The sequence below is a fragment of the Hemiscyllium ocellatum genome, chromosome 28 (genome assembly GCF_020745735.1).
Source record: "Hemiscyllium ocellatum isolate sHemOce1 chromosome 28, sHemOce1.pat.X.cur, whole genome shotgun sequence".
Lineage (NCBI taxonomy): Eukaryota > Metazoa > Chordata > Chondrichthyes > Orectolobiformes > Hemiscylliidae > Hemiscyllium > Hemiscyllium ocellatum.
Genome location: NC_083428.1, coordinates 20,507,231 through 20,651,409, shown reverse-complemented (window position 1 = coordinate 20,651,409; position 144,179 = coordinate 20,507,231). Strand labels below are relative to the sequence as shown.

The following is a 144,179-nucleotide window of genomic DNA, read 5'->3' as shown; positions in this document are numbered from 1 at the left end:
AGCTTAAAGATCTGTTTATATCAGCAGATTAAGACATATATAAACTGAAACCAATGTAAATTCCACAAATAGCCTTCAAGCAATCTTCAAGCAATTAGTAAAAGAGAAAAGCTACGTCCAGGCTCACACGCAAAGAACATGAGCTTAACCTTGATTGACATTAAGTAATAGTTTTTTGTTTAAAAATAATGACATTCTGCCAGTTTGACAAGTTTGGAATGCTTGATTCTTTAAAGCTAAATTGGCATCATCAAAGGGCACGGAGGAGCAGGAAATTAGCAAAAATACAAACCAGTCTATGACATTCAATAAGAAACAATTATTATTTTGGATAACTAAAAAGAAACTATCAACTTCAACTGGTTAAATTCTACAGGGAGGATAGAAAGGGAGGCAAGTGGGGGGGGGCGGGGAGAGGAAAAGAGGCATTTTTGATAAGGGATAGCTTTAGAGCTGTGCTGAAGAAGGATATTCCCAGAAATATCCTTCCTCCAGGAAACATTCAGGGCAGTTATTTGGGTGGAACTGAGAAATAGGAAAGGGATGGTCACCTTATTGGGATTGTATTATAGACCCCCTAACATTCAGAGGGAAATTGAGAAACAAAGTTGTAAGGAGATCTCAGCTATCTGTAAGAATAATAGGGTTGTTATGGTAGGGGATTTTAACTTTCCAAAGATTGACTGGGACTGACCATAGTGTTAAAAGGTTTAGATGGAGAGGAATTTCTTAAGTGTGGACAAGACAATTTTCTGATTCAGTATGTGGATGTACCTGCTAGAGAAGGTGCAAAACTTGACCTATTCTTGGCAAATAAGGCAGGGTAGGTGACTCAAATGTCAGTGGGGGAGCACTTTGGGGCCAGCGACCATGATTCTATTCGTTTTAAAGTAGTGATGGAAAAGAACAGACCAGATCTAAAAGTTGAAGTTCTAAATTGGAGAAAGGCCAATTTTGATGGTATTAAGCAAGAACTTTCGAAAGCTGATTGGAGGCAGATGTTTGCAGGTAAAGGGATGGCTGGAAAATGGGAAGCCTTCAGAAATGAGATAACAAGAATCCAGAGAAAGTATATTCCTGTCAGGGTGAAAGGGAAGGCTGGTAGGTATAGGGAATGCGGGATAACTAAAGAAATTGAGGGTTTCGTTAAGAAAAAGAAGGAAGCATATGTCAGGTATAGACAGGATAGATCGAGTAAATGCTTAAAAGAGTATAAAGAAAGTAGGAGTATACTGAGGAGGGAAATCAGGAGGGCAAAACAGGGACATGAGATAGCTTTGGCAAATAGAATTAAGGAGAATCGAAAGGGTTTTACAAATATATTAAGGACAAAAGGGTAACTAGGGAGAGAAGAAGTACCCTCAAAGATCAGCAAGGTGGCCTTTGTGTGGAGCCACAGAAAATGGGGAGATACTAAATGAATATTTTGCATCAGTACTTACTGTGGAAAGGATATGGAAGATATAGACTGTAGGGAAATAGATGGTGACATCTTGCAAAAATGTCCAGATTACAGGAGGAAGTGCTGGATGTCTTGAAACGGTTAAAAGTGGATAAATCCCCAAGACCTGATCAGGTGTACCCGAGAACTCTGTGGGAAGCTAGAGAAGTGATTGCTGGGCCTCTTGCTGAGATATTTGTATCATTTATTGTCACAGGTGAGGTGCCGGAAGACTGGAGGTTAGCAAACATTGTGCCACTGTTTAAGAAGGGTGGTAAAGACAAGCCAGGAAACTATAGACCAGTGAGTCTGACCTCGGTGGTGAGCAAGTTGTTGGAGGGAATCCTGAGGGACAGGATTTAGAAAGGCAAGGACTGATTCGGGATAGTCAACATGGCTTTGTGCGTGGGAAATTATATCTCACAAACTTGATTGAGTTTTTTGATGAAGTAACAAAGAAGATTGATGAGGGCAGAGCAGTAGACGTGATCTATATGGACTTCAGTAAGGCATTCAACAAGGTTCCCCATGGGAGACTGTTTAGCAAGGTTAGATCTCATGGAATACAGGGAGATCCAGCCATTTGGGTATAGAACTGGCTCAAAAGTAGAAGACAGAGAGTGGTGGTTGTTCAGACTGGAGGCCTGTGACCAGTGGAGTGCCACAAGGATCAGTGGCGGGCCCTCTACATTTTGTCATTTACATAAATGATTTGGATGCGAGCATAAGAGGTACAGTTCGTAACTTGGCAGATGATACCAAAATTGGAGATGCAGTGGACAGTGAAGAGGGTTACCTCAGATTACAACAGGATCTGGACCAAATGGCCAATGGACTGAAAGGTGGCAGATGGAGTTTAATTCAGCTAAACGTGAGGTGCTGCATTTTGGGAAAGCAAATCTTAGCAGGACTTATACACTTAATAATAAGGTCCTAGGGAGTGTTGCTGAACAAAGAGACCTGGGAGTGCAGGTTCATAGCTCCTTGAAAGTGGAGTTGCAGGTAGATAGGATAGTGAAGAAAGTGTTTGGTATGCTTTCCTTTATTGCTCAGAGTATAGAGTATAGGAGTTGGGAGGTCATGTTGCAGCTGTACCGGACATTGGTTAGGCCACTGTTAGAAAATTGCGTGCAATTCTGGTGTCCTTCCTATCAGAAAGATGTCGTGAAACTTGAAAGGGTTCAGAAAAGATTTACAAGGGTGTTGCCAGGGTTGGACGATCTGAGCTACAGGGAGAGGCTGAACAGGCTGGGGCTGTTTTCCCTGGAGTGTTGGAGGCTGAGGGATGACCTTCTAGAGGTTTACAAAATTATGAGGGGCATGGATAGGATAAATAGACAAAGTCTTTTCGCTGGGGTTGGGGAGTCCAGAACTAGAGGGCATAGATTTAGGGTGAGGGGGGAAAATATGAGAGACACCTAAGGGGCAATGTTTTCATGCAGAAGGTGGTACGTGTATGGAATGAGCTGCCAGAGGATGTGGTGGAGGCTGGTACAATTGCAACATTTAAGAGGCATTTGGATGGGTATATGAATAGGAAGGGTTTGGAGGGATATGAGCCAGGTGCCGGCAGGTGCGACTAGATTGGGTTGGGATATCTGGTCGGCATGGACGGGTTGGACCGAAGGGTCTGTTTCCGTGCTGTACATCTCTATAACACTATGGTAAGTTTTACAGCAAAGGTTTAAAAAAACGAAGTTGCAATATGTGCAAGAGAGCACATTGTGAAATCAAAAGCCTACGGTTCCATTTGGCTATCCACAAAATTGGTTTTATTGATTTGAGAGTTCAGAACTGTTGGTTTAGTTATGAAGAATACTAATTTTCAAAGTAGAAAAATTAAAATGTAGCTCAAGAAATAAATAATATTGGACCCATTCATTGTACTGAAACACATTTTACTTACAGTCAGTGTTATTCTTTCTCTCATCCTGATTATAAAGCACTGCAACACCAGGTTTCTCTGGATGTGGCCTTGGGTAGCAATTTTCTTGTAATTGCTCTTCAGTCAAAACATACTCACTCAGCTTCTTGTACAGCATAATACCTGTAATTAAATAAACTTGCATCATATTAGGAGCTGCTTTTAGGATCAAAGTTTGAATACTGCCCACATGTGTAATGACGTTAAGTTTCTAGAACTTCAGTGCATAGAAATGCAGGACACAATACAGATTATAATTTGCAAGAAAATTTAGAGTTTCATTCTAAACTGAAATATGAATGCTGTATTTATGCAGTGAGGGGTTTGATTCAAGCATAATGGAGCAAATACAGTAAAAGCTTTATTCTGAAGTAGTCAAATCTCAACCTTGGCATCAAGGCATTCGAATGTAAAAGTGCATAATGGAAAAACAATTAAGTTGTATTTTTTTCCTTCCACTGAAAAATTTCACTAAATGCAGACCCGATGCATTTTGGTTTAATACCACCCAATAAACTTTACAAGATTCTGCTGCAGAACAAAATTTTTACTTTGGAGAAGCAAGCCCAATTTATTTTGGGAAATTACAATGACCTCTCTCAAAGAATTTCACAATTTTGGCTAAGGTTTTACATACAGCTTACTGGAACAAAATGAACACATGAGAAGTGCTGGAACTTTACCAGATGTTCGCGTAGGAAGGGAGATAATTTCAGTTTTTGTTTGCAATTATATTTTGCTCTAAGTAGTAGTAAGTTTTTCATTACAGTCCACTATAATATTTTGAGTTCTTCTTCATACTTCCCTTTATTATTCTTGTTGTTGATATTTAAACTTGATCACACAAAATGGCCAAGATGAGCATTCTTGTAAGGGCTTCAAACATCTATCATGTTGATCAAATGTACATTAAAGAACCAAAAGCAGGTGCAATGATACCTGAAATATGCTACTGCCCTCTTCACTAGCTATAGACAATACACATCAATATTGTAGGAAAACTCAAACTATAGCCTTTTTGCTCTTATGGATTCTGTTTTTGCTTAGATTTTTCATCATTTACAAATTTTGTTCACATTTTCTTTGGAACTTGGCCAGATCAGTCAACAACACTATGACCAAACCTCCACTCTTGGTGGCAACCATAAAAATCTCTTCACCATACTGATTAATCGATATTCTTCTGTACTAAAAATCATCTAGAAACACTACCAAGGGTTGCAAGGGCACATCAAGAACAACAATTTACTATCATAATTCAATCTTGGATAATGTTGAAAAATCTACACTGTCCCCTCTAAGGTCAATCCTTAAGTGGCCAATACTGAAGTGTGCCTTTTAACTCGCACATAGGACATAGGTGTTGCTGGCGTTTTATTGCCTAACCCTAGCTACCTTCAAGAAGATGGTGGTGAGCTACCTTCTTGAACCACTGCAATCAATTTGGTGTAGGTAGACCCCACAATGCTCTCACAGAGCAACAGTGAAGGAATGGTGATATATGTCCAAGGAAGGATGGTGAGAGCCTTGAAGGGAAACTTGAGAGTGGTGGTGCTCCCATGCATTGGCCATCCTTTGCTTGCTGATGGTAATGGTTGTGGATTTGGAAAATGTTGCATGAGGAGTGTTGGTGAATTTCTGCAGTAGTGTATTTGTAGGTAGTACACACTGCTGCTACTGAGTGTCAGTTGTGGAAGGAGCAAACGTGAGAATGTGGTACTAGTAAACTGGGTTGCTTTGTCCTAGTGTTGTAGAGAACTGCAGACATCCAGCCAAGTGGAAGTATTCCATTACACAAATGTCCTTCAGATAGCTTTGAGGAGTCAGGGAGTGAGCTACTCACTGCACGATTGATAGCCTTTGACCTGCTCTTCAGGGTGGCATCTGGCCAACATTCTGTATAACGAAGAATAAATTCCTTACTCATGTATTTTATAAGGTGATAATCCAAGGTACATTTCTCATTCACTAACTTTAATTCAGGCTCAGCTTTAAGAAACTTTGGAGGAAGACATGCCTGCTGACTGGCTAATTCAATGCTGGCAAGGGTCTGGTCAGTGCAAGCTAAAGACCTCTCTCCCTGCACATTTTTCCCATAAAATAAATGGCATATTTTGACTGTTGATGCAGCAAAGTGCCTATAGAAAAGCTTCCCCTTCATTCTGAACAAAGAAGGGGTGCCGTTTGGAAACATGATGCATTACTTGCAATTCATTTATATCTTTGCTGTCATTGAGAACCACCGATATCTTTAATTCCTTCTCAGTGCATACCCAAAAGTTTGGGATTTAAAATATTGCCACCTATCACAGGTGAGGCTAGAATAGACCTCTACATGTATTGCTAACTGAGAATTTTCCATCAATTGATTCTGTAAAAGTCACGTGGATAGAATCAGTCCAAAATTTGATTTCCTTGAGGGAGAAAAGATCCTAGCAACATTCACAGTTAGGATCACACTTGAACAGGACACAGCACGAATACAAGCTGGCATTTATTCCATAAAACCCCAATAATCAATCAATCAATCTGTTCAGTGAAGAGGATATAAATGAAAAGGAGGAAAACAGAAGTATTTAGGACAGAAGTTATAGCTATTTTGATGTAAACATTTGGAAATGGAAAACTAGAAGTGAAATTCAATAAATATTTTCAAGTACCTAATTGTGTTGCGACCAAGCATAATTTATGATTACGATTCATATATCAGAAATGATCTAATCTCGGTTCATTTCCTGACTCCAAAATCTTTTAATTTCCTTTCACTGCATAGCAACCAGGTTGCAAAACAACCATTAAATAACTGGATATTTTTATTTTATGACAACCAAAATGTGGACTCAACTTACAAATTCAGGATCCATGAGAAATTGAAGCATGATAATTAAATCAGTTAGCAAGATCGTAATCAAAATCCAAGATTTAAAGTCTAATTGATTTGCAGCAACATTCAACTGCAGTTTATGACTGAACACAATCTAGATGACAGCCTTTGCGTTTCACTCCTAGATGTCCTTAACAATCTTTACATTTTGAAGTAAAACACAGCATGTCCATAGGAGAGACAGGTGCCTGCTGTTAATCTTTTATCAATGCTGCGTCGACACTAGCCAGATTTAGCTTATCCATCAGTTTCTTCTCTTGTCTCATTTCAGTACCAGCCATGGCAAAACATAGAAATACATTCTACGGAGATCCAGAGCACAACAAATTGGAAGTTCCAATCCACTATATTATCACATCACTTGCAGATTCCAACTTAGATGAAAGATCTCAAACATCAGTATGAACCTGGGAGGTACCAAATAGTTTAAGAAAGTTTCACCCACCTGTCAGTTCAATATCCTGTTGTTTCCCAGATCTATTGAGAGTGAAACTTGTCTTCGTGGCTAACTTCCCCCCAAGCAATGCTTCATGCGACTGGACTTTCTTATTTGTTCTTACAGCTACAGTGTCTGAATGAATATACAGTCAAATATGAAAACAGAATTAAACAGAGTACTTTCAGAGCGCTCAATCTTGTAATGAGTGACATCCAAGTGAAAACACACTACACCTAGGAACCTTAATATACAATTATGAAATGTCTTCCAGGTTTTCTTTCTATTCATTTTCTCGAATTGTAACTGTAACATGAAGCAATGTCTGGATCAACAAGGGGCGAATTGCTCTGAATGACGTCATTTCGTTACGTTGTCAACTCTACTGATGTGCAAAAATGTGCTCTTGAGGAGGATCACTGGGCCTGAAGTATTAACTTTGCTTTCTCTCTACAGATGCTGCCAGACTTGCTGAGTTTCTCCAACAATTTCTGTTTTTGTTTCTATTAATATGCAGTTTCTTAAACCGTCTGCATTTCACACTTCACCTTTAACGTTGAAACATAAATTATATAAACTTATCGAACAGTACTCTTAAAAATTTCCCTGATGTTTAAGAGGATGAAGGTTCTCACTGTAGACATTCTGACGTAAATAGATACTTGGGCAAGTTACTGGATAGAGTGAAAGCAATGTCTTCAAAATGGGAGAGCACAAGTTAAGGAGAAAGTGAGCACTGCAGATGCTGGAGATCAGAGCTGAAAATGTGTTGCTGGAAAAAAGTGCAGCAAGTCAGGCAGCATCCAAGGAGCAGGAGAATCGATGTATCGGGCATGAGCCCTTCTTCAGGAGCACAAATTCAGATAAACAAAATGATAAGTATAATTTAGAACCATACTCTTTGTAGGTGATGGAACGGCATCACTTTGACTCCTCAACTTCTTCAATGTATTTACAGCGACATTCAAGTATACGGTTCGACTGGTACTTCGGTTATACACAATCTTCTCTTCATTTAAAGCCTGCAACATTGAAATGGAAATATCACAGCTGTTAGGCATACCTTATTAATTACACAACTATAAAAATATATCCACTTCGGAAAACTAAAAGGATCCTATAACCGTACTGCAGCAAGATTAATCTGCATTTACTCAGTTGACATTAATTACAGTAAGCTCGAGGGGTACATGAAATATATAACAAGTTATTTTCAAAATCAGAAGAACAAATTCCTATTAAGCAGCACTTTTACTTTAACAATAAGTCATACCACAGAACACTTTGTAAGTATTAAAAATATTGTCCCAAAGAGAGAAAGTTTAAAATTCTTTACCTTGAAATTTCTCAACTTCTCCCGTCTCCTTAATTACTTGTCCTTTAGACTGTAACTTTCCACCATCAAACTGGTGACAAAGCCATTAATCACTTTGGTCTTAGTCACTGAAACTTTACCAAATGCTCTGCTTTCCCTACTTTACATTGGTAAAAACCTGTTTAAGCTAATTTTTAAACCATTTTTCCTAATTCTCTTTTTATGGGTGAATGGTCTTCCTCCATTGTAAAACCTCTTGGGCCGTATTACTACTTTAAAAGTTGTTGGATAAATACAAATTGTAATGGACCTTTTACATTCATTTTATCATTTTCTCATTTGAGCAAGGCTCATTTTCAACATTTGCAGTTTAAATTTTATGAGACCAAAGAGAAATTAAACAGTATTATAATTAAACACAAATTCCAGATTAAAATTTGCACATTTATGTAAACGCATATGCTCTTTTAAAAGGTGTTGCTTTTAAACAATTTCATTTAATTATTAGAAGTTCATTTTGATTGGCATGCATTTGCCCAGTAATGATTTCAACAACAAAGATTCACAATCTTGTACCTTTTCAAAGGCTTTTTCTTCAGATCCACAGAATTTCAAACACTCATCAATGAAAACATTCAAATATCGCTGTCTCACATTTGTTGGAACTTTGGAGCCATATTCTGTTGGAATTGTGGGTCTCTTCAGGCTTGACTTGTTTTTAGGGGTAAAGAATAGTTAAAAAGAAGTTGGTTTATTCCATTCCAACATTCATCTTCATCTGTACAACAGACCGACGTATGAACTTATCAGACACAACTTGATGCAAATACAGGCTGCCTCGTGTAAACACTGCATTATAAACCTTACACACATCTCTTAACTCTCCAAGTGCAAACTACATTTATGCCTCAAAAGATGTGACAGCTAATCCTACAAGAATAAGTTCTCAATAACTTCCCCCTACTTTCAGATATTATTCAATACATCAGCTGCCTAACAATTCAGGGTTACAGTTCAAAGAAAAATATTTAGCTGTTTTACTCTCCCTTTTCATTATGTTTTAATAAAGCTTAAGATTTCAAGTTTTAAGTTCTGTTCTCTTTATTCAAATGATGGGAACAACATCATGAATAAGGCTCAGCAAAGTGCATATTTAAATGGAAAAACTGAATATTCATGCTAGTGGAAGAAAGTGCACACCATCCTATCACAGATGGATGCACCCTATATCATACAAAACAACAATTATATCCTACAAAAACAACAAGTGTGCATGTTTCAACAAGACTGCTGCACAACATTCAGGGTACTGATGACTGCATAAACTCAAAGCATTGCCATCAACACTTTACATTATTTTTAGTGCTGTTTCTGCCCAATAATTATGCTGCATGGAATGGAAGTCAGCAACATTATATGTAAGTGAATACTTTGATTGCAAATAAAAATTGCAAGCCATGATCAGTTCTTTTGAAAGTAGAAAAAGTTATTTCTAAACATCAGATTTCGGATTTATTGTAATCACATTGTTGAGATATTCAAAACAGGACCTTTCCTGACATATCATCTTTAGTTCACAAAATTGAAGAATACCACCCACAGCTAACAGGCATTGAGAATAGGCAAGCTTAACGAGATCAGTTTCAAAAACAGAGACAGACAGTTGGGGTAGATAGCATAGATAATAAAAACAAAATATTGCACATTTTGGAAATCTGAAATATAAACAAAAAATGCTAGCATTTCTGGCAGCATTTGCTTTGGCATCTTTCTTTTGAAACTGATCTTCCCAAAACATGCCAATTCTCGGGGACTGTAGGCTGAGAATCATTAGTTTTGTTTTCCAAAGTATATGCAGGTTCTTCCTTGACGAGTTGAACAACATGAATGCAGCAGATCAGACAACTGTCCTACTTCACTCGAGATAGTTGATATTAACACTTTTATTTTTCTATGGTGCCACTCTGTGTAGTAGCAGAAAAGTTCAAATCAAATGGCACATACAAAACTTCCACTGCATCATCATAGGCAGTGTTTTGCACTATGAGGAATGAAAACATAAGGCAAAGGAACTTGCAATAAATGGGGCTCACTGCATGGCATACAGGAGAGGCAGGGCAGAAAAGTGGCACAACACTGTTGGCAATGGAATGAGACCCCAAAGCAGGACTTGAAAAGAAAACAGGAAGCTAATCATCACTGACAGTCATAACATGTAACAGCAGTAGGCCACTCAACCATTCAAGCGTGTTCCGTTATTAAGATGATTATAATTGATCTGATAATCCTCACTCACCTTTCTTGCCTTTCCCCCCTATAACCAGCAATTTACAAGTTGACTAAAAAAAATGTCTGCCTGACTCAACCTTAAATATACTTAATAATCAAGCCATTGTAGGAAAACATTCCACAGATTCATTACGTTTGGAGAAGAAATTCATCCTCATCTGAGCCTTAACTAGGTGGCCCCTTACTCAGATTATGGTCTCTGGTTCTAGACTCTCTCCTAAGGGAAAACACCCTGTTAGCATTTAAGATAGCACCCTGATGCAGATACTAATTTCTGCCACTGAACCTGAATTGGGAATTGTAATGAGAAAAAAAAACTTACACTACTGCTTCAGACCCTCCAACTCTCATTTGCATCTCGGCTGCATGTGAAAGTTTACCTTCAATGTGGGAGTATGAGCTATCCTCTTCTGAGATGTAGTAGATACAGTTTTTGATGCCATACCAGCAGTGGTTTGACAGCTTAAATTGAGGCTGTTGTTTCTTGGACAATTCTGAGACACTACAGTTCTATTTAAAGATTCCATCTTCAATTTTACTGGAGCTAAAATACAAAAGAACAAATTACCAAAAGTTTGACAATTCAACAAATTATTATGTATCCACATTATATTACGTAGGATAACAAAGATTAAAAATATACCTTTAGAACGACACAATACTTCACAGCATAAAAATATACATAATTTAGTGATATTCACTATGTTTGAAAGAAGAGGAACACTCATACAGCAATCAATAAGTGAAGCCTATGAAAGTCAAAGGTGTGTCCTTTAATTTGTTTTAAATTATTTGATACCAGAGGGAAAAAAGGGGCTGAGGTGATCCTAAACTGGTTTTGGCACCACAGAACAGTGGAAAAAATAGGCACCAGAGCTCCTGTTCTCAATAATTTTCTACTACTAAATACCAAAAGTATGCATTGTATTTGATGTGCTTGCTGCGCAAAAGTTCCCATTGCTAAAACAGTCCAGGATCATAGACAAAGAATGGTTGCTTTGACAAAATACCAGGACTCTAATGACAACCCACAGCAAGGAAAAGATTGCACTAGTTGATCCCTCAAGACTTTCTTGCCATTGAATTACCTCATCCATCTTAAACTTTACTGTTCGTTTGACAAATGTATTGAGGGTCACAGACTGAGTATACTGGTCCTATAACTGTCCCTAACAAAAAAAAACAAATCAATCTGAGTTTTGAAATCGTCACTTCATCAAGTCTGAACATTTTTTGAAGCAAGAAAAAAAGTTCCAGATTTTTACTGCAAATTGGAAACATTTCCTTAAGTTAGTCACTGTGGGCATCAAAAATGATTTGAATATGCCAACCACGTAACAGGAAAAAAACCCTGCATTTTCAAAACTAACAGTAAATAAATATTAGCTTGTTCTTTTTCAATTAGGAAAGTGCCATTCAATGTGACATCTAATTAAAAGGAGAAGTTTCAGATGTGCTGCAACATGATATACCCTCCACAAACTTTCCAATTAGTTTGTTTTCTATTCTTCACATAATGTGCACCTGACTTCAAAATATTGTCAAGCCAAGAAATCTAATAGAACCTTTCACCTACTGTTTGGCATAACCTTAGTATATATTTGGATATGTTGCCATTCTTGACTGGACAGTAAATAATGGAGAGAAAGCAGAGAATACCAATTTGGTCAACAACAAAAGGACATCAATGTCATGAATGCAGGATCAGAGACACAGAAGAGCAAACTGATCACGGACCAGAAGTAAAGGGAGCTCGGTCACAAAACTACTCAAGGGAGTTACAAATAATATTGAAACAAAACAGTTGCATGTGCTGCTATACAAAAATAGAAAGGAATGCTTACTTTGTTTTGCTGATGGTATAACATCTGCTTTTGGTTTATGTGCAATTCGTCTCTTCTCTCCTCGGTTTCTGAAAGGTGTATTAACAATTTTTTCCGCTTCTGCCAGTTGGGCCGCTTGCTGCTGTGCCATCAAACTCCGTTGGTAACAAACCTCTTGGGCAGTAAGTCTACGAAAAGGACGGATGATTGGCTTGGCTGGCTCTACCTAAAGAAAAATAAGTGTTAGTGATAATGCAACTGCATATGACAATATGTTCTTTTCCCTTCTAAAAGTGAAAAATTGAAATCACATTTTGGATAAAACGTTGAAGCTAAAATTGAAGTTGGAGTGCAAAACTTGATGCAAATCTGTCAAAATCTATTGGTGCCAATATAATAACTTTTCTAATCCACTGTGGTAATATACATTGTATTTACAACAGACTGATCAGACTAGTATATCCTTTGCAGTGTTTATGCTCCACAGAAGCTTTTTAAAATGCACTAAGTGTAATCCCAGTTACATATGCTGCTATACCTTCCTCCAAAATTGTGAAACAGAATTCAAAAGTAGTAATCACTAATTTCCACAGTAGAAATATTGCTACCTGGTCCAGTCTGCGGATGTCTAAAATCCTTCTTGAATCTTAATGCTTTCTCAAGTTGCTAAGCATGCCACCAGCTATGCCGAGGAAATAGAGAGTTCCATAACAATCAATTGACAATCAATGCAGCAAACACCAAATCTAAATTCAGCTAGGAGTAATACAATTTGCATCCAATTGCTGAAAGGGTGAGCCCAATAACAAAATTAAACCAATTCCAGTTGACTTGGGCCTCCAAAACTAGACGAACTAATACCCTCAAACACGTTAAGCTCATTGAAACTTCTGAAGTTGAAGTTTAAGGAAGTTCCTTTGATAGTTAGTTATCACCTGGAATACTATGTGCCAAAAATAAACGTATAATGTTTGACTAGTAAACACATTAAACATGTTAGAGGTTAATTTGTGCTTTTTCAAAAATCTAAACTTTAAGTTTAAAAGAGGATAAAATTGCCAAATGTTCTAATGGTTTTGTTTTAATATATGGCTGTCCCATACATTAATCTTCTTGAATTATATATTTATTTACAGGACTCACGCTGTTTGTAGTGGCACAGATAAATTGACAATTTCAGAAATTTAACTTTAGATAATGCTTTGTTGTCACAATAAACCATGGGTAGGTTTAGTGCTCAAATTTGATTCTCAAGTTATTTAATGCATGCACAAATTTTGCTAAATTCATTTTTACTACATTTTCTTTCCCTCTTCAATATTCTTTCCTTGTCAATTTCCTGAAGGTGGTGACTTATAGTGGGATAAGCTACTATGGAAGTGGAAACTTTGAAATATCACAATTGAAGGCTATCAGCACAGAGTTCAACCCTTTCTGTCTTACTAACCTCATTCACAAACTTCCAATCAGTGGTCGATTTTCCTTTACATAGCCAGGGATCAGAGGCAACTGCAAGGTTTTGATCACTACTAATGAAGGATCTGAAAACTCTACACAATGCAACAGCTGAATCGGGTATCCTTCTGATTTAAGTCGACCAGGAGCAGTCTATATTTTCTTTAAGCTAGTGAGGACAGCTCAAAATTGCATTAACTCCACAAACAATGTAATGATGAGTTTCCTGTTTCTCACTCCATAGATGCTTCCAGCTCCAGCACCTTCCACTTATATCTGGCATTCACAGTACTCCGAGTTAACAGTCAACTAATTTAGAAACATTCATAACTGCTGCATGATGTAATTAATAACTTTCCTAAAGAAGTAATGCTTCTCAGCAAAACATTCTGTAACGCATAGATACGTAAGAAGCAAATATAACCACTATTACACATTTTGGCAGTGTATTCTTTAATGCTAGTTGAAACAGCAAATCTACTACAAGGTGAATGGTCACATCAAGTCAGCTGAACTGAGAGATACGATGACACACTGAGGTTCTACTTACATTTTCTTGCTTTGAAATGTGTGAAATTCTTCTTTTCTGCCCTGGAAAAAGTGTGGTTAGGCTTGATTCTTTATCTTCAGTACTTTTGACAGACACCTTTGATAACGAAAGAAAAAATACTTAGTACAAATTTGAAAGTTGTGAAAGTACTACCCTTCTACACTTCACAAAACACTTCTACAATATTGAGTAATGGTCACCAAGAAACCAACAATGATGGTTGTAAAAATCCAATTGGTTCATTGATGTCCTTTACAAAAAGAAATCTGCCAAAACAATTAATTGTTTCACATACATAAAAGGAATTCATACATTGACCTTTGTCACTGGGACCAAAAATGTCATGGAGACTGCCAAGCTCTGCTGAATTGCTGTGGCAACACCTTGACCAGTGTATCTGGTCTGAGAACGAAGACTGACTGTTAACTGCTCCTGCTGCATCTCCATAGTAATGACAGCACAAATACACAGCATGCTCTTATCATGCTGTACAAATTTGCTCCCCTCCCAACCTCAAGTCTATTGCTTGTGTCAGAGTCCTGATAAGTGCAAGATGTTTAACTTTTTGTCTCCTTTAAGCAAAGTTAAAGTTTCAGCCTCAGACAAGTGGCAAGTGCTAAATGATAACATGGAGCAATAAAATGAAGTAACAACATTTTATTTTGCCTTTACCAGGTATACTACTAACCTTTCTTTATTTCTCCCTTCTCTTGTGGAACCAACATTTTGCTGAACCACAGCAAAATTTTAAAAAAACTGTCAGCCATAAATCTCAGTCAGGGTTATCAGAGTCATCGTTATGTACAGCACAGAAACAGATCCTGCAGTCCATCTCGTCCATGCTGACTGGATACATTCGGGACATGTAAGAGACTCTTGGACAGGCACGTGGAAGATAATACAATAAATGGTATGGAGATTAGCCTAATATTAGAGTAGGAAAAAAGGCTCACACCAGAGGGCCTGTACTGTGCCGCACTGTTATATTCTATAAGCTGTTCCATTTGCCAGCACTTGGGCACATATTCCCCTAAACAGTTCCTATTCACATACCCATCCAGATACCTTATAACACATTGTAATGGTACCAGCCTCACCACTTCCTCTGGCAGCTCATTCTATACATACACAACCTTCTGATTGAAAAAGTTGCCCCTTCGGTCCCTTTTAAATTTTTCCTCTCTCATCCTAAACCTCTATCAGGTCCTCTACTTCCAGACTCATCCACCGCAGGGAAAAGACCTTATCTATTCACCCTATCCATGCCCTCAATGTTGTATAAACCTCTTTCAGGTCACCCCTCAGCCTCCAACGCTCCAGATAAAACATCCCCAGCCTATTCAGCCTCTTACTATAGTTGAAACCCTCCAACCCTGGCAACATCCTTGTAAATCTTTTCTGAACCCTTTCATGTTTCACAACATCATTCTGATAGGAGGGAGACCAGATCTGCACATAATATTCCAAAAGTGGCCTAACCAATGTCCTGTACAACAGCAACACAACCACCCAACTTCAATACTCAATGCTCTGACCAACAAAGGAAAGCATACCAAAAGCCCTTCATCAGGAATTCCTGATGAATGCTTTTGCCCGAAACATCAATTTTCCTGCTCCTCGGATGCTGCCTGACAAGCTGTGCTTTTCCAGCACCACTCTAATCTATTTCCAGAAATACATCCAGGGAAGTTATTTGAGTGGAACTGAGAAACCACCTTATCACCTTATTTGGATTGTATTAAAGACCCCCTAATAGTCAGAGGGAAATTGAGAAACAAATTTTTAAGGAGATCTGTTATCTGTAAGAATAATAAGGTAGCTATGGTACGGGATTTTAACTTTCCAAATATAGAATGGGACTGCCATAGTGTTAAGGGTGTAGATGGAGTGGAATTTGTTAAGATTGTACAGGAAAATTTTCTGATTCAGTGTGTGGATGTACTTACCATAACCCAACCTACTCTTGGGAAACAAGGCAGGACAGTTGATTGACGTGTCAGTGGGGGAGCACTTTAGGGCCAGCGACCATAATTCTATTAGTTTCAAAATAGTGACGGAAAAAGGATAGACCAGATCTAACAGTTGGAGTTCTAAACTGGAGGAAGGCTAATTTTGATGGTACTAGACAAGAATGTTCAAAAGCTGATTGGGTGAGATGTTCACAGGTAAAATGGATGGCTGGAAATTAGTGGGAAGCCTTCAAAAATTAGATAACCAAGAGTCCAGAGACAGTATATTCCTGTTAGAGTGAAAGGAAAGGCTGGTAAGTGTAGGGGATGGTGGATGGCTTGAGAACTTAAGGTTTGTTTCAGAAAAAAAAGGAAGCATATGTCAGGTATAAACAGGAGAAATCAAGTGAAGAGTACAGAGGCAGTAGGATTATACTTAAGGGAGAAATCAGGAGCTGGAAACCAGAGTCTAGATTAGAGTGGTTCAACTCGTCAATACCGAACAGATATTTCAACCCAAGCTAGTCCCACCTGGCCCATATCCCTCCAAACCCTTCCTATTCACAAGTCTAGATTAGAGTGATGCTGGAAAAGCACAGCAGGTCAGGCAGCATCCAAGGAGCAGGAAAATTGACGTTTCGGCAAAAGGGGATATGAGATAGCTTTGGCAAATAGAGTTAAGGAGAATCCAAAGGGTTTTTACAAATACATTAAGGACAAAAGGGTAACCAGGGAGAGAATAGGGCCCCTCAAAGATCAGCAAGGCAGCCGGTGTGTGGAGCCACAGGAGATGGGAGAAGATATTAAACAAGTATTTTGAATCAGTGTTTACTGTGGACAAGGACATGGAGAATGGAGAAGGACTTGGAATATATAATGTGGGAAAATAGATGGTGACTGGATTTACATGTATTTGGAAAGGCAAGGACTGATTAGGGATAGTCAACATGGCTTTGTGCATGGGAAACCATTTTTCTCAAACTTGGAGTTTTTTGAAAAAGTAACAAAGAGGATTGATGAGGTCAGAACAGTGGACGTGATCAATAAGGACTTCAGTAAGGCATTCGACAAGGTTCCCCATGGGAGACTGTTTAGCGAGGTTAGATCTCATGGAATAAAAGGGAGAACTAGCCATTTGGATACAGAACTGGCTCAAAAGGTAGAGGACAGCGGATGGTGGTGGAGGGTTGTTTAGGCCTGTGACCAGTGGAGTGTCACAAGGATCAGTGCTGGGTCCACTATTTTATCATTTATAGAAATGATTTTGATATGAACATAGGAGGTACAGTTAGTAAGTTTGTAGATGGCATCAAAATTGGAAGTGCAGTGGACAGCGAAGAAGGATACCTCAGATTACAATGGGATCTTGACCAGATGGGCCAATGGCTGAAAAATGTGTTGCTGGAAAAGCGCAGCAGGTCAGGCAGCATCCAAGGAGCAGGAGAATCGACGTTTCAGGCATAAGCCCTTCTTCAGGAAACATTCCTGAAGAAGGGCTTATGCCGGAAACGTCGATTCTCCTGCTCCTTGGATGCTGCCTGACCTGCTGCACTTTCCCAGCAACACATTTTTCAGCTCTGATCTCCTTCTGCAGTCCTCACTTTCTCTCAGACGGGCCAATGGGCTGAGGAGAGGCAGATGGAGTTTAATTCAGATAAATGTGAGGTGCTGCATTTTGGCAAAGCAAATCTTAGCAGGACTTATACACTTAATGGTCAGGTCCTAGGGAGTGTTACTGAACAAAGAGATCTTGGAGTGCAGGTTCATAGCTCCTTGAAAGTAGAGTCGCAGGTAGATAGGATAGTGAAGGAGGAGTTTGGCATACTTTCCTTTATTGGTCAGATTATTGAATACAGAAGTTGGAAGATTATGTTGTACCTGTACAGTAAATTGGTTAAGCCACTGTTGGAAGTTTGCGTGCAAGTCTGGACTGCTTCCTATTCGAAGGATGCTGTGAAATATGAAAGGGTGCAAAAAAGATTTACAAGGATGTTGTCAGAGTTGGAGGATTTGAGCTATCGGGAGGGGTTGAATAGGTTGGAGCTGTTTTCCCTGGAGTGTTGGAGGCTGAAGGATGACCTGATAGAGGTTTATAAAATCATGAGAGGCATGGATAGGATAAATAGACAGTCTTTTCGCTGGGGTGGGGGAGTCCAGAACTAGAGGGCATAGGTTTACGGTGAGAGGGGAAGGATATGAGAGAGACTCAAGGGGCAACTTTTTCAAGCAGGTGTTGCATTTATGGAATGAGCGTCCAGAGGAAGTGGTGGAGGCTGGTACAATTGCAGCATTTAAAAAGGTATCTGCATGGGTATATGAATACGAAAGGTTTAGAGGGATATGGGCCAAGTGCTGGCCAATGGGACTAGATTAGGTTGGGATGATATCTGGTCAGCACAGAAGAGTTGGACTGAAGGGTCTGTTGTTTCTATGCTGTACATCTCTTTGACTAACTTAGTGAGACATGATTTCCCATGCACAAAGCCATGCTGATTATCCTTAATCAGTTTTTGTCTTTCCTAATACATAAAAGTCCTGTCACTCAGGACTCCCTTCAACGATTTGCCTTTCACCAAAGTCAGGCTCACCGGTCTATCATTCCATGGCTTTTCCTTAACAACTTTCTTAAATAGTGGCACCATGTTAGCCAACCTCCAGTCTTCTGGCACCTCACCTGTGACTATAGATGGTCTAAATGTTTCAGCAAGGGGCCCAGTTATTAGTTCCCTTGCTTCCCACAGTACATCTGATCAGCTCCTGTGGATTTATCCAATTTTATGCCTTTTAGGACACCTAGCACTTCCTGGTGTGTAATAAGGACATTTTCCAAGATGTCACCATCTACTTCCCCACATTCTGTATCTTCCTTGTCCTTCTCCACACTGATTCTGAATGGAAAATGGTAAACTGCATTACATGATAAATATGTTATTTTTACAACGCATATTTGTCAAAAATTAAAGCACCAACTGAGTGCTGACAGAACTTATATATCATGACAAAGTTTTATTTTAAGAAAAGCCATACACTACAACAGGTATGAAAACACACAAGATAGCCTGTTACAGGCAGCCATTAATCATCACTCCTGCTTACTCTGCAGCTTTAATTTCAGAAAGACGTCCACTATACTATTTAACATTGTTCTATACTACAAACAGAGATATAGTAATAGTTGATGAATTATACAAAGTTATTTTCTTCCCGGGGGGGGGGGGGGGGGGGGAACAATCCTTTTGCTTCAGCTTAATTACAGTAGAGTGGAACGCACAACACAAAATTCCTTAGGGGAGGGGGTGGGAATAAAAACAAAAATAACTTGCTATTAACTCCATAGTTTTATTGCATCGTCTCAGTTACAGTCCTTAAAGACCAAACTTCAATTTGTGAATAGTTAGGGGGACTCAGAGTAACAATGATCACTAAATATGTCCAGGCAGTGAAATAAAAAACATCAGGATAATTTTGACAATATTGTAACCTACACTTGGTAACCGCCAAGTAACATTTTCACCACACAAACACCAGATGGATTGCTCACATGAAGTACATGAGAACTATCCCTTGACATTCAATGACCTTACTATCTCAGCTTCCCAACATCATTGAGGGTCTGGTCCATTTTAGTGATCTGGCCACCTGAGTGGGTCAGAGACTTTATATTCTGTTGGTGACTAGCTCACCTCCCAGCTACCCAAAGCTTCTCTTTCTAAAGTGCAAAAGAATTGTTTAATGGAAAGTATTCCATTTGCCTAGTTGGATGCACTTCTAACACAAGGAGTTCAGTACAATACAGGACAAAACAGCTTGCTTAAACAGAACTCCATGAACTGTCTTGACTATTGGAGTATGATGGTTACAACACATGCTGCAGCATATCAAAGTTTCTTTGGTAACAGCTCCTAAACCCATGACCTGCAATATTTAGAAGGGAAAATGCAACACTCATCGCTAAATCGTACACCATCCTGCATTTTGTCACTAGGTTAAAATTCTGCAACAGCAAATCCTAAAGGATTGCAGCAGCACCTTCAGCGTATGAATTGAAATGTTTCAAGATGGTGGGGAACCATCTTTCTGAAGAAAGTAATAAACAATTAAAAAGGGGTCCCTGAATTATGAACCTCTGTCTTATGAATGCTTGTACTTAAAAAATGTTATCCCCTTCAGGGTTGTAATTTTAAACACCTGACACATGAACATTTCTTGCACTTAAGAACAGTTGCTTCACATTGTCCTGAATCGTGTTCCAACTTGCATGCAAATCAATTTGCAAACAGATTCCAGAATGGAACCCATTCACAACCCGGAGACTGCCTGTAAATGTTCGTCTTAACTGTTACACCCACTTCCAGAGAAAGTAGATTAAGAAAGAGACACTAGCTCAAAAAGGAGAATCAAAAGCTAAACTGGACAGCTAAACTAGGTAATGACTAAAATTTGCTTGTGAAACTGACAAATAAAATTATGTATTTTGCCTGGTTTTGCATAGTGAAACTCATTTAAAACTTTGTCCTAGATGCATGCAATTGATGAAATGGATGTAGCTCAAATTCGTATCAGTTTATCTTAATACACATGCTGTAAAGCACTACAAATGAGCTTTCAAACTGCACGTTAAAAGGGGAACTAAATCACTAAGCACAGACAACACCGTAAGCTTGAAAAGGCTGCATTTTGTATTAAATTCCCTTTTCTCAAACCTACTTAAAGATTTAGATTTTTTTAAAATCTTGCTGTTGTAAACATAACATTAATCTATTGTATTCTAAATCTTGACAAACGCAGATTGCAAAGGAGGTCTAATTCATTTCTTCGTCCTTTTCATAGATAAAAGTGAGATCTTGTGACGGAATAAAAACTGTCCAGTATAAATAGATTATTATTCAATAATGTCTTACGGGAGAGAAAAGGAAAACCAGATTTGAAGGTAAAATTAAGAGCAGCTTACCAGAAATGATCATAGTGCTAGCCATTTATAAAGAGAAGCCTTATAACAGAATGGAATAGTGGACCACTAAGTGTACCATTAGTGGACCATCAGTGTGGACCATCCACTGATCTTTACAGATTAAGCTTTACTCAGTTCCACTAACTGCAGTCCAACCTGCAAGGAATCATCCTTGTGAAAACCTGTTTCTACATGTTTTTTTCATTTAGATATTTAGAAATCAAATATTTGCAACCAATGAAGAGACCAGAACTAGGTGATTGCATTGCACTGCACATACATCTCACAATTGTTCCCAAATCTCCAGGCGATATTGCATATGGTAAATCAATTGTCAGTATATTGGCAGCAGAATAATACATTCTGCATTATATAAAACAATGTGACAATATGCCAGGCTCCGATTCCAAGTATTCTCAAGTAAAAATCGAAGCTTAACCAGTGATCAGGCTGCATATCATAACCCTAGTTTGGATTACCTATGTTAAGCATGATTGCTAAGATCAATTAAGAAACCCTGACTCAAACTGTACATACTGTAAGACCACAAAACATAGGAGCAGTAGTAGGCCATATGATCCATCGAGATCACTTAGTTAACAAATGTGATCATGGTTGATCTGATAAACCTCAACTCAATTTTCCTGCCTTATCCCCATAGCTTTTGATTTTGTTTTAATGATTAGAAATCTGTCTTTCTCAGCTTTCTATATACTTAGCTTTGATAGCTTTCTGTGGTAAAGCATTCCACAGATTCACCATCCTCTGGTGAAAAAAAATCCTTGACTCAGAAAAGGCAGAGCCCAAATCTCCATTCTTCTGACACAGAACAAATCTCAGGAAAAATATCTGAATTAGACTCACAAGCAAAGAAAATTGAGAAGTACGAGAAAACCGAAATATTGTTTTTCTAATATTTTTATTTAACATGTTTTTTTTAAGTTGCCTTATGTATAAACAAAACAGACTGTCAAGAGAAAAATGCAGATTTTAAAAAATGTATTGATGGATTTAACCAGTTTACTTTCTGAATGCTAAAGAGAAGTTGAATGAATGGCAACACATGTGAAAATCTGACAGACAGAAAAGGTACACATTTATAAATGTTTGTGATAATTATTATTACTTTGGAATTTTTTTGCAATATTGAGTCCAAGGACACACTACACTTAAAGGCCAACTGTTTAACCAAGTAGAAATTAAACGAGAGAGAACAGACATTAATTTCATCCCTTTCTACTCAGCTGAGTGTGGAACTAAAAGACATAAGGGTGACAAATAGACCTACCACTTTTAACATGGAAGGATAGAAAACTGATTGGTACATTAGGCTGGTATAGGCAAAAATGGGTACTGCAAATGCTGGAGATTCGAGTCAAGACTAGAATAGTGCTGGAAAAGCACAGCAGCATCCGAGGAGCTGGAAAAATCGACGATTTGAGCCAAAGCCCAAAAGTCACATCTTTAGCCTTTGAAGGAAATCCTTCATTAGGCTTATTGTCACAGAGCACAGCATTTTTAAATGGTGACGTGTTCCCATGACTTTGCAGATAGTTATCATTAATTCTGTTTTGAGAGTCTGGAAGCTCCATCTCATCACAGATCTTGGAAGTTCAAGCAATGGCAATGTTTCTTTCCTGCAGGTGTATAGGGGTCTTTCGAGCTGTTCTCTCTTGGTTCGTGGTTCTTTTGCCCTTTTTTTAAAAGACATTAGCCATGCTGAATAACTCAGGCCAAAGCCCGAAATTAAGTTCCTGATAAAGGTCCAGAATGCTGATTTTTCTGCTCCTCAGATGCTGCCTGACCTGCTGTGCTTTTCCAGCACTACTCTAATCTTGACATTAGGCTGGTATGTCAACAGTGCTAGGACATCAGCTATATTACAGGCACAGCACTGAAAAACGTGATTCAAAGAAGTCAGTCCAATGAAAATCTGAACCTCGTATAGTATAATCAGTATACTTAATTATACTACTCAGAGGTAATAATATATACATCTGAGCAAAATCTTCTTTAAGCCAGATAGGTGTGTAACTAGAGCAATGCACTGCACAGGGGCCAAAACAGACCACATACAAATGAGGTGCCATGCACGCAGTGCAATCCTAAAGGTTTGCACAGTATAAGCACAGTCTGCACAAAAGGAGGCAACAGCTGGTATCAAGCTCAATGTCAAGGAAAAGAGAAGGTTGTCCACATTAAAAAAAACACAAGACAATTTGACTACAGTACAGTGAAACATTTCAAAATTAAGAACACAATTTAAATCTTACCTGTTTGGAAACTCGGCCTTTATCTTCATTCTTTACTTCTTTAGACTCATTGAAAATCCTTAGACATTCCTCCATAGGATCAGATTCAAATTCAAACTCCTTTTCAAGACCAGGGAAATCGATTTCATCTTCTGAAGGTATGGAGTGTTGCACACAACTTTGTCCCTTTTCATTATCACTGGAACTGATGCTAGCACAGAGATCTTGGTCAGAGTCTGAATCTAACTCACAACAAATGGCAGCGACAGGTTTACTGGTACTTTCATCATCACTACTGTCATCACCAAACAAGTCTGTATGACTGAGTGTTCGCTTTGTTAAGCATGCTTTCTCTTTTGTTTTTTCTGGATGTTTTGTCTTATCTTTCATAGATTTTGATTCTTTGATCTCCTCTTTCCTTTTGCTACCAACATGAATCCCATTTTTATGCACCAATGCTTTGGATCTTGAGGTGCCATTATTTTTATCAGATTTCTGGATACTTGTGATCTTAACTTCACGACATTTGACTTTTCCTGCACTATCTGACAAACTGTTTGACCTTGATTTTGATCGGTTTTCACCTCTTACCTCATCTGATTTACTCATTTTTGATTTATCCAATTTTCTATCAGAATTCCCATTTTTAAATTTTTGCTTTTCTTCTTTGGTCTTGCTTTTATCATTTCCTTTCTGTTTGATTTCATCAACGGGGTCATTCCCATTCCTTTCTTTGTGTCTCAATGTCTCCCTTTGTTTTTCTCGCTTAATTTCTTTATCACAATTTATTTTCTCCTTTTTGTTAGCCTTCTCTGTGTGATGGGAAGGTTTAATTTTTGTGCTGCCCACTTTGTCATTGTGTGCCTTAAACTTTGAGCTATTCAGGTCACCACCTTTATTCTTTTTATCCTTTGGCTCTTTTCCTTTAAGTTTGTCTTTATTAGATCGTGAAATCTTAGATGAATGTCTGCTGGACTTCAACTTTTGTTTTTCTCTATTCTCTTGTCGGTTACGTTCAAAACGGCAATCATCTACATCATACTGAACTGCAATTTCTTTCATTGACCGTTTAGCGTTTAAATCTTTAGCATTTGAAGGAAATCCTTCATTAGACTTATTGTCACAGAGCACAGCATTTTGAAACTTTGAAATGTCCCCTTGACTTTGCTGACAGTTATCATTAATTTTGTCTTGAGAATCCATCTCCTCACAGATCTTAGAGTTCAAGCGGTGGCAACGCTTCTTTCCTACAGGTGTATAGGACGCTTCTGAGCTGTTCTCTCTGGGCCTCTTGGTTCCAGGTTTTATTGTCCTTTTTTTAGACATTAGCCTTGCTGAATAATTCAACAAAGGATCATACTCTAAATCAGTGCATGGCTTGGTGTTGTCAATCACATATTTGTTACTGGGTACAGAGGTAGAATATTTGACTGGCTTATTCATGAGCGTTGGAACATATTTTAATGAATTACCCTTTGCATCAGCTTCATCATCTGTGTCCAAAGTATACTTACTGAAACAAGCAGTAACTGAAAGTGGCGTTGGGGTGTACTCTACATTGCTATTTAGACCATAACTATCTGGATTATATTCTAAAGAGTTTGTCAATTCATCCTCAATAGGTAAATGCTCTGTACAACTCTTGTTCTTGCCAACTGCCTTCTGTGTGGACGGCACTGAAGGGACATATTCCTCTTTTGTATCCAGAAGATCCTCATATCGCAAAAGCCTTTTCTGCTCTTGTTCAACTTCATTCTTGACAACCTCAATGGCTTTGTTGACCAGTTCCAATTCCAGCGTACTGGAGCTGGATTCTGTAAATTCACTTGATATCCCATCTCCATTTCTGGATGAACCCTTAGGAAGCTCAGGATTATAAGGATCATAACCATGCTCTAAAGAAAGACAACATTAAAGTACTGTAAATATTAAGGGTTGAAATATTTACAAAACTGAATTAGTCTCCTACAAATAGAATTAAATTGTATCAAAGTAGCACCAGAATAAATATTGCAACTAAAATGAATGCAAAGATCACTTGACAAAAGTACATCTTATCATGGTGAGGTACTTACTATTTCCTTCTCCTTCTTTTTCTCCAAGTGCTCCATTACCAAAGCAAAAATACTGCTTATAATTTAGAATAAATGAATGGATGAATGAGAACAGCATGAAGAGAATGGAAAGTAGTTCCATTTGGTGTGAAGTCTGAACCAAGGTGTTTGTGTTTTCATTTAGGAATCCAATCACCTAAAATGAACTTGGTGCTGTTAACTGAACTAGGTAGGAACAAAATATGCAGTGAAAATGTAGTGGGTGAAAATCACAAGCAGCAGCTTCAAAAGGTTTCCTTGTCTGTTAACAGCATTCACCAGCTAACTGCAATTCTGTTGCAGTGTAGTAAAATGTAAAATATTGTGCTTTCACCCCTTACACCTTTCGTTTCCTCAAGCAATTCTAACTCCCATTCAAAGTCTGGGAATGATTGCCTCAGTGATACACATTATCTTTGTCTTGCTACCAAAGTCACCATAGTCCTATCGTACCATATGGTGACTTGCTCATTAGAGACATGATTGGTAATGGTTTAACCTGAGGGATCACAGGAGAGTGGTTATGAACGAATGTCCTTCATGGTATCTTCAGCTCGTACAGGAATTAGCATCACTCTGCATTGCAAATGAGCCATCTAGGCAGAAGTGGGTACTGCAGATGCTGGCGATTAGAGTCAAGATTAGAGTGGTGCTGGAAAAGCACAGCAGGTCAGACAGCATCAGGAATGAGGGGCTTTTGCCCGAAACATCGATTTTCCTGCTCCTCAGATGCTGCTTGACTTGCTGTGCTAAATCAGCCATTCAACCAACTGAGCTAAATGTTCCCAGTAGCAAGATAATTCTCCACTAAGAAGCAAAACAAAACCAAAATTTTAATCTAACAGGAGGCACACGTATCAACAACTACTTCCGAAGTACCATTGATAAAAGCTTAGGAGCATTTTGCTCACTTGCTGTCAGCACAGAAAAACAAAGATTGACAGATTTCTAGTTATTACTGTCATCAGGGGCTTTGTGATAACATAGTAAATGGTGTTGAGGCAGATGATCAGCCATGATCTAGAATGACAGAGCATTCTCAATGCAGAATTGTCTACTCCTGTTCCTACGTTCCTATTTTCCTTCGAAGTAACTTAGTTTATATAATTCACTTCTGTACTAAGACAGGCTATTAAAAAATCACTTTTTTTTAAGCCAATCAAACATTCTGATCCCAATATCTATGAGATGTGAGCATGTTGATATTGCTGCTGCTGTTACAAACAGCAATGTACTAGTGAATCTTGACCTGTAAACAAGTTTTATTTCAAGCTATCTTCACGCTAATACAAACTAAACCTGAAACTTAAAATATATCCATTTTTGAAGACTGCCTATGTAATTCATTATAGGGACTTTCCAAACAGCTTTTAGTTTTCTAACAAAGTTTCTTTACACCAGGTAATAGTATCAACTATTCTGTTGTTGACTCCATCTGAACTCATAATATAAATGAAACCCAACAACACAAAGCGCAGACTGCAATTATCAGTGATTTGATAATAATTATAGTAAAAATAGACTTCGAGAGATAAACACAAGGTCATCAATCTTGGAATATGAACTCTGTTCCTCTCCTCACAGATCCTACATGATCCAAGTACTTATAATACTTGTTTCAGATTTTCAACATGTTTTAAAGTTAAAAGATCCTATAGTAGGATGGAGATATACTCAGGTTCCTGAAAATAAATAATTTTCCTTTGTTTTTTAGAACCAGATTTTCATAAAGAATGTCTTCTTTTAGTGACTGGCCTGTAAACAGGCCATAAAGCAATGCCAAATCCCAATCTTGAGTGACTTACTAAGCATTTTAATAATAACAGATCCTTTTCAAAACAAAGGCTCCTAATATTTCTACACCTGTCAAATCTTTGTGATTTACATGCAGACAAATCAGTTAAAACAAACAGAAACTGCTAGCAGAGTTACAGATTGAAAAATAATATCGGGCAGTTTCTGTTTCCGTACCATTAAATCAGAAGCCAAGGCAAGCTATGATTTTATTGCATTCTTCCTGTATGTTGAGGGTGCTTAAGTTTCTGAGAAACTGACTAAACCACTTCTTATAGTTTGTTCTCAAACGTCATCAAGATAGTCACATTTCTGAAGTTGAGTTATTAACTCTGAAACAATTATAGCTACATATTTATCTTGTTTATATCTTTGAGAAATTATCTTTTAAAATATAACAAATTGAATTTGTAAAGTCAGAAGTATTGGTTTCTAGGAGTACATCACACAAAGAACCACAACGACATAAATATTGTTGGACAATACCACTATACTGCTTTAATGCAACTCTTTTGAAGCCTTAGTTTTCCTAAAAGACTGAAACTTTTCCTAAATCCTCAAAGTAACTTCAAAGAAAGAACACCATAACAAATAGGTTAGCCCAGAGAAAGAAGGGCCATTAACACTAGGTGACCAAGGGTCCACCTGCACCATTATTCTTCAATCCAAGTGGCTGTGATGAATAAACTATCCTAAATCAAGGAAATTCACAATTGCTGTTGAGTTGAATGGGAGAGAAATGGTACGATAATCAACTTTTCATGGATAGATGAAAAGGTATTATACAAAAAGATTCCAGGAAAAGTTTGCACAGTAATGGCATAACACAATTACATCACATTCACAACGTGACATAATTTAGATTTATATGGCTCTGTAACCCTCAAACCATATTTTAGGGAAATTTTAAGCTGTAGTACTGACTCAACAATATAGATACATCTTCAGGTTCTTTAATCCAACTGAAGGATTAATTTAATTCAGAGGAAAAGCAATGCAGAACTTCTGGAGTCCAGAAAATTCACCATATAAACTATAAACTTACAAGATGGTCAAATTTCCAATCACGGATCTGCAGAGTTGTAAGATCTCAAGAGCATTAGTATAGTGACAGTAATACAATTCTATATTTAGAGTTTGGAAAAAAAATTAAATTGATTCCTTAATTGTTTTTAAGTTATTTATAAGCATTGAGGTGTGGCTCTGCCGGTAATGTCAGCTTTCTGGTACCTATCTCAGCAACAGCAAGTGGGCAGCCAGCATCACAGCAAAGTTGAATCCTGTTCCCATCTAACATTTAGATTTGTATATTGATCAGTGTATCAACAATAAATATCCCAAAGTTGGACATATCATTTAATATTTTGCTATGGTTTTTTAAAATAACCTACTGACAAACTGTTAGTAACATTGAACTTAAAAGAACAAAATGAACCAAGTGCTCTAAATAAAGATGTAATTAAGCAATAATCAGATGCAGTTATACCTACACTGAGCAATACACAAGCCTGTAAACAACAAACTACTCCTGAATAAAGATAACTATCAGTCTTATTTGAATGCATCAACAGTTGAATGTATTTTTAGCATAATGAACGAAGCATTTACTTTAAATGCACTAACTTCCAAACTAAACAGTAAAATACCTTGCATGGCTACATTAGGATAGAAACAAATACAGTACTTTCTGCAATATGCAAGAAAAGCACAAACCTGTAATAAAAAATTACAACGCGTTCTGATATATCTGAATATTTGCATTCCACAGTATTTTAAGTATTATCTACCTCGAGAACGATTTACCCCCAGTACAATGCCATATGCTATTCCTTTCCAAAGTCTAAATTTAGATCTGTAGACAGACAAAACAGTTACCATAATTTTGGTTGCTCAACAGGTATGAAATATACTTGTTCATGTCTTCCTAGAATTCAACTTTGCACCATACCACTCTCTGCACCACTCATATTTGCAACACGCACTGCTAACAAGGGACCACTTGGTTTCTGAAGTCAATATGCTTTTAGTATCAGAGATCCCAGGGTTACGCAGCTGCTATTATCTCATTAGCCCATCCCCTTAAAAAAAACACCTCTCTGCATGAGGAAGGGCTCGCTTCCCAGTGATGATTTCACATTCAACTTACACTTTATAATTCTGAGCGTGTTCAAGATGAACATTACTCACAATTCCAATGACCTGTAAAAAAAAAATTGAGATTCAAATCAAAAGGCAATAAAAAAGCAGTTGTTTCTAATTCAAAAACATTATGGTCAGTGCTAAAAAGCAGCTACACAAACTGCAAGTTTGCTTTCTAGAAGAGTTCACTGCACACTGGACAGAATGTATAACCCTCCAATGATCCTAATGGGTTTGTTCCATGGTCCTTCTCATAAAATTATAGTAAATCTACATTCAAAAATCAGACCCGAAAACAGTGCATTTGTAACATACACAACATTCAATTTCCAACCATGTGTCAACGCCCAAATCTTTTTTGTTGGTCCCAGTCGGGAGACCTTGGGGAATTAAACTCAGCTCAAGTCAAAAATATCTAGGTGCAACTTGTGCAAAGGTGAAGACAGAGGCAGCTTTGCAAATGAGTCACACAGTTGAGTTGCTATATTTTATTATGTGTCAAACTAACGAAGTCTAGCGGAGAGGCACTAGGGTCAGCCCTGGCACACGCAGATGAAAAGTCAGCCCAGACTCCACCTTAATTTGCAATGTTTATTGTTCAGACATTTCAATTGTGGGCATCAGCTGAAAAAGGCTCAGATACAATGCCACCTACAAGTAAACAGGCTGCTCATCATACCTACTTACTCATGCAAAACAGCCATCTTGTAAAAACAACCACAAAGCACTTTAGAGCCCTGAAATGCCATTCAACATAACTAAATTTGGGCAAATTTATTGTAAAAAAAATCTAACTCATTAGCACTAGATCGTTGTCATCAGTTCCTTGGCATAGAAATTACTTTAGTAAATGCTCGACAAGTTCTCAGAGGACAAACCCAATTTCAGATCCACAGTGGGGGAAAGTTGTGGACAAGTGGAATTTGCAGCCTGGATCAGTTTCTTTTCCTTTCCTCTGCTATTCCTGTTCACCTCAAGGTTGAATCACTGAGCCTCAAAGTGGACAGTGACTTGATAAATAAGGCCATGCCAAACCAAACAATCAGCAGGCTTTCTGCACCCAGTCTGTAGTGTTAATGCCATGCCTTACAGTGAACTCAAGTGCTCCCTATTACTTTTCTTTTGGCTACAGGATAACTTGGAGTAAAGAACTTGCCAAGGCTGAGGTTTTCAGATATATGGAACAGAATTGGTTCTTCAGGGACTTGTGAAGATGCAGCTTCATGGACGGATGCTCATATTGATCCAGTAGTCCTCCCATTTGATCCCCAGGATTCAACATTGGCACACTGGTAGAAATTAAAGGATCCTGTGACATCCAGGTTTCGCTGCAGTGCAGATAGTGTTGGAAAGTTTTAGCATCCTTTGCATGCTCTGTGTTAAGTGAAGCATCTTGCAACAGTCATCTGTAAACTGAAGGTCATGGATGTCCATTGTGGTGAATTTTGTTTTTGCCCAGAAGCAACCAAGTTTGAAGATCTTCCCATTCATACGATATTGGTTGCCAACAGTCGGGTCAGTGTCATGACACTATACCAACCATTTCCACCTGGCAAATCTACCTCTTAATTTATGTTTTTACCTCTGAATTTATAGTTCTTTCAACAAATGAGCATTTCAGACTCAATCTAATGCTGTTCTGTACTCAGCACCAGAAAACATTCTTGCAGTAAAAGTGAAACTGAATATTTCTGAAAAAAATATTTATACAATGAAGAAATTGCTTTTGAAGATATAGTCACTATGGTAATAGAGGCTATTGTAGAACCGAGTTCCAACCTGAAAACTGGCAGGTCCAACAACGCAATATTGCCTGTATCAAACCTTCTGATACTGGGTAGTATTATAGGCCAATTATATTTTAAAAAAGCAAGCCACACAGAAGAAGCACAGCGTAAAATATATTTATTCATGCAGACATAATCAACCACAGGTTTGATATTAATTTATGACAATGAAATTATTTAAATTAAGCAGAAAAAGAATCAAAATGTGGATATCAGAGATAAAAATAAAGAAAATCTACTCGAAATACAAAACAGCAGGACAAATCATGGAAACAGGAAGATTATGTTCAATGTTTCCAGTCTTCTGGCTATTTGTTCACCTGAGCGCGCAGTTGGGGTTATAGTGCAGAGTCAGAAGACAGGAAATGTTTAAGCTTACCTTGCCAGATGCTGCCAAAACTTTGCATTTTTAATTTTAGTCAGACAGCTGGTGGCATACTTCAATGGATTCATATAGATAAGTTTCTCTTATCCTGAATATTATCCAGCTAACTCTGATTATGTAAATGTACTCTTGTCAAGTGATAACCAGATTGAACTGGACGTCAAGCCTCGAATTATATGGGCGACTGTTTGAGTTTCAATGCTCTGGTATGTAGAATTGAGAGTGCGTGATCAGGAGCAGGAGCAGCTGGCACCTGTGGGTGCATACAAAACAAAACAAAGAGCCAATACGGTCAGGAGATCGCAGAATATGGAGGAAGCTGACAGCCAGGACATTGAAAACCTAGGGTTAACATCAAGCATAAAGTAAGTTCATAGTTACATTAGTCAGAACACAAACTTATTCAAAAAAAGGAACAAAAGCCAACTTGTTCAATGGTTTTAGTAGTCTGGGCGATGTGGTGATGAGCCAAAATAGACCAGTCAGCTGAATAGCATTACAGATTCTATGTTTCAAGTCCTATCTGCTCCATGGGTACATAATTTCTCTGAACATACCAATTAGGAAATATCCACAGGGGGATACATAAGTCAATTCATAATTGTCCAATGTCAAACTTTAAGGGGTCTTGTGGCATAGAAGTAGTGACCCTACTCAGAGCCAGGAGGCCCAGATTAAAGTCCCACCTGTTGCAGAGGCGAGTGATAACATATCTGAAGAGGTTGATGTTTCAGAGAAAATACTTTTGTCTTCACATTCCAAGATGCAAGGCCACAGGAGTTAAATTAAGTCTGAATTTCTGTATCTGATGGCTGTCTAACATGACTCAAAATGAGTCTAGGGCCAAGATAGATGTGGTTGCTTTCACATTGTTTATCAAATAGTTTAACAAGACATTTTAAAATCTATTTAATTTGTTACTTTCAACATTAATTCTATATGTGATTGGTGAGATGGTACTGCAATGAAACAATTGCACTGTATGTAATACATGTTCTGATCTGTTCTAAATTTCCCCGCTCTGTATGATATCAGTACCGTAATATACCAATTTGAAAGAGAAACAGATTTTAAGTTGAATTGTTAAATAATGGATGAGTATATGAATAGAAAGGGTTTGGAGGGATATGGGCCAGGTGCTGGCAGGTGGGACTACATTGGGTTGGGATATCTGTTCGGCATGGACAAGTTGAACCGAAGGGTCTGTTTCCGTGCTGTACACCTCTATGACTTTAATAATTATACTCACTACAGTAAATAGTTTCTACTTAATTAACTGTTTTGAAAAAACACTTTTCAAACTCAGAAGTTTCAGCAGGCCTCAAAGTTGGTCAACACACACCGTAAGGATACAAGGAGACAAAACAAAAAAAAATAGTAATTTGGCTGCTTTAACACTGAATTGGTCATGACAAGATGCCCATTCTGGTCAAGATTCCTGCTGCTCTGCACACCATCCAGTGTCATCACTTCAAAAATGTCCAGCACACTAAAACCAAAACAAAAACTTCAGTTCCACAGCATCAGACTCTTTGAAACATGTTATCAAATTTTAAAAAATGCAAATCACTCACTGCACTATTTAATTGTCCTATTTAGTAATATTTTGTTTTTATTACATTTCTGACTTTCTGAAGGCACTGATTTCTTGGAGTGCTATTATGTGCAGGCACTTCCCACACATAGCCAAATTAATTAACTAAATTAAACTGAAGCATTGTTTTTCTTACTGAGGCATTATGCTCAACCACTGTCCATTCAAGAACCATCTAATTGTACTACCAGACATCACTTGTTGTAGGAAACGGAAAACTACTGCACATTTTCCCCACTAAGCTAAAAGGCAATGAATCATAGAATCATTACAGTGTGGAAACAGGCCCTTCTGCCCAACAAGTCTATACCAATCCTCTAAAGAGTATCCCACCCAAACCCATTTCTCTACCCTATTACTCTACATTTACCCCTGACTAATACACATAACCTAACCATCCATGAACACTATTGGTAATTTAGCATGGTCATTAACCTAACTTGCACATCTTTGGATTGTGGGAGGAAACTGGAGCATCCAGAGAAAACCCATGCAGACATGGGGAGAATGCGCAAACTCCACACAGTCGCCTGAGGCTGGAATCGAACCAGAGTCCCTGGCGCTGTGAGGCAGGTGCTAACCACTGAGGCACCATGCCGTGTTGTTGTTTATCAATTAACTTAAAACCGGTTTCTCTTTCAAACTGGTGTATTAAGGTATTGGTATTATATGGAGCAGGGAATGTAAGACATGCAGTTCAATACAGCATGTCTTATATACTGCAATGAAATAATTGCAGCGCATCATCTCACTAATCACATATAAAATGAATTTTGACAGACAGTAGTCAAGAGGAGTTAACTTATCATATAGACAAGGTCTTTCCTCACATATTTGGCCCAGCTACTCACAACATAAAATAAATGCAGTGGATTTTATTGGAAATATATTGTTGTGTTAATGTCATAGTTATCTTTGTGCAAATAAGCCAGCAAGCTCAAGCATTTGGAGATAGTGAGATTTGTAAATCTTCAAAATGTGCCCTTAAATATGAAAAGGTTATGACACCATCATCTGCTTCACACATATGGCCATATGTATCTTGTTTTCCCTCCCCCCACCCTCAGCAAAATCCTAACATCCCACACGACATAACTAACAAATGCATGCCACATATAATTGGATCACACGTTACTGCAATCTCATTTCTAAAGTATCATGTTTTAAAACTGCTCCCTGATAGACACTTCTGTTAAATACAGTTGGATCCCTTATTTTAGCATATTGAATGGAAGAGGATGGTGTTTGGGAAATCTATCCAGATAATTAATCCTTGTTATTTTCTTCCATGACATTCAAGTCATTTTAGAGTACAAATAGGAGACCCATCTCTGTGAGCTCAGCAAGCAGTGATAAAATGTAGTTGACTTGCTCTTGGTGAATTCCTAACCAACTCCTCTCCTTCCATTCCCATACTGAGGTAATCCCTGAACTCCATGCTACTAACATGAAAGAATATTTGTAGACATACCTACAAGCATAATACCAGATGAAACTGGGCCCTTAACCATGAAAATGTTGTGACATCACCATGCTGCTTTTTAGTCATCTGCCTTATTTTCAAAAGCATAAAACTAAATGCAGTCATCAAAACAGATGTTGCATGAAGACAATAACCCTCCAGCCTGTGTGGAGTAGATATGTGGGAACTGCCTTGCTAAATCCAGCAACATAACCCAACCAAATTCAATCAAATTCATCATGTGAAAAAAAAAAGCATCAGAACTTTGTGTACAAATACATTTTTAAAACTTGGGAGCTAACTAACATTATTTAACCATAGGCCCAGGTTCAAGGCCTACTTATTCCAGAGCTGTCACTGGATGTCTGAATAGGTTGATTAAAAATATTTGCATAGTGTACGTCAAAGTATGCATCCCATTTATATTTGCATGACCTTCACCACACTATTTCATTGTGGAACTTTGCAAATTCTGCAGCACAATTAGTCAGAATATGTACTATTTATGCCACAGATAAAGTCACATTACCACAAGATCCAAAATGATGTTCTGACAGACCTTGTCATTACAGACATTTTATAAAACAATGTTTTATGCAACAGCCTGATTCTCTTATGCACAGTATTACATCATAACACCATTTGGATGTCAACCAATATTCACGTCATAAGATCAGCATAGAGGATTGATTACTCTGTACATGCCATGTTAGAACATTCATGAAAAACAAGAAACAAAAGAAGATCGAAGACATTTTGTTAAATGTTGTATTTTAAAAAAAAGGTGATGCACTTAGGATACTTTCACCTAATAAACCAACTGAACACAGGCAGACAGAAATCACAGGATCAAGTAATGCACCTGGACTGGAATCCTGGCTCCCAACCAGAGCACTGCAGTACTGGTAAGCTATCAGGGTTAAACAAAGTGGGCTTGTGTGGACCAAAGACCATTTGCTGTATATTCTTTGTTTTTCTTCTCAATCGGCAGTCATCTCAAACTTTCCAACTAGTATTCCAATATTATGGATATAGCTACAGATTTGTAATTTAGAAAACTTTAAATTTCTATTGCTACTTTTGATACAGAATGATAACGATAAGATTTCAGTCAGTCATCTGAGCAAAGGCACTATGAACTTTGATAATAAAACACTATTTGATCGCTATCTTAGATAGTGGTATTAGTTATACACATGGGAGGCAATGACCTAGTGGTATCGTCAATGGATGCTAATCCCAAGACCAGATAAGGTTCTAGGGACATGGGTTCAAATTCCGCCACATCAGATGGTAGATTTTGAATTCAATAAAAAGAAGATCTGGAATTAAGAGTCTGGTAAGGACCATGAATCTATTGTTAATTGTAAGAAAAACCTCTGGTTTACTAGCGTTCTTTAGAGAAGGAATCTGCCATCCTTACCTGGTCTAGCCTACAGATGACTCCAGACCCACAGCAAAGTGGTTGACTCTTAATAGCCCTCTGGGCAATAAATGCTGCCTAGCCAGCGATGCCCTCATCCCATAATGAATAAAGAGAAAATGGTCATTTAACTTGTGTATCAATTTGCATGTATTCAGTGCCTTTAAAAGAATAAAACCCCCATAGGGATTGATTTACAAATTCAAAACATTTGATACAAACATGCAAAAACATATAAGCATGGCTTTGTCATGGTGATTTAACAGATAGGTTTTAAGAAGCAACTTACAGAAGGCAAGGGAGATAGAGACAGAGATTTAGGAAACAAATTAAAGAACTTCGGGCCTTGTCAACTGAAGACAAGGCACTGGAACTCAGTGATTAAAGTTAGGAATTTTCAGGAGACCATAACTGGCATAATGCAAAGGCATGTTCTTTTCTGTGTGATTTTTGCAATAATGGAGTAAATTGCAGAGTCAGAGCTATACAGCATGGAAACAGACCTTTTGGGACAACTTTTTCATGCTGACCAGATATCCTAAATTAATCTAGTCCCATTTGCCAGCATTTGGCCCACATTCTTCCAGAGATAGGGAAATCTCTGGAATGAGAATGAGGCTCAACTGGTAGACTAAGTAATTCAATGAGGTCATAACAAATAAGCAAGATGGGCTTGCTATAAGTTAAGACATGGACAGACATTTGCCTTAGAGAGATAAACTGTGGATGCTTTGAAACACTCAAGTCTCAAAATACCAGACACATTGAACAGTTTCAGCAGATAGACTGAGGTAAAGGCAGAGTTAAGTGATGGTATGGAGTTGGAAATAGCTGATTAGAGTCATAGAGATGTACAGCACCGAAACAGACCCTTCAGTCCAACTCATCCATGCTGACCAGATATCCTAAATTAATCTAGTCCCTTTTGCCAGCACTTGGCCCATATTCTTTTAAACCATTCAGATGCTTTTTAAATGTTGCAATTGTACCAGCTTCCACCACTTCCTCTGGCAGTTCATTCCATACACGCACCACCTTCTTGTGGAAAAGTTGCCTCTTAGGTCCTTTTTAAATCTTTCCTCTGTAACCTTAAACCTCTACCAACTAGTTTTGGATTCCCCTACCCTGGGTTAAAGGCCTTGACTCTTTAGTCTATCCATGCCCCTCTTGATTTTATGAACTTCTCGAAGGTCACCCCTCACCATCTGATGTCCAGGGAAAATAGCCCAAGCGATTTCAGCCTCTCCCTAGATCTCAAACCCTCCAACCCTGACAACATCCTGTAAATCTTTTCTAGCCTCTTTCAAGTCTCACAACATTATTCCTATATGTGTGATATTCAAATTGCTGTAGGCTTACAGAAATGACAATATCCTTGAAAACCAGGAGAGTTAGCACCTATAAGCAACAAGTAGTTATGGTCATAAAAGGTGCAGATAAAGGACTAGAAGCTCATGTTGGGGTAAAATAAATAACTTAGCACCGTCTTAAATTGTTGCCTCAGAGGGGGGGACAAAAAATGGATGAGGACCAAAGATGGTAGTTTCCATCATCCTTAAGTTTAGTTCCAGGATGTTTCTCATCTAGAAATTGCAGTCAGACAAGTAGTCTGACAGTTTAAAGGCAGAGGAAAAGAGGTAGAACTGGATCCACGATGCTCTGATTTTGGATGTCATTAACATGGGTGCAGTGTCAAAGATTAATAACTACATAAAATCCTAAGAAATAAGAGCAGGACAATGCCATAAAGCTCAACAAGCCTACTCTGCCATTCGAAAAGATCATGGTTGATCTTGAGCTCCAAGTACACTTTGCTGCCTGCTTGCTATTTCCTCTTACTGAGAAAAAATTGTCTAGCTCATATCTTCACTGATGGCAAATTCACAAATCTCGTGGACAGAGAATTCCAAGTATTCACACACCTTGAAATTTATCATCTCAGTCCTAAATGATCAGCCCCTTAACCAAAAATGTGCCTCTTGTTCTAGATTTTCCAGCCAGGAGAAATAACATTTCAGTATCTATCAGTTCCTTTCATTTTTATCTTATTCTTCTAAAATCCAAAGAACATACTGGATGTAGGTTTGCTCTTTTTTTTGTTTATAAATAGAAAGCAAGAATCAGCAGCAGTGCTTGGCCCAGAGGCCCACTGATGTCACCTAGTAGGGTGACGAAACATCAGGAAATGAACCTTCCAGCTCAGCAAGCAATCCTATATCCAGAACCTCAATCTGAACTACAAATCTTAAAACTCCAAAGAACATAGCTTCAAATTATTCAGCCTCTCATATAGGACATCACCCTTATCCGTGAGAAAGTGTACAAGGTATGAGCCGGTAGGGAAAGTGTGAAGTTTTGAATTTTGTGAAACAAAAGATTTAGCTGAGTATGACTCAGATGAGATAAGAACTTGCAGTTAACAATGAGGTGCTGGAGGCAAGGGTAGTGGGTTAACAAGGTGGATAAGCATTCATTATGTACAGCCACTTAACAAGATGAGGTGGCATTCAGTACGTAAAGTCAGTTAACAAGGGGAAAAGTATCCATTATGTGAAACCAGTTAACAAGATTAAGAACATTCATTGTGTAACAGCAGATGGTTTAATTTTTACTATTGACACTTGCTGATTGTAATGGTCACCTAATTGATATGTACGTTGCCTTACCTGGATGCTCCTCCCTTTGAATGACTATATATTTCACTAAGAAACTGCTGTTTGAGAGAAGACCATGAACCCATGTCCCTGTGAACATAGGCAATCGTTCCCTCCCTCCAAGGCCCAGAATAAAGATGAAGGAGGTAAAGCTTTACTGTGTCTCTGAGCATTTTGCTTCGACTAAAGCAGGAAAGGGACAACTTATCGATAAGTCAACCTTTACATACTGCCTCCAATATAATATATCCTTCCTTAAATACAAGAGACTAAAATTGCACATAGTATTTCAGTTTGATTTCACCAAAATTCCATACAATTGTAGTAAGATATTTTGATTCTTATCTTCCTTACAATAAAGGCCAATATGCCATTTTCTACTGAACCATGTTGTTTCACGTGCCTTGTGAGATAGTACATCCTAACCTCAGAGCATTGTTTCACACCTTTTAAAATAAGTTCTGCTTTTACATTTTTATGAGCAAAGTGAAAACCTCAAACTTGTGCACCTTATACTCTATCTACAACTACGTTATCCATTCATTAACATGTCGATACTCATTATGCAGCTTCCTCCTCAAAGCTTGCATTCTCATTGCTTTGTATCATCAGAAAATTCATAGTTGGTAATATATCTGTTTATGACTTGGGGGAAAGTGACAAAGGGTGGAAAATTCCCCATTTATAACAATAGTCTGCTTCCTCTCAGTTACCTGAGGGTTACCATTGACCAGAAGCTCAACCAGACTCGACACAAATAGAGAAACTAGGAATACTGTGGCAACTTACCTTCTGACTTGTCAAAGTCTGTTCACCATCTACAGAGCACAAGGATCAAGAACAAGAAGGCACAGGTTTAAGGTGATTTTGCAAAAGGAGTAAATGCAGTGAGTGAGAAAACGTTTTCACATGGCAAATGGTTCATGTCAAGAATACACAACACACCATGGTGGAGCCAAGATTCAATCAAATTCTCAAGGGCATGGGATGATTATTTAAATAGAAACAACACACAGGATTGAGGAAAGAACAGTAGAAAAGGCACAAAGCCACAAACTGCAGACATGATGGGCTAAATGCCCTTGTTTTGCACTATAACAATTCTCTGAATCCGAGGTAATGTAATTTTTTTTAAAAAAAGGTTGTGCTGCAAAATGTGAAAGTATATACCGGAAATGTTTGAAAAGAAAACTTGATAATCAAAATTTTGTTTAGAGATGCAGAATTCTAACACCGACTCTCCAGTTTCAAACATATTACATAGAATGCAGGCAATAGAAACAGGTCATTCAGCATAATTGGTTTATGTCAGTGTTTTTGCTCAACAGGACCATCTCCCACTTCTACGTGCATCACCTTCTATTCCTTTTTCTGTCCTTGATTCTCGAGCTTCCTTTTAACTGCATCTGTTATTATTTTAACAATTTGGGGTAGCAACATCCACATTCTAATTACTCACTCAGTAAGAAAGTTTCTCCTGAATTTAACGTAATTATTGATGACAGTGAAAAACTGGCTCATTACCTTTTCTTCAGTATTTTGTTCCAAAGGTTGAGGCCAGTTGTCTGTTCATCTTTGTCTGAAGCTAAAATAAGCCAACTTATTTTAGACTGGAGGCCAGACAAATGCAACTCAGTATCTATTTACCAAGATAGTCATCATCAGACTAGCTGCAGAAAAAGGTGAATACAATTTCAGTCAGCTGCATTCTAACCTCATGTCTTCATCAAAATTAATACTTGCATGGCAACTAATGCATGCTCCCAAAAAAAAATGGCTGCCATTAAATTTATGGTTTTCTCAACATTACAATAGTGAACAAAAGGACTTTGATAACTGCAATGCATTTTGGGACATCTTGAAGCTGTGGAAGTTGTTATAAAAATGTAAATGTTTTTATTTCGTTACAACTGATAAATAATGAAAGTGATTAGGCTGAGAATGAAGTAATGAATAAATGTCTACAAATTGTAACTTTCAATTTACATACGAAACATCTAAATTGACAAAGTTTTTACAATAGCAAATAGATCTGTTTGCTTTCCCTCCTTATGTAATTTTGCTTTGTAAAGACCTTAAAAACTACCAGCTTTCTTTTAAAAGGAATTTCAATCTGCACTAGTCCTGGGAAAGCAACTTCTCAGATTTTTCAAATTTGAGAACAGTGTATTGAAGAAATAGAACTGTGACAATCAAAGCCTCTGGTGTTTTAACTCCAGCTTCCTATTATATTTTGGATTGTTTATGGAAATACCTCATTTCCAATGTGCAATTTTCCAGTGTACTACTCAGAGGTCTATTTAATTCAGTTTAAGATTTTTTTGCCCTTGCAAGTATAATTGAAGGCCTTCAAAGAGGAAATAATTCGGGTGTCAGTCTAAGCACGTACTGAAAAGTTGGAATAAATGAGTCCTTTCCAGAGTGGCAGGCAGTGACAATTCAGATACCACAGGGTTCACCGCTGGGATCCTAGCTGTTCACAATATATATTAACGATTTGGATGAAGGAACTGAATGCAATATCTCCAAATTTGCAGACGATACAAAGCTGGGTGATAGTGTGTACTGTGAGGAGGAAACGAGGAGGCTGCAGGATGATTTGGTCAGACTGACTAAGTTGGGCAAATGCAATATAATGTGGATAAATGTGATGTTATCCACTTTCATGGCAAAAACAGGAAGGCAGATTATTATTTGAATGGTGGCAGTTTAGGAAATGGTGAAGTGAAACGAGACCTGGGCGTTACAATGGCACAGTCATTGAAAATTGGCATACAGATGCAGCAGGCAGTAAGGAAAGCTAATGGCATGCTGACCTTCATAGCAAGATGACTGACAGAGGAGTAGAGATGTCTTGCTGTAGATATACAAAGCCCTGAGGCCACACCTTGAGTACTGTATGCCATTTTGGTCTCAGTCGGAGGAAGAATATTCTTGCTATTGAGGGAGTCCAATGAAGGTTCACCAGACTGATTCCCAAGATAGCAGGACTGACATATGAAGGAAGACTGGTTCAACTGAGCTTGTACTCACTGGAATTTAGAAGAATGGGGGTGGAATCTCATAGAAACAGGCTAGACGGGGATGAATGTTCTCAATGTTGGCAAAGTCCAGAACCTGTAACATATTTGCCCACATTTAATCCACCTATATCCCTTATAGCCTTCTTCTGCCCTCTCAAGAACTTACTTCCCTGCCTCTTTGTGCCATTAGTAAATGGAAAAAACATACCTTAATCCCTTTATCCAAGTAGTAATTGAGAAATGGATCTTTAAAATGGATGAGATAAAAGTAGTGAAAGCAGCAGAAAGTTAACTATTCACAGCACCCAAAAGTAGAAGTCTCCCAAGCCCGATGTGGCTGAAGGAAGCAAGGTTGGAAATAGAGGCTGCTTTCATCGCACTGTTTCAATGCAGACGTGGAGTGGCACAAGAAAACTGGGAGATTGCAAAGATATCCTTGTTCAAAAATAAAAGAGTGAATCAGATGTTAATTGGGCAAGAAAACAAAATTAGTGAACATAATCCAGGACAAAATTGATTTTCACTTTGAAGAATATAGATTAATAAATGTCAATCAGAGATCTGTTAAAGAAAAACTGTCAGACCAATTTGTTTTGAATGATATAGCAGAGATGGTTGAATAAGGTAATGCAGTTCATGTTTACAAAAAGCTGCTTCATAGAATGCTATATAATAGAAACTAAAGTCAATGGGATTTAAGGGATATGGATAGCTAAGACAGAAATCAGAAAATGGCGATGATTGATATTTTACAGTGGACAGGTTATATAGATAGAAACAATACCAACAAAATTCACAGTACGGCCATTGCTCTTTTGGAAATATATTGATGACCTGGACATGGGAATAGGAGTATCAGTCTGAAGTTTGCACCAAGCTACAAAATGTGAAAATGTAGTAAACAGGTATGAGCTTAGCACATACTTCAAGAGGGCAGATAAAACTGGTGAGTAGAGTGGTAAGACAATTGATTTACTTTAATGCAGGGAAGCGTGAAATGATACATTTTCAAACCAAAAAATGGCAGGCAATATAAATAGAAAGTACAAATTTAACATGAAAGCACAAGGTTTGTGTACATCAATATCAGTTGGGATGGTAAGGGGAGATATTAGGTGTTTTAAAAAGTATACAGGCGCACAAATCCCCAGGGCCCAATGAGATGTTTCCCAGACTGCTACTGGAGTCAAGGGAGGAGATTGCTAGTGCCCTAGCAGAGATACTTAATATCTTGCTGGTCACAAGTGCCAGATGACTGGATGAGAGATAATGTGGTTCTTTTACTCAAGAGGAGCAGCAGGGATAGGCCAGGTAAATACAGAACAGTTAGGTTGATGTCAGCAGTTGGGAAATCATTAGAAGTAATTCTGAAGGGCAGAAATAATTAATACTTGGAAAGAGAGTGATCAGCGCTGATTTGTTAGAGAGAGATCCTGTCTGACTAATTTAATTGAGTTTTTTAAAAATATATTGAAGGGGGTGCAGTTAATGTGGCTTACCTGGACTTCAATATGGCCTTTGACAAGTCTCACATGGAAGGTTGGCTCATAAAATAAGAGCCCATGGGATCAAGTTGGTAACTGGATCCAACATTGGCTTACAAATAGAAGGCAGATTGAGGAGATTTGTTTTTGTTCATGGGCTTACAATTACAGCAGTGTAACAGACAGCTTGGTGCTAGGATCTATCCTGTTTGTTATTTACATTTAATGGTTTGAACATGGATGAAGAAAGTATAATCAGCAATTTTACAGATGACACTAAAATTGCTGGTTGTTGTTGATACTGAGGAAGATGGTCTCAGACTACAGTCTGATGTTAATCAGCTGGTAAATTGAGCAGAGCCACAGATGATGAAATTTAATCCCGATAAGTGAGAGGTAATGCATTAGGTTCCTTTGGTGTAGTGAGGAATGAAGAGAACTTGGCGTACAAATCCATAGATATTTGGAGGTGTCAGCACAGGTAGACAGGGTAGTGAACATGGCAAACAGATGCTTGCCTTCATTAGCCAGTGTGTAGAATTTAAGAGCAAGTCAGTCTTGTCACGTGTGTGCGCGTGGCGGTGGCAAGATCTTATTGAGGTATACAAAATTGTGAAAAGTATAGAAAACGTAGATTGTAAGAATCTTTTCCCCATGGCAGATGTCTTTAAAACCAGAGGGCATTACTTTAAAGTGAGGAGCAAGTGCTTGAGAGGATATTAGATTAAATTAGATTATTTACAGTGTGGAAACAGGCCCTTCGGCCCAACAAGTCCACACCGACCCACCAAAGCACAACCCGCCCAGACCCATTCCCTGACATTTACCCTTTCACCTAACACTACAGGCAATTTAGCATGGCCAACTCACCTAACTTGCACATTTTTGGATTGTGGGAGGAAACCGGAGCACACGGAGGAAACCCACGCAGACACGGTTAGAATGTGCAAATTCCACACAGAGTCACCTGAGGCGGGAATTGAACCCGTGTCTCTGGCGCTGTGAGATCTGAGAAAGAATGGTATAAGGATGGTATAAAATGCCCGAGAGAGTGGTACAGGCAGATACTCTCAACATTTAAGAACAATATATACGAGTACTTAAAATGCTAGAGATTGTAGGGAATGGACTAAATGTAGGTGTATGGGATTAGTGTAGTTTGGTGTCGTTGCTCATGGGGCGAGTGACCCCAATGTGGTAGAGAGTGAGGTCCTCCAACATCTGCAGCAAACAGCCTGAGGCTGCCGCGATTGAGTACTGAGAGACCTGGAGGTGAGGCCCAGCGCAGTCTGCTTGAAGGATTGGAATACTGTAATTATTTTTCTAATTTATTCCTAAGATCCTATATCTAGGACCTTTGTACATAATATGGCAAGGTAAATGGAGACTTCATAAACTTTACACTGCACTCGAATACATGTGACATGTGTAATTATACTTCTACTCAAGTAAGCAGTACTTAAAAGCACAGCAAACCCCTAATACAACTCTGAAGAATCAGCCTATACTATGTTCAAATCTCTAAAGTGGGCTGAACCCACGGTTTTACTATTAGCCATGAATAACACTAAAGTAGACCTTTTTAATTTTCTAGAAATGTTGAAACTTTTTTTTACACTTATTATTTCAGTCCCTTCAGGTTCACACATACAAATAAATTAAGAGTACCAGCACTCTGACGTAGCCGGTTACGATTCAAGCTGATGTTATTACTGGACAAAATCAGATCTCAGCCTGAAATATGCCTTGATAAATCATACTGATTTTTAAAGTTTTAATAAAAGATCTTCCACCAAAACAAAAAATACAATGCTACAGATTCAAGTTTCACAATTAAAGAATGTTATAATACAAAAGAAATGAAGATAAAATAGAAGAAACCAAACTATTTACAGATGGCACAAGTTTAAAGATTTTAAAACACACAGTAAAATACAAGCCAATTATTTTAAAAGCAGTTCTTTACAGTACTTGGAAATACCGAGGACTGCATCATCAAAGTGGGCAGTACGGTGGCTCAGTGGTTAGCACTGTTGCCTCACAGGGTCCCAGCCTCAGGTGACTGTGTGTAGTTTGCACATTCTCGCAGTGTCTGCGTGGATTTCCACCAGGTGTTCCGGTTTCCTCTCTCAGTCACAAAGATGTGCAGGTCAAGTGAGTTTGACTATGCTAAATTGCCCATAGTGTTAGGTATATTAGTTAGAGGGAAATGGATCTGGGTGGGTTACTCTTTGTAGGGTCTGTGTAGGCTGGTTGGGCCGAAAGGCCTGTTTCCACACTGTAGGGAATCTAATCTAATCAAATCAAAATAAGGCCATCCACAAACTCGAGGAAGAAAACCTCATCTCCCACCTTAGGAGCTTACAAATTCAACATATAATTCACCACCTTCCAAATCTCTCCACCCCAACCTAGGTCCAGCCCTCCCTCTCCATCCACCCCCTTGACCTGACCTACCTATCCATCTTCTTTCCCACCTATCCACTCCACTATTCCTACTGACCAATCTCAATCACCTCCTACTTGCATCCACCTATTGCCATCTGACCTACCTTTCCCCCAGCCCAACACCCCCACCTCATTTATTCCCCCTCCAAATTCTGAAGAAGGATCCTGCCTAAAATGTTGACTCGCCTGCTTGACCTACTGCGCTTTTTCCAGAGCCATATTTTAATCAAATCTTTACAGTACTAACACCAGACAGAATTCCCTTGTCTTTCTCATTTCTGAGGGCCGAATTGTACTGTGGCTTCAACATCACATCTTGAAAATCTGATGATTTCTACACGGAACCTTCATACAACTGAGCTTAGAGACTTTCTCAGCTTAAAGCAGCTTCAAATACTTGAGGTCTAGAAGTTCTAGACTAAACTCCTTCCAGGGAGGTAACAAATTTCTGAACAGTCCTAAACTACCTCAATTTCTCAGGAGCATCTATTTTACACAGCCAGCTTCAGCAAAGACATTTGTAAAACTGAATTAAAATGAATTTTAAGAAAAGTCTTTTTTCCAAGCTCCAAACAATCCAGAATCTTCGATAATGAAAGCTCGCTGCATTAGATTGTTTACATGTAAGCTTCCTCAAATTAATCAAAACCCCCTTACATTCAAAAAGATTTCACACTAATATTTCAAAAGAAATCACCATGGCTACAGAAATATTTACAAGTTAATCATTAATCCCCAGAGAGACAGATCAAAATCCACAAATTACTGATTGAAATCCAAAATCTAAATGATCGTAAAATATATATAAATCATACACTTTACATCAGAACCCTCACTTTTTACCAGGCTATAAAAATCCGCAGCCAAGGACTTTCCAGATAATGAGTCAAGATTAACATCAAGTGAAAAGAAAGTGCCCTCAGGAAGTAACCAAAGAAATCAAACATGTAATACGTTTGACAAATTAAGCTAATTTTCTTGAAGTGACCAAGTGAATTAAGGGAGACAAGCAAACATAGTGCATATGGAAGTTAAAGGGCAACCCACAAAGCTACTCAGAAGACTTGTCATAAAATGATCAAGTGTACACAGAGGAACCTCGATTATCTGAACGAGATGGGCAGGCACTATTTCGTTCAGATAATCGATTACTTTATTAATCGATTAAATGCCTTTCCTCTGGGGCTCGGAGTTTTTAAAGTCTGGTCCCCGTTCAGGAGACGAGGCAGCAGCACATCAGATGCTCCCCCGCCCAACGCCACTCTCCGCATGCCCTTAAAACCTGTCCAACACCAACACCCCCTCCCCCCCAAAACCCTGTCCAACACTGACCCCCACCCACCTGCCTTTCCACACCCTCTCCAGGGCAGCTGGACTGGACACCTACAACAAGACTGCTGCTGCTGCCTTTGTGGGGTAAGTTTCCAAATAGCACATACACATACATCATTTTACTGCAACTTTTTGACAGGTTCCACCTTTATCCTGTACAGGACAATGTTGCAGAAAGTATCTGGGGAAGGGAGGTTTAGGGTACACCTCTCTGTAGAACTCCAGGGAAAGTGTGGGCAGAGAGGGAGGGCTGGAGATCAGTCGTTTGGAGGCAGTGCCTGTTTAATCATTGTAAATAAAAGATGCAATCAGTGTTGGAAATACATCTGAGGTAATGTTTCTATCGGGACCTTGCAATCTCCTCTGAATAATCAGATATTCGGATAATCGAAGTTCCCCTACATATAATACTTTTGGAAGTGTGAAAAGAACAAGAGGGTTTGTTAAGAGAAATTAGAATAACAGAAGCTGTACAGATTGGAAGTCCCAAATTCCAGAGATCAACTGCAACTATTTTTCTTTGTACACAAATAATTGGAGTACTGTATTGGAGAAGAATATCAACTTATAATATTAACATTGTACAAGAAAGGCAAACAGTAAAGTGATTGTAAAATATTTCAAGGGCGCAACAAAGATTATGAAAAAAATGAATGTGGAGTACTGTGTGCTGGCCTCCTACCCGCCCTCGACCTCTTTATAGCCAACTGCCGCCGTGACATTAACCGACTCAACCTGTCCACCCCTCTCACCCACTCCAACCTCACCCTCAGAACGTGCAGCCCTCCACTCCAATCCCAACCTCACCATCAAACCCGCAGACAAGGGAGGTGCGGTGGTAGTTTGGCGCACTGACCTTTATACCGCTGAGGCCAAACGCCAGCTCGCGGACGCCTCCTCTTATCGCCCCCTTGACCACGACCCCACCTCCCACCACCAAACCATCATCTCCCAGACCATCCATGACCTCATCACCTCAGGGGATCTCCCATCCACCGCCTCCAACCTCATAGTCCCACAACCCCGCACCGCCCTTTTCTACCTCCTGCCCAAAATCCACAAACCTGCCTGCCCCGGCCGACCCATTGTCTCAGCCTGCTCCTGCCCCACCGAACTCATCTCCCAATACCTCGACACGGTCCTGTCCCCTTTAGTCCAAGAACTCCCCACCTACGTTCGGGACACCACCCACGCCCTCCACCTCCTCCAGGATTTTCACTTCCCCGGTCCCCAACGCCTTATTTTCCACAATGGACATCCAGTCCCTGTACACCTCCATCCCCCATCACGAAGGACTCAAAGCCCTCCGCTTCTTCCTTTCCCGCCGCACCAACCAGTACCCTTCCACTGACACCCTCCTTCGACTGACTGAACTGGTCCTCACCCTGAATAACTTCTCTTTTCAATCCTCCCACTTCCTCCAAACTAAAGGAGTTGCCATGGGCACCCACATGCCTGCCTCTTCGTAGGATATGTGGAACAGTCCATCTTCTGCAACTACACTGGCACCACCCCCCACCTTTTCCTCCGCTACATCGATGAATGTATCGGCGCTGCCTCGTGCTCCCACGAGGAGGTTGAACAGTTCATCAACTTTACTAACACCTTCCATCCCGACCTCAAATTCACCTGGACTGTCTCAGACTCCTCCCTCCCCTTCCTACACCTTTCCATCTCTATCTTGGCCGACTGACTCAACACAGACATCTACTATAAACCGACTGACTCCCACAGCTACCTGGACTACACCTCCTCCCACCCTGCCCCCTGCAAAAACTCCATCCCATATTCCCAATTCCTTCGTCTCCGCCGCATCTGCTCCCAGGAGGACCAGTTCCAACACCGCACAGCCCAGATGGCCTCCTTCTTCAAGGAGGCATATTCCCCCCAGACATGATCGACGATGCCCTCCACCGCATCTCCTCCACTTCCCGCTCCTCCGCCCTTGAGCCCCGCTCCTCCAACCGCCACCAAGACAGAACCCCAATGGTTCTCACCTACCACCCCACCAACCTCCGCATACAACGTATCATCCGCCGTCATTTCCGCCACCTCCAAACGGACCCCACCACCAAGGATATATTTCCCTCCCCTCCCCTATCAGCGTTCCGCAAGGACCACTCCCTTCGTGACTCCCTCGTCAGATCCACACCCCCCACCAACCCAACCTCCACCCCGGCACCTTCCCCTGCAACCGCAGGAAATGTAAAACTTGCGCCCACACCTCCACACTCACTTCCCTCCAAGGCCCCAAGGGATCCTTCCATATCCGCCACAAGTTCACCTGTACCTCCACACACATCATCTATTGCATCCGCTGCACCCGATGTGGCCTCCTCTATATTGGGGAGACAGGCCGCTTACTTGCGGAACGCTTCAGAGAACACCTCTGGGCCACCCGGACCAACCAACCCAACCGCCCCGTGGCTCAACACTTTAACTCTCCCTCCCACTCCACCGAGGACATGCAGGTCCTTGGACTCCTCCACTGGCAGAACATAACACGACGGCTGGAGGAGGAGCGCCTCATCTTCCGCCTGGGAACCCTCCAACCACAAGGTATGAATTCAGATTTCTCCAGTTTCCTCATTTCCCCTCCCCCCACCTTGTCTCAGTCGGTTCCCTCAACTCAGCACCACCCTCCTAACCTGCAATCTCCTTACTGACCTCTCCGCCCCCACCCCACTCCGGCCTATCACCCTCACCTTGACCTCCTTTCACCTATCCCACCTCCAACGCCCCTCCCCCAAGTCCCTCCTCCCTACCTTTTATCTTAGCCTGCTTGGCTACTCTCTCTCTCATTCCTGATGAAGGGCTTATGCTCGAAACGTCGAATTCCCTATTCCTGAGATGCTGCCTAACCTGCTGTGCTTTAACAGCAACACATTTTCAGCTGTGATCTCCAGCATCTGCAGACCTCATTTTTTACGCAATAATTTTATTACCATAATTATATCTTTTTCTTCAATATAAAAGGTTTATTGATTTTCGAATAGTCAGTTCTTCTATTACGCGATGGTTGCATTCTTTTGCAACCTCGTGTTATAGAAAAATTGTGCTTTAGAAATAGCACTTAAAGTATCAGCAATGTGATTGTGTTACAGCCAACACACATTTTAAAAGCTCATGCTTTAGAAACAGCTTCCCAGATTTATCAACTGCATTACAGCAAATTTGCATTACAGTTACTACCTCAGAATTTCAGTAACTAAAAAGGTTTTGAACTAGGAGGAAAGTATAAAATGGTCACCATCAATCATTTGACCAGAAATTGGCCAAGTCGCAAATGACTTACAGAGTTGGTTAGTTCAGTTGGCTAGATAGCTAGTTTGCAATGTAGAGTGATGCCAACAGCACAGGTTCATTTCCCTCATTAGCTAAGAAAACCACTAAGATTCCATTTCGTCTACCTTGAAATGTTGCATCCCTAAGGATGTTACCACCAGTCAGTCAATCCCTCTGCAATGCAACAGAGAAACTATAGCGACTTAATCTTCCAACTCTGGAAAACGTGGCCCAATGTAGCAGCCTCCTAGCTGCCCAAACACTGATAGATTGCTAACTTGAACAACAAGGGATGCTAGGTACACTGGCCAAGTGAAACACTGAAATATCAAAAATCCTACACCAGGCAGTGCAAACACAGCAGTAAAGTGCTCATGATATTAGCATAATATAAAAGGCAACAGTTTTATTCTACCCAGACACCCCTAACAGTCTATACACGAAACTAAGGACAGCCCAGACAGAAAGGTACTGGGTCCTGCTACATAAAAGAAACTGACAGTAGCATGCTATCTAAATGATTGACTCTTGTTTAAAATTATTAAGTATATTTCCTTGATTGGTCAGAACTATAGAAAGTTCCAGAAAACCATCTAAAAAGTATAAAAACAGATCTCTCTTGGAACCATCTGAGAAAACCAGCATGGCAAAAAGCAGAGATTAGCTGACCATCCAGAGAGAGAGAGGAAGAAAGCAACTTTGCAGACCCAGAGACACAGCCACAAGTATAGCACCTGCGTAAATTTATGAGATACTCCAGAAGTATTGTAACCTTAAGGAGCCAAATAGGATTAGTGACAGTATATTTAGTATTAAAGATGTTTGTAGTTTTGTTCCTAATAAAGTGGGAACGTTTTTGGTACCAGCTTGCATTCGTATTGATTTGACCGCTTTGGTATTGTATAACACCTAGGTGAATTCTTTCATAACATTCTGGTTGGAGTTGTCTACAACTTGTTTAAACTGTAACAGACAACATCAGGTTCAAATCCCATCAACTCCACATGTATGTAACAACATCTATGAAAAGGTTGACTGGAGAACAAAAATCCAGAACTATTTTTAAACATTACACGCTTTCACATAAATAAAGATGTCATGTCGTGCATTTATGTTATGTTCTCCCTAATTTCTTGTGCTCAATTCTGAGTTCTGTGCACAGTATGCTTAAAGGGAAGCAGGATCATATAGCTGAAAATGACCAAGTACACACAGGGTTTCCCAATGTCTCACGTCTGTGCAGTATTACAGTACAACACATTGCTAAGCAGATAATACAACTGATCTTTCTTTCACTAAGAAAATCTTGCAAGAACTCCTTGCTGATCTAGACATTGGGTACCTGTATTTTAATTAGAGGTATAGCTTAGTGCTTAAGCAAGGAATTTTGTTGTTGTTGTTAACGAGATGTGTAAAGTGAACCTTTCATGCTTCACCTGATTGTGACAAAAGCAATGAAAGTATACAATCAACTGAAAGATATAAAAGGATGTAAAGAAGCAGTAAATTATGGATTAAAACAGTACACCTTCAAGAAACTGTATAGATTGGGGAAATACAGCTTGAAAATAAACAAGCCAACAGTAATGATTTAGTAAATAGGAGGAAAGTAAGAACAAGTAGTAGTGTTAAATTTAGGTCAGGAGTTGGAACCATAGTTCAGTTTTGAATACATTACAGAACGTACATCAAAGCTACTGAATATGGAGAGTAGGTTCAGGAGAATGACACACACAAATACTTGGTCTCTTGGAATCAAGAAATATGAGGACCACGTAAGAAAATGGACTGACATCAGTCAAGATCATATTACTCAGAAAATGTTCAATGGATCATATGATCTACTCCTGCTTCACATCTTGTACACTTTGCATGAAAAATTAGCTCTGAAGGAGAACTGACGAACTGTGATTAATTCCATTGGATCAAATAAAGTGAAAGGAGACGCATCGTGTTATTTTTCAAAGCTACTAAGAGTTGTTCTAAGGTAATGGTAACTCAGTGGTTAGCACTGCTACTTCACAGGCCAGGGATTCGGGTTCAGTTCCAGCCATAAATGGATGACTGTATGGATGGAGCTTCTATGTTCTCCATGTCTACAGGGTTTCCTCTGTGTGCTCTAGTTTCCTCCCACAGTACAAAGATCTGCAGGTTAGATGGTTTTTCCATGTGTCCAACATGGTCAGAGATGTGTAGGCTAGGTGGAATAGCCATGATAAAAAGTTTGGGAGAAGATTTGTAGCTCGGGTGCTCGTTGTTGTGGTTCTGTTCACCGAGCTGGGAGTTTGTGTTGCAAACGTTTCGTCCCCTGTCTAGGTGACATCCTCAGTGCTTGGAACCTCCTGTGAAGCGCTTCTGTGATGTTTCCTCCAGCATCTATAAATGCCAGAGGAAACATCACAGAAGCGCTTCACAGGAGGCTCCCAAGCACTTAGGATGTCACCTAGACAGGGGACGAAACATTTGCAACACAAACTCCCAATTCAGCGAACAGAACCAGAACAGCCATGATAAATTTGGGATGACTGGATACAATAGGAGTCTGGGTGGGATTTCTTCAGAGGTTCGGTGCAGACCCGGTGGGGCAAATGGCCTCCTTACACACTAAGGGTTTTAGGATTCTAAAGTTTAGCCCATGACTGGAAAGAATTAGTGAAGAAAACTTCCAAAGATTGCTGAGTAAATGAACGGAAGTTTTGAGGACTTTCTTTATACAGAATTGCTGGAATATAGGCATTCAGGTAGAGATCATTCTATTTTTGAGAAGAAAAATATTTAAACCAGATGCAAGGACTAAACTAAAGAATTGTGAATTCTAGAAATCTGAAACATTAACAGAAATTGCTGGAAAAACTCAGCAAGTTTGGGAGCATCTGTGGACCATGATTTGGAGGAGCCAGTGTTGGACTGGGGTGGACAAAGTTTAAAAAAAAATCACATCAGGTTATGGTCCAACAGGTTTAATTGAAAGCACTAGTTTTCAAAGTGGTGCTTAAGAAGCAGTTCTTAGAAAGCTAGTGCTTCCAAATAAACCTATTGGGCCATAACCTGGTGTTGCGTGATTTTTAACTTTAACAGCATCGGTGGAGACTGAGCAGAGTTAATGTTGAGACCAGGGATCCTTCTTCAGAACACATTGTTCCTTGTGACCTTTTCATTATTGCTGTACAAAACGTGTGCTTCAAAAGCTGGAAAAAAAAGATGCACTGCAGATGGATTTATCTAAATTTGTGTACAAAGATAATAATTACTTTGAATCTTGTTTAAATTAGACCAAGTCTTTATAGTTAGTTAGAGTTATTAAGAAAGATGGAGGCCATTGCTCACTTCTCAGATTCAAAGACACTGCATTCCTATTGTGGAGCATAATGTTGATCACACCAACATGTGTTGGATCTGGACTGGCTGAAAAGCTAAAAAAAATGGAACCACAACAAAACCTTAATTTTAAATGTGTAGTTTGAGGTCAAGTTACACGGACTTTTTTCCCAAACGTGTCACACCCTTTTTATTGACAGATATCAGTTATTGCAAACCAATTACATAAGACGAGAAACATATCTCAGATAAACACACAAATTAACCTCATAACAAAAGTTGTTCTGTTTTGTCGTTGGATCTAATGGTGACTCCATATAGAAACTGGCTGGCCTTGACACTTCAAAGACTATTACAGTACTGAATAACACACCCCAAACACTGAAACGTGTACAGGGAGGAAAGCCCTCCCACTTCCCCAAAGGGAAAGTCTGTTCAATAATCCAACTGATCCACAGTTTGGGCACAGCACCCAGATGGAGACCACCTCACTGTCACACAGAATAAAATACCCCAACACCCAGGTATAACCAAGGAGGGTTCAGGAAGGAGACCCAGGCTCCACAAGACACAACTAGGAAACCTGCTGATGCCGACTCACCTCGGTCAGCTGCTAGACACTGCCCGTCTCCCTCCGGCTTCTCCCTGGGCTTCTGACTGCGGTGCCGAAAGTGACAATAAGGCCGGTTGCAGGAGCCGCCATCGCCGCTGCCGCTGCCGCTGCCGCCGCCGTAAAAGGGGCACTCGATGCTGCGGAAAAACTCGGTGGAACGCAGCATTGTGCACTCGGGGCCCGGCCTCGGGGACAAGGCATAATCCCCTCCCCCCCTCCTCCTCTCGGCAGAAGATAATGATTTGGTGGAGGAGAGATGGAATCAGAATCGGAAGCCGAGGCGGCCTTCCCGCTCCGGGACAACTCCTCCGTTCCCGTCCTCTCACCCCCTGATCACCGCCCGCCCCCCGCTACCGCCTGGCGCCGCCATCTTGGTTCCTGCCAGACTCTGACGTCAGTGAGGCCTACTCAACCACACGCGCATTTTGGAGCCGTTGGGGGAAGAAAGATAGAACAAAATTTACAGTTATATAGCACCTTTCACCACCCCAGAGGTGTTCCTCGGGGATCCTCAATGATGATGAAACACCTTTAAAGTCACTGCTTTGATCACACAGCGTTGCCCTTTGATGTGAAGGGCACTGCTTGTCACTGGCCACTCGGGTGTTTTCCTATCTTCCTGGTGGTGGAAATTGAATAAAGATTGTGTCTCTCACTGTGTCTCACACCTGCACACACACACAATGGGTGCTGGGGAAAAATAAGCACTACCGCAGTTAGGCGGTAGTGTGGCGGTTTTTAAAAAAAGAGAAAAAAACAGGAATGTCAAACATCCCTTCCACTTTGAGAGGTGGCTCTGAGGGAGCTGAATCGGCGTTGAACACTCTCCATGTGTAAACAAAATAATTAAAGTCACTGCTATCACATTGGAAGCACTGCAGCAAGCTCTGTTAAGTTTCATGACCAGACAGAAGCACAGAACATTCTGGAGAAACTCAGTTGGTCTGACAGCATCTGTGGAGCGAGAAGCGACTTCATGACCAGATAATCTGTTTCTTCTTTGTACTGTTAGTTGGAGGATTTTTTTTACTAATTTGTAGGACATAGTCATTGCAAGCTGTGCCAGCATCTATTGCCTGTCCCTAGTTGAGGAGTTGGTGGTGAGTTGCCTTCTAAACCTATCCTGTTCGTGTACCCATCCAGAAGCCTTTTAAATGTAATTGTATCTGCCTCCTTGGCCCATCTGATCAAGATCCTCTGAGATAATTTTCTTCACTATCCAGTGCACCCCATCTATTTTGGTGTCATCTGCAAACTTACTAATTATGCAAAAGTCATTTATATAAATAACGAAAAGCAGTGGACCCAACACCAATCCTTGTAGCACATCACTGCTCACAGGCCACCAGTCCAAAAAGCAACTATCTACCACCACTTTCTGTATCCTACCTTCAAGCGATTTTTGTATCCAATTGACAAGTTCTCTCTGCATTCCATGTGATCTGATGTTACTTACCAGTCTACTATGCGGAACCTTTTCAAACACTTTTCTGAAGTCCCTATAGACAATGCTTTCTACTCTGACTTTATCAGTCTTCTTTGTCACCTCTTCGAAAAACTCATTCAAAGTTAAAGAGATACAATTTCCCACACACACAACTATGTTGATGATCCCTAATCAGTCCTTGCCTTTTCCAAATGGATGGATACCTTGTGCCTTAGAATCCCCTCCAATAGGAGACGGTGAGGTCTGCAGATGCTGGAATCAGAGTTGAGAGTGTGTTGCTGGAAAAGCATAGCAGGTCAGGCAGCATCTGAGGAGCAGGAAAATTGACATTTCAGACCGGAGCCCTTCGTCAATCCCCTCCAATAACCTACCCACTACTGATTTAAGGCTCACCAATCTATAGTTCCCTGGCTTTTCCTTATAGCCTTTCATAAATAACGACACCATATCAGCAAATGTCCGTTCTTCTGCATGTAACCCGTGGCTGTCAATGATACAAATATTTCAGCAAGGAGCCCAGCAATCTTTTCCTTAGCTTGAAGTTCTGGGAAACAGCTGATCAGGGCCTAGGGATTTATCGGCCTTAATGTGTTTTAAGACCTCCAGCACCTACTTTTCTGTAGCTGCCCTTATCTAGTGGGGAGTATTCCATTACTCTCAAGACTTGTGCCTTGTAGCTGGCGGACAGGCTTTGGATGTCAGGACATGAGCTGCTTGCTGCACTAATGTCTAACCAGCTCTTGTAGCCACTGTGTTTATATTGTGAATCCAGTGGAGTTTCTGGTCAGTGGTAACCTCATGGATGTTTATGGCAGGGGATTCAGTAACAGTAACACCATTAAATATTAAGAGGTGGTGTTTAGATTGGCCTTTATTTGAGATAGTCATTGCCTGGATGTTATCAGGGATTACACCCAACTCATCTTTGAAATCATACTGTGGATCTTTAAAAATTCAATTAAGATAGGCTTTGAATATTAAAAACCCATTGAAACAATGGCTGTTAACAGGACAGTGGTTAGTGTTACAGTGGAATGTCAACCTAGTCTTTTGTGCTCAGGTCCCGAAGTAGGACTCGAACAGTTTTTTTGATTCCAAGTGTTATGACGTTGCAGGTGTATACTATACCTTTAAGCGAGAGAGAATGCTGTTCTGAACTGAGAGCTTACAATCGCCTGTGTATATGACTAGATGGCAGTCCTAGAGTGTACTGGAAAATTGAAAATTTGTAACATTTAGCTGTGAAATGGAGACCTGAGTTTTGGTTGCCATTTTGGATAACAATTCAAATTTAACCAATCAGTTCAAATTATGCCTCAGGATGAAAAAATCCAGTTGAGTTTGAATTTATTATTTTGCCAATATCAAACCAATGAGACGATCCAGTGTTGGGGGTATAAAAATGTGTACAGAGAATTGAAAATTGGAGAGAGAGCAACTGCCATCAAGACAGAAACATATTAAGATCTAACATCTTGCTGTCTAAGAAATTAGGAAACAATCTCTATCAAACGTACCTTTTTGATATGAAACATAAGTCAAAAGGAAGAAATCAACCCAAGGAGATCCTCAGCCAGAAGAAGAAAAACATGTAGACGAAAGAGGCTGTGTGGTTTTGAAATTAAGTTGATGTAATTTTAATAATTATCTTATTGGAACAGCATATTGCTATAGAGTTGGAGGCAGATAATAAGCAGTTAAAAAAAGGGGGGAGCTTAGAATTGCGAATACTTGTCTAATATTCGCTTTTAGAGTTAAAAAAATAAATTGATATTATTTTCTTTAAATAGTGGAATTTGTGAGTTCTTTGGCACTCATATTTCAACGGACTATGAGGCGAGGTAAGCTTTTCTGGGTGATTGGTTTTCTTAACAGAGGGGTTCACCCCTGTATCATAACACAAGTATTTGAACCACAGGAGACACAAAGAAAGATGACACCTTGCTGTGTACCATAAATTCAATGAGTCGAAAAGCACAGATATAAACTCTTTGGTTCCACTCAACTATGCTGTCCATGTTTCCCAAACTATTCTCATTTACCTGCGTTTGGCCCATATCACTCTGAAGCTATCCTGTTCATGTACCATCTTCAACATTTCTTTAATAAAATGATTTGTCATATTCGTTCTCCATGGTTTATATGATTGTCAAAATCAAAAGAGTTGTGTTTTGGCATTAATCACATCTGAACGCTAATTTTAAGATGTGTTCCCTTTTTCTAGACTTTACCACAAAGTCACCAGAATTTTTCAGGAGTCTCTCACACATGTGCTTGCTCTTTAAAAAAACCTCTCTTTGTACATAACATACACATGTACTGTTGTTTCACAGAAAACTTTCTTGAAAGCCTAATTCTGTTTCTGTTTCCACGGATTTTATCTGATCTGCTAAGTACTTCCAGCATTTTTATACATGTTTATACTTGAGACTTCCAGTATCAGTAATTCTTTTCCAAAAACATTAGGGAGGTTTTAGGGGGTGATTTGGTATATGGGTTCACAGCTACATTATGATATATGTCCAACTAGACTGCATTATCAGTGATGTGACGTGCCCACTTAAAAGAAAGTTCTGGTGGAATTCAGCCCAACCCAACAATGCCAATGTATATAGTGTGTACAGTTAATAAAGATTTGTCAGTTTTCACAAGCATGTTGTCCAGTCCACATTTGTCTAAAACCTGATGTTGTATGATTTTTAACTTTGTACACTCCAGTCCAACACCAGCATCTCCAAATTATGATATCCCAGAACCTGCATGTGATATTTATGGTGATAGCACTGTGGGTGTGCCTAAACTAGCAAGGACTGCAATGATTCAGAAAGCTAGCTCAGAACAACCTCCTCCAGAGCAATTAGGAATGGGCTGTAAATACCGGCTTGGCCAATGCCATCCACAACTCATGAATGAATGAAGTAATGGAGGACAAAACTCACTGTCACCTTCTCAATGCAATCATGGCGAAGCAGTGAAATCAGTTTTGCTTTTACCCTTACCAAACAACAAAAATTTCTGAACTGGAACATTCTGGTGTGTAAAGAAGTCCAGATCTGGAAGTGGCTCTTTCTGTTTGGCCCACAGTTTTTGTGTATTTGTTGCTGATGTAATCATTATTTGTAAGATTAAAATATGAAAATACAACATAAATATGGATTTGCAAAATTGGAAAATGAGTATTTCTGATAAATATCTGATAATACTTTATTAAAACAGATTTATGGCCAGACTGATAAATCATATTAATATTACAGAATGGGTCTTCACGTCTGTTCCACTGTGCTGATTAGTAATTTAATTGCATCCACTCTATCCCTAAATGCTCTTGCCAACCAAATGTTTATCAATTTCAGTTTTAAAATTTCACTTGATCTCGTCTCAGCAGTCTTTGGATAGGAGAGGTCAGGTTTTCCACTATATTTTGTGTGAAGAGTTGTGTTTTGGCATTAATCACATCTGAACGCTAATTTTAAGATGTGTTCCCTTTTTCTAGACTTTACCACAAAGTCACCAGAACTTTTCAGGAGTCTCTCACACATGTGCTTGCTCTTTAAAAAAACCTCTCTTTGTACATAACATACACATGTACTGTTGTTTCACAGAAAACTACAGTTGACTTTTCTCTTTTTTTGGGAAGAAAAGAGGGAAAAAGACCAATAATAGATTCTTCTAGCATTTATTTTAAAAAGTAGGACATCTACCTTCAAAAGTATCTTTTTTATAATATTCTTTGTTGACAATGTTTACATATTCTAAATAGTACAACTACTTTCAGCATTTCCCTAGTATCAGATTTCTCAATATTCAGGAGGATTATTTGAAATGAGCTTTGTTCTTCAAAAGGAAGCAATTTAATTGGAGTTGCTATAGGAAATATTCATCAAATATTTTATTGATCTTGTTTGCACTTATTAGCCAATTTTACTTTTCTTGTTATGGTAAACAACAGTAACATAAAATATTGAACACTGTGAGATTTGAAGTTTCTGTAGATAATATTCCACATGTGGCCTGTTGCTTTAAAATACGTTTGGAAGAAGTTTTAGTAAAAGAGTAGCTTATTTTACTGGCCGTGTATGTATGTGTATGAGAGAAAGACTACTTTTGTTATTGCATAATGATGTCATTTAAAATTGTATAGCACATTCTTCAGTCATGTGCTTTTGGCTTTGTCTGAACACATAAGTGCCAAACATGTAGCTGACCAATCTTCCAAAACCTGAGGTGAACGTGTTTGACTACACAGCACCTCCTTGAACTTGACTGAGGAGCCTGAGCACATTAAGTCTACTCTTTAATTTGAATATAGTCTGGTTCAGAAACTGGCACAAGCATATGATTACAAATATCTACATTGTCACAATATACCATGCACGAGGGATAAAATTGTCTTACAATTTTAAAAATAAAGCAAATAATCAACATTTTCACTTAGATTAATTAAACAAATAATTTAGAATATGCTCCTTTGCTATGCCATGATTTTGTTAGGTTATCACAAAAATAATCGTGTTTCACAGTTGTATTAAAGTACAGCTGGTTCCTGATTAATATAAAATGACGTTAATGGACTGGCTGCACTCAGTAACTAGAATGCAAAACAATAAAGTGACTAATGAACCATGTAGTACAGTTATTTATATTAGAACCACAAACTAAGAGAGAAAATGGTTAACTGCATAAACTAGACAGGTATGTAGGCTGGGTTTATAGTAGCAACATAAAGCAGGCTAAAACTATTCCACCAGGAGCTACATTTATTTGGCAAATAGATTGTACATACAGATCAGCAAATAGATTGTACATACAGATAGCTCAAACTCTCATCTGTGCTGACTAGCTGATTTCAGTTGGGATGTCTAGTTAAAAAAAATAGGTTTAGTCAAGGAAGATCAGTTAGTGTAGCAGCTCCTGATTGCCAGTTAGTGGAATGCCCATGTTGGATGAGGATGACATTAAGTTAAACTATTTCTCCTTCAATCAAATTTATGACTGACACACGTTGTCAAAGGTCAGACAACACAGAATTGTATTTGATAAAGACCAGCTACGTTTAAAAAAATTTAGGAACAGGACACACTTTTTCTTCTCAGCTGGAGACTGCTGATTACAGTAAAAAATGAGGTCTGCAGATGCTGGAGATCACAGCTGAAAATGTGTTGCTGGTCAAAGCACAGCAGGCCAGGCAGCATCTCAGGAATAGGGAATTCGACGTTTCGAGCATAAGCCCTTCATCAGACTGCTGATTACAGTTAATTCCCCCTTTTAAATTCACAAGTTGTGCAGAGAGGCTGAAGGGTGTCCATCATAAAATCTCTGCTTAAGAAGAAAAGAATAGATCCAGTAAATACAGACCATTTGTTCCTAAATCAATTGTTGGAAAACATATAATCCATATTTTAAAATCAAATTAGTCAGCACTTACAGCGAATAATGAGAGTTAGCCAGAGTTTATTTGTTAAATTCAAGATTTGGAGGTGCCTGAGTTGGACTGGAATGGACAAAGTTAAAAGTCACACAACACCAGGTTATAGTCCAGCAGGTTTATTTGGAAGCACTAGCTTTCGGAGTGCTGCTCCTTTATCAGGTGGTTGTGAAGAGGCAGCGCCTCGAAAGCTAGTGCTTCCAAATAAACCTGTTGGACTATAACAAGGTGTTGTGTGATTTTTAACTTTGTTAAATTCAAGACATCTTTGAAAATATTACTGAAGTGAATCTCTATGGCTCTACAACATTCATATAAATAAAGGAAATACAGAAAATGCAGCATATATAGATTTTCAGAAGATGCTCAAAAAGGATACTATTTATAAAAATGCAGGCAGTGGTCTAGGAGGAAATTTAACAGTCGAATATTTGATATGAAACAAATTATTAAATGAATAGGGTTGCTTCACATTGAAGACAAATTGGAAGTGGCAAACTCAGCATTGGATGCACAATTGTCCACGATATCATGGATGTTTTGGATTTGGACCTTTGGGACACAATATCAGAACTTAATGACAACACAAAAATTCAAGTTTGTTAAGTTGTGAAATGGTAGGCAGTTGACATATGAAATTTGAAGTTGCAGTTCATTTACTTGGAAAAGCAGAGAATCGATACATAAATTCAATGTAAAGATCCCAAATGTATGGAGGAATATAAGAAACAATGGTAAGTAAGTATAATAATTGCTTGAAAGTGTGAATTGTAGGAAGAGTGATTCAAAAAGAGCACAATCAGAATCAGAAATTGCTGGAAAAGCTAATGAGGTCTGGCAGCATCTGTGGAGAGAAATCACATCACCAAAAACTAGAATTCAAGTTCATCAGGGAATATGGAAGACAAATGGAATTTCCTTTATTTCAAAGGGAATGGAATATAAGATTAGAAAACTGTACAAGGCATTATTCAGACCATACCTGGAATATTGTGAGTAGTTTAGGTTCCCTTATCTAAGGAAAGAAATATTAGCATTGGAGGCAGTCCAGCTAAAGTTCATTAGGTTGATCCCCAGTGTATAGGGATTTACTTCTGAGGAGAGGTTGAGTATTCATTGGAGTTTGGAAGAATGTGAAGACACATTGAAACACAAAATTCTTCAGGGTCTTCAAAAGGTAGATGCTTAAAGGTTTTTTCTCTTTGTGAAGAGTCTAGAATGAGAGACATGACCTCAGTGCAAGGGTTCCCCATTTAAAACAAAGATGACGAGGAGTTTTTCCTTCAGACTCGGGAATCTGTAGAATTCTTTACTGCGGAGGGCTGTCAAGGCTGCTTCGTTTAAGTATATTCAAGTCTGAGATAGATAGATTTCTAATCATTAAGAGAATCAAAGGATAAAGGCATGAGATTGGACTTAAAGATTATTGAATCAACCATGATCTATCTAATTGAAAGGCAAGGCACACCCAATGGCTTAAAGGAGGTGGCATCAGGCTCTCACTAGCTTTCCAACCAGCAAGTGACACATTCATCAAATTTCACTCATTGAGTTCAATCAAACTACTTTAGGAGTATTTCCATCTTTGAACCATCTGTATTTCAGTGGTGCACTGTGAAACTATGACTTAGACATTTAGTCTGCATACATTTTGGCTAAAATTATATGTATTAAATGATCTACAATGGGCAGAACAGGTCTGCAACAATACATGGAAAAGTATCCAAACCTGAGCAGAACAGTGGAAGCAGGCATCCAATCCAACTGTGTGCTTACACACACCCATCCCTCTCTAATGTATCAAAATCAGTTATTCCTCCTCAGAGGTTAATTCCATCAATCCATGCCAATCAATTCCCCATTGTGTTTCGGATTCTTCCAGCATATTAATTATTCCCTTCTCTCCTTTTTGATATAAGAGAAGACAGTTATGTGATGGATAATCTTTCCCCATCTTTTCAAGGTTAGGTTGGTTTCTAGAATTTTCTGCTTCAAAACTTTGGTATGCTTGAATCAAAAATCATCCAGATTCTGTTTGCTAAAATAATGTTCTTTCCCCACACTGAGAACAAGAGCTTCCATTTACACCATTTTAATTGTGCATCGGCCAGGGCCCAAACGTTAAGCATGCATTCTGTAAAACAAATACCTTCTATTGTAACTTGCAGTCTGTTCAAGGTTTATGCAAGATTTGCAGTTGCAAAGAATATCTTGGTGCAAGGTGCACTGAACTCAAAATAGAATGGAAGAATACAAAATGATGAATTGCAAAACATAACAATGAACAAGTGTGTAGTCTATAACAGATGTTTCAACAGAATTTAGTTTTAAAGATTTTTGTTCTTTAAAAATAGTAAAGATGTGTTTTGCAATTGCACCAACAGGGCCTGTAATGTGCTGCATTGTTCTATTTCAGATCACAAACTGTTTTCAGTGTTTTGTGTTATGTTAAGCAAGGTTGCACAGGTTGTATGCGTTGTATTTCTGAATTAATAGTAATGGTCTAATTGTTGTAAGTAGTTCAATTCTGAGTTTAGAGTAATTCCACTGTTTGTTGAGAACAACCCAGCCAACCATGATATTTATTCAGCTGTTAGCGGTGTCATTTAAAGATCTGGCATACGTAACCACTGAGATGTTAAGGGCTTCATAGTAAAATAGAGTCATAGAGATGTACAGCACAAAAACAGACCCTTTGGTCCAACCCGTCCATGCCAACCAGATATCCCAACCTAATCTAGTCCCTTTCAACAGTACCTGGCCCATATCCTTCTAAACCCTTCCTATTCAATACCCATCCAGTTTTTGCCTTTTAAATGTTGCAGTCGTACCAGCCTCCACCATTTCCTTTGGCAGCTTATTCCATACACTCTCTGCATGAATGAGTTGCCCTTTAGGTCCCTTTTAAATTTTTCCCCTCTCGCTCTAAACCTATGCCCTCTAGCTCCGGACTCTCCCATCCCAGCGGAAAAACCTTGTGTATTTACCCTATCCATGCCTCCCACGATTTTATAATTCTTTATAAAGTCACCTCTCAGCCTCCAACACTCCAAGGAAAAGAGCGTCAGCATATTCAGCCTCTCCCTCTAGCTCAAATCCTGCAACCCTGGCAACATCCTTGTAAGTCTTTTCTAAACCCTTTTAAGTTTCACAACATCCTTCCAATAGGAGCGAGACTAGAATTGCATGCAATATTCCAAAAGTGGCCTAACCAATATCCTATGCAGCTGCAACATGACTTCCCAACTCCTACATTTAATGCTCTGACCAGTAAAGGAAAGCATACCAAATGCCTTCTTCACTATCCTATCTACCCACAACTTTACTTTCAAGGATCTATGAACCTGCACTCCAAGGTCATATTAATTGGAGCAATCCATTCAAGTTGATGAAGGGCGTGGGCTACAGTCAATCTCAGGGATCATCTCAATTAAAGTCAATGGATTATTAGTCTAAGTACTTGTACAGGAGTCCCTGATTTACGAACATACAACTTTCCAATGCTTGTACTTATGAACATGATCCCATACAGCGGTGTCATTTTAAAGATCTGGCATATGAACATTTCCTTGTATTTAAGGACTGCATTATAGTTCCCACTTGCACACAAATCAACTTGCAGACTCAAAAATGGAATCTGTTTATAACCTAGGGACTGCCTGTAATAAATAATTCTTGTTCAGTACAGAAACCTGTTCCACGCTTCCTATGAACTACAGTCATAAAGTCAGGTACGACTCTGGGATTAGTGGGGCTCAATTGATAATGTGCCACCCAATGGGCTGTAATAGAAAGAGATTCAAGCATTGCAGATGTTGCCCATCAGATGTAACTTACAGTTAAGGGTGTGTGAGACATCTTATTAAAGATTGAGCTCTGTTTAAGTAGAAGCAATAACATTGCGGTTACTTCAGTACAGCAGAATTAAAATTCTGGAAGTCTTCATCCAACAGGATGATGGAATTACACATTCACCACACAGAGTGCAGCAGTTCAAGGAGAATGCTCAACACAAACTTCTCAAATATAACAACTATAACAACAAGGCAACTACATCTCAAATTGATGAATGTCAATAGCAGCCTTGCTAGTGATCTCCATATCCAGAGAACCTTTTTTTTTGTAAAACATCTCAATGACAAATACAATCCACTTGATCTTTGATTTCTTCACAAGATGGTAACGTCTCCTTTATAATAATAAATTTCTGCTGCCAATTACCCATTTTTAGCTCTTGTAATCATACTGCCTGTTGTCATGTCTGATGGGATAATCGAGAAACATTAGTCAACTAATTTGGTTCACATTGAAGATCCTAATTAAGTACTTTCATACCCAGCTGTTGAATCTGTCCAAAATTCTTTTTTGTCTAAGTCATAAAGATCTTCAAATTATGCCCTTACTCAAGGGATGAAATTCCCATGGTAAGTCTTTAATTAGAGGAGAACAGTTTGAACAGGTAGCTCTTCATCTAATAAGACACACCTTTATGAAGGTTCTGAATCCCATAAGGTCTACTCTCCTTTGCAATAGAACCCACAACAACATAGCTTAGGGGCTTGATTTCAAAGTAATGTCTCATGAAACATTACTGAAACTAATGAATGCAACAGACATGATTAATGCCTTAAACTGTCATTTAAACTGGAATGCAAATTAAAATCTAATCTAATCAAAAAAAAAAGGATAGAATCTCTACTGGTGTTCCCCTATTTCCTGCCAGTGCTTCTGTAGACATTCAGGAGAAGTTATTCAGAATGTTTGAATATTTGTTAAAATGTTTGACTGAATTATATGTGGAGAGTCATGATCATTTCACTTGACTTAGACAAGTTTGTGTGCAGGAAGGGTTGCTGGCTGCAATTTTTCAGCTCTGGCTTTCAGAGCTTGAAGTATAAATTATATTGAAATCACGGCAAAACATGAAGAACTAGGAGTCTCTATCCCGAAGCTGTGTATAAGATTTTGGGATATGGGCAAAAGACACAACAAAGAACACAACCACATCACCCAAAGAGGAAAACAGAGTTGCTGAATTTGCTAGTGAGAAAGAAATTTGTTAGTCTCATGATTCTTGTTAAGGTAGATGTGCTTATCACTTGTTTCCTTTCAAAATATTGCCTTCCAGTTTTTTTTTAAATCTGGACAAACAATTATTGCCAATCCAGAGTCACTACTACATTGCTTTGCTTTGGCTTTGGATTCAAATACAGACCAGAATGTGGTAAGATTTGAACACCAGAACATTAGATTAGGTTTTGGATTACTAGCCCAGTGACATTACCACTGTATCCCCATGTTTACATCACTTCACTATAGGTTTAGGGCAGCAACACAGAGGTGTTGCACCTTTGGTAACTTTGCTTTCCAAATGCACAGTGTAAGGAAGTATATAACCCAACTAATCTTTAAGCACAGTCATGTAAATAGCATGGTGCATGTTGTTACTAAATTAATAAATATGGATTAGTGAATTTTAATTTCCATCATCTGATTGTTATACCTGTGACCTTTCAGAGATGAAATTGTTTCTTGCAAAGGAAGGAACATGGAGCTAAAATGACTGCAGTGGTCACCTGAACACAGGTTGTGCAAACTTCTTGAGGTCCAAGTGGGTAAAACATTTTTTTTTACCTTTACTATGTTGGTATCATTGGTTAGGCGGCATTTTTTAGTGAGTAAATTAAGAGTGAACAACATGGCTGTGGGTCTGTAGTCACATGCAGGGCAGATCAGGTAAGGATGATAGTTTCCTTCCTTAAAAAGGGCTAGTGGACCAGGTGGGTTTTTCCCCAAAATTCAGAAATGGATTCATGGTCATCATTAGACTCTTAATCCAGATTTTTAAAGTTGAATTTAAACTGCACTTTCTCCCGCAACAGGATTATGAACCCAGATCCCAAGAACTTTACCTGGGTCACTAGAGTAACAGTTCAGCAATAATACCACTAGGCCATCATTTCCCCTTGCTACTGAGGTTAAGTTTTATCTAAAAACAGCAGAACCAGGCAACCAAATCGGCATCAAGAAATTTGCCCTTCTTCCTTCATTTACATTGATATGATTACTTCACACATCAGAAGTCAAAGACATGAGTCAACTTGGAAAAACAATCAAGTTAGAGTAAGAAACAATACACTGAATTATACTTCAACAGTTGTTTTTTCAGCAGCAGAAGAGAAAGATAAAAAATGAATTTATGGCAATAAGAGCTGGAACGCACTCTTTCCCAATCTATTTCTCTTGTTATCTCAGAACACAGAAAACTAAGGAAACAGCTTTTGCTGAGAACTTGTAGATATCTACAGATTCTGTTATTACTGAGCATACATTGAACAACTGTGATCTCAAGGACGTTTTAACGTTGTAGCCTCTCCCTGTTTATATAAAACACTCTCCCTTTTAAACTTATTATTTGTCTGTGAAAATGTGTTTGATGATGTGTTTTGTTACACTTTTTCAGGGTTAGTAGGTAATAAAATTCTTTTTTCTTTCACTTAAGAAAACCTGCAGTAAATTGGCTCCTTGACTTTGTTTTATTTGAAGTATATGATAGCTGCGTGACTAAAAGAAGTATAAGTGTTTGTTGCAACCAACTAAAAGAAAATTAAAAAGGATCGACATCCTCCCCCTCATCATTATATCATAACAAATGTAATTCTAGCCATTGGCAAAGGTACTAATTTACCAATCCATGAAATACAATAACATAGTAGAATATGCCAATATTTTTGAAAAAACTGAGAGAAGACTTGTGTGAACCATAATTCCTGGCATTGTTCAGTTCTGTTCCTGTATTGGAGAAAAAAATGGCTGGCACTTTCAACCTCTCCTATAGCACCTGGAATGAGCTGTCATGCAAGGTAAATCATAAGGTGGGATTGAATGGCAGAGGACCGCGCCTATGTCATCTACCAACCTCTGTTGGAGTTTTGAAAAAAGCAGCTTTAGTGACAGAAAGCCCACACACTCACAGGCCAGTTTAAGCACTGAAGTGAAAGGTTAGTGGGTATTTTACCATGGCTGATTGTGGGTTGTGGTGGGCACACTGGGGAAGACAGTTGGGTAAACCCTAGCAGGGAGCTCGGGAAGGAGTTGCCAAGTTTGGGTCATTGTGGCCAACCCAAGTCTAACATTTTTTTACCCTGTGCCTCTACAACCACCAGCCCTACCCCCCGCCCCACCATCACACCACACCCCCTATTGTGGCACCCTTCATTTTGGCCTACCTGACTTTGCCTCCCCATCCCAGTTAAATTGACCCAGTTACCACAATATCTTGCTTCTCGCCATTGTATTCTTGGGAGATAGACGGAAGTTCCATCAATAGCCACCATTCCCGACAGCTCGATAGAGTCTGGAGAGCTGTTAGACATCTGATTGTCAAGAAATTCTTGGTGGCACAACTTCCTCCCATGTGGGGTGAAAACCTTAATGTGAGGCAATGAACAAGTCAAAGGCTATAGGTCAATGCAGTTTCAGCAATGCAAAGGTTAACTCAACTCTAACCTCTGTGACACCGTTGCTTCTGCCTGAAATTTAACCCAGAGTAACTCAATTTTTTAAACTCAGAAAATGGAACAATTTTACCTCTTTGCACCTTCACTTTCTACCTTAACCAACCTGTATTTATCATGTCAGAATTCTGCGGAATGGAGTTTGATCCTGAATAATTGTGTCACAGTGCCTCCAAGTGGCATTTTTAGTAACTGCAATGAATGAAGTTGGTAATTCCAAGTTCGGGTGAAAACAATTCGGTTTGTTTATTGTTAACTTAACTGCTACAGCACTGAGATAAGAAAGACAAAACACACCCAATGTTCATATCCTTATACTCTATGTTACCTTCTCTCCACCCCAATCTTCCTCTCATTTATCTCTCCACCCTTCAGGCACTCTGCCTGTATTCCTGATGAAGGGTTTTTGCCCGAAACGTCAATTTCCTGCACCTCAGATGCTGCCTGAACTGCTGTGCTTTTCCAGCACCACTCTACTGCAAGAAATTTTGGGGAAACGCCACACACCCCCAAACTCCAAAAATGTGATATAGATGCAAAAATTTGGTACTTGACAATTTGTTTAGCCATTGATGGAAGCACTCCAAGATCCAGCTTGCAACTTAAAACAAAACCACTATTCTCAGTACATATGAAGTGACGCCTAGTTTTATAGTCACACTGTAGATAGCACATGTTATTTGGACATTTTCACTTACATTTTGTGATCATGAATCAGAACTCAAAATACTCAATAACAACCTTGGCCTATCTTGGAAGCAATAAAATAAAGCAATAGAGATGAAAGCTATTTGATTAATTACACGCATATGTAAATCATTCTAAATTCTATGGATTGGTCACACAGAGAAGATTAATGCGCTTCTGCACTGAGATTTTGAAACGCACTGCACAGCACTCTGCACTTCGCATGAAGTGAAGCTTTAAAATGTAGTTAATTTAATCAGAGGAAACTCTAACCTAATAAGAATAGAAGGAGAAACTGTTTCTGCTCGAATCTAGAATGCTAAAGGCATCGCACAATAGGAAATGGATCTCAGCAATAATATAATCATATAGATCTCTACTTATTATCACAAGAGAAACGGTTTCTGCATGAAAATATTGAAACAGCCCTACAGCAAATCCATAAGAAAACATATCAAAAGAGCTTCAGCAAATGTTGTTGTAACAAGGGCCTCGACATCCAGGGTTTGTCTTTTAGCATAATTTCTAACCGAGAGCCAATATGCTAAAGAATAGGATAATAAGAATGACAGTAGATCATTCTGCTTCTTGAGACTGCTAAGCCGTTCCATAAGTTAATGATTGAATAATATCTCAACTCCGATTAGTCACTTTACATTCTGTGATCTGGGTAAAAACAATGACTGCAGATGCTGGAAACCAGATTCTGGAGTAGAGTGGTGCTGGAAAAGCACAGCAATTCAGGCAGCATCCGAGGAGCAGTAAAATCGACGTTTCGGGCAAAAGCCCTTCATCAGGAATACAGGCAGAGTGCCTGAAGGGTGGAGAGATAAATGAGAGGAGGGTGGGGGTGGGGAGAAAGTAGCATAGAGTATAATAGGTGAGTGGGGGAGGGGATGAAAGTGACAGGTCAGAGAGGAGGGTGGAGTGGATAGGTGGAAAGGAAGATAGGCCGGTAGGACAAGTTATGGGGACGATGCTGAGCTGGAAGTTTGGAACTGGAGTGAGGTGGGGGAAGGGGAAATGAGGAAACTGGTGAAGTCCACATTGATGCCCTGGAGTTGAAGTGTTCCGAGGCGGAAGATGAGGCGTTTTTCCTCCAGGCATCGGCTGGTGAGGGAGCGGTGGTGAAGGAGGCCTAGGATCTCCATGTCCCCAGCTGAGTGGGAGGGGGAGTTGAAATGTTGGGCCACAGGGCAGTGTGGTTGATCTGGAAGACTTTGTGAACTCAAACATCTTGTAGAAAATGCACTACAGGTATTATTATTGATACAAATTAAGAGCACCCAAATTCTATATCAGGGTACATGACATAATATGCATTGAGGGATCACTTCTGCCTAATCACAGATGTACTAATTCTTTTTCATTTATTTGGTATGAATGAACAGAAGATAAAGAATTTTCCATGAATGCTGAGCTTGATAAAGGCAGTGACTCTGATTGCTAAATCTAAATACTCTTTAAACTTCACCAGCAAAAATGAGCCACTTATACATGCAAGTACAGAAACCTATCAGGACTGTGGAAAGAGATGAAATGTGGTTGAGGAGGTTCAAAAATGGAGTTTCAGGGAAGGTGGACACATAATTGGGTGCCACGGCATATTTAAGAACTTTGGAGAAGAAGTGAATGTTGGAGGTGTCCATTAGTTTGTAAGGATAGAGGGATCAAGGGCTGTGTTTTTATAAAGAGGGGTGTTGATAACAAATTTGAAGAAGAGCAGATAGCTCCTGAGAGAAGGGAAGAGTTGATTATTTATCAGTTCACACAGGAGCTAGGAAGGGAGGTTAGGTATCCAGTAATTTGAATTAATAAGGCTGCAATAGCATTCAGAAATTGCCTTAACTGCTGAGTGCATTCAACATTTTCTGTTTTTACTTTGGATTTCCAACATCTACGGTAATTTGCTTTTGCTGCTGAATTTTATTTGATTAGCTGCAATGACTCTAAGCATTAAACCAAACAAATGAAAACAATATCTCTAAATGGATTCAATACTTAAATGTGCCTTCAATTTGGTGCCTTTCCAAACTGAAAAGAACAATAAGCAGATAAATGAATACATAAAAAGAAAAAAGGAACATTACACTAAAATTATGGCTGTTCTGCCTTGACATCTGATTCAAATGATTCTTCAAAACCCATCCCTTTAAGCTATCCTCAAGAGTGAATGACATAAACAAAAGTTTGTGGACGAGAATGATTACAAAGACTGGAGACTTGTTTAAGTTACTGAAATTTTACCATGAAGATCTCAACATTAAAAATATAGTGCTATTCCATAATTTAGAAACTCTGATTCCATTTGTCGATGCTTTAGTTCCAGACGTTTATTACCATAATACAGAAGGCCTTTCTCTAGAGTCAACTTTCTAATGAAGGCTTAAATGTAGACAAAAAGAGATTCTCAGAATAATGCGCAAACAACTGGACAAGACTGCTGGTAGGCTTCCTCTGAAAAAAAACTCCAGATTACCTTGTAGGGCAACTTATTCCTGAAAAACCAATCAAGATTATCTTTTCTCGAAGATGCTTTGAAAAATCCATGTTCTGTTTAGGAACATGACCAAATATGGGAGCACACATTCAACTGACTATCTCTTGTCATGAACCTTGTCATTCTGGCTGTATGCCTTAACGAAAATAGAAAGGAGGTTGCCAAGTCCTGCCACTCATGACAGTGTTTGGTTATGTCATTTGTTTGGTCAGGTACTATACCTTTGAGGCAGCAGAGAGGATACAAACTGAACTATGCACACTCACTGAAGGAGCTGTGCTGTCAAAGGACTTCACTGTTAAAGTCAATTTATATAATATCCTTGCATATTATCTTTGAGTATTTGCGAGATGTCAAAGTGTGACTTATGCTGAGACTTTGATGCAGTACAGTATAACAAAAAGGTCCCAAGTCTATCTCAGCCAGAGTGAGAACTGCATCCTGCACTGTTGATATAATTCAAAAGCAAAAAATAGGCATTTATGCAGCACTCCCCCCCCCCCCCCCCAAACAAGTTCTACATGATGGATCTTAAGTTCTTCTTGAGATTTGTTTCTATGTTTCCTTTAAACGCAGTCGAAGTAATATTCCAATCTTTGCAAATGGGTGAAGTAACTATATGTGTAAATCTGCTCTCCTAGAATCTAGAGTCAATGAACAAACTCAACCAAACGCTGACTGTAGGCCAAGATCAAATTGTTAAAGTGATCTACGTACGCATTTTAAGCAACAAGCTTAGGGTCTTCTGCAGTTAATTTAACACTTTTGGATCAGAAAACAATTGTAGAATACCATTACAGTATTATAAGGAATGCCAATGCTTTTTTTTATTGTACTTCTCTGACCCAGCTCGATGCCCCATATTGTCCATCTTTGGATCTACTTACCTATGTGAGCAAGGGCTTTTCAAGTACGAATTTCATCAAAAGCCAGGTGAATGTAAAAGTTAACATAAAGCAGAGGATTACAGATATTTGAAATCTGATCAAAATCAAAAAAGTGCTGAAGATACTCTGCAGGTATGTCAGCATCTGTGAAGAGTGAAACGGAGTTCTCGTTCAGAGCACAAGAAGTGTTCCGAGTATGTGTTCTCTCCACAGATCCTGCCAGACCTGCTGAATTTCTCCAGCACTTTCTGATGAAAGTTAACTTTTATGTTTGAAAATGAAAACGACAGCACAGTGTTCAGATTTCAAACAACCCTCCAAAGAAGTTTACCTTCAGAGCTTGTAAGAGGTATTCATTTTTATTTACAGAAGTTAATGTTAAATAAATAGCTTGTTTTATTATTTTTTAACATTTTCAACATGAGAAAGCATCATTAAATTAATATATTTTTGTCAAAAACTTTAAAAATATTTGTTTATCAACAACATTTTTGTTTGATAGTAAATATCTTTATGAATGCCACAATAAAATGGTGTTGCATAGAAATCCATAAATGTGTCACTGACTGGTTTTTAATTCTATTGCTGCTTGACTAATTGCAAAATGGTATTTAAAACATTGTGTTTTTGGATAAATTTTGTTTTCAAGTGACTCCTCTTGTCATTAATATTATGGACCCTGAAATATCCTTTACCAATGTAGAACAATACCACTTCCTGTCCCAAGCACAACTGCCTAGCACTACGAGCTTTTCGGGAGAACATAGGCACCATCCCCAAACCTGTAATTCCTACTGGAAACTTGTTTAAATCCAGGCCTCTGTGTATCCATGTCCGAGAGGAACTTCTTGCTGTTCCATACAACTACCTGAGATAGAATGATAAAACAAGGAACTGTGGATGTTGGAGATCTGAAACACACAAAACAGAAAGTGAGTGATTGAGCAACTCAGCATGTCTGGTAGCATTTGTGGAGAGAAAGCAGAGTTAATGTTTCGAGTCCAGTGACCCTTCTTCAGAAGAAATTTCTGTTTTTGTGTGTACCTTAGACAGTAGGCTGAAGACGTACCCTTCCATTGATACTCTCATTCGTTTGGCCGAACTGGTCCTCACCCTTAATAATTTCTCCTTTGAATCCTCCCATTTCCTCCAGACCAAAGGGGTAGCCATGGGCACACGTATGTGCCCCAGCTATGCCTGTCTCTTTGTTGGCTACGTAGAACAGTTGATCTTCCAACCTCTTCCTCCGCTACATTGATGACTGCATTGGCGCCACCTCGTGCTCCCATGAGGAGGTTGAGCAATTCATCAACTTTACCAACACATTCCACTCTGACCTTAAACTTACCTGGACCATCTCTGACACCTCCCTCCCCTTCCTGGACCTCTCTATCTCTATTAATGATGACCGACTTGACACTGACATTTTTTACAAACCCACCGACTCTCACAGCTACCTGGATTACAACTCTTTCCATCCTACCTCTTGCAAAAATGCCATCCCGTATTCCCAATTCCTCCGCCTCCGCCATATCTGCTCCCAGGAGGACCAGTTCCACCACAGAACACACCAGATGGCCTCCTCCTTTAGAGACCACAATTTCCCTTCCCACGTGGTTAAAGATGAGCTCCAACGCATCTCATCCACATCCCGCACCTCCACCCTCAGACACCACTCCTCCAACCATAACAAGGACAGAACGCCCCTGGTGCTCACTTTCCACCCTACAAACCTTTGCATAAACCAATCATCCGCCGACATTTCCGCCACCTCCAAAAAGACCTCACCACCAGGGATATATTTCCCTCCCCATCCCTTTCTGCCTTCCGCAAAGACTGTTCCCTCCGTGACTACCTGGTCAGGTCCACGCCCCCCTACAACCCACCCTCCCATCCTGGCACTTTCCCCTGCCACCGCAGGAACTGTAAAACCTGTACCCACACCACCTCCCACACCTCCATCCAAGGCCTTAAAGGAGCCTTCCACATCCATCAAAGTTTTACCTGCACATCCACTAATATCTTTTATTGTATCCGTTGCTCCCGATGCAGTGTCCTCAACATTGGGGAGACTGGGTGCCGCCTAGCAGAGCACTTTAGGGAACATCTCTGGGACACCCACACCAATCAACCACATTGCCCCGTGGCCCAACATTTCAACTCCCCCTCCCACTCTGCCGAGGACATGGAGGTCCTGAGCCTCCTTCACCGCCGCTCCCTCACCACCAGACGCTCGGAGGAAGAACGCCTCATCTTCCGCCTCGGAACACTTCGACCCCAGGGCATCAATGTGGACTTCAACAGTTTCCTCATTTCCCCTTCCCCCACCTCACCCAAGTTCCTAACTTCCAGCTCAGCATTGTCCCCATGACTTGTCCGGACTTGTCCTACCTGCCTATATCCTTTTCCACCTAACCACTCCACCCTCTCCTCCCTGACCTATCACCTTCATCCCCTCCCCCACTCACCCATTGTACTCTATGCTACTTTGTCCCCACCACCACCCTCCTCTAGTTTATCTCTCCACGCTTCAGGCTCACTGCCTTTATTCTTGATGAAGGGCTTTTGCCCGAAACGTCGATTTCGCTGCTCCTTGGATGCTGCCTGAACTGCTGTGCTCTTCCAGCACCACTAATCCAGAATGAAGACGTAGTCTGTTATGCTGTCAGAGCTCATAGACCTACCTACTCATTCTAAGTCCCAAGTTCAGTGATAACATGTTGATTATCTTGTCTAAAAAAGATAAAACAAGCCAATAGAGATTCAAAGGAATTTTTCTTTTATTCTTTCATGCAAGTTGGGCATCACTGTCAAGGCCAGTACAGTGCTTGTTGATACAGTAATCACTAATTGACCTTGACTGAATGGCTCGGTACAGCTCTACAGAAGGTGGCTATAGGTCAACCACACTACTAAGGGTCTGGAGTCACATGCAAGCCAAAATAGGTAAGATTGACAGATTTTCTTCTCATAGGGATGTTAGTGAAAGAGTTTTACAACAGTTTTTGAACTGGTTAAGATTACTAAAACTAGCTCAGTTTGCAATCTTTCAAAGTTATAAGTCTCTGATCAAGAGCAATTAATTGGAAATTGATTTCGAAACAACTGGTAACAAACAATTGGCTTCGTGTTGGTTATGTTCTGCGATCAGGTCTTGTCTACCTTTCAGATTTCTTCTTCCACATGGTGCCATTGAAAGCCTGAAGTACCTGGAAAAGAACCCAGACCTGGTCAGTCAGGCTTAACTCAGCCATTGAAACGGCTGTCTTAGTTTCATTTAAGAATAGTGAGCTCTGTATGCATTAACAACCATCAGATGCTCTCATCTCAGTCACTGTTTCAAATGTTTGGATACTAACAATCTGACTCGCCTGCTTACTCAAACATTCCAGAGAGTGGGAGTTCCACCAGAAACCCATTGGCGCTGATAATGGAGATGGGGGCAAATAAATAAATAAATAAATTACAACTGGGAACAATATTAGAAAATATATCTATGTTTACTATTATTTAGCTGGCAGGGTGCATATTCTGGTTAGTTCCTGGTGTCAAATGTGTAAATACAATCCAAGACTCAGGCAATGGCAAGCAGAAGACTTAGGCTACATTGCTTCTGTGAACGCTGACTCATAACTGCATTTAGTTAGTTAATGGAAGACTGAGATTCTAATAATTTGCCCACCTGAATATACTTGCAGAACACAATGGTAAGTAAATAACACCTTTTGTGTGTTTCAGCAATTCTGCTGAATTGTTCTGAATTAGTAACATCTAATTAAATATAATTGAAGTGCACAAGATGACAGAAGTTACTGATGAGAAAGTGAGGATTGCAGATGCTGGAGAGTCAGTCAAAACATGTTGGTGCTGGAAACTAATTTCATTCAATTTATTACTGATATTAAAATAGTCCATCTTTCATAATTTTCTGCTCCTCAGCTTTTTGAACTTCTTTAGCCTACATTCCTTCTAAGTAAATTTAATTTTCCTTGTTACCCTTCACTTACTCACAAGTCCAATATTCTGTTGGAACGTAGTGAGGGGGGGGGTGGGAATTAGCACTGGATTAGCCATTCTGTCTACCACCCGCTCCCATTAGGTGAGACTCACTTCTGGGAGAGCAGGATGTGCTTAATTGCCAAAGACAACTCTCAGACAAACCAACAGGAACAAGAAATGATCTTGAATTTATGAGAGGAATTTTATCCCCTCAGACGAGTGGTTCCCAAGTCTTTTCCCTCCCTGACCCCATTTCAAGGCTAATAAATTGTTGCAAACCTCAGTGAGAAATGTCAGAGAGGGAGGGCAATTCCCTGGTGGCCAGTGCTTCCTCAATGCTTGCAATCCCAAAATTTCAGCTCACTTTGGGAAGCCCTTCTTTAGACTTTGTAAACCATAAACAACAGGCCAAAGATAAAACGGTGGACTGGGTGACATGGGCTATGGCGAGGTTGCGACAGTATGAGGCGTGAAATACAATGACACCTACCTCAATGTAGCGAGCAATTTGCTGCATCTTTGCTGAATGGTAAGGCAAGCAGTAGCAAGTTGCTTGCCAAACACCCTATCAGTGCCACAAATTGTCTCAATAACATTGAACTTGCTATCTTACTAGATCAAACAAGCTAGATGTTGTGAATTCTTGACTTGGAAACCAGAGCAGGTGCCTAGTAACTTCAGCTTACCAATGGTTCCAAAGGAACAGCATGTTGTACACAGGGCATTAACATCTCAGTGCATATTCCATGGGTACTATCCCATGTCCACAGAGATTGGCATCGAACATGTCATAGCCTCTACAAACCCTCATGGCACATCTCCGATCCACTTACAGGATGCTTCTGCACTTAACAGCTGTCTCTCAGTTCGTGGTACAACTTATCTCCATAATGCTGCTGCAAGGGCACTGTGTACTCAGGGACACGCACCCAGGTCATGGCCTGAACCGGGCTGTATTTCCAGCCTGTTCACATGCTGTCATAGCACTCACTGACTCTGAGCTTACCTGGATACCAGTCAATTCTGGGATATCTTGGCAATGGTGTACAGTTATTTGGATGAGAATTGGATGAGAGGGGCACAATAGGGTTGAGGTGGATTGTTCCTGAGGCGAGTTTGATAAGCTACGGGGAGAAAACGTGCTGGGCTTCAAGGCTTAAAACTCTCCAGAAAACTTGTATAACTCACATTTAGCTTAAAAAAACACAGCCTCTTCATCTTCCTTGCTACAAATTAACTCTTGGTTTAAACATTACAGTTTGGATTTTCTGCATCAGCAATCCTGACACAAAATGGAAACATGTTCCACTCTCCCTACATAGCTATTGCTTTTCCACCGTGAGTTCAAATGGTCAGAAAGTCAGAAACTGAGATGCGGAATTTCCCTATATGTGATTCCAATGTGTGTAAGGAGAACTGAAGCAGAAAGCTTTGATCTATTCCTAAATCCAAGTTATTTTATCCAGACTTGTTAACTTCTCTTTAAAATTGTTTGAAGGTAGGTACCTCAATCCCACAATTCTCCAAATTAACACAACTTTATGATTATTGTTTTGTTTTATATATATATGTATATGTGTGTGTGTAAATATATGTATATATTTATGTCCATCTCCATTTTACTTTTTGCATTTGTTTTATGTATTACAGACACCAAAGGGATAAAATCCCTTTGACAAATTAATGGGTGACTTCTTGTTTCCATCCATAATTAATAAGCTACTAATTGAAATGTGATCTTTGGAAGCATTAGGGTCAGAATCTTCTTACGCTGCCATCTTCTTTCCACTGAGAAACAATTAAGGTACTGACCTGATTCCAATGTTCATGTGGCTTTGAAACCTGTCATTTCTACAACTGCAAATTCATTAATAGTGGTGAAAATGTGCTTTCATGTGTTTTTCAATTAGAAAATAATTTTGCCCCATAACTTCCCTCTGTCCATAATGTAACTGAACCTCTCATGTTTTGATAAAGAAACAGAAACACACTTTCTTCATAAATATTTAAAAGCAAATGGCAAATGCAAAAGTAAGAGGCTAGAATTGCAGCGGCAAGTAACTCACCACCTGACTCACCAAAGCTTCTCTACCATCTACAGGGCACCAATCAGGTGTCTGGTGGAACATCCCACATTTGCCCAGGTGAGTGCAGCTCTGGCAAGACTCAAAAAGCTGGGCACCATCCAGGACAAAGTAACCTGCTTGATTGGCCCCACCTCCACAAATATTCAAGCTCTCTACCTCTGATGGTCAGTTGCAGCAATGTACGCTGCAGAAATTCACCAAGGTTCCTTCCAAACCCACAGCTACTATCACGTAGATAGATAAGGGCAGCAAATACATAGGAAGGACCACCACCTGCAAGATCCTGCCAAGCCACTCACCATCCTGACATCTTACTAGATGGCTGTTCCTTCAGCATTGCTGGGTCAAATGCCTAGAACTTTTTCCCTAATGACATTGTGGGTCTACCTGCACCAGATTGATTGCAGTGGTTCAAGAAGGCAGCTCTCCACCACCTTCTCAAGGCCAACCAGAAACAGACACTAAATGTATGCCCAACCAGTGATGCCCACATCCTGTGAGTGAATAACAAAAGTATATATACTGCAGACATTGGAGATCTGAAATAAAAATAAGAAGTTTGAGAGTAATTCAGAAGGTCTGGAACTCAGGTGATTTCCGAAAAATAGTCATTGGACTTGACTTTTTTGCTCTCTATCGGTGCCAGTATCATAAGGATTCCCAGCATGAAACTGAGTGGACCGAATTTATAAAAATATAACTGGGTTATGTTAAAGAAATAACTTATCAGTGCTACTGCAGAATCATTACTTTTACAAGTACAGCTGTGGGAAATCATTGTTGCTCTCACTTGATGGAATAATGTGTTATGTTCAGGGATCATGATCATCACTCTGACAATCAAACTTTGCATAAGCACTATTTTGGAATCCAGCAGCCGTCATAAGGATCTAGCAGCAGTACTGGGCAATACCTACATTATATCAGCCTACCTTATTAAGTCAACAGGAGATTATTTTGTCATTGGAAAATAATCTGACAGCTAATATCGCTTCGTCTTGAATGAATCTTCTTCATTTAGGTCGGTCATGAGCCAGAGTCTTCCCATCCCGCATATACTTGATCTCTTCAAGGATGCTTTGAGGACATCCCTAAAGCATTTGTACTGTCAATCTGGGAGAATCCTGCCATAACTGTGTTCTGAGTTGTACAGTTACTTTAGAAGTCTTATGTCAGGCACACAAACATTATGCTGTGTTGATCAAAGCTGGTTTGACTGATTAGTATTTTGATATTGGGCAAGTTGCTTTGGGAGAGGTAGAGCTGTTTACCTGCATTTCTTGCCAATGGATATAGAGGATATTTCAAAGGCACCACAGCCTGTAGTTTTCCACATCTCCTCACCTTCCACCCAACTAATCTCTAGCTACAGCGCATTATCCTCTGCCATTTCCAACATCTACAATCAGACCCCACCACCAGGGATATATTTCTCTCCCCACCCCTACTTGTGTTCTACACAGACCATTCTCTCTGTGGCTCCCTCATTAGGTCCACACCCCCCCCCCACCAACCCACTCTCCACTCCCAGCACCTTCCCTTGCCACCACAGGAGATGTAAAACTTGTACCCACAGCTCCCACCTCACCTCCGTCCAAGGTCCCAAAGGACCTTTTCACATCCAGCTGAGATTTTCTTGCACATCCACCCACCTCATCGACAATGTCCTTTGCTCTCAATATGGTTTCCTCTACATCGGGGAGACAGGACATCAACTGGCAGAGCATTTGAGGGAACATCTCAGGGGCACATGCACCAAACAACAACACCACCCTGTTGCCGACCACTTCAACTGCCCCTCCCAATTCCCCAAGGACATGCAAATCCTGTGCCTCATTCACTGCCAAATCCTAGCCACCCAACGCCTGAAGGAAGAATGCCTCATTTTCCATCTTGAGACCCTTCAACCATATGGCATCAACATTGACTTCACCAGTTTACAGGAATATGATTCCTGATGAAGTGCTCTTGCCCGAAACGTCAATTCTCCTGCTCCTCGGATGCAGCCTGACCTGCTATGCTTTTTCAGCCCCACCCTCTTGACTCTGATCTCCAGCATCTGCAGTCCTCACTTTCTCCTTAGAGGAATATGGGTCAAATGCTGGAAAATGGGGCTAGGTCAGATTGGGATGTCTGATCAGCGTGGATAAGCCGGACCGAAAGGTCTGTTTCCGTGATGTATGATTCTGACTAGGGTGACACAACACTTAATGGTAAGGTCCTAGGGAGTGTTGCTGAACAAAGAGACCTTGGAGTGCAGGTTCATAGCTCCTTGAAAGTGGAGTCGCAGGTAGATAGGATAGTGAAGGCGGTGTTTGGTATGCTTTCGTTTATTGGTCAGAGTATTGAGTACAGGAGTTGGGAGGTCATGTTGCGGCTGTACAGGATGTTGCTTCGGCCACTGTTGGAATATTGTGTGCAATTCTGGTCTCCTTCTTATCGGAAAGATGTTGTGAAATTTGAAAGGGTTCAGAAAAGATTTACAAGGATGTTGCCAGGGTTGGAGAATTTGAGCTAGAGGGAGAGGCTGAACAGGTTGGGACTGTTTTCCCTGGAGCGTCAGAGGCTGAGGGGTGACCTTATCGAGGTTTACAAAATTATGAGGGGCATGGATAGGATAAATAGACAAAGTCTTTTCCCTGGGGTCGGGGAGTCCAGAACGAGAGGGCGTAGGTTTAGGTTGAGAGGGGAAAGATATAAAAGAGACCTAAGGGGCAATATTTTCCACACAGAGGATGGTACGTGTATGGAATGAGCTGCCAGAGGAAGTGGTGGAGGGGGGAGGGGGGCGGGGCTGGTACAATTTCAACATTTGAGAGGCATTTGGATGCATATATGAATAGGAAGGGTTTGGAGGGGTATGGGCCAGGTGCTGGCAGGCTGGACTAGATTAGGTTGGGATATCTGGTCAGCATGGACAGGTTGAACCGAAGGGTCTGTTTCCATGCTGTACATCTATGACTCTATTGACACATTCCATGTGTGAATTTATTTTAAAAATGGGGAGTATCATTTAAGCAGAACTTAAATCTCTATGAATTGATGAGACTGAAAGTAAGTTGAAACATTGTTCATGATTTGAAAATTTATCTAAACCATTTTCTGTGTCAAAATACTGTTTTTGCTTTCATCATGTGCAATATGCAATTTATGTTAAAGAAATTCCACAGATTTACATGACTACATTTCAGTGACTGACCATCCAGTTAACCAAAGTTTTAAAAATTTATCAAGCAAAATTTCATTCTTGGAAATTGTTCAATAGAATCATCAGAGCTGAAAATTTGTTGCTGGAAAAGAGCAGCAGCTCAGGTAGCATCCAAGGAGCAGGACAATCAACGTTTCGGGCATGGGCCCTTCTTCAGGAATCAGCCCTTCCTGCTCTCCTGCTCCTTGGATGCTGCCTGACCTGCTGCTCTTTTCCAGCAACACATTTTCAGCTCTAATCTCCAGCATCTGCAGTCCTCAGTTTCTCCCAATAGAATCATCACCCTGGGTTATAACTATCCTGAGTATACACTTCTCCCTTTGTCTTAGTTCCTTGATAAACTCTGATTTTTAGTAGCCAGATAGTGGTCAGACTAAGTATAAGAGACATCAGTTTTTCGTACTTTGTAAACCCAAAAATCAGCCACAGTGGAGTTGGATTAACCTGATAGAGGCAGTTCCATAAAGTAAATATGTCAATGACCATGAGTTCCTCAAATTTTAGCAGCCATTTAAATTTAATGTTTCCATATTAAAGCTCAGGAAATCCAGCAGGTACAGCAAGGCAGGAGCTGCCAGTTCCAGCAAGTGGGTGTTTTTCTGATAATGCCCATGAGCCAGTGTGTTTACCTCCCCAGCTCACGAGTCATGATTAATCAACCCACCCTGGGATCACATACTCAGCATCTCCAACCTACCAGTCACATCTTTGCTATCTCCCCAGTATTCCTAGGTTTGCCAGTTGCTGACACTCAAATATCAGTATAGAAATGACTATGGAATTACTATACAGACTATACAGACAACTAATGTTGTCTGGAATTCAGCCTGCTAAGGAAAGGGTTGTCCAGCTCATTTCTCTGCTGCTTCTAAAACGCTTTTTCGAAGTCTAGTATGAAATTTTATTGCCCTCTTGAACAACATCTGGAAGATTTCTCAGTAAGGTACTTGCTGATAAGCTGTATCTGCCAAGACTCTAGAAACAACTGTACATGTTTAGTTACAGTCTGTGTTCAAGGTAACCAGAATGACAGCCCTCTGAACACACCACACAATCTCTTCTCCTTCAAGAACTTGCCATTATTTGTCTAATTTTCCCTCTGCAGAGAGAAATCTGTTCCCTGCACCCTCTCTCTCCACCACCTTTACTTGCTGTGTTTGGTTAGATTATTCAGTGGGGTAAACAGGTCTAATTTTTATTTTACAAACTACGTTAACTAGTTCTGCATTTATTATAAAATGAACTAATCTAATAAAAATTAATTGGTTGATGGACCTTTTCCAAACTAAGTCTAAGATCGAAAAAGCATACAATTGACTTTATTGGGAACTGGGTAAAACTATTACAAATTGGAGTAGCGAGACTAGAGTAAGACAGTGCAGTCCTGCCATCTTGGTCATATCTATGTAGAAAAGCAGATGCAATAAAAGGAAAACAACAGCTAACAATTTATAATTTTATTTATATTTTAGTTTACAAAAATCCATTTCACAGAAATGGCATGCAGATTAGTGCAGATTTAATACAATCATCAACATTCCTCTTCAAACAAAACAAGAGAATCTTATTACTCAATTGTATTAAAATAGGGATAATGTACTCTTACTAACATAAACACAAATATAATGGACAAGTTTCACTTTGGGAAAACAACTATTTTTAAATATTCACATTTTCTTGATCATTCCAATAACTTTCCTGAGACATGTTGAGAGTACAGAATTGGTGTAGCATTAATAATTTGAAATCAAGTAAAGAGACAGTTTTCTTATGTTATCTGCATCTTTCTAGCCAATGAAAATTGGTGAAAATGGTCCAGAAAGAGAGAGAAGATTGCTTTATTGTTTTAACGAGAATCTGGGTAATTTCTCAGATAAGGTCAGATTTATATATTCATCCTCCACAAACTGTATTCTTTATGTCACCTCATCACTGCTGATCTGTAGTGGGAAATTGTTCCCCATTATTCCCGAACACAACTCCTACTTTGTGTTGCGTTCTTCAAACTTCCCCTCCTTTTGAATCTTTGGCTTGTAAATTAATAGTTTTAAAAATCATTCTGCAGAGATTTATTGCCTGTCATATGCCTTTAGCACAGAGGGCAAATCAGAAATACAAACAACATGGTCTTTCTACAAACTCAAAAATGGAGATAAAACATCATAGGTCTATTTGAGAAAGCATGCTGTGAACATAGTTGTCATTTAAAATAATTCTAATGAAAGTATGTCACATCAGCACATCAGGACTATTCTTCTTACAGAAACTAATGTTGAGACACTTCCTAAAGTCGTCTGTTCTATATATTTTCCCTGCTTCATTAGTCCATGGGAGAAACTAAAATGATTAAATGGCACGTGGGAGTAAGCTGTGTGACTATTACACACAAAAGGTTCAGATGATTCTGACCATCTTTGATCAGAATGAAATCAAATCTACCATATCCTTTGACACTGACCCCTAAACACCAGGCCAGGTTGCTTTGTCTTTATGAAATAAAGACAAACAGAGACAGAAAAAATTATGGCAATGTGTGCCGAATTGTGACGAAAATACAAATAAAATGAACAATCTCAATATGGTTATAGACACTTGTTAAAATAAGTACAAAATAATAAAAGGATTGTACAATTCTGAACATTTCAATATACAAATAATTACAATATGCTGCAAAATGCAAGTCTCTTTAGCTTAGAATTAAAATGAAAGATCCACTACACCTGACAATGTAATAAATTCAATAGATAATATGCTGAGCTCATTAAACTCTCAATTATTTACATGCCATGAGTTATAAATAGAAGCAAAATAAATTATGATGAAAGTATACAGCAAATCAGACTGCATTTTGCAAAGGTTAGATAAAATAATTAATTAGAAAATGACTTACTACTGAGAACAAATCGTCTCAGGTAAAGATGAACACACTGTATAATTCCACATATTGTTGTTCTTATACTTTGGGTTTGGATTTCATTGCTGCTTCTGGTTTGGGTTTGACTATAGATTTAGATTTCCTGTTGTAAAAATGTTTTGATTTAGATAATTACAGCCAATGTGTCCTCATTGTGACTGGGAGTGTGTGGATGTTAGAATGCTTAGCTTCTACAAGTAGCAGCCCAATGTCTATGTCACTCTAAAGTGGAAGTAAAGGTTTACCTCCTATGTATATTATCACCCATAAGAGAATGTATTGTGGATACATTTTAGGAACAAATGTATATTAAAAAAAACCAAAATACTGTGGATGCTGGAAACCAGAAATAACAAAATGCTAGAAATATCCAACAGTTCTAGCAGTAAGAGTTAATGCCTCAAGCTGAATTTGACTCAGCGTTAGAATTGAATGAAGGTATAAATGTGATGACATGGAAAGGTGGTGGCGAAAAGTGAAGGATTGGGTTAGGGCAAGAGTGGAAGGGGAAGAAGGAAGAAATAAAATGACAACAGAACAAAAGGCAAAAAAAAGAGAGGAGCGGAAATAATAGTATTAAGAAACAAAGCATGTGGTTGGGTTTATAAGTCTCCATCCCATGGCAGAAGTGAGGCCTGAGTGGCTGCTATAGAATGTTGATGTCCAAGTGAGTGTTCAACATAAATAGCAAATTTAATACAGGGTAGGTCTTAAGTGTATAATATTGCAGTGTAAAGATAAACAAAATGTAGAATGGCCTGTTTCAAAGAAACAAACCATAAAGCTCAGCTCAAAGACTTTTTTTTATTTTTGTGATCACATTTCTGAATGAAGACAGTACTGCATATACACTTTCCTGTGTTGGAAAAAATGTAACAGTTTCTTGTTTACACCTACACAGCCATTTGCTTCCAGCTATAAGTTATTCATTTTTTAAAAAACATTTTATACACTGCAGGGATAGAGTATTGCACAAATTATACTGTCAAAACAACATCAAGTCAGAATAAACGGAGTCAGCTCTCATTAATCCTACACAAATTCCAATTATACCATCCTGCAGTCATTTATCTTAGAGACCAACTTTCAGAATGCCTAACGTTTAAACTTGAAAAGTAGCTCAGACTGCCGTCTGCCTTGTACTACAACCATCCGATCATGCCATGTCATGGACTGTTTCTTCATACAACAGGGTATCTAAACATGGTTCATAGTATGAAATTTTCAAAACGATGATTGGTAGTTTCCAATCAAAAGTTTCAAGCTTACTTTCAATGCTTGTTAGTTCACTAGATCATCTTACAATTAGCAGCTGATCTCCTGAAAAGCAAATCAGTGATAAATCCTGAGTTTACTGGCTAGTACAACTTAAAATCATTGTACCATTTTCAAATTTTTACATCTGGCCTGCTACAAAATAACCAAATTTCTGACAAGTGCCCCCCTCTTTATAAGGAGGGCACCTCCAAAACATTGAATTTGCAACAGACTAAAAACAGAGTTTAGACTATTACTCTTTTTTTGACAAGTCAACAAAAACACATCATCCCCTGGTGCCTGAAGGTTTTGTGTGAACCAGTGAAAATAACGTGATCCTGTTGTAGAGTCAACAAACAGATCAGAGTCCTTGGACATGTGGATGATGCTGCTCACAGTCAGTCTTCATGCTTCATGTTTTTCTATATCTACAAAAAAGGAAAAATACGCCAGTAAATAAAAATGGAAAAAACTGTGGCGTTGGAAGTCAGAAGCAAAAACAGAAATTGCTGGAAAAACTCGGCAGGTCTGGCAATATCTGTGGAGAAAAATCAGAGTTAATGTTTCTTAGCCCTGCTTTCTCTCCACAGATGTTCCCAAACCTCCTGAGCTTTTCCAGTAATTTTTGTTATTGTTGTTGTTGAAGATACATCAGTGTCAGATACAGAGAACTTCTTTAATCTTTTAACATTGTAATCTGACTACAGTCTGGTACCTAAAACAAATTTTTAAAATGCTGATTGGTGTATGTCAACGAGCAATTGACCATTTGAAATTCAGCTCCTAAAAATATTTGTACTACAACCAAGTGAGAATGACATTATATTTTGTCTAGACACTGGTTTGACCTTTTTTCTTCCTCTTCATCCTTTCATGGGATGTGGATGTGATTGATAAGGATTTGCTGCCCATCCCTAATTGCCCTGATCAGAATGAATCGCGAGGACATTTCACAGTTAAAAGTCAACTACATTGCTGTGAATCTAGAGTCATGTGTAAGTTGGATCAAGTAAAGATGGCCAATTTCCTTCCCTACAGGTTATTACTGAATCAGATATGTTTTTATCACCTCCCACCCCACAATCGATAGCAATTTCATGGCACCATTTTGGAGACTAGCTTCATATTCAAAATCTTTGAGAGTTAAACTGAAATTCCATGAGCTGCCATCATTGGATTTGAACCCACCTCCTACAGTACTACTCTAGGCCTCTAGACTGTAGTCAAGTGTCATTACCACTGTATTACCTCCTGCAGGTGTTTAAATAATTGGCATGCCATAGAAAATGCTGCTATGAGTCACATGGTTGTCCTGGTCAATTCCAAAGAGGATCATTTAGAATTCAATTATCCCTTTGGACAACACAATGGTTTTTTTTTAACTGGTGTGTGAAATCAATACTTCTGAGACAACAAGCAGTAAACTAGAAGAAATTATCATGGGGATTTCCAACATAGCTGACTTTGTTTTACGAGACAACGTATCATCAAAAGTTATCATAGCAGCCACTTGATCTCTAGAAAATTGTGAAGCTCCATTTTAAAATCAGAACTCCTCAGAAAAATCTGAGGCAACAATCTCAAAATAGAGACATCTCAGCTCAAAAGAGGAACATGTTTGCTCAAGGTCAACTACAGTTCGGTCACAAGAGTTGAGGCAACTGCAAATACACAAGAATCCTCTCTCCCTCTCTCCAAAAGCTGTGTCTACCAGTGCAAGCACCCTCCATCTATTCAGAAGTACAGAAGACTTTGCAGTTGCTAGATCTGTCTTTCATGGATTAACTTTATCATTTCAACAAGAAGGAACCGGAGCAATGGGCCCCAGTGGTATACCAAAGGACATTGTCCTCAAGAAGCCATTCTTTTGACTTATCTGTATTTGCTTTCATCTTTGTACCTGAAATTTGTTAATTGGATTTAACTCTTATATTCTTGAGGAATATTCAATCGCTTGCAACAAACTAACCCTTAACTTGTTTAAATAAATCGTGACTGCTGGTCTACTTTAACTCGAATCATACAAGTCTTTTAAAAAAAAGGGCTAAACAAGCTTTATTAATCCACAGTTCTTGTGATTACATGGAACAGCATATTTTCATTCAATTGAAGACAGTTCAGGACTGGAGGTTGAGTTATAAGGAAAGGCTGAGAGTTTTTCCATTGGAGTGTAGGAGGTTGAAGGGTGACCTTATAGAGGTTTACAAAATCATAAGGGGCATAGAGAAGGTGAGTAGCAAAGGTCTTTTCCCCAGGGTAGGAGATTTCAAAATTAGGCTGCATTTTTTTTCAAGGGGAGAGGAGAAAGATTTAAAAGAGACCAGGGGGGTAAACCTTTTCAAACAGAAGGTGGTTTGTATGTGGAATGACCTGCCAGAGGAAGTGGTGAATGGAGGTACCGTTTATGTGAGTGAGGCCCCTGTCGGTCATGGCTGACCATGGGCTGCATCCTCGTTGTTCTGGCTTTCTGCTTCCCTGAAACAACATCGCTTGTGACGGACGTTTGCTTCCAGTCAATGATTCATATTTTTCTACTTTATTCTATTTTCAGCTGTGCACACCATATTTCCAAAGAATGATCATTTTGTAATGGGATTTCATTTATCAACCACAGTTCCATATTTTCTGGACCAAAAGAAACACTGATACCGTAAATCAATGCTGGAGTGACAGTCCCGGTCGCTGAGGTCACATCTTAGATTAGATTACTTACAGTGTGGAAACAGGCCCTCCAGTCCAACAAGTCCACACTGACCCGCCGAAGCGCAACCCACCCATACCCCTACATTTACCCCTTACCTAACACTACGGGCAATTTAGCATGGCCAATTCACCTGACTCGCACATCTTTGGACTGTGGGAGGAAACCGGAGCACCCGGAGGAAACCCACGCAGACACGGGGAGAACGTGCAAACTCCACACAGTCAGTCGCCTGAGTCGGGAATTGAACCCGGGTCTCAGGCGCTGTGAGGCAGCAGTGCTAACCACTGTGCCACCGTTGATCTGCTAGAACTACTGCACTCCCTCCTTCGTGCCTGTTTGTCTGCTGCAGCAGTTACACCATTTAAAAGACATTTGGACAGGTACATGAACAGGAAAGATTTAGAGAGATATGGGCAGGCAAGAGAGACTAGTTTAGTTTGGGAAACTTGGTTAGTATGGACAAGTTGGACTAAAGGCTGTTTCCCTGCTGTATACTCTATGAGATTAAAAGACAGTACGTATACAAAATGTAAACTCACTTGTACGGGAGTTCTGGAGAAAAGTAATATATGTTTACCAGCTTGGCTACGGACGTTTGCTTCCAGTCAATGATTCATATTTTTCTACTTTATTCTATTTTCAGCTACGCACAACATATTTTCAAAGAATGATCATTTTGTAATGGGATTTCATTTATCAACCACAGTTCCATATTTTCTGGACCAAAAGAAACACTGATACCGTAAATCAGAAACAAAAACAGAAGTTGCAGAAAAGCGTAACGGGTCTGGCAGCATTTGTGAAAAGAAATCAAAGTTAATGTTGTGGATCCGGTGACACTTTCTCACATTGAGGACCTGAAACGTTAACTTTGACTTCTCTTCACAGAAGCTGCCAGAGCTGTTGAGCTTTTCCAGCAACTTCTGTTTTTGTTTCATATTTTCTGAAGCTGAAATGACTGCAGAAGAAAATGCCTTGCACTTAAACTTTAAAATAAAACCAAATTTTTTTTTAAAATTGACGGTAGGTTTTAATTTTAAATAGAAAGCTTTAAGTGCATCACCTGCATCTGGACTTAAGAAATACAAGTCTGTCTTCAGTAATTTGCTTTGCATTGTTGTTTTGGAAAAGGGGATATTTTTAAATTCCATACTGCTGGTCAAAAATAGTAAAGAATTGTCATTCATTTGTGACAAACTGTTAGTTATACAGGGCATTGGTGTATTTTTAATATAGAGTGATGGATTGAGACCAAATTATTTTTGTTTAAACTTGAAGACATCGGAGTTTTTATTTTTCATCCCAAGATGAAGAGGTGGTTTAAAGAGGAGGTGGGGCAAAGTGGAGTGAAGAGAAGGAGAGAACACTGCAGGGTGGGTGGTGTTGTGGATATAATAAAGCAAGAAATATATGCGACTACTTTTCTTATAAAATCACTCAGGAGTATTTCAGGAGGAGGAATGTAAGTCAGTGGAAATATCCATAAGCCCCTTCACTTAGTGAGGGCTGTGTATGCATGATTGTGGCAAGTTCAAAAACAAACCAAAAATTCATTAAAGCATTAGCATGAAGGCTTCCAATGTTTGAGTCATAACAAGAGGTAACACAGTATTCTCTGCACATTACAGGTGGTTTGGTGGAAAGCTAGCAGGTCTTTGCTATGGTGTAGGTTTCATCCTGAAAAATAATAACTGACTCCATCAGGAAAATTAGATTGGAAGAGTTTGAATATATTAATATTTAGGAAGTTGAGAACCTATTTTATGCTCTTCATGTAGTTGCAGATTTGGTAAAGAAACACTCAATAGAGGATGGCAGATTATTTGAAAGATTGCTTATTCCCACAGTCCATTCTGTTGTGGGCAAAGCAGGAAATTGGCAATAAAGTCTATTACCTTAAATGGACACAAAGTCACAAGAAGATTTCCAAGATTAACATAAGTGAATATGAAAGATTTCAATCAACTCTGGTTAGGGTCCGAGATGTAACAACACCAACATTAATCAACAGAGAAAGCAAAATTTATATAACAAGTCTGTTTGCAATCTTGGTGTCACATTGATCCAAAGCCGAATTTCTGAACTCATATTTCAGCCATAACTAGAACCATGTATTCCATCACATCACTCTGCACACCAGCTACAACCCTCATTTATGCCTTAATTACCACCTGAGATGTAAATATTCCAGTACATTCTGGTCTTCACCATCCCAGCATTATAACCTGCGTGAATCGGAGGTTACTGCTGCTCACATCTCTACTTCCAGCAAAACCCATCAGTCCTGTGTTTGCTCCTGATCACGCATAATCTTGATTTTAAAATTCTTATCCTTTCAGTCAACTCCCTCAATGATCACACCTTCTTCATTTCCGTAATCTCCTCCAGTTCCACACCTTCTGAGATATCATCGAATATACAGATTTCTATCACTCCTTGCTTGTTGGCATTTCTTTTAGTTGCCAAAGGCACCCAAGCTTCGGAATTCCCTCTCTACAATTCCCACTTTTCGCCTTCCTCCTTTAAGACAATCTTCTGATTAAGATTTTGGTGATTTGGTATCATACTAATTTTATACTCTTCCTAGGATGTGCCTCAGGATGTTTCATTATGATGCAGATATGCAAATACTAATGCTGAGGTAGGCTTCTCTCAATGCAAATGTGAAATTTATTCTCAGAACACCACTGAGATACATCCTGCTATGATAGGGCATTGACTGCATCTGCTCTAGTTCAACTTGTCATTTGTCAGCTCAAATAAAAAAGGTGCCACAGAAGGCTGTTGAAAATGTGAGATGATGACAGTGTTCCTTGAGTAATGAGATATAAACATAGAAGCAATAGAAAGCAGGGTGAATTCAGTAATCAGTGGGACATGATAGCCTAGTGGTATTGCCACTGGACCATTGATCGAGACACCCAGGTAATGCTCTAGGGACCTGGGCTCAAATCCTGTCATGGCAGATGGTAGAATCTGAACTTAATAAAAAGCTGGAATTAAGGATCTGGTGACCCCTATCAACTATTGAAAAAACTCATCTAATATCCTTCAGGAAACATAGCTGCAATCCTTATCCCATCTGGCCTCCAGACCCACAGCAATTTAGGGACGGACAATTAAGGCAGCTTTTGTGTGGAGCCGCAGGAGATGGGGAAGATACTAAATAAGTATCTTGCATCAATGTTTACTGTGGACACGGACATGGAAGATAAAGAATGTAGGGAAATAGATGGTGACATCGTGAGAAATGTTCATATTACAGAGGAGGAAGTGCTGAATGTCTTGAAACGCATAAAAGGTGGATAAATCCCCAGGACCTTATCAGGTGTACCGTAGAATTCTATGGGAAGCTAGAGAAGTGATTGTTGGGCCTGTTACTGAGATATTTGTATCATCGGTAGAAGCAGGTGAGATGCCAGAAGACTGGAGTTTGGCTAACGTGGTGCCACTATTTAAGAAAGGTGGTAAGGACATACCAGGGAACTATAGACTGGTGAGCTTGATGTCGGTGGTGGGAAAGTTGTTGAAGGGAATCTTAAGAGACAGGATTTACACTTATTCGGAAAGGCAAGAATTTTGGATGATCAACATGGCTATGTATGTGGGAAATTATGTCTCACGAACTTGATTGAGTTTTTTGAAGAACTAACAAAAAGGATTGATGAGGGCAGTGCGGTGGACGTGATCTATATGGACTTCGCTAAGGCATTCGACAAGGTTCCCCATGGGAGACTAAAGGTTAGATCTCATGAAATACAGGGACAACTAGCCATTTGGATACAGAACTGGCTCAAAGTTAGAAGATAGAGGGCGGTGGTAGAGGGTTGTTTTTCAGACTGGAGGCCTGTGACCAGTGGAGTGGCACAAGGATCGGTGCTGGGTCCACTACTTTTCGTCACTTACGTAAATGATTTGGATGTGAACATAGAAAGTATAGTTAGTAATTTTGCAGATGACATCAAAATTGGAGGTGTAGTGGAGAGTGAAGAGGGTTACCTCAGATTACAACGGGATCTTGATCAGATGGGACAATGGGCTGAGGAGTGGCAGATGGAGTTTAATTTAGATTAAATGCAAGGTGTTGAATTTTGGAAAAGCAAATCCGCGCAGGACGTATACACTTAATGGTAAGGTCCTAGGGAGTGTTGCTGAACAAAGAGACCTTGGACTGCAGGTCCATAGCTCCTTGAAAGTGGAGTCCCAGGTAGATAGGATAGTGAAGGCGGCATTTGGTATGCTTTCTTTTATTGGTCAGAGTATTGAGTACAGGAGTTGGGAGGTCATGTTGCGGCTGTGCAGGATGTTGGTTGGGCCGCTGTTGGAATATTGCATGCAATTTTGGTTTCCTCCTTATCAGAAGGATGTTGTGAAACTTGAAAGGGTTCAGAAAAGATTTACAAGGACGTTGCCTGGGTTGGAGGGTTTGAGCTACATGGAGAGGCTGAACAGGCTGGGGCTGTTTTCCCTGGAGCGTCAGAGGTTTGAGGGGTGATCTTATAGGAGGTTTATAAAATCATGAAGGGCATGGATAGGATAAAAGACAAGGTCTTTTCCCTGGGGTGAGGGAGTCCAGAACTAGAGGGCATAGGTTTAGGGTGAGAAGGGAAAGATATAAAAGAGACCTAAGGGCAAATTTCTCACCCAGAGAGTGGTATGTGTATGGAATGAGATGCCAGAGGAAGTGGTGGAGGTGAGTGCAATTGCAACATTTAAAAGACATTTGGATGGATATATAAATAGGGAGGGTTTGGAGGGTGCTGGCAGTGGGACTAGATTAGGTTGGGATATCTGGTCAGCATGGACAGGTTGGGTCAGTTTCCATGCTGTACATCTCTGATTGCGGGCCTACCTAGTGACACCAACATCCTCTGAATGAACTTTCTGTTAAAAATCAGCTTTGGAAATCTGATATTAGGATTCCTGATGACCTGGAAAATATTTATCCTCGAATTAAACAGTTGACCTTTTTTATTCATTAGTTACTGCTTTCCAGGAACAGAATGAAAATTGGATACTGTAACCATTCCACACCCCAACACCACTTCAGGGGGAAAAAAAGTGCATTCACTGCAAAACTTTGCAACCCGAGGTTATGAAATGTGCTATATCAATGCAAGTTTGTGTTTAAATGCATATTATTAATTATTTAAATCTTTCTTTGAGAATTAAATTCCTAATTTCCAATAACCATCTGCTTAAAATTACTAGGCAATTCCAGAAATAAAAAGGTGTAGAATAAATCTTTGAAATAAGAATAGATTTACAGCGACTGGATTTGACATAACATGAATGACATTTGAATTTAAATCAAGTATGACTGAGATACAATCATAGGCCACTCATGTTCTGTGTGAATTAAGTGGATATAGGGAAACTGAAACTACTAATTGAGGAGTTGCCATGCTCTTTTATGTTTATCCATTTAAATTCCGAATACAAGACAATGGGAAAGAGGTCGCAACAGTCAGGTGGGAGGTTCACATCCAACAACACAGAGTTAGGTCACAAAGCCTCGGCACATATTTCAATGTAGAAATGAAGGCGTCTCATTTTTAGAGGGAATGAGGTATTAAACCGAGGCTTTTTTCAAGCCATAAGTAAATACTTCCGTATTGTACAGAAGTTAAATTATATCAGAAAGTAGTGTGTAGGACTGGCTTTCATCATAAAACCTTTAGTTTTGCAAGCTCTAACATGCTCGTTTGGAATGCAGCCAACACAACTACACTGAACTGCACAACATTCAACTGAATGGCTTTATTTCTAATCACTACATCAAATATAGGAAAATGAAACTGATGATGGAACTGGCAATAGGAGTTTACTTTACCCCTGTGTAAAGCGAGAAGAAGAAAGCAAAATCTCAAACATTACTACTTTGGCTTTCACATGAGTCATTTTCATTGCTTTGTGCAGCAGAATTTATAGACACACCTCGAATTGTAATCAGTCTTGTCAACATGCTGATCTTTTTCAGCTGAAGGACAGAATTGGTCTTGAATACAAGCCACCATTTCAGACATCACAAAATAATTTTGGGTGTGAAATCTCACTCAGCCCATCTTAATTCATCCATCCTGAAAGTCCCTCAAGCTCTGCTGGCAAAGAATGAGTATCCAAATGATTACAATGCCCTCACCTGTGCCTGGTAATCCATTTCCCAATCATTTTGTGATGAATAATTGAGTGATACAAATCCTAAATGAGGATATTTCTAATAGATTTGTACTAATCCTGAGTGTGACGATAGCCAAACATGCAAAGAAGCTCATGTGTAATTGCTTGACACATATCACATTCAGTCATTGGTAACCACTCTCTGCAAACAAATGCAATATATTCAAGTCCGGAACCTTTAAAATTATCAGAGAGCCTGTAAGAGTTCCTCAATACTTTCTCCATGGCAACACCTTCAGTAGAACCACCTTGAGCTTATCAGTACTCTATTTTGAAGTTGAAATGGTTGAGATTTAAAACTTGACATTCTTGCATTATTCTTGATGAGTACAAGACAAAACATTCTACTAAAAAGTCTCTTTTTTCAGCAAGATATACATTTCAATGCATAAGTAAAGCACTTTATATATGTTTGTTTTAAGCAATGACCCTGGTACTGTCACCACTCTGCCCTTCTACGAAGAGATGGTAAACAATTAGATGTTTGGGGAATGCCTCAGTTACTTTAAGGAACAACCAGGGCTGATTCAGGCACATGAATGCTCCACACTGTTACAAGCCTGGCACAAGGCTTTCAAAAGACTATCAATTCTACCTGACGAGTTAATGTACTTACTGGTTGTGGGTATGGAGCTCTGGCCAGGCCCCCATTGACATTAATTGCTCCTCTAGAGCCACAATTCTGAAGCCAATGTAACTGGAAGAGATCAGCAACAGTAGTACCCTGCAATGGAAAAATTAAAATGGATTAACAAGGATCAGGGTGGAACCTGGACAGAATTTTTAACCGATAATTCGGTCGATGATCTATTTTGAAACAGTTTACAGTGACAACATCACAAATCATTAATCCTTGTTTGCAAACATCAGAAAACTGAACGTATTGCTTTTGCATAATATATTCTAATGCATTATTAACGAACAATTAGTTGTATGTAGTTTAAACCTAGCATTTAGATAACAATTAAACAATGTTGGTCAATGCTCTGTTAGAAAATGTTTCAGTAAGTTATTTCTGCACATTCTATATAAAAAGGTATTACCCCCTGAAATAAATGCTGCGTCAGTTTAGAAGTTAAAGACTTGTTTCCAACTATCGCGCAGTCAACTGACCACCTGAGTGCTAACATGAGGCCCGGTTCAGGGGCCTGCACCTCATGACAATTCATTCAAATGGACAGAAAATGAGAAAATATATCCACCAACTGAAAGACAGCTCAATGTTGAGTAGCCTGTCCTGAAAACTGCTTGTCTGGTTAGGGGGTTGGGGAGACCTAATGCAGCAGCACCACAGGCAAGTTTTGTACAGTCTGAAGAAGTACCTCTGCTCCTGCTTACTCTACAAAATAAATGGTAACACAGCTATGTCCTCTTTATTGATGGAACAGCCAGTCCTATTCTTAAACAACTGAGGTTCTATGTAGGATCTAGTTTAAGAACTACATTTGAAACTGGCAAACGCTTTGGTGACTCAACTCATCACCCCGTTTGGAGAAGTTAATTGGAGCATCAGCAATTTTGGACAATTTTGTGCTAAGTCCAGGTTAAAATGTGCACAATGGGTTCTAGTTTTCAATCTTTTACACAAGTGACCAAACAGTTGTCTTCTCAAAGAAACAACAAGTTATTTAGGTTCTCAAACTTTACAAAGCCTAATAAATATATTTATTAAGATTTATAATACATACAGCAGCACATAGATGATAATGAGTGTGTTAAAAGTGGTTGATTCATGAAATGCAACAACTGATTTCATCCTTTTCATCACCTTCTGGAACCAGGAATTACCTACAGAATGACAAAGTGCAAAGCTTGGAGATTACTGTGAACAAAGGCACATAAAAGAATAATTTTCACAAAGTAGCAAGAAAAGTCTTGTCTACAACAATTCTGTTTGTAACTATGATTTTAGTTTGAAAACAGCACTTCTCCCTAAAAATACACTACCCATAATGGGGAAATAACAATCTTCATTGCGCTGAAAAGACAAAAAAAAGTTTGTAATCATTTGAAAATGCAGAACATCTCCATTGTTTCACCATCAAGATTTTTAAAATAATTTATTGAGTTTCTCTCCTCTATAATGTGAGAGACACAACTCTGTAACGTATGGCTTACATATCAAAGACAAGATTAGAATGGTGCTGGAAAAGCACAGCAGGTCAGGCAGCAGCTTAGGAGCAGGAAAATTGACATTTCAGGCAAAAGCCCTTCATCAGGAATGAGGCTGGGAGCCTGCTGGATGGAGAGATAAATGGGAGGGGGTGGGGCTGAGGACAAGGTAGCTAAGAGTGCAATAGGTGAATGGAGGTGGGAATGAAGGTAATAGGTCGGAGGGGAGGGTGGAGTGGAGAGGTGGGAAGGAAGATTGGCAGGTAGGACAGGTCGTGAGGATGGTGCTGAGTTGGCAGGTTGGAACTGGGTAAAGTTGGAGGGGAAAATGAGGAAACTGGTGAAGTCCACATTGATGCCTTGGGGTTGAAATGTTCTGAGGCGGAAAAGGAGGCATTCTTCCTCCAGGCATCAGGCGGTGAGGGAGTGACAGTGGAGGAGGCCCAGGACCTGCATGTTCTAGGCAGAGTGGGAGGGGGAGTTCAAATGTTGGGCCATGGGGCAGTGGGGTGGATTGGTGCAGGTGTCCCGGGGATGTTCCCTAAAGCGCTCTGCTAGGAGGCGTCCAGTCTCCCCAATATAGAGGAGACCACGTCAGGAGCAACAAACACAGTAAATGACATTTGTGGATGTGCAGGTGAAACTTTGATGGCTGTGGAAGGCTCCTTGGGGCCTTGGATAGAGGGGAGGGGAGACGTGTGGGCACAGGTTTTGCAATTCCTGTGGTGGCAGGGGAGGGTGGGTTGTTGGGGGGTTGTGGACCTGACCAGGTCGTCACTGAAGGAACAGTATTTGCAGAAAGCGGATAGGGAAATACATCCCTGGTGGTGGGGTCCGTTTGTAGGTTGTGGAAATGTAGGCGGATGATGTGGTTTATGCAGAGGTTGGTTGGGTAGAAGTGAGGACGGGGGGGGGGGGGGGGCTTGGGGCGGAGGTGTGGGACGTGGATGACATGTGTTGGAGGGCATCTTCAACCATGTGGGAGGAAAAATTACGGCTTAAAAGAAGGAGGCCATCTGGTGTGTTCTGTGGTGGAACTAGTCCTCCTGGGAGCAGATATGGCAGAGGCGGAGGATTTGGGAATATGGGATAGCGTTTTTGCAGAAGGTAGGGTGGAAAGAGGTGTACACCTGGAGTAAGAATGCCTCATCTTCCACCTCAGAACACTTCAACCCCAGGGCATCAATCTGGACTTCACCAGTTTCCTCATTTCCCCTCCCCCACTTTACTCCAGTTCCAACCTGCCAGCCCAGCACCATCCTCATGATCTGTCCTACCTACCAATCTTCGTTCCCACCTCTCTGCTCCACCCACCTCTCCAACCCATCATCTTCATCCCCACCTATTGCACTCTCAGCTACCTTCTCCCCAGCCCCACCCCCCTGCCATTTATCTCCCCACTCTGGAGGCTCCCAGCCACATTCCTGATGAAGGGCTTTTGCCCAAAATGTCGATTTTCCTGCTCCTCAGATGCTGCCTGACTTGCTGTCCTTTTCCAGCACCACTCTAGTCTTGACTCTGATCTCCAGCATCGGCAGTCCTCACTTTTGCTTACGTAAGAGTTCACTCTTTGTTTTGGAGTCCTATCACAGTTCAAACTTCACTTGTTTGTGCATATTTCACCCAATGTGAACCTTCAAAAGGTGCCCAAATAAAGTATCAAAATTGGAATTTATTAACTTTTGTTTCCTACTTTTGAATGGCGAAATACTACTTGTTAGGTATATCTGGGGAATCTTTCCTCAGAGCCATTATTCAACAAGAAAGTCACTGAAGTTTTCCTACATGTTGTGTCTTGCTATTCAAGATGCACATCGCTAAACCCCTCATTACACTTGCTCTTGCATTTAACTGTTCCCTCAGGGAAGGGGAACAATGTGTTCCCTCCTGGTTCTTCTTTTTTATCCAAGTGTGAAGGGAACCTCACTGTTTGTTACCTCTATCTACCTAATGGGGAAGCTATTGCATGATTGCACCCTACCAATTTGGAGATCCCAGTAGGCAATCAATGTATGGGGTGATTCAGTTTATACCAAATCATTAAAAAGAAATTACAGACAGGCACGGATGATTTGAGAATTAAATTTTGAACTTTGTTGATAAGAAAATGATTAGATTTTGAGTTAAATACACCCTGTTGAAAAATGTACCAAGATCGGAGAGCTTGTTGTCACTGAAGAAAAAAAATGTGTCAGAGATGGATGCAACTTGTCCATAAACTGTCATCATCACAGTATAATTTGTGCTATCATTGAAAGCAACATCTAGTGCTTCCTGATCTGAAAGAGCGTACAATTATTGATGAATCATTAGTCCAATTTTTATAAAGTTATCTGGAATTATGTCAAGGCGCTGGTTATTTCAGCCATTGGTATCCCACTACAGGTGAAAATTAATTGAATATCAAAGACCTTTTATTAATTTTAACAGGACATTTGCATTTCACAGCTTTACTCTCCTATTATCTGTGAAAGCCAATTGAATCAGTTAACTGTCAGTTACAGTATTTGATTTTGTCTCATTCTGGTTTTTGCACTATATGTGCCTCAGCCGATTAAAGTAAAAAATCACACAACACCGGTTATAGTCCAACAGGTTTAATTGGAAGCACACTCCTGATGAAGGAGCGGTGCTCCGAAAGCTAGTGTGCTTCCAACTAAACCTGTTGGACTTTTAACCTGGTGTTGTGTGATTTTTAACTTTGTACACCTCAGTCCAACACCGACATCTCCAAATCATAACCGATTAAACTGTGAGTAGTTGACTTGCTGCTAAGCATACATCTATGCCCAAACAAAACAGACATAATCACTTCATGTTCGATAATATGACACAGTAGAAATGTCACTTTGCTTCCACTATTCTAGGTATGTGTAATATGATCCTTACCAATGTAGCATGAAGTTCTTTCTTCAGGCTGACCTTCCTGTTCTTTGTTGTCCTTACAAAGAACAGTACCATTCCCAGTAGTGTTAGCAGCATCTGTGAAACAAGACACACAAAAAGAAAATTACATGGTTAGTGGTCCTGTTATGTGAAAGGAACTTCACCATAAAACCAGATAAGCATTAGAATAGCTGAAAATGACAAAAAATGCTGAAAACATTCAAATACCATCTGTGAAGAAAGAAAAGCATGAAAGTACAAATTAGGTACAAGAGAAGGCCATTTGCCCCCACAAGCCTGCTCCACCATTCAATATGATTGTGCTGATCCAATGTTGGCCTCCAATCCTCATTCCTGCCTCCCCTCACTCTCTCCTGACTGAGACACACACACACAGTTTGACAAAAGTCCATTTATCCCTGCCATAAAAGACGTCAAGGGCCCTGCTCCCAGCATTTCTCAGGAAATGAGTTCCTCAGCTTTATGACCCACTCAGAAAAAAATCTCCTCCTCTTTACCTTAAATGGAAGATCTTTTACTAGTTCTAGTCTTGCCCACGTTTCAAGAGTAGCCCTTCATTAGAATCAGAAGATGCTACAGACGGCATGTTTACAAGGAACAGAGTAAAGAAAGGGGAAGAAAAGGGAAAAAAAGATGCACTTGCAAGAGAAGGAATGAACTGTTCAATGTTCAGGGGTACAGCAGGAGTTGCTTGGTTCAACTGCACCACCTCCATCACCCTGTACTCTCAGTCTGTGAAACTGGTTACACAAATAATGACAATGTTTTTCCCAGCTTCAATCAAAATGTGGAAAAGGAGTGTGACAGACACTTCAGAACGGGAAATAGGCCATTCAATATGATCATGAATAATTGAACATCTCAGTGCTTTTTACATACCCCATCCCCATAACCCTATGTGCCAATGACAATCATAAAGCTACCAATCTCTATCCTAAACATTCTTAAAGATGGTGGAGCTTCTGAAACTTTCACAGGGATTTATCATTGAAACATGTCTATGATTATTTATCACTGGATGAAAAATGATTTTAAAGAGCGGATATAAAAATGAAATGACATGTTCACACACATCCATAAGATGATGCAAAGAGTCTTATTCCCCAATTTTGTAGTTTTCGCCTTAAGTTTCCAAGTCTCTCTCATTAATTCCTGAACTTATGCAAGGAAGTAATATGAAATATGGACACCTTTATATTTTGCCATCATGGGAAATGTGAGGAATGTGGCAGAGCAGATTGATGGGTAATACAGAAGCCATGACAGTTTGAAACCAAACAACTGATCCAGAATTTATCCCACACTCTCTGCAATATATTCTGATTGTTTTGGAATGAAAATAAATCCAACAAAACCTCAATATATAAATGATAGGGTGACCAGATTAGAATTGTGTCCACAGGATCTGACAAGTGTGTAGAATGCATCAAACACATTGTTATAACAACAGTTGGTCCTCCCCTGTCCGTGATAAGTCATCTCTTAAAAAAGGTTAAAAACAGTGAGAGGGTTGATGTGAAAATAGTACTTAAAATTTCTCACATCCTCTAATTTGCATCACTATTTACAGATGCAGGTGCAGAGCAGATCAAGTGTCAAGAGAACATTAGCAGTGTCAACAAATTCTAATAAAACAGACAATGAGAAAGGGAAGTAGAGATAAGGGGGATGGGACGAAAAAATACTTGAAGCACTTGGAAAAATCTCTAACAGCATATCTAAGGACATGGCTAACTGCACTGTCTATGTGAACACACTGCACAGGGGCAAAGGAACATATCCACATTAAGGATAGGATTCCTTACTGATGTTGACAACTTCATATATGACTGCTGCTCCTGTCATTCCAAAGACAATTCTCCAATAATGTGGCCAGGCAAGTGTAACAATGCACGTAAATATTTTTGGAATTTGGGTGGGTACAGCTAATCACGTTTTGCTGACTGATGAGCATTCTGCCACACTTCAATATGAAGAACAATGTGTTCATTTCACAATCTTCCAATAAACCAGTTGGTTAGGTATTCTCATTTGTACAATTTTGCCAGCTGCCAAAACCAAATTCTGGAATGCACTAAACCGTCAGGGAAGACAAGTGTGACTCTTTATGGAGATTCAGGTGACCTGCTATCAGATGGTGGACAGGGAACATCTTTTAATAATGCAAAACACTCTGATGCCTTTTGATGGTCCTTCTCTTCTACTTAACATTTCACAAGACAAGAGAGTCTGACTGGAAAACTTATTGATGGACACAATGGAGTGGCAGAAAAGGATCACAATTGGCACAAAGGCTCATGGTACCCATTATGCATTAAACGCTTGCATTTAAACAGTTATTTAGCCTTATAAAAAGTGTCTTAAAGCATTTGACAGAGAGCCATATGGACAAAGTTAGATAACCTCAGAGTTGTTGCAATACAGGCAGCACACCACCTACTGGTTTGAATTAGCATCCAGTGAACACCAATTATCCTGTTGATTGGTTGGACACATTGGTAGGTCAGTACATCGAGCGGTCAACGTTATGTAACCTGGTCCACACCTCTCATACAGGAAGTGTATTGTGGCTATAGCAGATTGTACAGGAAGTAAATTTGAACTTGAGAAATATTAGCAAATGATACAAAAGTGGAGACTGTAGGCTTAATAGATTCTCAGACAGTGCAGGCTTCCATCAAGCCACACATTTAGAAAGAAGAGGCTGCCATACCTGTGGAGGTCAAATTCAAGCTAAAGATTACAGACAGTGCCACAAGAACTTAAATTAAATGATAAGTGGCCAAGGTCAGTGAATACATCAATGCCATACCAATTTCACAAATACCTTCAGATATTGCTAATCTCACCACATCCATAATCACCAATCAGGACTCTCTCATATCTTGCCTTATCTTCACATACCTACTACTGCTATAAGCTTCTCACACACACACAGCACTCCGTTCAACCATGACAGCCGCACCTAACCAACAAATTGCACAACATTTACTGAGTTAAATAAAACAAATTTCTGCAGATGCTGAAAATCTGAAAGTAATACAGAAAATACAAAAGAAACTCAGTAGATCTGGTAGTATCTGACGCAAGGGAAAGAGTTAACATTTTATGTTCAATATGACTTTCTCAGAGCTAAAGGGTGTTGGAAAAATTATTTTTTAAAAAATATACTTTTGACAAAGGCAGAAGAAGAGAGCAGGTGGTGTAGAGGCTCCCCAGTGTCAGAGACAAAAGGGCCGTAAAGGACAATGGAAGACCCAAAATAAAAACATAAAATAGAGATAAGTTAAGGTGCAAGACACAAAGAATGGGTCTTCTCAATTAAAAGCAAAGTATACGGAATGACCTGACAGAGGAAATGGGGGTAGAGGCAGGTACAATTGCAACATTGAAAAGACATTTGAATACGGATAGGAATGATTTAAAGGGATATGGGCCAAAGGTAGACAAATGGAACTAGTTCAGTTTAGGAAAACTGTTCGATATGGACACATTGGGCCAAAGGGCTGATTCCATGCTGTATATTCCAAATGGTCCTTCAACAATCTACTGCACAACTGGCTGTAAGCTTTCCAATTTGAAACACTTACAGAATTGCAGCAACCAGCGAGGGAGCTGATGGCTGCTTCAAATGCTGGAGGGGCTCCTTTCTGCTCGTGGACACATGTTCAACTGTGTAAGTTTAAGACAGTGACCAACACAAGATGTTCTAACCGACATATTGAGTTCCATAAGTGACATCATGAGCAGAAAACCAATATTGTACACTGACTAACGTTGGGATCTGTTTAATAGCAAGTGTTTCTAAATGCAGTTCCCTGCACCCTTGGCAATGTGGCATTTGATACAATTCAATCTAAGTCTGCCATCTTGCAGTTCCTAAAGGTACTTATAGCATTCCAAAAACAGGCATAAACAAGCCCAATTTCTCACCCTTAGGTTATAAAGAAGAATCTCACACAAGGACAGAGGCAGTGAAGCATATGGCGGTTTTGAAAGAATTCAAGCTTAGGCCCTTAGTAGCTAAATATTAAAGATTGAACAATGTACAGGTGGTTTACAGCAAATTTACAGATCCAAAAATTCAACATTTGCAAATTATAAAAGATAGCACACAACTTATTGCACCTCTGTACAGTAATTTATGAAACAATAAAAACAATAACTGGTAGTTACAAATGTATCCTCCTATTATATGTCTCACCCAGTGAATTACTTATCTCACCACGCCCCAACACCCCCTTCCCCACCCCCCCCCCCCGCCCCCCACACCACCAAATCCTTGTTCGAACAGGTGCTCTCCTCCATCAGAATTAGATATTTATTGCCTACACATGTTGACATTTTTGAAACCATAAGCGGAAGCTCAAGCCAACTTTCCTGTTCTCATATTTTGAGAAGAAATTAAATATCAAGTTCAAAATAGTTTGAGCTGGCAGCCAGCCATATTACAAAAGGTTAGGGCTTCTGGTAAATGGTCAAAAATCCCAGCTCTTACGCAAACTTCTCCAAGTTTGTTTCAATATCTAGATTACATGATGACTGTTGGGGAGATGAATGACGTTCAGAAGGGAGAGGCAGGAAGATATTTTTGGCATGAATGTTGACTATTGTCCAAACATGAAGGAGAGAAGTGTTCTGAAAAGTTCTGGTTGAAGGTGATGGCTGGTGATACAATTAATATGTAAATTGTGATTGTTTAATAGCATTGTATCACACTCTGGTTACAGTTACCAAGCCCTCCACATCATACCTTTACAGATGCTATATCCTTTTTAAATAGAGAGAGACTTATTTGGCCCTTACATTATAAATCCATATTAAGGTTGCTAACCTGTATTTGGTATTGGCTCTGTGGAAGCATCAGGACAATCAATAGAATTCAGATCTGAGGATTTTTGTTCAAAGCTGGACTGATTCTCCTGTGGGAGAAAGAAAATCTGTCTTTATCATATATCAAGAGAATCGCTAATAATCAGCTTTGCAATGTTAATTTCTGAATTTATTATGGAATCAGGTTGCCTTACAAAGGTTATGCTGGAATTCTTTGCTGTGTTAAATAGCAGTAGTGTGAGATTGCAAATAGCAAAACAAAGCCAAAAACTGCATTTAGGTACATAATCTCACTTTACAGCTAAAACTTTTCCCAGTGTTACTGAAATCATTTTAAATAAGTGCATTCAACTATATATCTTACCTGAGAGTTTTTGGAGTCTGTACTAAAGCTACTTTCATTTATTGAAACCCGAGGGCTATTAGTGGGACTTCCATTCTAATAACAAAAACATTTTGTTAATAATTGAGACTTACAGAATAAATGCAATTCAATGCTCATAATATAATAGTAGAAATTGCACAGGTTAAACAAATGCACTAATTAGATTTTTATACGGCAGGTTTCCAAAACAAGAACTTGAGTTTTGTTTTTATTAAGTCAAGGATGATAGAGATAATACCTCAAGATGGGTACAGACGCTCTTCAGAACTTTAAATGTCACATCCCTTGACCGTAATGATCCAAACAGATGCTTCAAGAAAAAAAATAGCAAAGCAAGATTAGTTTCTTGGAAATAACTGGTGTACAAACCTAACTCATTAGTGACTGTTACAGAAAGAAACCTGCCTGGATCTGGCCTCATGTAGCTACTGCCCCATCCATCATGCACTGTACTCTCTCAAATGCTAAGTTGTTATAAATTGCTAACTCTGTGCAACATTTTTGAATCTTCTTTGCAACAGAGACTGAAGTTGCCCAGGACGATCTACCACCAACTTCAGGTGAATAAATTCCAGACTTGCCAGCAATACCCACATTCCCAGAATGAACTTCCATCACAACCTGATATTAGGTCTGACCCTGACTTTGGATTCATACTGCCGCATCGGTTAGAAGCACACTAATTCTAAGTGACGCCGCTGTTGTAGGATAAATGTTTGGGGATTGACTCGCTCAGTTGGTTGGACAACTGCAGTGATGCCAACAGCGCAGGTTCAATTTCTGTACCAGCTGATGCCACCATGAATGTCCCACCTTATCAACTTCATCCCTCATCCAAGATGTGGTCACCCTCAGGTCAAACCAATACCAGTCATCTCTCTATAATGAGACAGCAGCAGCCCTACGGTTCTCTGGGACTTTGTCAACATAAACACTTACATTTATACTTTACCCTTAATGGTAAATTAAGTTTAAATGCTAGAAATACATAATTAATTCAGCTATATCCAAAACCGAAAGACAGGTTAATGTTTCAGACTGTTCAATTTCACCAGCACCAGTATTATTTGGTTATTTTTCTCATTTCAGGTGCTCTTTAAATTTAGAATTCCAGCATTTATAGATTTTTCCTTTTTAAAATCTCTTAATCAACAGGCTTCCTAGTAGGCAAAATGATAAAAACACGGACAGCTCCAGCCTGTTTGAAAATTGTAAAGTTTGATATTTAAAACAAATAGGATTCACTGAAGATGCAGGTAATTTATTGCAATTAAAAAGCATGAATGAATGGAATCTGAGAAATTTAACATACCTTCTCTCCTTCTGTTGTCTTGACACATAAGGCATTGGGAACAAGGAGGGCAATGTTTTGTTTCTTCAATGAAATCACTGTTGTGACTGGAACCATGAGCTAAACATACAAACAAGGGAAAAAAAGTGAAGTATCTGTATTCTGCTACTTTACAACAACATTCTCCATCAAGTGTAACTTTCTCTTACCATGTTCTACTTCCAGGTATAATTTCATCAAAATGGAGAGAGAGGAATAGGGATCAGATTGTCCAATTTACAAATTTAAAAGTTAATGAAGTAGGAACTTGCCTTGCTCTCAGGTGGTTAAATGCATTTGCTGCATGGAGGATTCCATTGCACAAAATCAACATGAGATTCAACCAACAACCAGTACTGCAATCACGACCAAGACCAATAGATCATCATGTATCTATTTCAACATGTACTTCTTTCAACATAGTCTACTGTATTTGCTGCTCACAATGTGGCCTTGGCGAGACCAAACACAGACTGGCTTACCACTTTACAGAACAGCTTCACTCTGTCCATAGGAAATGGACCTGTTAATTGTTTCCATTCCAGTAAACCACCTTGCTCTCTCACACTTTTCCATTCTTGTCCTGTTGCAGTATTTCAACAAACTTCAAAGCAAGTGGTAGGAACAGTACCTCATTTTCTGATTAGGCTCTTTACAGATTCCAGGACGCAATAATGAGCTGTACAAGTGTATGACCTCCATTGTACATACTCTATTTTTTGTCCTCCCTTGGCTATGTCTTGTGTGGGTCTTGTTGGCTTTGTTCTCAGCAGACCAGACTGATGTTCTCCTTTACATAGCTAACATTTACACTAACTTTATACAGGTATCACTCTTTTACCACCATTATTTTCTTTTGCACCACGCATGCTCATCATCCGTTCCACTTGCTTCTCCTCTCCTTTGTCATTAGCATAAACCACAATTTTGTAGTTCCTTTCAGTTCTGGAGTTGCATTGGACTCAAAATATTAATTCTGTTTCTCTCTCCATGGGTGTTGCTAGACCTACTGAGTTTCTCTAGCACTTTGTTTTTATTACTTAACTTAAGGTTCTTTTTAAAAATAAAATGAAATGTACCTTTATTTCTTTCAATATGTTGCTGTAGAAACAGATATGGTTGGCAGACACATACATCTTGCCATGGTATGGGACTTCCTTATGCAAAGCACACTTGAAACCTATTAGGACATAGGAACTAGTTAAATTACTAATCATATAAAACCCTCTGAATTTAGATTGCCAGGATCCCACGTTCTACCATATCTAGGAACATTACTAAATTATTATGAAAATATCAACACCTTAATGCAAATATAAATTGCTCTGGAAAATCTTCACTCCACATTATTATTGATTTACACAAAGCTAGGATACATATTACAGAACCTTTGGGAAATCCCAGCCCCTATTGATCCCAGATGTAGAAACTTACTGTCAATCACATTCTCATTCAAGTCTTTAAATTGTTTGTAAAATGTGGCATTTAACTTGACAACCTGTGGGGGACAAAAAAAACAATTTTATAGAAGCACAAAACTTAGCTAGATCAGAAACATGCACAACAGAACTGGATGATAGTTAAAACTGCAGTACATAACTATTCATAGAATCCTACAGTGTGGAAGCAGGCCATTTGGTCCATTGAGTGCACACTGAGTCTCTGAAGAATAACCTGCCCCTATCTCTGTAACCCTTCATTTCCCATGGCTAATCCATCTATCCCGAACACTACAGGCAATGTAGCATGGCCAATCTGTCCATCTTAGCACTGAGAGAGAAAACCGGAGCACCTGGAGGAAACCCACACAGGCATGGGGAGAATGCACAAACTCCACACAGACAGTCACCTGAAGATGGAATCAAACCCAGGTCCCTGATGATGCGAGGCAGCAGTGCTTACCACTGAGCCATCGTGTCGCCCTTTGTTACATATGTATGAAACACTGTTTAAAAGTAGCTGGCTTTTAATTTGGTGCAAAAACTGTAATCAGGACAGATAGTAGAAATTTGGATTAGACCATGCCAGTTTCCTTATTTTTGGCAGTCAAGATTTTCAAGAGACAGAGGCAGCAATATACCATTCCACCCCAATGAAATGGATTCTGAGCTGAAAAAAACTCATAAATACAATACATTTGCCTGCATTTGTGTCGTGACATTAGGAAGAACAGCGGATGCAAACATCAACTGCAACATGAAGTGGGAGTATTTGAAGTAAAGGACTTTGAAAGTTCTTTTATTTTAAGAAGCGTTAATCATGAGATTCAGTCACAGCCTTGGACCAGGAGAAGATACCTCAGCAAGTTCCCAATGCTCTCTGGAGGTGGATGCCCCAGCTGTGCAGTAAACAGCACTGACACCCATCTCAAATGGATTTCCTAAAAAAAAGGGCCACAGCATATCATATTATTGGAACAGGTAGATGTTTAAGCCCCACATGGCCTTCAAATTCTACCCCTGAATTCAAAATGGTGAATTGATAAATGTTATCTCAAAACATTATGTTTAGCACAGACTGATTAAACTATACATTTTAACACCTCAGACACCACACTAATCAGTGATAGACAACAACTTCCAACTGTGCTGTGATTTTTTTTTGTCAGGTGAGTGAAATAATTTACAAAAAGAGCTGCAGCAACAACTAAATATTTTTATATATTGTCATATTCCAGTTAGGATGTGACATTAACATTGATGAACAGATTAATCATCCCCAATGACATTTGACTTATTAATTAGAAAAGGATACTCGTTTTTTTTTAAAGGAATCCCCAAGTATGGAAACAGGCCCTTCAGCCCAACAAGTCCACACTGACCCTCCGAAGATCTACTTTTTGTCATTTATATAAATGATTTGGATGCGAGCATAAGAGGTACAGTTAGTAAGTTTGCAGATGATACCAAAATTGGAGGTGGAGTGGACAGTGAAGAGGGTTACCTCAGATTACAACAGGATCTTGACCAGATGGGCCAATGGGCTGAAAAGTGGCAGATGGAGTTTAATTCAGATGAATGCGAGGTGCTGCATTTTGGGAAAGCAAATCTTAGCAGGACTTATACACTTAATGGTAAGGTCCTAGGGAGTGTTGCTGAACAAAGAGACTTTGGAGTGCAGGGTCATAGGTCCTTGAAAGTGGAGTCGCAGGTAGATAGGATAGTGACGGCGGCATTTGGTATGCTTTCTTTTATTGGTCAGAGTATGGAGTACAGGAGTTGGGAGGTCATGTTGCAGCTGTACAGGACATTGGTTAGGCCACTGTTGGAATATTGCGGGCAATTCTTGTCTCCTTCCTATCGGAAAGATGTTGTGAAACTTGAAAGGGTTCAGAAAAGATTTACAAGGATGTTGCCAGGGTTGGAGGATCTGAGCTACAGGGAAAGGCTGAACAGGCTGGGGCTGTTTTCCCTGGAGCATCAGAGGCTGAGAGGTGACCTTATAGAGGTTTACAAAATTATGAGGGGCATGGATAGGATAAATAGACAAAGTTTTTTCCCTGGGGTCGGGGGATCCAGAACGAGAGGGCATAGATTTAGGGTGAGAGGGGAAAGATATGAAAGAGACCTAAGGGGCAATGTTTTTATGCAGAGGGTGGTACGTGTATGGAATGAGCTGCCAGAGGATGTGGTGGAGGCTGGTACAATTGCTACATTTAAAAGGCATTTGGATGGGTATATGAATAGGAAGGGTTTGGAGGGATATGGGCCGGGTGCTGGCAGGTGGGACTAGATTGGGTTGGGATATCTGGTCAGCATGGACGGGTTGGACCGAAAGGTCTGTTTCCATGCTGTACATCTCTATGACTCTAATATCACACCCAGACCCATTCCCTTACCCTATTACTCTATAATTACCCCCAAGTAACGCACCTAACCAACACATCTCTGAACACTGGACAATTTAGCACGACCAATTCACCTAACTTGCACATCTTTGGACTGAGGAAGGAAACCAGAGCACCCAGAGGAAACCCACCCAGACACGGGGAGAATGTGCAAACAGTCGCCAGTGGCTGGAATTGAAAACAGGACTCTGGCATTGAGAGGCAACTGTGCTCACCACTGAGCCTCCAGGCTGCCATCTTTGGACTTACTTGCAATGTCACAGACAATCTTCTGTGTATTTGCAGTTTTCTCTCCAGTTCCACAGTTGTGACTAGATACAAAACTGGACAGAAGATGAATGAACTACTTACAGAAGCAGAGGAGGATCGTTGTCTTCCAGTATATGGCTCATCTTCATTTTTTGAACTTGGCAAATCAAATGCTAGTGATCTGAATAAAGCAAAACAAAACCCATCACATAACCCATTTTCATTTCCATTGTCATTACAGCTAAATCCAACAGTCCCATTCTGCTGCTGCTGACTTTATTCAAAAGAGAAAGATGAATTCAAGATAAAAGGTTTGGACTTTGCTTTTGTACACTCAAACCAGGGCAGTCTCACCATGTGGTAGGTTTGCTTCCTCCATCCTCTTTCCTGGAGTGGTTCGACAAGAGCTGCTTGGTCTGATAGGCTAGAGGAAAACCACTTACTGATCTAATTAGAAGAGGCTGTTGTGTTGTAAGAGAGGTGGGCGTTGTGGCTCAGTGGTTAGCACTGTTGCCTCACAACACCTCCGATTCCACTCTCAGACGACTGTATGTGTAGAGTTTGCACATTCTCCCCGTATCAGCGGGGGTTTCTTTCGGGTGCTCCAGTTTCCTTGTACAATCCAAAGATGTGCAGGTCAGGTGGATTGGTCATGCTACATTGCCCACAGTCTGTAGGTTAGGTGGATTAGCTATGGGGAAATGCAGGGATGTGGTAGGGGATGGGTCGGGGGGATACTCTTCGGCAGCTTGGTGTGGATTTGATGGGCCGAATGGCCTGCTTTTGGATTATGGGGATTCTATGAAGTAGTAATTTAGCAACTAATTATCGATTACAATGATGCAATAGATAATTAACAGGGGGACCTCTTAGATGGAAAGGCTAGATCTTACATTTTATTCTTCCACAATCCTAAACTGTTCTCCCCAAAACATCCATATGACATCATCATGGTGGGTGGTGCTTAAGGCACATTTTAGTACTTCCAGACCCTTAAGCCTTTTAGGACACACTCAAACCTTAATCCTTTCTCCATCAGATTAACCAGAGCTGAGACCTCGGGAGTTATCTGCTCAACTGCTATTGGAAACTTACACAGCTAGAGTTTGACTCAGTTAAAAAATATTTTCATGAAAACAAATGAGTGTTTTGCAAAGTTCATAAAATGTGCACACAAACAGTATTCAGCTTTTACATGTTTTTGAACAATTGCAAATAGAAGCAACTGAAATCACCTGGTGAGGTGCAGAGCCTTCTCTTTCTGCTGAATCTCAGGCGACATGGAATCGGTTTCCAAGCTTGATAGCCTCGATTGTGCTTGCAGCTTCTTTTTGTTCTTCTTCGGTTTGTCAGCCATCAGTCCAATCTCATTAGGGCAGCTGCTATAAAATGAGAAAACTTAGAATTTATAAATATGAACCAGCATCTCCATATAATTACCATCATTACCCTCATTCTGTAACAGCTTTGCAAAACAAGCATTTAACCAATGGTCAATTAGTTTAGAAACATGATGGTGCAGGGTAGTAATCTTGGCTCTTTTCTTCTGTTGTTTCATGGCCCTTTCTGAGAGTAACTGTCAGGTTTTACCTACACTTCATGAACTTCGTTAAAATGGAAAAACATTCCTTGCACTGGGTTTTAGGGGATGGAGTGGAACCAACAGTGTTTGTCAACATTATGCATCAAGACTAGAGGGTATATGTTTAGGGTGAGAGGGGAAAGATGTAAAAGAGACCTCAGGGGCAACTTTTTCATGCAGAGGATGGTACGTGTATGGAATGAGCTGCCAGAGAAAGTGGAGGAGGCTAGTATAATTGCAACATTTAAAAGGCATCTGCATGGGTATACTAATAGGAAGGGTTGGAGGGATATGTGCCTGGTGCTGGCAGGTGGGACTAGATTGGGTTGGGATATCTGGTCGGCATGGACGAATTGAACCGAAGGGTCTGTTTCCATGCTGTACATCTGTATGACTATCTGTACTTTACAATACGGTGCGTTCCTGTACAATGTAACGGTTGTATTCCTCTGCAACCTTGCGCTATGGAAAACCACTACAGAAAATCGCTATATCCGTTCAGTAGAAAGTTTGTGTTACCCAGCCTGCGCCCACAATTTGTCAATCACGTTATACCCAATTTGCATTGACGAATCATACATTGCATCAGAACTCACTACCTGGGGCTTCTGCAGGTTAGCGCAGAAATCCTGAAATTGCAGTCAGTGATTCAGGCTGCACTCCATTCCACTTTCAGGTGTCAGAATCAAAGACATAAGGGTCTAAAGAGTGCCTTAAACACCATCCACCATGACATCACATGGACTTTTTTGGTGGTGGTGGTGGGGGGAAATAACATCGTTCCGTTACATACTCTAAATGCAAAATATGCAGGATAATGGAAGAGGGTGGTGAAATCCAACCATCATATGCTCATTGCCTGTAAATGGATCCAATATTCCAATATGCTAGCACAGGTAGAATTTCTGTCCCCGCTCAAAAAAAAATTCACCATGTATGATTCAGGTGTAATTGGGTTTAATAAAAACAGCAATTCATAAAACTTGCCCTAAAAAATTGGACTGCTTAGTTTAAAATCAATAAACCCTTTAACACATTTTTAAACACAAGTTCTCAGAATATATTAGTTTCTCTCTTCTTCTTGTGTGCATACCTCATTAATATTGCCTCATTTTTTTAAAAAATGCTTTAATTTCCAGTTGGGAGTAGGTGTTGGGGATTGGTGCCAGTGAAAGATTCCTTAATGTGTTTGGCTGCTCTGACACGTTTTTAGCATGGAGCTAAAATAGTAAAGAACATTGCAATCAAATATGTCAGCTACAGGATTACCACATGACAATAAAAGGAAAAATGGGCTCCAGAGAGAATGCTCAGCCCCTCAGCTGAAGGAGATCAACATTAAGAGAGTCTTCACTTCACTGCTGGGCCAAAGAAATCCACCCATTATCTTTACTACTCAATGCCGTAAATATACTTATGCTCCTGAATTCTGCAGAAGAATGGTTTGCTGCTAGTCAGCCAATTCATTTGTGTGCAAGTCAAAAGGAAGAAAATGCTTAGTTCAAGAGTTCAACTAATTCTAAATTAGTCAATATCACTGTTGCGTTCATTGTGAATATGGTTCAATGCTCTCCTGATGTTCTGTGTATTGTAATGTTGCAATTATCTAATGATCACACAAACACACCTTCAAGAGATCTAAAGGATGATATCGGTAAGATGTCACATCATGTGACATACACACGAAAAAAAAATGGTCATTCTGAAGCCATCATTGTGACAGCTACATTATCAGTTCTAGAACATTCTGAAGCCAGCATTGTGACAGCTACATTACTAATTCTAGGACAGAAATCTGCAAGCAACAAGCATCAGAATGAAAGTGCTTCAGTTTATTCGGTAGTACAGCCACATCCTCAGGAGAAGAATGATCTGAGTGTACATTATATTCAAAACTGGGTGATCCATTAAGTCAAAATGGATGGACAAAGAAAAAAAGTAACTGAAAATCTATTCAGACCCTATAATAGAAAGCTGGGAACATTTTACTAATGATGCAACTTAACTACTGCTGGAGTGGTTCCTAGCCAGGAGATAAGCGGCACAGTCAATTGTGATGTTTTTCAGTGCTGTTCTCTGTCAAAACCACGCGTCATTTCCACCATTTCAAATTTTGAGGAAGAGGCTTATACCCCATTTGGCAAAAATAGTGCTCATCCCAAGTTCTACTGAAATCAATGCAATTGCAATCCACAGTTAGTACAGCCACTGACATGAAACATTTCAAAATAGGAACAGCTGAAAAGTGCCGTACTGTATCCGCTGTCAGAACAATGAGAGGAAATGGTAACACCCCTTGTAAAAGAAAGCAGCAAAGAGAACTACACTGAGTGCCAGCTCAGCAACAGTTCTTCAATTCTCTGCAAGTACAGCAAGGATACAAATACCGGAAATAAAAACCACAATGAATAACAACATTCTCAGCATAGAGTAGCAAGCTACTAAGCTCCTAGCAGAATTCCAAATATTTAAGCAAAGGATGAAATTCTATTTAATTGAAATTGAGGTTTTTGTTAAGAAACAGAAGGAAGCATAAGGAAGGTATAGACAGGATAGATCGAGTGAATCCTTAGAAGAGTATAAAGGCAGTAGGAGTATACCTAAAAGGGAAATCAGGACGGCAAAAAGGGGACATTAGATAGCTTTGGCAAATAGAGTTAAGGAGAATCCAAAGGGTTTTTACAAATACATTAAGGACAAAAGGGTAACGAGGGATAGATTAGGACCCCTCAAAGATCAGCAAGGCAGCCTTTGTGTGGAGCCGCAAAACAATGGGGGAAGATACTAAACAAGTATTTTGCATCAGTATTTACTGTAGAAAAGAGCACGGAAGCTATAGACTCTAGGGAGATAGATGGTGACATCTTGAAAAATGTCTATATTACAGAAGTAGAAGTGCTGGATGTCTTGAAATGCGTGAAAGTGGATAAATCCCCAGGACCTGATCAGGTGTACACGAGAACTCTGTGGGAGCTAGGGAACAGATTGCAGGGCCTCTTGCTGAAATATTTGGATTATCAATAGTCACAGGTGAGATGCTGGAAGTCTGGAGATTGGCTAACATGGTGCCACTGTTTAAGAAATGTGCTAAGGATAAGCCAGGAAACTGTAGACCAGTGAGCCTGACATCGGTGGTGGGCAAGTTGTTGGAGAGAATGTTGAGGGACAGGATGTATGTGTATTTGGAAAGGCAAGAACTGATTAGGGATAGCCAACATGGCTTTGTGCGTGGGAAATCATGTCTCACAAACTTGATTGAGGAGTTTTTTGAAGATGTAACAAAGAAGATTGATGAGGGCAGGGCAGTAGATGTGATCTATATGGACTTCAGTAAGGCGTTCGACAAGGTTCCCCATAGGAGACTGATTAGTAAGGTTAGATCTCACGGAATACAGGGACAACTAGCCATTTGGATACAGAACTGGCTCAAAGTAGAAGACAGAGGGTGGTGGTGGAGGGTTGTTTTTCAGCCTAGAGGCCTGTGACCAGTGGAGTGCTACAAGGACTGGTGCTGGGTCCTCTACTTTTTGTCATTTATACAAATGATTTGGATGCGAGCATAAGAGGTATTGTTAATAAGTTTGCAGATGACACGAAAATTGGAGGTGTAGTGGACAACGAAGAAGGCTACCTCCGATTACAACAGGATCTTGATCAGATGGGACAATGGGCTGAGAAGTGGCAGATGGAGTTTAATTCAGATAAATGCGAGGTGCTACATTTTGGGAAAGCAAATCTTAGCAGGACTTAGACACTTAAATGGTAAGGTCCTAGGGACTGTTGCTGAACAAAGAGACCTTGGAGTGCAGGTTCATAGCTCCTCAAAAGTGGAGTCGCAGGTAGGTAGGATAGTGAAAAAAGCGTTTGGTATGCTTTCCTTTATTGGTCAGACTGTCAGTTGGGAGGTCATGTTGCAGCTGTCAGGACATCGGTTAGACCACTGTTGGAATATTGCGTGCAATTCTATCGGAAAAATGTTGTGAAACATGAAAGGATTCAGAAAGGTTTCCTAAGGATGTTGCCAGGGTTAGAGGATTTGAGTTATAGGGAGAGGCTGAACAGGCTGGGGCTGTTTTCTCTGGAGCGTCGGAGGCTGAGGGGCAACCTTATACAGGTTTACAAAATTATGAGGGGCATGGATAGGATAAATAGACAAAGACTTTTCCCTGGGGGGCGCGAGTCCAGAACTAGAGGGCATAGGTTTAGGGTAATGGAGGAAAGATATAAAAGAGACCTACGGGGCAACTTTTTCATGCAGAGGGTGGTGCATGTACGAAATGAGCTGCCAGAGGAAGTGGTGGAGACTGGTACAATTGCAACATTTAAGAGGCATTTGGATGGGTATATGAATAGGAAGGGTTTGGAGGTATATGTGCTGGGTGCTTGCAGGTGGGACTAGATTGGGTTGGGATATCTGGTCAGCATGGATGATTTGGACCAAAGGGTCTGTTTCCATGCTCTACATCTCTGTCACATACTTAATAAAGAAAAGAAAGTGGTCAAACACTTTGATGTTCTAGACAATGAAGGGTTGAGAAGGATTAATTTCTCAGGTTTCTATACTAATGGCAGCAAATCCTTAAAAAGGCCTTTAAATCTGTAAGAGGATTAGATCAATGTTAAGGTAAGCCTGAAGATTCACAGACGTCAGTTCATATCTCAGATAAAGGAACTAGCTAAACAACTGTCCAGTTTGTGGCCAGATGTCAGCAGAGTCTGACTTTAAAGAAGAATTGGCTGAAAGAATCAGCCTATTAATAGCTTCAACACCAAGTCCTTTTGGAAAGCACCTAAATAAAGCGAAAGGGCTCCCTATTGAAAAATGGATGAAGGTTCAAAGCCATAATTGCAGGATAACAACGCTGCCAATCTCATGATTTCACAACAATGGCAACAGTAAACAAATTGAATGAAGCATCCAGGTCAGGTTAAACACATTTACCTAAACAGTATTGAGGTTCTACAATACATACAAGCTTTCAATCACAAAAGGTCACTAGGCAAAGATGTGGAGAAAGCGTAATATTCAGGACATGTCCAAGATATGGGGGCGGCACGGTGGCACAGTGGTTAGCACTGCTGCCTCACAGCGCCTGTAGACCCGGGTTCAATTCCCGACTCAGGCGACTGACTGTGTGGAGTTTGCACGTTCTCCCCGTGTCTGCGTGGGTTTCCTCCGGGTGCTCCGGTTTCCTCCCACAGTCACAAAGATGTGCGGGTCAGGTGAATTGGCCAAGCTAAATTGCCCGTAGTGTTAGGTAAGGGGTAAATGTAGGGGTATGGGTGGGTTGCGCTTCGGCGGGTCGGTGTGGACTTGTTGGGCCGAAGGGCCTGTTTCCACACTGTAAGTCTAATCTAATCTAAAAAAAAATATAGCACAAAACTTCAATCTTCATTTCGTTGTTGTTCACTTGGGTCATGACCAAGCAGAACAAATTCAACAGCTGATGATGACTGAGTACAAAAGCTGAACTATCACCAAGGCTCGAGCACATGAAGTACATTCCATTTGGTCATATGCAGATGAGGCCTATTGAGAAATATCATTTGAGTGATATTTATTCCCAAGGCACAGATTAGACATTAGTGATAGATTACTATAGTATTACCACCACACTTGGTGACACATGCGCTGCTAACTTTAATATGTTGTTTGGCAGCCCACAGCAGATGGTGTCAAACAACAGTCCTCAATATGTCAGCAAACCATTCTAAAAAATGTGCAGGCAATGGGAGTCCAGCATAACATATCCCTTCCACATTATCTACAATCAAATCAGCGGACACAATATTGTGTCGAGTAGAAACAATGTTCATGAAATGTAAGGCAATTCAGTAACACTTCAAGACTTCACTGAATGTGTGAGCTAATCTCCAAGGAAGAACCTATGTACCTTCAGCTATAACTTATGTTTGGAATACAAGTTCATAGTACCCTTCGACTTCATATTGTTTCTTCGAGAGGAGTCAGAGAACAATGCAGAAACACGATCAGTGTGTCGACAATTCCTCAGCTTCAAACAGGACAGTATGTTTGTGTACAAGAGAAAAATACCAACACTTGGAAATGTGGAAGGGAGTACTGCGAAAACACGTCCAACCAAATCATACAACATTATTATGAGCAACATTCACGATCTGAGACGAAACAGAAGTCACGTTCATTTTGCACGCAATAATTCAGGCTCAGCAATCATTATTTTAACATTAGAAAACAATCTGTCCAATAAGGCAGAACCAGTCTACAACGGCTGACACTACAACAGCATAAAATAATGCATCCACATCCTGAGAATGATTCAAGAACGTTTTCCAATTGCATATGCTCAATGGTACCAGCACTAGGGAAGGAGGGAGATCCTGGTCAGCAGGAGGTTGGAGTTTCCAGAGAAAGTAATAAGACAGACACTATGGAAAGGGTCAGAAATCTAACTTCTGACATAGCAAATAAGGGGACAACTACACAAAGGGGTGGGGGCAGTCATCACATGGCTTAGTGTGTTGTACTTAAATGCATACAGTATACAAGACAAGACGAGGGAAATGAGCATGTCATATAGATTGAAATTGGTGGGTATGATATTGCATCGCAAAAAGGCTGCAAGGGGATCAGGGCTGGTAACAAAATATCCAAGGATACACATCCCACTGAAAAGACAGACAAATGGGCAGTGGGGAAGGGTTGCCTTGTTAGTAAGAAATGAAATTAAATCATTAGCAAGAAGTGATATAGTGTCAGAAGGCATGTGGTTAGAGTTGAGGAACTGCAAGAGGGAACATAATCCTGATGGGATTTGTGTACAGACCCCCTAGAAGCAGTCAGGATATGAGGAAGAAAATCAACCAGGAGGTTGAAAAGGCATGTCAGAAAGACACTATTACAATAATCACTGTGGACTTTCAATAGACAGGTGAACTGGGAAAATCAGGTCAGTAGTGGCTCTCAAGAAGAATAATTTGTGGAATGACTACAAGATTTTGTTTTGGAAACAGCTTGTGGTAGACCCACTAGGGGACAGGCAATCCTGATGTGTAACAAGGAAGACTGGATTGGGGAGCTGATAAAGATGAAGGAACCCTTACAGGGCAGTGACCATTATATGATAGAATTGACCCTGCAGTTTGAGGGGGGAAGAAGCTGGAATCAGATGTAACAGTATTACAATTAGGTAAAGGTAATTACAAAGACATGAGGGAGGAACTGACCAGAGTTGACTAGAAGGGGACCCTAAGTAGGGAATGCAGTGGAGCAGCAAAGGAAGGAAATTCTAGGACTGATTCAGGAGGTACAGCAGAAATTCATCCTACGGAAGAAGGAAGAGTCCGGTTCACAGATTCATACAGCCCAAAAACATACTTCAATCCAACTCATTCACCCCGACCAGATATCCCAGTCTGACCTAGTCCCATTTTCTAGTACTTGCCACATATCCCTCCAAACCTTTCCTATTCATATACACATTCAATATCTTTTAAAATGTTGTAATTGTACCCACTTCCAGCACTTCTGCTGGCAGCTCGTTCCATATGTGCAACACCCTCTGAGTGAAAAAGTTACCCCTCAGGTCCGTTTTAAATCTTTCCCATCTCACCTTAAACCTATGCCCTTTAGTCTTGACTCCTCCATCCTAGGAAAAAGACCTTGGCTATTCATCCTATCCATGCCCTTCATGATTTTATAAACTCCTATAATGTCACCTCTCAGCCTCCAAAGCTTCAGGGAGAAAAGACCCAGCCTATTCAACATCTCCCTGTAACTCAAACTCTCCAGACCCAGCAACAGCCTTGGAAATATTTTCTGAACCCTCTGGAGTTTAACTACTTCCTCGTGATAGAACAGCAACCAGAATCGTACGCTGTCTTCTAAAAGCAGCCTCACCAATGTCCTGGAGAGCCACAACAAACATACTAAGGGGAGGATGTGACAGCATAACAGGAAAAGAAAGAAAACATACAACGCGGTGAAGATTTGTGGGAAGCCTTTAAAAACCAGCAGAGGATAACTTAAAAAGATGAAATGAGAGTAAGCACATATCTGAAAGGTAAGAAAGAATCAAGAATGGACATTGGACCACTGGAAAATGAGGCTGGAGAAGTCATAATGGGGGACAAAGGTGGAAGAGGAACTGAACAGCTACTTTGCATCAGATTTCACAGTGGAACACATCAGCTACATATCACAACTTCAATAGAATCAGGGGCAGAGACAAGTGTCATGGCCATCACTAAGAAGGAGGGCTCGGGAAGCTGAAAGGTCTGAATGCGAGTAGGTCACCTGGACCAAATGGACTACACCCCTGGGGTCTGAAAGAGAGAGCTGAAGAGAGTGTAGAGACATTGGTGGTGATCTATCAGGAATCACTGGAGTCAGGGAGGATTCCAGAAGACTGAAAAATGGCTAAATTAATAACCCTATTTAAGGAGGCAGAAGACAGGAAACTGGAGGCCTGTTAGCTTGACCTCAGTTGTTGGCAAGATCACAGAGTCCATTACTAAGGATGAGACTGCAGTGTACTTGGAAATGCATGGTGAAATAGGACAGAGTCACCACAGCTTGGTCAAGGGAAGGTCATCTAGGAGAAAGTGAGGACTGCAGATGCTGGAGATCAGAACTGAAAAATGTATTGCTGGAAAAGCACAGCAGGTCAGGCAGCATCCAAAGAGCAGGAAAAATCGACATTTCGGGCATGAGCATGATTCCTGAAGAAGGGCTCATGCCCGAAACGTCAATTCTCCTGCTCTTTGGATGCTGCCTGACCTGCTGTGCTTTTCCAGCAACACATTTTTCAGCAAGGGAAAGTCATGCCTGACAAATCTGTTATAATTCTTTGAGGTGGTATCAAGTAAGTTAGTTAAAAGGAGAACCAGTGGAAATGATCTATTTGGATTTCCATAAGGCTTTTGACAAGGTGCCACACAGAAGTCTGCTAAATAAGATAAGAGCCCATGGTATTACAGACAGGGTACTGCCATGGATAGAGGATTGGCTGACTGGCAGAAGGCAGACAGTTGTGATAAAGGGTGAGGATGGCAACCATGACGAGTGGAGTTCTGCAGGGGTCAGTACTGGGACTACAACTGTTCAAATTATACACTAACAATCTGGACAGAGGAACTGAGGGCATTGTTGCTAAGTTTGCAGACAACACAAAGATAGGTCGAGGGACAAATAGTGTTGAGGTAGCAGGGAGGATGCAAAAGGACTTGAACCTGCTAGGTAGTGGGCAAAGAAGAGGCAGATGGAATATAGCGTGGGGAAAATGTGTGAGGTTATACATTTTGGTGGGAAGAATAGAGGTGTTGATTATTTTCCATACAGGGAAGGGGTTCTGAAATCTGAAACAAAAGCAGCTTGGGAATCCTACTTCAGGATTCTCTTAATGTTAACATGCAGGTCCTTTGGCAGTTAAGAATGCAAATGCAATGTTGGCATTCATTTCTAGAGGACTAGGAAACAAAAGCAGAAACTGCTGAGGCCGAATAAGGCTCTGGTCAGATCATATTTGGAATATTGTGAGCAGTTTTGGGCCCCACATCGAAGAGAAGATGTACTGACATTGTGGGGGATCCAGACAAAGTTTATAAGAATGACCCTGGGGCTGTAAGGCTTGTCAAAGGAGGAATGGTTGAGGACTCTGGAGTTCAGAAGGAGGAGGGGGAACTGATTGAAACTTAGAGGATATTGAGGAGATTGGTAAAAAGAAAGAGTGGAATGGAGAATATGTTCCCAATAGTAAGAGAGACAAGAGAGGTGCACAGTTTTAGAGTGAAGGGACAACTCTTTAGAACGGAGATAGGAGGAATTTCTTCTGCCAGAGTGCGGTGAATCTGTGGAATTCATTGCCACAGAGGGCTGTGGCGGCCAAGTCATTGACAGAGGTAGATAGGTTCTTGATTAGTAAGGGGATCAAGAGTGGAGAGGAGACGACAGGAGAATGGAGTTGAGCAGTGTATCAGCCATAATTGAATAGCAGAGTTGATACAATGGTCTGAATGGCCTAATTCTGGCCTGGAATTCCAATGGCCCGGAGATTCGGTGGCTTTGCTGGCTCTCTGCAACAGTAGACAACGTGATTCCTGTCTTTTCCTCAACTTGGGAACCCACGAGCCATGAATTGAACAAAGATGGACTTTGTCTTAATTTTTTAAAATGAGTTGTGTTATTAATATTGGGGCTAGACTATGGCAACTTTAACACTTTTCACTGTATTTTTTGGAAAAATACAAACGGCAATAGATGACTATCTTCTCAATGTGAAAGAGCTAAATGATGTAACATGTGTGACATCAATGACACGTGATAGTCTGCATAAAAATGGTACAAGCCTCCCCTTGAAAAACATCTGTATCTTGCAATCTGTTGTGAAAGCTAGTCAATCAGCTAGCTAAGCGATATACCCCAAACCAATTCTGAAAAATGGTCACATGTTAACCGTTTTCTCTCCACAGATGCAGCCAGATGAGTTTCTCCATCAATTTCTGTTTTTTTTGTTGCAGACTGTACTTGTTGCTTTGTGAAAACAACTTCCAATGATACTCATTTTCAATAAGCAACTTATTTCAAGTGTTCATGCTGCAAGACCTAACATAATAAACCATACACAGCTGCAATTGTTCATTTTATTGCAATCTTTAAGAACCCAAAAGAAAATACTGCAAGAAGTTAAATCCAAGATGCAACAAAATCCAGTTTATTGATCTAACTTCTGTAATGCACGTGATTTTATTTGACATGGTTCAATGTGAAAACACACATATAAACTAGATGGGATCAGAACTAATTAATGGTTACATTTCTAGATGTTGCTCAAATGCCTTTCCGGAAAAGAAATTGGAACAGTTTAATTGTACTTAATAACCAACTTCTAACCAGATCAACCAGTATATACCGGGAACAACTGGACTAAGATTAGAATCCCTACGGTATGGAAACAGGCCCTTCAGCCTAACCAGTCCACACCGACCCTCCAGAGAGTCTACCTAGATCCATTTTCCTCTGACTAATGCACCTAACACTATGGGCAATTTAGCGTGGCCAATTCACCTAACTTGCACATCTTTGGACTGTGGAAGGAAACCGGAGCACTCTGAGCACATGGGGACATGGGAAGAATGTGCAAACTCCACACAGACAGTCGCTAAAGGCTGGAATCGAACCTGGGACCCTGGTGCTGTGAGGCAGCAGTGCTAACCACTGAGCCACCGTGCCGCCCCTTTTTTTTTAATTCCACAACTTAATTTTGGCTGTGACCAGTCAACATTTAGTGGGAACAACTAAGCTGTGAACTGGGGACTGACAGGTTACAGTGAGCTCCTTGCTAATCTGAGCTCTGCATGAGTATTACTACAAATGTTACTTTATGGCACTAGGTGCGAATGTCAATGAAACGTTATCAGAATAGAGCGCCTGCCAAGCCTGCATTTAGGGAACAGGGTCGAAAATCAATCACTTTGTGCCCAAATCGGTCATTGGACAGGATTGCAGTTTCTAAGACATTAGCGACATTCCATCGCCACTTCAAATGCTTCTATGGATGCTCAATAAAGAGGCTATTTTTGCCACTCATTGATCTTGTTTGTTGTTGAACACGATTCCACAAATCCCAAGTGCAGAAAATGGCCATTTGGCCTGTCAAGTCTGTACCAACCCACTGAAGAGCATCCCAGAACCCACTCCTTCCACTCTACCCCTTTAAACCCATGTGGTGTTTGAACCATGACTAACCCACCTAACCTGCACATCTCCAGACAATACACGACAGGTTTGTTGGTCATGCCAAAAACTAATCGGTTAAAAATCACACAACACCAGGTTATAGTCCAACAGGTTTAATTGGAAGCACACTAACTTTCGGAGCGACGCTCCTTCATCAGATGACAATCACCTGATGAAAGAGTGTCGCTCCGAAAGCTAGTGTGCTTCCAATTAAACCTGTTGGACTATAACCTGGTGTTGAGAGATTTTTAACTGTGTACACCCCAGTCCAACACCGGCATCTCCAAATCATGACACCTAATCTGCACATCTTTGGACTGTGGGAGGAAATTGGAGCACCCAGAGGAAACACATGGGAAGAACATGCAAACTCCACACAAAGTCGGCAGAGGATGGAATCAAATCAGGGTCCCTGGAATCTTAAATGATATCGGGCTTATTGCAGTTTACTAAATACGTACAAGTTACATTCATGTGATAGCTATTGTTACTAAAAGTGAAGAACTCTATAGGGTTTCACTCCTTTGATCTTATACTATTGTGCTCTGCTTAATGTAATCTGCACTAACTATCAGATCCTTATACAACAATTGAGTCACTCAATATTACTCTCCAAATCCTCATTTGAGAAACCTTTTATCGGGGAGTGGTTTCCGTATTTTTTTTATTTTATGTGCAATGCTCGAATTAAATCTGTAACTTGTTAATATGTGTTTAAGTGTTTTTCAACATTCAATTAGAAATGGCTGCAAAGGTTGAAATTTTTATGAAAACATAGGTTATTCAGGGAAGTAAAACCTGTTTTGCTAACCTCTGGCAAATATTGGAAGCTTTTGCCTTCCTCTATGTTGCGCACCATGGGGTAGTTTCATTGCTGTTATACACAATGAGATGTGTTCTGTGCAGTTACTGTAATTGCAGCTGGTTCAAAGTTCAATCCAGCTTGAATGATAAATTATCAAAGTGGTATTACAGGACGAATAGTTTTGTTTCAATATTAAGTTTGTAGAGCAATCAAAAAGAATTGAACCATTAGCTTCTAACTTTTTACTTTCTCAGTATTTACTGTGGAAAAGAATATGGAAGATATAGACTGTAGGGAAATTGATGGTGACATCTTGCAAAAGGTCCAGATTACAGAGGAGGAAGTGCTGGATGTCTTGAAATGGTCAAAGGTGGATAAATCCCCAGGGCCTGATCAGGTGTACCCGAGAATTCTGTGGGAAGCTAGAGAAGTGATTGCTGGGCCTCTTGCTGAGATATTTGTATCATCAATAGTCACAGGTGAGGTGCCCAGAGACTGGAGGTTGGCAAATGTGGTGCCACTGTTTAAGAAGGGCGGTAAAGACAAGCCAGTGAACTATAGACCGGTGAGCCTGATCTCAGTGGTGGGCAAGTTGTCGGAGGGAATCCTGAGGGACAGGATGTACATGTATTTGGAAAGGCAAGGAATGATTAGGGATAGTCAACATGGCTTTGTGCGTGGGAAATCATGTCTCACAAACTTGGTGGAGGAGTTTTTTGAACAAGTAACAAAGAAGATTGAGGGCAGAGTAGTAGATGTGATCTATATGGACTTCAGTAAGGCGTTCGACAAGGTTCCCCATGGGAGACTGATTAGCAAGGTTAGATCTCATGGAATACAGGGAGAACTAGCCATTTGGTTACAGAACCGGCTCAAAGGAAGAAGACAGAGGGTGGTGGTGGAGGGTTGTTTTTCAGACTGGAGGCCTGTGCCCAATGCAGTGCCACAAGGATTGGTGCAGGGACCTCTACTTTTTGTCATTTACATAAATGATTTGGATGCAAGCATAAGAGGTAGAGTTAATATGTTTGCAGATGACACCAAAATTGGAGGTGTAGTGGACAGCGAAGAGGGTTACCTCAGATTACAACAGGATCTTGACCAGATGGGTCAATGGGCTGAGAAGCGGCAGATGGAGTTTAATTCAGATAAGTGAGGTGCTGCATTTTGGGAAAGCAAATCTTAGCAGGACTTATACACTTAATGATAAGGTCCTAGGCAGTGTTGCTGAACAAAAACCTTAATGCAGGTTCATACCTCCTTGAAAGTGAAGTCGCAGGTAGACAGGATAGTGAAGGTGGCGTTTGGTATGCTTTCCTTTATTGGTCAGAGTATGGAGTACAGGAGTTGGGAGGTCATGTTGCGGATGTACAGGACATTGGTTAGGCCACTGTTGGAATAGTGCATGCAATTCTGGTCTCCTTCCTCAGAAAGATGTTGTGCAACTTGAAAGGGTTCAGAAAAGATTTACAAGGATGTTGCCAAGGTTGGAGGATTTGATATAGGGACAGGCTGAACAGGCTGGGGCTGTTTTCCCTGGAGCGTCGGAGGCTGAGGGTTGACCTTATGGAGGTTTATAAGATCATGAGGTACATGGATAGGATAAATAGACAAAGTCTTTTCCCTGGGATCGGGGAGTCCAGAACGAGAGGGCCTGGGTTTAGGGTGAGAGGGGAAAGATTTAAAAGAGACCAAAGAGACAACCTTTTTGCACAGAGAGTGGTACGTGTATGGAATTAGCTGCCAGAGGATGTGATGGAGGCTGGTACAATTGCAACATTTAAGAGGCAATTGGATGGGTATATGAATAGGGTTTGGAGGGATATGGGCTAGGTGCTGGCAGGTGGGACTAGTTTGGGTTGGGATATCTGGTCGGCACGGACGGGTTGGACCAACGGGTCTGTTTCCATGCTGTACATCTCTATGACTCTAGTCAGTTAAGCTCACTTTGAGTATACTGATTTCTGAAGAAAGGTCACTAGATCCAAAACATTAACTCCAGTTTCACCCCACAGATGCGATAGAACCTGAGTTTTTCCAGGATTTCCTGATTTTGTTTGATATGCCCAGCTAGCTGACTGCCTTCCCTGTTTCCGCAGTAAAGCGGAATGTTTTATTGTGTATTTTCATGTTTCCTGGTTTTGCCTGATGGGAGTTAGTGGGATAGTGTAAAGAAACAGGTGGCATGATGGCAGAGTGATGAGCACTGCTGCCTCACAGCACCAGGAAATCGGGTTTGATTCCAGCCTTGGGCTGTGTTGAGTTTGCACATTCTCCCTGTGTCTGCGTGGGTTTCCTCCGGGTGCTCCGGTTTCATCCCACAATCCAAAGACATGCCAGTCAGGCGAAGTGGCCATGCTAAATTGCTCATAGTGTTAGGTACATTAGTCAGAGAGAAATGGGTCTGGGTGGGTTACTCTTCGGAGGGTCGGTGTGGACTGGTGGGGCCAAAGGGCCTGTTTCCACACTAAGGAATCTAATCTAATCTCTTTCAAATACAAAAGCAAGAAAGTTATGATAAAACTGTACAAAAATGTTGTTCCAAGCTCAACTAGTGTGTCATGGGCACAACACTTCAGGAAGGACATGGAGGTAAGAATGTGGAAAACAAAAGGTATCACTCAGCATCATTCTGGGATTGATAAATTGCAGTTAGATACTGCGGGGTTGGAGAAGCTGGGGCTATTCCTACAAATGGGAGATCTATAAATGAGATTTAATTGAGGTGCGTGACAAAATAGAAAAGGAGAATGTGCTGACGGAACGATCAAGAGCCCGATTACATTGATGCAAAAAAAAAGCAGTGTGAAAAATACTTTTTAACCCAGTGAGTAGGAATCAGAATGTACTGTCCAATGGTGTGATAGATTCAATCAAATCTCAAATAATTATCCAGTTATTTCTCAAGAGAGAAAATTTGCAAGGGTATGGGAAAAGGGTAGGGGAACGGAATCAGGTGATGTGACAGATACCTAACAGGCTGGTGTTATACCATTCTGCAGTCCAATGACAGATTCTGATGCTGGCCTACCTCGTCATTAAACGTGATTAGAGATTGTAAGTTATTTGACTTGAGCTGCTAGATGTTAGTGGTAGGTACTCCAAATTAAGACTTTATAGATTAAATCTGAAAAATACAGCACTCCTTTTTTTTAAAAACAGGAGCGCCCTTGTCCAGACAAACACCTTGAAAAGCACTTTCGGTTTCATTGGACTGCTGCTTATTCCCTCCACTTGAGGAAAGAACCCTGACCCTGGAGGGAGGGAGGCACAGTGAGGGAGGGACAAGACCTCAGCGCATAAGGCTCAAGGCAGCATTTCACTCTGGCCAAGATGGAGGCTCCTAAATTTGTCTCCTCCCCAACCACCTTCCTCCACATTCACCAGCTTTCCATAACGTCAGCCGCCATGTAAAGTCAGGCAGTAGTGCAGACCGGATGGCATACTGCATTCCCAGTAAGTGTTCCCAGAAACCTGGGTCAGCATGGAAATAAACCGACAGACTGATAGGGCTGGAAGAGAAGGCTACAGTAAAATCAGGAGAAAAAGTGAGGCCTGCAGATGCTGGAGATCAGAATCGAGAATGGGGTGCTGGAAAAGCACAGCAGGTCAGGTAGATTCCGAGGAGCAGGAAAGTTGCATTTCAGGCAAAGGCTAATGTTTTGATACATAAAACCAGGATGACCAATTGGTACAGTGCACCAGCACTGGGATAAAGATGGCTATGGTCTTAGCCACAACACTTAAGTCCATGCAAAAATGCTCCATGTATCGCTCACAATGCCACCTCCCCCCCCCCAATTTCATTTTGTGCAAAAAAAAACAAGCCAGTCGAAATGTATCCTTAAGGATTTTTGTTTTGGAAAAGGATATTTTCCATCCTGTGAAGTATGTACTTGGAATGTTGCAGATTCAGCTTAGATTCTCCCCATGTCTGCATAGGTTTCCTCCAGGTGCTCAGGCTTCTTCCCACAGTCCGAAGATGTGCAGGTTAGGTGTGTGAGTCACGCTAAAGATTGTCCTGTATTATCTGGGGATTTGCAGGTTAGGTGGATTAGTCGATAGGCCAAATGGCCCCTCTCTGCATTTGGGATCACTTTTAATAATGACCAAAATCAGTGAGTGACAAAAATAGCTTCTTTATTGAGCATCTGCAGGAGCACAGTTTGAGTGGTGATGGAATCCAAAGTACAGTTTTATAGCAGCACAGTTTTTAAATACATTTAAAGTTTAGAACCACAGTGGTACATAGTTGTATCTATTGTACACAGGTTTGTGAGACACATAGTTTAAGTACTATCTAAAATGCTGGCTGTTATTCTCAATGGAAATAGAATGTCTCTGGTCTGAGCTTGCATAATTAAGAGGTGTTAGTCCTTTTGTCTTTAAAGTTAGTAATGGGAGTAAAAATGCTTAACATATATGATCGAAATAAGTGAGAAATTATACATTCTAAATAAAAGTGTAAAGGATATTAAACAGTTGGTCATGAGATTTTATCTACTATTGCTGGTTTTGACAGTTCTTACATATTCATTCATTCAGCTTCAAGGAGCACCATTTGATCGTAAATTTCTTCAAGGGGCTAGTAGCCCTATTTAATACACTAGTGGAGGAAACCATTTGATGTCCTGCAATATATTCAGGTCCCAAGAGACAGTTACTAAAGGCTAATTAATATTATCTTTCCATAGTTTCAAGTGAGTTATGGAGACACAGTAGCATAGATGGCATTGTTCTGAGTAGGTTACAGAATTAACACTTATGCAGGGTAGCCTTTGATACATAAACAGGTCTGAACTCTGCTTGCACAATGGTGCCAATCAAAATCGAAAGGCGTAAAGAAACAGAAATGGGGTGGCATCTTAGGAAGGGATATTTAATTTAATTTATCTTGCAAGAATAAAATTTACTACAAAAACAAATTTTATGAATGAAAGAAAGGAAATGCAGTATAGTAAACAGACTGCTTATGAGTGAGTTAGTAAAGATGATCATAATACAATATCTCTCAGAATCTGTGATACCAAGATAATAGCCTCTTCTCATTGGGGCCACAGATGGTTTTCCTTTACCACACAGAGTAAGCAGGCTTCTATAGATCACCACCAGAGGATGTTGGCAGCAAATCTACAAGATGGATCTTACACCCATAGGATATCATGAGGATTCATCTTACATCAGCTCTGATGGTAAATGCCAACACACACAGGATGCAAATTGTGCTAATGGACTCCCAAACACACTAGTAAGAAAGAGAGGGGCAATTCAAGATGGAGGAATATTCCCTGCAAACTTGTACAATTTTAAAAAAAAATCTTTCACATGGGATGTAATAATCAACAGTTGGTAATTTCTCCTGCGTAAGGCACTGGGTGGAAAAGCAAAAAGACTCTTTGCACAAAATACAAATTTCCTGATTAAAAGATAAAGCTACAGATGGGAAGCACAGATGAAAAATTGCAATGTGTGTCAGGCAGTGGTCTGACTAGATCCTTTCGAAAACCAAGAAATCAGAAATTTATGTTCAATTGTGTGAATGCTTGCATCATGTCCTTTAACAGAAATCATAGCTTGTAGCCAACTTTAAGAGGACAAAATTAAATTTGAAGAATATCACACTTTTGTAACTAACCATTATTCTGCTTCAGTATAGTTGATCAAACACCTTAGTCTACATCCAGCTAACAAAGAAATTTTCATTGTACAAGGTGACCACATTCACTAATGATAAAGGTTACTTTGTTAACTCAATCCCAAGCCAATTGGTGAAATGTGACACCAAACACGGTTTTTGATAATGGGTTTATTTACAGCAACTAGCACTATGTCTGTTCCAGCCTACCACTCCAATGTCCCAGTCATCGTGCTTTATACTCTTTTAAATCAAAGAATGAAAGTAACTTCCAAACAAATTAATTAAACTAATACTAGCCCCTTAAAAGGGAGTTTAATTATTCAAAATTGAATAAGGAATTAGTCTCGCTTTCGAATTATTTTCTAATCAGCCTGTTCAGATAGGTATTAAACACCTCTGAAACAGGTGGGATTTAGGTCAGGAGACATACAGCGTGGAAACAGACCTTTCGGTCCAACTCATCTGTGTTGACCAGACATCCCAATCTGACTTAATCCCACTTGCCAGCATTTGGTCCATGTCCCTCTAAACCCTTCCTATTCATACATCCATCCAGATGTTATTTAAATGTTGCTAAATTTGAGGGGATGCAGAAAAGATTTCCAATTATGTTTCCAGGATTGGAGGGTTTGAGCTATGAGGAGAGGTAGAATAGACTGGGGCTTTTATCCCTGGAGTGTCAGAGGCTGAGTGTTCACCTTATAGAGGTTTATAAAATCATGAAGGATATGAATAGCCAAGGTCTTTTTCCTTGGGTGGGAGTGTCCAAAAGTAGAGGGCACAGGTTTAATGTGAAACCCAGGATTCCCGGATCAGAGTAGGGGACATTAATAAGTGCGCTTGTAAGTGCTCTCAAGTTCTTAATTAAACAATGCCTTTAATCTGTGAATTTTAACATAAAACCAACATCCAATTCCATAACAGACTATATTCACCTCATGATTGGAGATAGTGTTACTTCTAAATTAGCATTTAAATAGACAGAAAGGTTACTTTTAAAAATAACTTACCTGTGGGTATGCAAAACACGCCACAAACCCCAACACAAAAGCAGCAATCAGCTACACTCTTTTAAATGTCAATTCATGCTTTTGGCTGTTCTAAGATACTCCATTTAGAATGAAGTCAACTGCTAATTATAAACAACCCAACACTGTTGCATCAGCTTAAGATTATGGAGTCATGAATGTGAACCCATGGTCAGCTGTCCAGCAAAAAACAAGCAGGGATCACTCCTGTGGTTTCAGCACTTCCCCATTCCAAAAATACAAGCTTTATCATTTGAAAGTTGTATGACACTTTGATTTGCTCCAACCCTCTAGATGCAACACTAGAGTGAGGAATACGATGCTACTGCACTGCTCTTCATTTTCCATCCATGGATTGACATCTTCTAAACCTTTATGGAGGACCTAATATTAAAATAGCAGAGAAAGGAATGCGAGAGTATCACAAACAGAAATTTCTTAACTACAGTTGTCCAATGGAAATATTTAATTTACCTATTCAAAGTAACTTTGCAAATTCACATATTTGTCAACTAACAGGACTCTTCAAAATGGGCAGAATTATTCACTTGAAAGTCCTAAAAATTCAAAATGATCCTCCCAAACTTAAAGCATTGCAAAACACTGTCAAGTTATCTGTCAATTCATTTTCATTTTCTTTCTCATATTGACTGCCTGGAAACAGATGCATAATGATTTTATCCACATAACTGCTCACAAGTAATACTTGACCAAGGAAAAACAATTCGTTGTGAACATTTCTGTTCATTTTGTACATATACTTCAAACAAATTTCACAGGTCAGTAAGCAAGAACAACAATCCTGACTTTTCTCTCCCTTGCTAATCTGGATCGCTGGAGCACACTGCTGCCTGTGGAACTAACTCATTGAAGACCAAGGACAGTACAGTCTGTGCCTTTTCTAGTGCACCAGTTAAAGTTGCCGAGCCATCACAAGAATGAGAGTAGATAATATTGCTTGCCATTTAAAAGTACTTCCAAATTATTTCAATTATTGAGCATAACAAATCTAAATTGAACATGCAACCTATACTGCAATGATCTAGTTGATATTAGCAATATAGGGAAAATGATTCTGCTTACATTAGTGTTACAATCCCATGAAGCACATCTACAACAACAAACATTGATATTGAAGGAAATCACCACACTCTGAACCATTACAAATGTCAATAACTTCATGAAATCGTGGGATTTACCTGAGAAGCTCTGGTAAATGGACCTTCCTCCCAATTAACTTCATATACCTGCCTGCTGAAGGGAAGCTGTCTTTTGACATAGCTGCAGTCATCCTTCAAAACGCCTGTGACCACAGTAGGCAGAGTGAAATGAAGTCCTGTCCGCCAGAGAAGAACTTTTGATAATATCCTGACACGAGGCATGCAGCATTAACCTGTTTTACGCTAGTCCAATCAGGATAGAGCCAGAATAAATCAAAGATAGTTTACACTCCTCCCAACCTGAGAACCGGCCAGACAGCATTCTCTCCACTAAATAGCAGAGTAATTCCTTGCTGCACGCTATCTGGCGCTGTATAGTCTTTTGTGGTGTGTGGCAAAGTACAATTAACAAACAGTTCCATCAATGCAGACGAGTAGGCGATAGTGAAGGGCACTTCATAAATGCAACATTGTCTTTTCATTTTTAGCTTGATTTAGAGTCAAGCTCCTTTTCATTATTAAATGATTAGTTGAAATGTGTTGACAATATCGAATTCATCTTTCGCATAATCAAACAAAGCATAACTTTTAAAATTGATATCAGTTTTTGTGGATGTCAGAGCTGCAAGCTAGACTGACATTTAGTGCCCATTATGAATAGTTAATAGTGAGGATAGTTGCACTCAAGCAGTTAGTGAGCTTTTTCTCTTGAATCATTGTAGTGGATGTCCTGAATTGCTCTTGCAATATTGTTGGGTAAGAACTTAGAATCATAGAGATGCAAATCATGGAAACGGACTCTTTCGTCCAACTCGTCCATGCCAACCAGAAATCCTAACCAAAACTAGTCCCATTTGTCATCGCTTGGCACATTCTCTAAGTCCTTCCTTTCATATACCCATCCAGTTGCCTTTTAAATGTTGTAATTGTACCAGCCTCCATCATTTCCTCTGGCAGCTCATTCTATACATGCACCACCCTCTGCATGAAAAAAATGTTACCCCTCAGATCCCTTTAAAATCTTTCCCCTCTCACCCTAAACCTATGTCCTCTACTTCTGGACTCCTCCAGCCCAGGGAAAAGATCTTGTCTATTTACACTATCCATGCCCCTCATGTTTTTATCAACATCTATAAGGTCACCCCTCAGCCTCCAACGCTGCAAGGAGAACAGCCCCAGCCTGTTCAGCCTCTCCCTATGGCTCAAACCCTCCTGGTAACATCCTTGTAAATCTTTGCTGAAGCCTTTCAAGTTTCACAACATCCTTCCAATAAGAAAGAGACCAGAATTGCACACAATATTCCAAAAGGGACTTAATCAACATCCTGTACAGCCGCAACATCCCCTCCCAACGCCTATACTCAATGCTCTGACCAATAAAGGAGAGCATTATAAATGCCTTCTTCACTATCCTGTGACTCCACTCTCAAGAATTATGAACCTGCACTCCAAGGTCTCTTTGTTCAGCAACATTCCCCAGCACCATTAAGTGTATAAGTCCTGCACGGATTTGCCTTTCCATCTGCCACTTCTCGGCCTTGCACAACTGTGATCAGATGTTAACCAATGGTCAATGAAAAATAGCCCAGGACAGGGGGATTTGGAAAAAAAGCTGGAGATGATGCCGTTCTCTGCCACCTTTTGCCTCATCTTGCAAAGTAATTTGCGTTAACAAAAAAAAAAGCAATGCTTTAAAGATGAGTTAATTTTCTCTCTCATTTTTACAGGGTTCCAGAACATGTTTGGTGATGTTTACCTGATAAGATAGAATTACATCCAGCATTATTTTTGTTACTTTGACAACAGAGGAACCCCCGCAAGAAACAATGCCACCAAAATAATTAAGCTTGAAATATTTGCAGAGAGGCGTAGAACTGCATATTCAATTTAAATGAATCTTAAGTATGCTTTCAATCTAAAATACAGTTGAATTAGAGGTACAGACAGTAAAGAAAACTCACTAATGATGTTATAATTCGTAAACTTGATTTATGCCTATCCACGAATGATGGGCAGGAGTGTAATAGGCAACAAAACAATCTGTCTCAAGCAGCACAGCTGTGTCGAATTTTGGATGATGGGTCTCCCAGGTCTCCTTTGTGAAGTACATCCTGTCATCTCTAGTTCTAAGCTTATGGTTATGCCCTCTTAATCTCAAGTCCTCTTTCCACTAACCTGTTCAAATCTTTTAATTATCTTAAATATCTCACTTAGACCAACCCTTAATCTTCTATTGACTCCATGTACTAAAGTCTAGACTATGCAAATCCATCTTCAATATTTCAAGCCTTTTAGGTTCCACTTCACCAGTTTTGATCAAGCAGAGAATGTTCACAAACAAAGCTAAGCTTCAAATTTAGGACAATGAGCAAAAACCATTTGCTTGGAGATTTATTACTAACCACTAGGTCAAATGACACTGACTTGTCACCTTATGATGCAAGTGCAGATTAATCACGGGCAGAGAAAGTTGGGTAGTGTAGGCAACATTAAGAGTGAAGACGTGGGAAATATTCTGCGCTTTCAGCTTATTACCCGGTTCCCTCCCAAATGGACTTGGAAGTCAATGGAAGAACTCTTCCCTTACACGTACTCCCAACAGAACTGCACAATGATCACGATAAAACACAGTCATAGAGATGTACAGCAAGGAAACAGACCCTTTAGTCTAACTTGTCCATGCCGACCAGATAGTCTAACCTTACCTAGTCTAAATTTACCCGCATTTGGCCCAAATCCCTCTAAACCCCTCTTATTCATATATCCATGCAGATGGCTGTTAAATGTTGTAATTGTACCAGTCTCCATTTTCCACCACAGCTCAGTCCATACACACAGCATCCAGAGTGAAAATGTTGCCCCCTAGGTCCCTTCTAAATTTTTCCCCTCTCACCTTAAAACCTATGCCCTCTAGTTTTGGACTCCCCCACCTGTGAAAATAAAACCTCGTCTATCTATCCTATCCATGCCCCTCGTGATTTATAAACTTATAAAAGGTCATCCCTCAGCCGCCAACATTCGAGGGAAAATAGCCCCAGCCTATTCAGCCTCTCCATGTAGCTCCAACCCTGGCAACATGCTTGTAAATCTTTTCTAAACCCTTTCATGTTTCAGAACATCTTTCCTACAGCAGGGGGACCAGAATTGCACACAGTATTCCAAGTGGCCTAACCAATGTCCTGTACAGCTGCAACATGATTTCCCAACGCCTATACTCAAGGCACTGACCAATTAAGGCAAGCATACCAAACGTCATCTTCATTATCCTATCTACCTGCGACTCCACTTTTAAGGGACTATGAACCTGTACTCCAAGGTCTCTATGTTCAGCAATATTCCCCAGGACCTTACCATTAAGGTGTATAAGTCTTGCCCTGATTTGCCCTTCCAAAATGCAACACCTCTCATTTATCTAAATTAAAAACCAAGAGGGAGGGAGCAATAAACTCAGTGAGGATACACACTCACCACATCAAATACTGAGGCACTGTTACCTAATGGATACACAGAAGCTAATATAAAGGACACAATAGAGGGTTAGTGTCATACAGTGTGGAAACAGACCTGCTGCTCCAACTCATCCATGTTGACCAGGTTTCTCAAACTAAACTATTCCCCCACATCCTTCTAAACCATTCCTATATTGTGAAACTCAAAAAAGAAATTTGGAAAGGTCAATCTAGTGACATTTTGCAGCTGTGAGCTGACAGTTGATTAATCAGATATTGTAACATTTTACTGCAACACTAAAGAGGGTCCAATTGTAAAATACTTTTCATCTATTCACTACGAGATGTCTCGAGTAACAGGAACGATCTTCTTTACAACCAGGACTTGCCTCTTCTAATCTCTGCGAAGTGTTGGGATCTTAAACCCACTTTTTGTTCTTCCACATTTTAGCCACAGCTCTGGGCCTTTGCTTCATTACCTTCCCTTCTTGACGCCCAGTTAACCACATTATACCATATCTCTTTTCATGAGTATTTGGAGATCCTGTCTTTGCAAAAGCTATTTCTTACTCCTCTATTGAAATCCTATATTTCATTCCAATATTTTATTCTTCCAGTAATCATGGACTGAACCAAATTGCTTACAACCTCAGCATCTGATCCTCTGCTGTGATCACATGAAGTGCTATAATAGAAGCTGCTTATTACCACTGCCACCATCAAGAATCAAGGTAACAAATTTAACTGCAGATAACACCTTATTTCACCTGCTAACTTCCAGTACTATCTGACCTGCCTCTCCCAGGTCAGGTGATCCCTACATGTAATACACATTGTACTGTACTGTACATACATCAGATTATCTGATGGCCATATGATATCAAATGCACACACACACACACACACACACACACACACCTGTAAAACTGCTCAAACCCTTAAGTGGTATTTGCCACCTCCAGACCATTTCATAGTCAAGTACTCACATCCTTCATACATTTCAGCTAACTACAATTTCTGCTCGTATTCTTTTCCACAACAGATTCCATTCACATGAGCCCTTGATCACCTACGCTATTAGTCCGCCAATTTAAATTTTTATCTCAGTGATTAAAATGCCTTCGAGGCATTTGATAGGGTTGACTTTGTTGGTCAGAGCATTGAGTATAAGAGTTGGGATGTCATGCTGTGTCTGTACAGGACATTGGTTCAGCCATTTTTGAAATACAGCCTTCCATTCTGGTCTCCCTGCTGTAGGAAGGATGCTGTGAAACTTGAACGTTTTCAGAAAAGGTGTAAAGGATGTTGCCAGGTTTGGAGGATTTAAGCTCTAGGGAGAGGCTGAATAGGCCAGACCATCGGAGGCTGAGGGGTGACCTTACAGAGATTTATAAAATCACGAGGGGCCGTATAGGGTGAATTGCCAAGGCTTTTTTCCCTGGAGTTGGAGTCCAGAACTAGAGGGCATAGGTTTAAGGGGAGAGTGGCAAGATTTCAAAGGGACCTTAGGGGCAACTTTTTCACACAGAGTGGTGCATGTATGGAACAAGCTGCCAGATGAAGGGGTGGAGGCTGATACAATTACAACATTTTAAAGGCATCTGGATGGGTAGATGAATAGAAAGGGTTTAAGAGGGCTATGGGCTAGATGCTGGCAAGTGGGACTAGATTTATTTCTGATATCTGGTATACACAGAAAAGTTGGACTGAAAGGTTTGTTTCCGTGCTGTACATTTCTATGATTTGATGACTAAGAATTGATGTGACTGTAAACATGATCAAAGTCGTCATGCTTATAAAATAAGACAAGAACTTGCAGTAAAATAGCACTCATCATATCCTGATGATATACTATAGCACATCACGTAGTCACTGCTATAACATAAGGGAACAGAAGCAGACTTTCACACTGAAATGAGGTGACAGAGCAAGCTGTTAAGCAACGTGATCACTCTGCATTTCACATCATAAATAACAATGACTCACCTTTTTATTAGTGACTATAACAGATTGAAAACCATTTCAAATGGACCAGATTCTGGAGTCCAGTGATGCTAAATCATAGAATCCCTATAGTGTGGAAGTTGGCCATTCGGCCCATCGAGTCCACACGGACCCCTCCGAGACCCACCCTATCCCTGTAACCTTGCATTTCCCATGGTGAATCCACATAGCTTGCATATCTTTGCACTGAGAGGGAGAACCGGAGCACCCAGAGGAAACCCATGCAGACACGGGGAGATTGGCAACTGTCTGTGTGGAGTTTGCACAGAGGCTGGAATTGAATCCGGGTCCCTGATGCTGAAGCAGTAGTGCTAACCACTGAGCTACTAAAGGAAAGGGAAAAGATATTAAAAAAAAGCTTTAAAAGCTTTCCAAAAGAATTGCAATGGCAAATCTCCACCATTGAAGTTTGTCCTTCCAGAGCAAATGCCTCCAATTCTATTCTTTAAAATGAACAAAATAATAGGAAATTCATGACACCAACTTTCCACTCTCTGACTGCAGGTTCAATACATCTAGGCGACAGAAGGATCGAGCAGCATGGGTCAGTGGTTAGCACTGCTGCCTCACAGCGGCGGGGACCTGGGTTCAATTCCAGCCACGGTGGACGGTCTGTGTGGAGTTTGCACATTCTCCCAGTGCCTGCAGGGGTTTCCTCCCACAGCCCATAGATGTGCAGGTTAGGTGAATTGGCCATGCTAGATTGCCCGTAGTGTAAGGTGCATTAGTCAGGAGTGAATGTAGGGAAACCGGGTCTCGGTGAGTCTTCAGAGAGTCGGTGTGGACTTGTTGGGCCGAAGGGCCTGTTTCCACACTGGAGGGAATCTAACCGAATCAGAAAGAGGGGTCAATGTCTGTAATTCACAAAAGACGAAAGCACTATATTTCAATGGGAATGAGGCATTCCCACCATTCCGGCTTTATTTCCATTGTTTTTGGAACAGAAGCAAATCTTATAATCTTGCTTTCAATCATTTGGCTATTGTATTCTCTGTACATCAGGCATCAAATGGAGGCCATCTTTCTTACTGTACTGCACAAAGAGCAGGCTCTGACCGCAGCAACTGCAGAATCACAAATTGTTACACTAGCTGCAGGTGGGGCCCTTAAACCTGTAACTTTTTTTAGCTTTTTTGCCTTGCTTACATGGTCACCGGATAGGCCTATTCCAGGGGCACAACTGGATTATGGAATCAAACCCAGCATATCCGAACAAGCTTAGTGCTACTCCAGTTCTTACACTAAGGGAGAAAATCAGGAAAAACTGCAGTTGTTGATCTATTATCGATAAAAGGAAACATCTCAAACAGAAAGTGATCTAAAGCCAAGGGTAGATTGTCAGGAAAGCATGGCCGAGGCAAAGGTTCTAGGTTCATTACATTCCCATACAAAGTGTAAAATTGATGGTAGCAATTTAAAAATACCAGTGGGATTTCGTTATCCAAACCTACCTGGTGTTTGAGATTTAAAAAGTGCACAGATTGTAAATTCTTTTTTTTAAAAAATGACACTAATAAGTTGTCAACCAGAAAAAAGGCGACAAGGAAAAAGGCACCAAATGAAAACAAGTCAAAGAACCAATCCATTTTCGTCCACATAGATTGTTAACTATGCATTGACGTCCCATATTTATAGTCACAGATGTACAGCATGAAAACAGACCTTTCAGTTCAACTCATCTATGCCAACCAGATATCCTAAATTAACCTAGTCCCATTTGCCAGCACTTAACTTATCTCCCTCTTTTCCCTTCCTATTCGTATACCCATCCAGATGTCTTTTAAATGTTGCAATTGTACCAGCCTCCACCACTTCCTTTGGTAGCTCTATCCATGAAGTCCTGAAGAAGGGTTACACCCAAAACTTTGACTTCTGCACTTTCGGATGCTCTCTGGCTTACTGTGTTCTTCCAGCTTCCTGCCAGTCGATTTTGGATTCCAGCATCTGCAGTCTTTTTGTCTCATTCCATACACACAACAGCCTCTGAAAAATTTGTCCCTTAGGTCCCTTTTAAAATCTTTCCCCCCTCACAATAAATCTATGCCCTCCAGCTCTGGACTCCCCCTACCCCTTGTCGATTTACCCTATCCGTGCCTCTAATGATTTCATAAACCTTTATAAGGTCACCCCTCACCCTCTGACATATTTGATATAACATCTAGATGAGCTGGTCAGAGGGAAGGAACAGTGGTAAAGAGACCTTAATCCGAAAAAGTGAGAGGTGATGCATTTTGGGAAGACTAACAAGAGAAGGGAGTGCATGTGGAATGGTAGGACTCTAGGAAGTACAGAGGATCAGAAGGACATGACGGAGCAGGACAGGTAGAGGAGACACATATAGGATACTTGCCTTTATTAGCCAAGGCATTGGTTACAAGAGCAAGGAGGTTCTGAAGAGGCTACTTATGATAGGCCACAGCTAGAATACTGTGTGCAGTCCAGGTCTCTACACTATAGGAAGGGTGTTATTGAACTCCGGAGGATGCAGAAGAGATTCACCAGAATGTTTCCTGAGCTGGAGCAATTCAGCTCTGAAGAGAGACTAGATAGTCTGGGAGTGTTTTCCTTAGAACAGAGTAGGCTGATTGAGGTGTACAATGTTTGAGGGCCTTGGCCAGGGTACATAAGGAGAAACCTTTCCCTTTAGTAATGGTCAGTAGCAAAGGAACATAATTTTAAGGCATGGAGTAGAAGGTTTAGAAGGGATCTAAAGGAACATTTTTTCCCCCTCCCCAACAGATTTGTCAGTATCTGGAACTCACAGCTGAAATAGGTGATAGAGGTGGGAACCTGCAAAACATTTAAAAACTGTTCAGATTACTACATGAAACACCATAACATAAGGCTACATGCCAAGTGCTGGAAAATGCAATTGATGTTTGATGATAGCATGGACACAATGATGTAAAAATTCTCTGGTTATCTAGGATTTAAGACTCATTACAAAAGTTTGATTAAATTTTGATTTAAACACCCAGACTCTCCCATGAGGGGAAGCATCCTCTCCTCAAGATTTACCATCAGTCCCTTAAGAATCCTACGTGTTTCAATGCGATCACCTCTCAACTCTTCTGAAACGAAAACAAATTGCTGGACAAACTCAGCAGGTCTGCAGCATCTGTGGAGAGAAAGCAGAATCAACGTTTCTGGTCCAGTGGCTCTTTTTCAGATTGCATTCTTCTAAACTCCAGAGAATGGAGCTCCAACCTATTTGCTATTCATCATTCAGCTGGAAAATATCCAGTCGCTATATACATGACTTCAATATTTAACTTTTGAATATAAATACTATTCTTAACATTTCCTCTACAACCTAAAGCTGGTTTCTATGCAAGAATGCTGCACACATTCTTCATTTCTTTAGGCTTCATAGGGAGTATTCCACACAGACAGCTATTGAGTCTTTGAGCCCAATGTAGAATATGATGGATGAAGTTCACATTATTACAACACCAATGGAAACCTCAGCTGTGTTTCAAATACCTTAAACACCCTCTTGAAAACAAAATAATGCATCCGCCAACAACTATTGATTTCACATTGAAAATATTACCAGCCAATTTTGACAGCATTATGGAACAAATAACGGCTTCAACTGGATTTCAACATCTACAGTACGTTTAAGAAAATGTAAGTGGATAGAGCATTCTTAATGCATGTAAGTCATACACTTAAATTCTTCAGGGTTCTATGCAATACAGTGTCACATTAGACAATACAACTGTAAGAAATAAGAACAGGAGCAGGCCATTCGGCCCCTCGAGCTTGCTCCGTCATTAAACAGGATTGCACCCGATCAGACATTCCTCATATCTAATTTCCTGCATTCTCCCTTAAATCTTCATTCCCTTACTGATAGAGGATCTGTGTCAGCCTTAAATATATACAGGAAACCTGCCCCGCAGATCTCTGTGACAAGAAGTTCCAAAGAGACTCAATCTTGGTTAGAGAAGAAATTCCTCCTCACCTCGATCTTGCTCTGAGAAAGTGCCCTCTGGTCCTAGACTCTTCCATAGGGGGGGAAAATCCTCAGCATTTACACTGTCAAGACCACTAAGAATCCTTGAGATCACCTCTCATTTCTCTAAACTCCAGTGAATGCAGTCCCAACCCATTTGCTTTTTGCTCATAAGACAATCCCTCCAAACCAGGGATGATGATCCTAGTGAACCTTCTTTAAAGTTGCCTCCAATGAAATAATACCTCCTTAAATAACAGGACCAAAATTGCTGAGTACTCCAGATGTGGTCTCACCAGTGTTATTTATATGGAGAAAACTGCAGAAAGCTGAGAGACAAAGGGACTTGGGGGTACTCCTGCATGAAGCGCTGAAAGTTAGCACATAGCTACAACAGGTAATTGGACATAATGGAATCCTTATTTCAAAGAGGTTGGAGTGTAAGACTAGGGAAGCCTTACTGCAACTGCACAAGGAGGAGAAAGTGAGGACTGCAGATGCTGGACATCAGAATCAAGAGCATGGTGCTGGAAAAGCACAACTGAGGGATAAATGCCCCGACCCACAAGCCTCATTCCCAATGAAGGGCCTATGCCCGAAACATTGATTCTCCTGCTCCTCGGATGCTGCCTGACCGGCTATGCTTATCCAGTATCCACTCTTGACTCTGCTGTCCAGCATCTGCAGTCCTCACTTTCTCTTCCTTATACAGTTGCAGTAAGGCATCTCTAGTCTTACACTCCAACCTCCCATTTACTGCACATAGTTAACATCCAAAAAAAAAATCATCCAATGCCCTCAAACACCTTTCATTGAACTTGCCTCCACACATTTCCAGGCATTGCATTTTGTACCCTGACTACTCATTCTGTGAGTAAATTTTCTCACATCACTTTGTTTGCCCATCGCATTAAATCTATGCCTTCTCATTCTTCTTTTACAAGTGGAACCAATATTACTGTATCTACTGTCCCCTCACAATTTTAAAAACCTCAACCAGCTCTCCTCTCAGACTCTGTCTCTCCAGGAAGAACAGTCCCAACTTCTTCAATCTATCCCTCATAGCTGAAGTTTCTCATGTCTAGTTCCAGGTGATCAGAGCCATTGGTGAAGTAGTTTATCCATTAGCATACAGCTATTAATCCCACACACCAAAACTGTAACCTCAAACATTCTTTTAGCCTGAACAGTGGTGTTCTATAAAGCAATAATCCAAATTTGTATTAAGTCTCTCCCACTGCTGGTAAGACTCCATTGTGGTCAGTGAACACAGAATGCAGAAAAGGACACTGCACTGGTCATAGCATGCTAAGCCATTGAAACCTCTGTTTACTGGTCTGAATTGTATTTTTAGTTGTTAATGTCCATAGAGGTTCACTTTAAAAGCAAGCAGTAACATCGGCTCGGATCTCTTAGCCCAAGTGCGCAGTTCAAATTTAATCAAATATTTATCACTCAACAATTCCAATTGGGGCTTACTAATAGCACATAGGTCAATGATGAAGTAGTAACAAGCACGTCTATGAGGAACTTAGTTAAGGTAAGTGACAAGAGTCATTCCCCTAGAGTAGGAGAGTTTAAAACTGAGGACATATTTTTTGGGTGAGAAGAGAAAATTTAATGAAGGACAAAGGGCAACTTTGTTTTGACACAGTGATTCATGCATGGAGTGAATTGCCAGGGAAAAATGGTGGATGTGGATACAGTTACATTTAAAAGACATATGGATAAGTTCAAGAACAGGAACAGTTTGGAGGGATATGGGTCAAGCTCAGACAGATGGAACTAGTTTAATTTTGAAACATGGTCGACATGAACCGGTCAGACCAAAGGATTTGTTTCCGTGCTGTATGACTCTATGATCCTTGCATAGGAAGAGCTGCACTCTGGGACTCCTTCAGATGGGATGGTGCACGAAAAGACTGGTTACCTAGACAGATACATGTTTAGAATCTTCGCACCTTTTTGAAAAGGTGCAGAGATTTTCCTAAGGAGATGAACAGCATGCACGTCAACCATCACTTCCACAAAGAAAAAAAAAGTCATTCTCTAGTGATCCCATTGTTATTAGAACCTTTTTATAAAGCTGTTGCATTTGACAAAACAACTGCCGTTCTGAAGTAATTTTTGTTGCAACGATAAAGCTAGTTGTGTAAATCAGCCTTTCCCGACAACAAACCATTTGCAAAAAAAAATTAAAAATTACTCCCAGTGGACACACAAAGAATGGCAAGAAATATAAAAACACTCCAAAAATCAAC

The 144,179-nt window shown here is 40.0% G+C and overlaps 2 protein-coding genes across 3 annotated transcripts in view; both read right to left on the bottom strand.

Annotated features, from left to right (window-relative positions):
- The window catches only part of rexo1 (REX1, RNA exonuclease 1 homolog), a 77,319-nt gene extending 22,880 nt beyond the window's left edge, over positions 1-54,439 (bottom strand). For both annotated transcript variants that reach the window (XR_009646200.1, XM_060846396.1), the window contains exons 1-9: positions 54,092-54,439; positions 23,291-25,164; positions 14,118-14,213; positions 12,134-12,338; positions 10,670-10,833; positions 8,577-8,711; positions 7,584-7,707; positions 6,695-6,820; positions 3,348-3,488 (exon numbers count right to left, since the gene is read on the bottom strand). Coding sequence is in view for 1 of the 2 variants with exons in the window: in XM_060846396.1 (XP_060702379.1) it covers positions 3,348-3,488; positions 6,695-6,820; positions 7,584-7,707; positions 8,577-8,711; positions 10,670-10,833; positions 12,134-12,338; positions 14,118-14,213; positions 23,291-25,164; positions 54,092-54,269 (3,043 nt within the window). In the remaining variant the exon portion in view is untranslated. The remainder of the gene's footprint in view (positions 1-3,347; positions 3,489-6,694; positions 6,821-7,583; positions 7,708-8,576; positions 8,712-10,669; positions 10,834-12,133; positions 12,339-14,117; positions 14,214-23,290; positions 25,165-54,091) is intronic.
- A 28,968-nt stretch (positions 54,440-83,407) lies between these two features.
- Positions 83,408-132,680, bottom strand: si:zfos-943e10.1 (GRAM domain-containing protein 2B). The gene is made up of 13 exons (XM_060846095.1): positions 132,547-132,680; positions 111,814-111,960; positions 110,681-110,759; positions 107,917-107,980; positions 107,562-107,662; positions 106,465-106,563; positions 105,391-105,462; positions 105,132-105,206; positions 104,769-104,856; positions 99,917-100,009; positions 96,604-96,703; positions 95,532-95,639; positions 83,408-86,459 (listed from the first exon to the last, which is right to left on the bottom strand). The coding sequence occupies exons 1-13, from the start codon at positions 132,636-132,638 to the stop codon at positions 86,444-86,446; spliced, it is 1,134 nt and encodes a 377-aa protein (XP_060702078.1). The 5' UTR covers positions 132,639-132,680; the 3' UTR covers positions 83,408-86,443.
- Positions 132,681-144,179: the final 11,499 nt, after the last annotated feature.

Coding starts and splice junctions, on each gene's coding strand:
- si:zfos-943e10.1 (XM_060846095.1), bottom strand. CDS start 132,638: ATGACTGCAGCTATGTCAAAAGACAGCTTCCCTTCAGCAGGCAGGTAT. Junction 105,463..106,464: donor AGACAACAGAAGGAGAGAAG/GTATGTTAAATT, acceptor TTTTTCTTGAAG/CATCTGTTTGGATCATTACG. Junction 105,207..105,390: donor GCGTCTGTACCCATCTTGAG/GTATTATCTCTA, acceptor TTTTGTTATTAG/AATGGAAGTCCCACTAATAG.